Genomic DNA, 143,257 nt, shown 5'->3' with positions numbered 1-143,257 from the left:
TCTGTTGCCCAGGCTGGAGTGCAGTGGCACGATCACGGCTCTTTACAACCTTGACTTCTTGGGCTCAAGCAATCCTCCCACCTCAGCCTCCTGAGTAAATGGGACCATGGGCACGTGCCACCAGGCCCAGCTAATGTTTGTATTTTTTGTTAAGATAGGGTCTCACTTCGTTGCCCAGGCTGGTCTTGAACACGTGAGCTCAAGTAATCTGCCTGCCTCAGCCTCCCAAAGCACTGGGATTACAGATGTGAGCCACCGTGCCCGGCAACATTTCTTTTTCTTTCTTTCTTTCTTTCTTTTTCTTTTTGCATCTGCTATGTGTCAGGCATTGTTCAAAGTGCTTTGCCTAGGTTAACTCATTCTCATTTAATCCTCACAACACCCTATTCCCATTTTACACATGCGAAAACAGAAATCCCAAGAGCCAAAGAAACCTGCTCAAGTCTCAGAATGAATGAGGGTCAGAGCCACATGCCAGCCTACTGTGGCCTGACTTGGGAGCCTATGTGCACTTTGCTCCCCAGCTGATGATGATCTGGCAACCCCAGTCCCATCACACCTCCTCACAATCACCCATCTCTTCCAAGAAGCTTTCCCTGACCACACCAGCCCCCATGGATCTGGGCTCCAGGGCACCCCAGCTCTGCAGCTTTGACATCTGCGGCCAGCCGGGTGAGGGTTTCTATTTCTTTGCCAGGCTCTGTGGCCTTGGTGGGCATGTCCAACCCTGCCTAGTGATGAAGACCATGAGATCTGGGGGCAGAAAGCCTGGATTCAAATTCCAGCTCTGCCACTTGATAGCTGCATGGCCTTGGAGGATTGTCTCACCCCACTGAGCCTCAATTTCTTCATCTGTTACAGTGGTAACAAGAGTGAAATTAACAGTGCTGCTGTCGTTTGTTATTGTGATTTGGTGATGTCAGTGTGTGAAGTGTGAAGAGCAGTGCCCGGGGTGACTGCTCAACACATTCAGTGCTTGTTATTATTTGGCCCTTGGCAGATGGTTGGGCCTGGTTGGAGAGAATGCGGGGTGTTTGTACAGCAGGGTTGGGGGAGGCTGCACTGGCAGCCGAAGTAGGGAGCCAATTTGGGAGCAATTAAGAAGGTCCTGCTGAGGCTGGGCAGGGTGGCTTATGCCTGTAATCCCTGCACTTTGGGAGGCTGAGGCAGGCTGATTGCTTGACCCCAGGAGTTCGAGATCAGCCTGGGCAACATAGGGAAACCCTGTTTCTATAAAAAATACAAAAATTAGCTGGGCATAGTGGTGCATGCCTATAATCCCAGCTACTTGGGGGGGCTGAGGTGAGAAGGTCACTGGAGCCTGGGAGGTCTGGGAGGTCAAGGTTGTAGTGAGCTGTGATCATGCCACTGCACTCCAGCCTGGGCAATAGAGTGAGACCCTGTCTAAAAAAAAAAAAAAAAAAAAAAAAAAAGAAAAGAAAAATAAAACGGAAAATAAAATAAAAAAGGTCTTGCTGGGTGGAGGCAAGAGGATGGCAGATGTGGCCAAGGAAGCTCAAGGAAGCTCTTGTACCTCCAGGACAGGGCCTGAGAAATTCACCAGTGGGAATTCAGAGGGAATACAGGGCCTGGGTATGTGGTTGGCTCGGTCACCACACCTCCAGTCACAGACTGTGTCTGTCACCAGGGAAATGAGACTTAATCATTCTCTGTGTAGAAAAGACTTGGGAGGCTCCCTCAGCTTCCTTTTAGGCACTTACTATGTCTAAGGATGGGAACAGCAGTGCTCCCAGGAAGCAGTCCAGTGAAGGGTATGAAGGGCTGCCTTGGGACAGTGATTGTAATTTATTTGCTGAGTGTTTACTACATGCCAGGCACTGTGTTAATGCTTCACGTGCAGTATCTCATTCAGGCCTCATCACACCCTTTTTGAGGTAAGGTATGCCTAAGGCACCCATTCTACATATGAAAAGGTGAAGGGACTTGCTCAGGGTCATTCAGGGAAGTAGGGATGGAGTCAGGACTTAAGCCTTTGCTTTGGTGGCCAGTGGCTTAAATGGAACTCAACATGGTGTTGTAGCTACTCACTGGTCAGGTATGAGGAGTAGGGGGACATCCAAGGAATTTTTCATTCCGCTCTGGACCTTGCATTATCAGGTTGGTATGGATCCCATAAGGAGGGATGTCAGAACCTGGGCAACCTGTTTCTATAAAAACAGGGAAACCCTGTTTCTATAAAAAATACAAAAATTAGCTGTGCATGGTGGTGCATGCCTGTAATCCCAGCTACTTGGGAGGCTGAGGTGGGAAGGTCATTGGAGCCTGGGAGGTCTGGGAGGTCAAGGCTGCAGTAAACTGTGATCACACCACTGCACTCCAGCCTGGGCAACAGAGTGAGACCCTGCCTCAAAAAAGCCTTTGCTTTGGTGGCCAGTGGCTTAAATGGGACTCAGCTGGAGGAAAAAATGGGGACATATCACGGAGAAGTTCCCAGAAGTGGAATCAGGCATAAAGTTCAGGAGGACAGAGAGTCATTCAGAGATTCCTTGGGAGGAAGCGACCTTCCCATCAGTGGAGGTATTCCAGTACAGCTGGATGATGATTGCAACTATGAAGGGAATCTATGAAGAACCAGATGACATGTGAGGTTTTCTGCAGCCCTGTGAGTGTGAGTGTATAAATCCAATTTTTTCCTGGTTCAGAGATAGCCAGGACCCAGGCTTAACTAAAAGATCCTTAAATTTCTCTGAGAGGCAATGTCATGTTGTGGAGACATCATGAGTTTTGGCAGCGGGGAGATCTGAGTTCAAATCCCAGCTCATTTAACTTGTAACTTTAGGCAGGATACTTAAACTTGGTGTCTCAGTTTCCATATTACTAAAGTAGGTACAGTAATGCCTACCTCAAAGTGTTGTGGGGAAGATTAAATGGAATAATGGTGCCTGGAACATAGTAGGTGCTCAATAAATGCTAATTCCTTTTCCCAAATATACCAAGAACCAGGCTGAGGACAGGGTGAGAAACCTTGATCATCTTACAATATCGTCATGTTTAAGCTCATCCTGCTATTGAAGAAGCAGAAGCTCAGAGAAGCCAGACTGCCTTGTCCAAATTCCCAAAGCAAGCTGGAGCAAGGCCACAATGAGTGCAGGAATTTCAACTTCTGGCCCAGGGACCCTTCCACCCAACCCCGGGCATAGGACAGGCTGGGAAAGTCACCTCCTTTTGCTTCTGGGTCTCTGTAAAAAGGCTGACTTGGGGTGACTGACCTTGGAAGACCCCTTCTTGCTCCTCAGATGGCAGCGCCGGTGACATTCTTTCCACTCCACCCAGTGGCTAGGACATGCTGAGTGCTAACCAGCCGCTTCCAGATCCCATGACGCGTACCCAAATGGGGGACAGATGGCAGGAACAGGAGACGCCCAGAGACTGACCCTTGGAGCAGACTCTGTAGACACTAGCCTGGGGACCCCAGCCCACCCACTAGCCTGAAGACCCCAGCCCCCACACCGGTCTGGGCCCTGAGCCCACCTGTATAGCTGGTTCTCGCTGCCCAGGTGGAAATGTTCATACTGGGCATAGGCCTCGTGGCCTTCCCAGTCTTGCAGCTCCACACGCAGAGAGTAGGCTGCCCTTCTGGTGAGCTGGTGCACCACCTCATTGCCCAGCCAGTGCTCCCCGGCTGGGTCTCCGAAGCCCTATAGGGAGGGGAGCGTGGGGTGAGACTCATGCTGAGGAGGAGGCCATGTCCCCGGCTGAGGAGATGGGCTGGGCCAGGCTCCAGGGCTACTTATACAAAACCACTGTGCTTAATAATCTAGTTCATAAGTACAGTGTAGGCAGGCCTGGGAGTGGGAGCCCTCCACCTGCTACAGGGAAAAGACTAAGATTTTTGTAAGTGTAAAAGCCTGTTAAAAGTTACTGAAATCACATTCCTCTGAAGTTCAAGAACAGGAACACTAATCTTTGGTGACTACCTTTGGTGGAGTATTGACTGTGAGGGGGCACAAAGTGGGCCTCTGGGGTGCTGGGAGTGTTGTACATCTAGCTCTGAGTGGTGGTCATGTGGTTGAATACATATGTAAAGGTTCACTGAGACTTACACTTTATTTGTGTGCTTAGCCACATGTATGTTAAACCTTAACAAAAATTAAATAAGTATTTCAATCAGCTACATAAATAGAGCAAACTTTGTTCAGTGACAGCGCAGCCACTGCAAGATTTCAGCAACACAGAAATGTAAAACTGAGAGTGTGGGGAATGTCATGTCCCAATGCCCTTGGACAGAACAAGAATTCAGCACCAAGGACAGGGGCACACCCAAAGCCCGCTCCCCAATTTAGTCACGATGCAGTGCGGATTAGCCTGATGGTTAATATTCAGTGTTCTTTTGTGTACTTCTGCACCTGGACACCCTATTCCTCCTTGCCATTTTAATTATTGTTTAAAACCCAATTAGTTCAAAACACTCATAACTTAATTTGGTATTTATTTTTAAGTATTCCCTAAATGAACAGCAAGCAGACACAAATAACAGAACTGCTGTATCACCTTGTGGGAATCTTTTTCTATTTCTTTGGCTTTGAAAACTTTAAGAGTTTTTAAGTATTTTAAGTCAGCTTGACAAAAAATCCTTTATTCAAACCTAATTAAAAAATTGGAAAACAATCGGGTTTCTCTTCTGATAAAATACATGTGATCTTTGGCCCTGCAATTCCTCATTGATGAATCTCTCCTGCAGATATGACCATAGGTGTATGAAAAGACAAGAAACTTCATTAAAGTAATGCAGTCAGGGGTGACTGGGGGGGATTTTTATTCTGTCCCCTCCTTTGTATTCTTTAAAAAATTGGCAATGTATATGTATTATTTAAAAAAAAAATTAAAACAAAAATAAAGCTAAACTTTTTTCTTAGAACATATGTCAAAGCTTTCAAAAAGAACATTCAAATTCAGGTGATGGGGTACCATAAAGCAGATGTGCACTGTCAACTTTAGATGAGTTGATTTTTTCTGGGGGAGGAATGAGGGCAAAGCAGTCCCCTTCCAACAGCCCAACCCCTGCCCCAAGTTTCAGGGCTGAACGGCCCCTCCCCAAGGCAGCAGGATTACCTGTTTATAATCCTTCCAGTTCCGCTGGAAATTAACGGTGCCATTCTCACGGCGCTGGATGAGGGTCCACCTGCCTCCACTGCTCTGCAGGTCACAGAACACCTGGAGGGGGTGGGCAAGGCACAGCTGGGAGCCCTTGGAGGCAGCCAGAGGCCAGGTCTGTGCTGGCCCAAATATGGCTAGGCTGACAGACCCCCACAGAGCAACAGGTGAGCCTGGGGGTCCTGGGCATCAGAAAGATCCAGGCTCAAATTGTCCATCCATTGCCATCATTTTTCTAAAGTGGTGGGTAAGTAATGACCTCTCAGAGCCTTCCTCTTCTCATTTGTAAAATGGAGGTTCATACCTTAACCTCTTTGTGCCTCAGTCTCTCATCTGCAAACTGGGGTTGTGAAAATTAAATGAGATGAGTCATGTAAAGTGTTTAGAACAGTGCCTGGCACATACTAGGTAAATGGAAGCTTGACCTCTTTTTGTTGAAAAGAGAGTTTAGCAGGTGTGTGAGAAGTGTAAAAGACAACCTGGAGACAAACAGAGGCATTCTCTTTGGTATATTAAGAGGGGGTGAAAGGAAATAGAGCAATGGTGGCTAACACCTGTAATCCTAGCAATTTAGGCACGAGGAGGGAGGATCACTTGAGCCCAAGAGTTTGAGACCAGCCTAGGAACATAGGGAGACTTTGTCCCTACAAAATATTTAAAAATTTTAGCCAGAGCATGGTGGCATGTGTCTGTAGTCCCAGTTACTTGGAAGGCTGAGGCAGGAGGATCATTCGAGCCCAGGAGGTCAAGGCTGCAGTGAGCTGTGATCATGCCATTGCACTCCAGCCTGGGCACCAGAGCAAGACCCTATCTCAAAAACAAAAAACAAAAAAAAACAAACAAAAAAAACGGAAATTGTGAAGTTGGAATCTGCTAGTTGTTTCCCTTCTAGGCCTGGCTCTCAGACCCTCCCTCCTGACATCCGTGCTCTTCTCTGTCACCCTCCTTATCTGATGACTTGACCTTAAATTTTAGGACAACCTTGGGAGCCACTCATTGAAAATGGTGGCACCTCCATTAGCCCTGGTTTCTAATTTCCACATGGGGCAGAATCCCAAGTCCTGCCTTCAATATGTAAACTAGAAAGAAACATCTTTGGGCTAAGGCCCTGAAATTTTGTGGGTTGTTTGTAATATCAGCTATCATCATCTCAACCAACACAGAACTATTTCCTGCTGTTCCAATGAAAGCACCTCTAAAGTGATGCTGGTGAAGGATACACTGCCAACTTTGGGAACTTCTGCTTATCTCCACAATCTGACCCCTGACTGCTGGGGGTTTCAGAAGTCAAAGCCATCCCTACACCTCTGGTATTTCAGATACTGGACAAAGTCCCGATGGAGCAGGGGGGTGTCTGTCTGGGAAGCCCTTGGCTCAGTACCCTCTAACAGCCACAGTTCCCAGGGAGCCCCCTAACCTTTCTGGGCTTCGTTGCATTGGACACCTGGATGGTGTAGACACCACTGGCGCTGGCCCCAGAGCGCTGGATCTCTGCACAGTCCTGGAACACCTGCTCACCTGCCGTTATGAAGGCTGCAAAGGGACAACACAAAAGTCAGCTGGAGATGGGCAAGGAAAGAGAGAAGGGTCCAAGTGGGCATGCCTGCCTGCTTTGTGCCAGGTTCTGGGTTGGGAGGTGCTGGGGACAGGGAGATGAGTCAGACCTGGGAAGATTTCGTAGAGGAGGTGACAGTAAGCTGGGACCTGTACAATGAGCGGGAGTTGGCCAATGGGGAAGGGGAAGGTGTTCCAGGCAGAGGAAACAGCATATGCAAAGGCCCCAAGGTAGGAAGGGCCCTAGTGTGTGAAGAAGACAGGGCATGAGGAGGGGAACTGAGGCTGAGGCCAAGGAAAGGAAATGACTCACATGATGAGAGAGGAGTTGAGACCAGGGAGGCTCCTTGTTGTTTGATGAAACTGAGAGGGTACAACGAGGCTGGCACAGAGAAGGTGGGAAAGGAAAAGGAGAGAGGAAGCTGAGATTTCAGCAGGGCGGGCCAGGTCAGCCTTGAATGCCAGGCTGAGGAGCCCAGATTATCTGGGCTGAGAAAGAGCACTCTGTCCAGGGTGTGGAGTGGGGGCTGGAGGGGATGAGACTCAAAGCTGAGAGGCCAGAGAGGAGGCCGCTAGAGTTTTCTGGGAGAGAGTTACTGGGGCCTGAACTCCAGTGAGGCACTTCCCATTTCACAGACCAGGAAACTGAGGCCCAAGAGTGAGGCAACTGGCCCAAGGACACACAGCCAGGTAAGGCAGAACCTTCCTTCTTTGGAGCTCCCTTGGGTGGGAAGCTGTGAGTTCCCCTCCATAGCCCACCCTTTTGGCTGGATCTCCCTGCTGCCCTGGGCATAGGCTCCCTCATTCTGTCCTCCCTGGAAGCTGACAGCTGGCCTTAAAGGGCCCCTGTTTCTTCCCTCTGGACTACATGAGATCAGGATAGTATTAATGACCAAAACTTACCAGGGGTTTCTAGGCCTGGCCTGGAAAAAGTGACTTGACAGATAAAGTGCAGAGATTTAAAATCTCCTCTGTCTCAATTAGTGGAATCAGTTAGAGGTTTGAACTATAATTCTACCAGAATCCAGTCTCTCTGGGTAGGCAGGTACACAGGATGGGGCTAAAATTCCAGATGGATAGGTCGTCAAAACCAATGAGGAACCAGGAGGCTACCACAGGGTGGGACTTCCTGGTTTGGCTTTACATCTGAACTTCAGGGATCCCAGATCCTAGATCTGGGGCACTTGTCCGGAGAAGGCTATTGCTGTCATGTCACAAATGAGGTGACAAAGACCCCCAAATCCATCCCAGTTCGCCCACAAGCATTTCCTGGGCAGGGGTCTCCACTGTCCTACCTGTCGGCACCCCTCTAGCTCCCCATGGGGAATGGAGTCCAGCCAAGCATGAGGAGGCTGTTGTCCTCATGGTGAGAAGGGATGGGCTGAACCTCACCCAGTAAGGCAAGGACAGAGCCAGGGTTGGCCTGAGATTTCCAGCCACCCTTTCCAAGGCTCTGCTCACTGTTACTTTCCTTAGTTTACAACAATGTCAATAACAATAACAATAATATCAACACTAAAAGTGAAATATTCACCATGTATTGTAGTGTTTCCAAGGTGCCATATAATGCCAGGGGTAGTTTGGGACCAGGAAAAATATTTTTGGGAGGCATAAGAATAGGATGGACTGATATTGACATGTAATGGTTTGACCTGGTCCTCCTCTGAATATCTGAGCTGGTAATTTGCACCAGTTTCCCTCGCTTTTGGCCATAGGCACTGTGCTGAACCCTTTTGTATGCCTGAACTCATCTGATTCTCTGTGTAAGAACTCCATGAGATTATTATTCCCATTTTACAGGTAAGAAAAATTGAGGCTCTGAGAAGTTAAATAAATGACTTGTATGAAGTTCCACTGCCAATAAGTGAAGGAGCCAGGGCTTGAACTCTGGCCCATCTGACTGCAAAACCAGTGCCCTTCCTCCTACACATCTCCCCTTGGATTTCCACCACTGAGCATACGTAAGGTTGGGCAAACAGCCTGCATTAACAATTGCTGCTTTTATATCGTGCTCAGGTTAGATCTTTTCTGCCTGTGCCCTTGTCCTTGTAAACCTTCTGAACCAAACTCCCCACTGCCTGAAAACATCAGAAGACTTGACTCTTTTCTCCTTTCACCAGCCTCCACCTGACTAGGACAAAGCTAGGCAGAGAGCTAGTGCTCCCTTCCTGCTAGACTTCAAGAATGCCTGGTTCCTGTGCCCCATCTCCAACCAACCCTCTCTTCTACACCTGGCGACTGAGTCTGTCCTTCAGTTTCTCCATCCAGAAGGGGGTGAAAGCAGCTGCCTAGTGTCCTTCCCTGGTGATAGTGGAGCACAGGGGACAGGGTGTTTGGGCAAAAGGTGCCCAAGATGAGGTGCCCAACACAACCTCCTACTCAGACGATTGAGTAGACATTCAGCCTCAGCTGGGGACTGGGTTAGCCGTGGGTTAGTGGGAGGTGTTGGGCCCAGGCCCTGTGCCTTGGGCTGAGCTACAAGAAACCCACACATAGGATGAATTCAGGTAGCTCACAGCCAGGTCTATGCATAAGCCAGTAATGGGTTCAGGTTAATACACATGTCACGGTTTAGAAGGTGTCTACTTTTCCTGCCTGTAGCTTCCTTATGCCTCAAATCCCTACTCAGCAGTGTCTGTCAGACTTAGATGGAGCCAGGTGGGATCCTCTGCCCTCAAATCCTTGTCAGCACTGGTGGCGCCTGGAGTGCCATCACTATTGGGTCTTAAAGGCTTTCCAGCCTTCCCTTATGGATCTAGGAGCAGCAGCAGCCCCTTTGATCTTTCTCTCTCATCAAGCCATCTCCACACATGGTTCCAATCAGAGCTTCTTGAAAGTAGTCCCACTCTGTTCAAAAGCCTCCCATGCCCCTGCTAGCCTCAGGCTAAGAGCCCTTCTCCTTCGAACAGCCTTTGGACCTGTCTGTTTTCATGGTCTAGAAACTTCAGGAACACTGACAACTGAGCATCTGGCACATATTTGGCACTCAAAAACTGTGTTTCTTTCTCCTTCCCTCTGGGACTCATAGACCAGGGATCGAACATTTTTGCAAGGGACAGGGGCTGTGACTGTGCATTCACTGCTGTATCTCCAGCACCCAGCCCTGGGCCTGGAACACAGTAAGTGCTTAGTAAATGTTTGTTGACTGAGTGATTGCCGCTGGGACCAAGAATGCCTTGGATAACCCAAGTAGGCTGTGTTAGGAGGAGTCAGTGAGGCCCTGGGAGGCTGGCCTAGCATTGTTTTCCTGCCCCAGAAGCCAGGGCCAGGGATGCCTCTTCACTTCCGTTTGGCCCTCTTGGGCTTAGGGACAGAGGCATTAAGATGAGAGAGGTCCTTGGGGTGCATTGAATCCAACCTCCCAGTTCCTCCGCATTCTATAGCTAGGGAAACTGAGGCCCAGGGAGGGGTAGGACAAGCCCAAGAAAGTGCGGCTGGAGAGTGAATCCTGGAGACCGAACTTGTCAGTCTGGACTGCTGTTGCCCTTATCCTCCCCTCCAAAACCCACAGGTAAACTGAGGCCAAGGGAGCGGCAGGGGCATGCCCAAGGTGACACACTGAATTAGGGGACAGGGCCTGGATTGGGATTGTTGTTGCTGACATTGTTATTACTGTTTATTGTTATTTCTGTTTCACAGATGGTCGGGGAGGGTGGGGCCCGCAATGGCCCCCAGGTACCCAGAGACCCTGGAGTGTGAGCAGGGTCTCCCTCCCATCTCCCACCCGTCTTTAGCCGCACTGGGGCGCACTCCGCTCACTCACCCGGAGCCGAGGCGTTAACCCTTTCTTGCACCAGGTCCCGCAACAACAGCAGCAGCTGGCTCAGGCTGTGCTGCTGGTCCTGTAGGAGGCTGGAGTTGTGCCTGACATCGCGCAGGCGGCGCTCGATGTTGGTGAGGGCGGCGCTCTGGCGGCTCAGCGTGTTCAGCAGCTTCGCCTTCTTGCTGAGGATGCTGGCCAGCTCCTCCTGCTGCTTGGTCTCCAGGGCCTGCAACCGCTTCTCGAGCTCGCTGCGGGGTAGGGAGCGCACAGAGATGAGCCTGGCATCCTCACGAAGCATGCACCCCGGCCCTGGAGTCCCTGCAGCCTGACAATGAGACTCAAGTGTGGTGGAACGTCCTGTGGCCACTGTAGGCACAGGTTGAGGAGAGGAGAAAATAGGTACCCGGCCCTGGAGTAATATAGATTGAGGTTTAGTGGAAGAAAGAGGTGGTGTGGGAGGGACACCAGCAACTGGGTAGCTATTATCAAATCCCAAATGTGCTTGCTTTTTGACCCAGCAGTCTACTCTCAGGAGATATCCTCTAGGGAGCATGGGCAAGAATGGCCTTGTAGACTTGCTTCTAATAGAAAAATAAACAAACAAAAAACAATATAGTCTAGATGGCCAACAGCCAGGACTGGCTGAATCCGTTGCGTTTTGGTGTCCCTGGAAATGTTCCGCAGTCGTGAAGAAGGAGGCATTTGCACAGAATTGGAAAGATGCCCAGGACTTGGGGCATATCAAGTCTAACCCCATGTGTGGCAAGAGAAGAAAGAAAGAAAGTATTAATGTAAATATAGAGAAATGGGGTGAACATATAGGAGAAGGCTGGAAAGACCACAGTGGTGCCTGTGTTTGGGGATAATATGAAAGAAATTCCCTCAAGGACTGTGACTTCTGCAGAGCAGGTTTGAGTGAATGAAGATGGAGAGGAGGAAGATGGGGGCAGGATGGAGGGCCCAGCTTTCACTTTTATTTTGTACAGGTTCCTGTTGTCTGATATATTATAATAATCAAGAGACTTTTTTTTTTTTTGTAATGGATTTAGAAGCAAAGAGGAGTTTTTCAAAAGAAAGCTTTTGACTCAGCTCTTTCTTTTTGGGCATTTTATCCTCCAGATTTGCTCACATGTGTGTGAAATGAGATATAGTAATGTTACTCATCATATCACTGGTTGGATTAGTAAAAGGCTGGAAACAACCTCAATATCCATTAACTGGGGACTGCAGAAATAAAAACAGGGACCACATACGGTGGAGCATTGTAAAGGTAGGGAAAAGAATGAGCAAGCATGTCATGCAGTTATAGAATCTTTCTAAGGTAACTGAATAATAATTTATAAAAACAAGGTACAAACAAGTAGTAGGCTACATTTGGGCTTAAAAAGGATAAAAACGGGAGTGTACAGATGCTTCAAAACGTATGATGGGGCTACGTCCTAATAAAGCCATCATAAGTTGAAAGTGTCCTAAGTCAAAAACGCATTTGATACACCTAACCTGCTGAACATCCTAGCTTAGCCTAGGCCACCTTAAACAGGCCTAGAACACTTACATTAGCCTGTGGTTGGGCACAATCATCTAGCACAAAGCCTATTTTATAACAAAATATTGAACAGTTTATGTAAGGTATCGAATATTGTAATGAAAGAGAAAAACACAATGGTTGTATGGGTACTCCAAGTACGGTTTCTATTGCATGTGTATCACTTTTGTACCATTGTTAAGTCACAAAATTGTAAGCCCAACCATTGTAAGTTAACAATCTTCTGTATGTAGGTGTTTGCATGTTCATAAGAAACCCTGGAATGTCAGCTTATAGAATGTCAGCTTCATAAGGAAAGGGGCTTTTGTCTCTTTGTTCACTTCTATATCCACAGTGTCTATAATAGTGCCTAACACAAGAAAAGAGTTCAAAAAATAATTGTTGGTTGAATGAATGGAAGGGTACACAAGAAACTAGGAATAGTGGCTACCTCTGGCTTGGGTGGGTGGCTGAGGAACAGGGCTGGGAGGGAGACATTTTACTGTATATCCACTTGTGCCGACTCCTTCTGCAGACTAAGAAAATGAGTCCAGCTAGGGCAGAAGAAATTTCCTCTGGACACCCAATTATGCTTCAGGAAAAGAGAGAATTGGGGCACACTGAAATTCTAGAATTCCTGCTCTGCCTTCATGGGCCAAGAGTTTACTGATGACATCCTCCATCCTCATTGATTTCTAGACACCTGGTGCTAATTTAGTCATTGAAACTGTCCCAGTCCTTGCCACTGAGACCTTGGGTTGGGAGAATAAGAAGATGGGCAGACTGTCATTAATTGCACCCAGATCAGAGAGCTGGGGGATCTTATGGCCTTATCCTGAACCAGCATGTGAACAACAACATCTGGCCTGATTCACAGGCCTGTGGCTCGTTCAGTGGATAGATTTTGCCTTCTCCAGAACCCTGACTTTGGCAGTTTTTTTCTTCACTCAGCTTGAAATGGAGATGAAATCAGCCTTAGCTGCCAGATTTTTCTGCTTTATCTAAACCTCATGACCATTTTTTTTCGGTAATTTAAAGAGTGTTCCCCTGATGCCTATTTGCTTATAAACGCAAAGACTCTCTGACAGTGCAGACAAGAACCTGGTAGCTGTGGTTTCTTCTGGGAAAGGAAGCAGGTAGATAGCACCAGATTTATTTATTTGCAAAGAAGTAAAACCAATAAAATTTACAGGGTGAGTAGTATGGTGGGTGAATTAGATCTCAATAAAGCTGTTAAAATTTATGAGATAAATAAAAGAAGGAGGAAAGGAAGGAAGGAAAGGGAAAGAGAATTAGGGTGTCCTGGGCTCCAGGAAAATGCCTATCCCCTGTCCCACCCAGTGCAGGGGCCAGGCAATGTGCCTGCTTGGCCCATAGCCCAGCCCCATACCCAATCTCATTTCCAGCCTCAGTCTGGGCTGCAATCCTGGTTTCAGTCCTTCCCCAGCAGGGGCTATTCCCAGCTCTAGTTTCAGCCCTAACTCCCAGAATACCTCCTTGCCCCAGTCCTAATCCAAGCTCTTAGCTCCGGCAGCAGGCCCTATCCCAGACACCAGCCCACATCCAGCTTCCAGTCCTGGCTCCAGCCTCAATCCCAGCACTGGTTCTGGTGCCCGCCATAGGTCCTAAATAGTCTATCTATTTAGTCTACCAAAAACTATCTTGTCTGCACTCCAGCCCCAGCCCCAGCCCCTGTCCCAGTCTGGTGCCAGGTGCCACACCCACCTGTTTTGGCCCTGAAGCTGCTGGAGCTTCTGCCTCTGTAGCAGCAGCTGGTTCTCCAGCTTGTTGGTGGAAAGGAAGGTCTCCGGCATCTGGACATCCATTCTTGATGTCTGGTTCAGGAGCTGCCCCAGCAAGCAGAAGCAGGTAGGGGGCTACGTAAGTACTACAGGAGCCCTGCCCAACCACCCACCTGCCCACAGGCCCTGCCACTCTAGAAACTTACCCATTTCCACTCTCCCAGTCATAGTTCCTGTGGTGACTCCTTCACAGGCCCTAACTTAGCTTATGATCTGCTTCCTAAATTTGCCTTTCTTCATCACTGCAATGGCAGCTCCATTCTCCCTGCTGCTTAGGCCCCAAGAGCCGTCATCCTTGTCCCCCACATCCAACCCATCTGTAGGGCCTGTCTGCCCTGCCTTCCAGGTGGTACCTGACCACTTCTCTCCTGCTCTGTGGCCCTCACTCTGGCCCTGGACTCCTCCCTCGCTCCCTGCAGTCTAGTCTCTATTCAGCAGCCTGGGACTGCCTCTTAAAACATGTTTGCTCTGTTCAAAAGCTTCCTGTGGCTCCCATCTCATGCAGCAGAAATGCCCCAGTCCTCACCATGGCCTGCAAGGCCCTGTGGTGTGATCTGTCCCTATGACTTCTCCAGCCCCTTGCCTGCCACTCTCCTCCTGGTCACTCCAGCATACGGTTCTCCTGATGTTCTTGAACCCACCAGCATGTCCATCCTCCCTCTAGGCCTTCGCACGTGCTACGTCCCCTGTCTAGAGTACTCTCTTCAGTAAGCCTTGCTGCAGCCCTACCTTCTCTGTGGCCCTTCTTGGCCTTGCTGTACGAACTTGCAGCTCTCATCCTTCCCAACACTCCCAGTGCACCCCCTCTTGCTCTCTCTTCCATGCTATTTTCTCCTTAGCGCTGTCACTGGCTAACATATACAGCCATGTCTTGCTTAATGACTAAAAAATGTAAGAAAGTCGTCATTAGGCAATTTAGTCATTCTGCAAACATCATAGCATGTACTTACAAAAATCTAGATGGTATAGCTGCCTGTACTCCTAGGCTATATGAGGCAGCCTATTGCTCCTAAGCTACAAATCCATGCAGCATGTGACTGCAATACTATAGGCAGTTATAACACGGCGGGAAGTATTTCTGTATGTGTATCTAAACATAGACAAGGTACAATGAAAACAGCATATGATACTCTTATGGGACCGCTGTTGTCTATGTGGCAAGGTGTTCACTGAAACACTGTTAAGCAGCGCATAACCATGTATGTCACCCATCTTTTTGTTTTCAGGGGAAGCTCCACAGGAGTAGGAATGTGTGCCTGCTTTGTTTCCTGCTATATACTAGAACCAGTCTTCTCAAGCAGTGCCTGGCACACAGGGGATCAAACAAACAAATGGGCACAAACTTGTGTCTATTTGTTACTCACTTTTTCATCCACTGACTTCCCTACCCTTCATTTATTCACTAGTTCTTTCCCTGCTCTTTGCTGCTCAGATACCTCCTCTCTCCAAGTCCTTGGCCCCAGGGGCCCAGTGAATTGTTTCTTATCCATCTTCCCCTGGTGCATTGTAAGCCCTCTGAGGGCAGGGGGGCTGTGCTACTATACCCCTCACCCTAGTGCCCAGCACAGACCTGGGCACTGAAGTTACAGAGGCAGAAAAGCCAAACCCAGCATCCATCCCCCAGGGCTCATAGCTGGGAAGGAGATTGTTTTATGAGAAGGTCATCAGGGAGGAGGGACCCAGGGGGCTACAGGCCCAGAGGAGGCCTTGACCCTACCCAGGGTCAGAGATCAAGATAAGATGACTGGGGCTATGAGCCAGCCTGGCCAGCCACAGGCCTTCAGTGCCCACTCAGTCACCCTCTGTTACCTGAGCCTCCATGTCGATCAGCTTGCGGGTCTGGGCAGTGGTCTGGTTCAGGAGGCTGGTGCCCAGCTCTAGCATGGGGGCCGTCTGATTCTGGGCCATTTGCTGCTGGACCTGCACCAGCTTCGACCTCAAGAACATCTTGATGGCCCTCTCTAGCTGTGGGAGACCATGGGCTGGGGTCACGGGGGAGGGGCTGGGGGAAGCCCCCTGTCCCTCCCACGTGTCATCATGGGAGGGCACTGAGCAGCCACATGAGGCCTCCCTGGCTCAGAACATGCCGGGCCAGGTCAGGCCACCATTACCTCTTGCCTGGACTATCCCAGTAGGTTTTTCCCTGGGAGGGATTTATATGCCTGTTTTGTCTGCCTCTCTGCTTCCAACCTTGTCCCCTGCACAGTCCATCCCCCACTAGGCAGCCAGAGGGATCCTGCTAAACCTGTCAAGTCACACTCCTCCTCTGCTCAAAATCTTTCCAGGGTTCCTATCTCACACAGAGGAAAAGCTATGGCTGCAGGTTCCTACACAACTGGGCCTGTCACTACTCTCTCATTCCTCTCCTATCCCCCTCTCCATCACTTACTTCAATCCCGATGCAATGCCTCCATGACATCCTTCCAACGAAGCAGGCATGCACCCACAAGTTGTTCCCTCACTGTTCCCCCTGGAATCCTCCCCCAACCCTGATCCCCATCTGCATGGCACACACCCTCATGCTGTTTCAGCTTTCTTCATACCACTTATCACCACTTGACTTTTTAAAATCACTACCTCTGTTTTTATCTGTCTGTTGTCTGTTTCTCTCTCTAGAATGTCAATTCCATGAAGCCAGGGACTTGGTGTTGCTCACTACCTTGTTTCTGTGTTTAGCACAATGCATGGTGCACAGTGAGTGCTCATAAATGTGTGTTCAATGAATTGTTGAAAAAGGGGAAACAGCAAGGGTCAGAGCACAGCGCCCAATCGCATGCCCCTTCCCCAGCTTCCTCGGGGAGAGCCAGCCAGCAGGGAGTGGGAATGCATCTCTCCCTTGTACAAAGAGTTTGCAGGTCCATTGGCCAAGCTGTGCTTTCGATTTTCAGATCTCCTCCATCTGCCAAATGGGGCTGGACTGGCCAGTCTCCAAGGGTTCTCCCAGCTCTGATGCTCTGGGATCCCACGTGCAAATGTTCATTTCTTTGACAGGGCTGCTCTCTTTCCCAAGGGCAGGAGAGCTGTTCTGGCATGACACCAGTATCCTGTTGTAAAGGTGAACAGTGTGTTCTTAGGGCTCAGTGCCTGCGGGCAGAAAGCCGGCTCCCATCCACCATTGCCTCTCCATTCAGCACACATGCTGGCCTCTCACCACGCCCCCCACCCCCGTCCCTGGCTCCTTCCCTGGCTCCTTCCCTTGCCCTCTCACTCAGTCTTTCAGAAGGTCCAACTGGACAGCTCCCAGGGTCTCTGGAAGATGGGTGCTCCCCTGGAGAGGTGATGACCTTGGCTCGGGCCAGGCTCCAGCCACTTCCTCCTTCATCTCTTCTCCCCTCTTCCATCTTGACTGTTCACTCCCATCCCTTCCTCACCCTGGAGTGTTTCAAAGGGAGCAAGTTCCATTATCAAATCCTGGAGCGGGTGCTTGTAGGCGGTAGTAGTACTGGTTATAGCTGTGTTTCGCAAAGTGTGGTTCTTCTGAGAGCTCATTAAAAATGCGAATTTCCAGGTGCCACCCCAGACCTCCTGAACCGGAAACTCTTAATGATGCCCAGACATCTGTGGTTAACAACCCCCCTGGCTGAGTCAGATGCCTGCTCAAGTGTGAGAGCCCTTGATGCAGAGATGGCAGCAGAGACTGAAAACCAGAGAGACCCCCTTCCTTCTTTCCCTGCGTCATTAGCCCACCCCCTCCCTGCAGCACACAAGCATGCGCCAACAGCTCCCATCTAAAAACTAACTCCACAGCCTCTCTGGCTGCTTCTCCAATTTCTCTGATCTCTTCAACACAAAACTTCTACAGGTTGTCTCATTTTCTCACCTCCATACCCACCCTCACTTAAAAGAAAACATAACGTTAATAATATAATGATGTTACATTTCACACACACAAAAAAGCATAGAGGCCAGGTGCAGTGGCTCACACCTGTAATCCCAGTACTTTGGGAGGCTAAGGAGGGTGGATCATTTGAGCCCAGGAGTTTGAGACCAGCCTGCGCAACATGGCGAAACTCCATCTCTACTAAAAATACAAAAATTAGCCAGGCATAGTGGCACAAGCCTGTGGTCTTAGCTACCCAGGAGACTGAGGCAGGAGGATTGCTGGAACCTGGGAGGCGGAGGTTGCGGTGAGCTGAGATGACACCACTGCACTCCAGCCTGGGTAACAGAGTGAGATCGTGTCTCAAAAAAAAAAAAAAAAAAAAAAGTATAGAGAATAAATATAACCCATAGTGTTCATTCTCCTGTATACCTCCAGTCACGTCTCTCCATCCTGGGAGGCCCCTTTGCCTTCTGGGGTCTCACTGTTGCCCAGGCTGGAGTGCAGTGATGTGATCATGGCTCACTGCAGCCTCAAACTCCTGGTTTCAAGCAATCCTCCCACCTCCCAAATAGCTGGCACTATGGGTGAGCACCACGACGCCCAGTTCCCCCTTCGCTCTTTAATTCGCCTTGTCATAGATAGCTGTCCTTGTCACTGCACTCAAGGAACACTTTTGTGTCCTCATCTTGCTTGACATCTCAGGAGTGATCACCTGGATGGCCACTCCCTGTTGCTGGATGACTTCTCCCCAATCCTGGCTTCCTCCTAGCCCCTAATCACCCACTCTCTGACTCTTCCTTTACACACTCCTACATGGCAGGGCTCCCATGGCCCAGTCCTGGGTCCTTGTCTCTATGTACATTCACTCCCAAGGTCAGGGGTTCTTAATGAAGAACCACAGGCTCCATGAACTTGAGCGAGAAAAAAAAATCACATTTTTTTGTCCACTAATCTGCAATTAAAATTTGGCATTTCCTTCAGTTATGAGCTTAGGTCACAAACCACAGCTGTACTAGCAGGTCCTGAGAGTCATTACCAATAGAAATCCCAAATATTTTCATATCACAACACATTCTTACAGTATCTTAAAACACTGTTTTTACTCACTGTGACTTTGGAATTATGGACATCACACCCACCACTGGATAATGCTATGCCTGATCACAGATTTTATTTTTCATATTTTGCTTATGATTTTCATATTACTGAGTGTTCCTATGCTTTGATTTTATCCATTTCTGAGAAAGGATCATTAAACTTCACCAGGACCAGATGCCAAGGGGCCTGAGGCTCCAAATGCATCAGGGCCCTGCCCGAGGTGCTGAGATCAGTCTTTGGAGTTCCACATATCCCTGGTTGATGGGGCCATCACCATCTCCCACCCAGACTTCTCCCCTGCATGTCCCCAACTCACCATCTCTGCATGGTTTCCAATGAGCATCTCGAGCCCAGTGTGAAACTCTTCGATCCTCAGCTCCACTGCCCCTGTCTCTGCAACTCCCACCCCATTCTTCCAAGTCTTTCCCATCTCAGGAAATGGCCCCACCCAGTTCTGAAGCCCCAGACCCAGACCTCAATCTTAACTTCTCTTTTTCTTAGTGGCCACACTCAACCCCCCAGTAAGTACTGCCCACTGTGATCCCAGTGTGGATTTCAAATCTGTTTACTCTCCTTATTCTGGGCCAGGCTTCCCTCCTCCCCGTGAGTCTGCCTTTTTGTGCCTTCCTACCTCTAACCCCTCTGTCAGCTCCCAGGAGATTCTAATGTGTGGCTGGCTGGGCCCACCAGCATGGATAAGGACAAACACAACTACACCAAGTTTGGTCTTAGGCTTTTTCAGACATCATTGACCTCCTAGAACCTAAATTATAAAACAGACATCCAGGTACTGAGCACCTGCTCCAAGTGGTCAAACAGCAAATTCATGACTGAGGTGAGACTTTCCCAGGCATCTTCCCCAACCTTCTTATTTGCCTGAACATGGACAAACTGAGGCCCAAAAGTCTTGCCCAAGGTCACCATCTGGCAGGCTAGGCTCTAAGACTCCTTGCCTGAGGGTTGCAGAGCTGAGCTGGTGATTCAGGGCAGCTCAGTGTCCTCTCGAGTGATTGGAGATCCCCAAGCACCTCACTGGTCCCCAACTTGTCCTGCAGTTGCGAGTGGCTGGGCAGAGCAAAGGCTACCCACAGCTGAAGCCCATTACCCAATTTGCCACACCCGCCCACCAGCACAGGCCCTGGGATGGATAATCTGGGCCAGATGGGCTCAGTTAGGCTGAGCTGGGCTCTGGAGGCTAACATTGGCCTGGGTGGTGGGAGCTGGGTCTGGCCCACGGCTCAGGCACCAGCTGGAAGGGCAGGGGACAGATCCCAATGGAGGAACTGACCCAACATGGGATTTACTGCTCTCTATGCCCTGCACCAACTCCAGGATTAGACCTGCCCCTTCTCCATCACTCTCAGGCTGCCGAATTCTCAGGCCTATGATGGCTAAAAAGGCCCGACCTCTTATCACCCTTCCAGCCGGCAAAGAGGCTGAACTTCGGTCCCTGGTCTACTGCCCCCTCCCCTTGGCCCTGGGTTTGAGTTCTGGCTCTGCCATACTCTCATTGTGAGCCCTTGGAGAGTACCATGTTTCTCTGAGCCCCACTTTACAGATCTGTGTCACGGGTCAGCACACTCTGCTCCTTGCTGGGGAGAGGGCTTTTCAAAAGGGTCTTGAAGGAAAGGAAAGCAATTTTCACAGGCAGGGGCTGGAGGAGGAGGGGTGATCCAGACAGATAACAGGTGCAGATCCATGGCCTCCGTGGTCAAGGAGATCTGCTCAAGCCTGCGTCTCTCCTGCATTATTTATATAAAATGGACATCAATTGGCGAATGCAGAAATTGCAGTCCACCCATGCGATGGACTCCATTGAGCAATAAAAAGGAAAGAAACATTGATGTGTGCAAACACACAGATGAACCTCAGATGGATCATGAGTGAAAAATATGCAACTCCAATGGTTCCACACTGTAGGAGTCTATTTGTATGACTCTCTAAAAATGTCAGAATCTGTGATTGCCAGGACCTGGGTCCGGGGGTGGGGATTGATTGTTAAAGGACATAGGGGAGCTTTTTTGGGATATTGGCAATGTTCTATGTCATGATTGTGCTGGTGGTTACATAACTGTATACATCTGTCAAAACTCATGGAACTGTGTGTGAAAAGGGTAGATTTTGCTGTAGGTGTGTCATATCTCAATAAAAACAACGCCCCCAACACAAGGTTCTGTAAAATGCCCCAGATATACATATGTAACAGTAAATAGGTTTCCTCCAGTGAACCCCCTCACCCTCTCTGAGTTTCATTCGTGCACTCATTCAGGAATTATTTCTTTTTTTTTTCTTTTTTTTTTTTGAGATGGAGTCTTGCTCTGCTGCCCAGGCTGGAGTGCAGTGGCCGGACCTCAGCTCACTGCAAGCTCCGTCTCCCGGGTTTACACCATTCTCCTGCCTCAGCCTCCTGGATAGCTGGGACTACAGGCACCCGCCACCTCACCCGGCTAGTTTTTTTGTATTTTTTAGTAGAGACGGGGTTTCACCGTGTTAGCCAGGATGGTCTCGATCTCCTGACTTCGTGATCTGCCCGTCTGGGCCTCCCGAAGTGCTGGGATTACAGGCTTGAGCCACCGCACCTGGCCAGGAATTATTTCTTGAGCACCTACTATGTGCTCATCCTGTATCAGGTACTAGATAATCAGAAATGAGCAAAATTGGTAAAGTTTCTGATTCCAGGGCACTTCGACTAAATATATCAGTTGCACTGAAACCTCGATGAATGCTATGAAGAAAATATGTGGGGATGTAGGCAAGTTTAGCCAGGATGATGGGGAAAGCCGCACCAGAGAGGGCCATCTGGGCTGAGAGGCTGAGAAAAAGCCAGGTCTGGGAGAGTCAGGAGGGAGGGAATTCCAGACAGAGGAAAAGGCCAAGTGCAAAGGCCTTGAGGTGGGAGGGTGTCTTGTATCTGAGGATCAAAATGAAGATGAGTAACAATGGTATGCCCTGCATCTATCTCTCTCCCATGGAAAATGGTGCATGACGTTCCTGCTCGGGAAAAGCATTTTATCAACTGCAGATAAAAACGAACGCAGAGAGAGGAGCGCTTTGTATGGATGGACCTGCGTGTGAATCACAGCTCTTAGCTTACTGGCTGTGTGATCTCAAGCTGAGGGCTCTACCTGTCTGAGCCTTTTCTCTAAAAGAAGATAATCATAGCTCCTTCCCCTGGGTTGTAGGGAACATTCCTGAGATGACTCTGGTTGTAGTTACATAATGAACGCATGACAAATTCTGGTATGTCTGGGCCATAGCTTACTATATGTCAGGCCTCTGAGCTGAAGCCTGCACGGATACATCCAGATGGCCTGAAGCAACTGAAAAACTACAAAAGAAGTGAAAATAGCTGGTTCCTGCCTTAACTGATGACATTACCTTGTGACATTCCTTCTCCTGAACAATAAGTCTCCGGAGCTCCCCACTGAGCACCTTGTGACCCCCGCCCCTGCCCGCCAGAGAATAATCCCCTTTAACTGTAATTTTCCACTACCTACCCAAATCCTATAAAACTGCCCCACCCCTATTTCCCTTTGCTGACTCCTTTTTTGGACTCAGTCCGCCTGCATCCAGGTGATTAAAAAGCTTTATTGCTCACACAAAGCCTGTTTGATGGTCTCTTCACATGGACGGGCGTGACATTTGGTGCTGAAGACCCCGGACAGGAGGACTCCTTTGGGAGACCCGTCCCCTGTCCTCGCCTTCACTCTGTGAGGAGATCCACCTACGACCTTGGGTCCTCAGACCAACCAGCCCAAGGAACATCTCACCAATTTCAAATAGGGTAAGCAGTCTTTTCACTCTCTTCTCCATCCTCTCTCACTACCCTTCAATCTTCCTTTTCTTCCAATTCCAGTTCTTTTTCCTCTCTAGTAGAGACAAAGGAGACACATTTTATCCATGGACCCAAAACTCTGGCGCCGGTCACGGACTCGGGAAGATGGTCTTCCCTTGGTGTCTGATCACCGCGGGGACTCCTGTCTTGGTCATTCACTCACATTTCCTTGGTGGCAAGTCAATTTCAGGGACACTTGCTTTGGATGCTCATCCACATTACAGCCCAGGGCTGCTCACCACCCCCTTCTCCATATCTCTACCTTTCTCTTTAAACTTACCTCTTCACTGTGGGCAACCTTCCACCCTGCATTCCCCCTTCTTCTCCCTTAGCCTGTACTCTCAAGAACTTAAAACCTTCAACTCACACCTGACCTAAAACCTAAATGCCTTATTTTATTCTGCAATACCACTAGTCCCCAATACAAACTCGACAATGGTTCTAAGTGGCCAGAAAATGGCACTTTTGATTTCTCCATCTTACGAGACCTGGATGATTTTTGTCAAAAAATGAGCAAATGGTCTGAGGCGCCTGATGTCCAGGCATTCTTTTACACATTGGTCTCTCCTTAGTCTCTGCTCCCAATGTGACTCGTCCCAACTCTTTCTTTTTTCTCTCCTGTCTTCAGTTGCCACCCCAAGCTCCTAGTCCTTTGAATCCTCCTTTTCTACAGACTCATCTGACCTCTCTCCTCCTCCCCCAGGCTGCTCCTCGCCAGGCCGAACCAGGTCCCAATTCTTTCTCAGCCTCCGCTCCCCCACCCTATAATCCTTCTCTCACCTCCCCTCCTCACACCTGGTCTGGCTTATAGTTTTGTTCAGCGACTAGCCCTCCCCCACCTGCCCAACAATTTCCTCTTAGAGAGGTGGCTGGAGCTGAAGACATAGTCAAGGTTAATGCTCCCTTTTCTTTATCCGACCTCTCCCAAATCAGTTAGCGTTTAGGCCCTTTTTCATCAAATATAAAAACCCAGCCCAGTTCATGGCCCGCTTAGCTACCCGGAGACGCTTCACAACCCTAGACCAAGAGGGACCAGAAGGCCTCCTTATCCTTAATATGCATTTTATTACCCAATCCACTCCCAACATTAGAAAAAGCTCCAAAATTAGATTTTGGCCCTCAAACCCCACAACAGGACTTAATTAACCTCAGCTTCAAGGTGTACAATAATAGAGAAGAGGCAGCCAAGTGACAACATATTTCTGAGTTGCAATTACTTGCCTCTGCTGTAAGAGAAACCCCAGCCACATCTCCAGCACACAAGAACTTCAAAACACCTAAGCTGCAGTGGTCAGGTGTTCCTCCAGGACCTCCTCCCGCGGGATCTTGCTTCAAGTGCTGGAAATCTGGCCACTGGGCTAAGGAATGCCCACAGCCTGGGATTCCTCCTAAGCTGTGTCCCATCTGTGCGGGACCCCACTGGAAATCGAACTGTCCAACTTGCCCGACAGCCACACCCAGAGCCCCTGGAACTCTGGCCCAAGGCTCTCTGACTGACTCCTTCCCAGATCTTCTCGGCTTAGCAGCTGAAGACTGACGCTGCCTGATCACCTCAGAAGCCTCCTGGATCATCACAGATGCTTTAAGTAACTCTTACAGTGGAGGGTAAGTCCGTCCCCTTCTTAATCAATATGGAGGCTACCCACTCCACATTACCTTCTTTTCAAGGGCCTGTTTCCCTTGCCTCCATAACTGTTGTGGGTATTGACAGCCAGGCTGCTAGACTCCTTAAAACTCCCCAACTTTGGTGCCAACTGGGACAACATTCTTTTATGCACTCCGTTTTAATTATCCCCACCTGCCCAGTTCCCTTATTAGGTTGAGACATTTTAACCTGGACAAGTCTTACAGGCTGGTCCAAGATCTTCGCCTTATCAACCAAATTGTCTTGCCTATCCACCCCGTGGTGCCAAACCCATATACTCTCCTGTCCTCAATACCTCCCTCCACAACCCATTATTCTGTTCTGGATCTCAAAGATGCTTTCTTTACTATTCTTTTGCATCCTTCATCCCAGCCTCTCTTTGGTTTCACTTGGACTGACCCTGACACCCATCAGCCTCAGCAATTTACCTGGACTGTACTGCTGCAAGGGTTCAGGGACAGCCCCTGTTACTTTAGTCAAGCCCTTTCTCATGACTTACTTTTTTTCCATCATTCCCACCTGTTCTTCCACTGAAACTTTCACCTGTCAATCTTTTCCCCACACAAGGCAAATGGTTCTTGGACCGAGGAAAATTCCTCCTTCCAGCCTCACCGGCTCAATCCATTCTATTGTCCTTTCATAACCTCTTCCATGTGGGTTACAAGCCAACAGCCTGCCTCTTAAAACCTCTCATTTCCTTTAAGACATTTACCCTGTATTTCACTCTATCCTTGGCTACCTTCCCCTTGCTCTTCAGACTCTCCTCCCAGGCCCTCTTCTTGTTTGCTTATACCCAACCCTGTAAATAACAGTGAATGGTTGTTCATAGATACTCAACACTTTCTCATACACCATGAAAACTGAACCTCCACCTCTAGGCAGTTACCCCATCAGTCCCCATTACAACCTCTGACGGCTGCCACCCTAGCTGGATCCCTAGGAGTCTGGGTACAAGACATCTTTTAGTACTCCTTCTCATCTTTTCACTTTGCATTTCCAGTTTTGCCTTGCACAAGGTCTCTTCTTCCTCTGCGGCTCCTCTACCTACATGTGTCTACCTGCTAATTGGACAGGCACATGCACACTAGTTTTCCTTACTCCCAAAATTCAATTGGCAAATGGGACCAAACAGCTTCCTGTTCCCCTCATGACACCAACACGTCACTACTATTTTGTTTTGTTTTTCTTATTATTAATATAAAAAGGCAGGAATAGGCCTCAACTTACTCACTGCCATCAACCTCATTGTTTTTAGCAGCTACATAGTGTCACGCATGTCCATGTGAAGAGACCACCAAACAGTTTTATGTGAACAATAAAGCTTTTAATCACCTGGGTGTAGGCAGACTGAGTCTGAAAAAGGAGTCAGCAAAGGGAAATAGGGGTGGGGCAAAAGGAGGACTCTGCATATTTCTAAATGAAGAATGCTTTTTTTTACCTAAATCAATCCGGCCTGGTATATGACAACATAAAAAAACCCAAGGATAGAGCCCAAAAACTGGCCAATCAAGCAAATAATTACACTGAACCCCCTTGGACACTCTCTAACTGGATGTCCTAGGTCCCCTCAATTCTTAGTCCTTTAATACCTATTTTTCTCCTTCTCTTATTTGAACCTTGTGTCTTCCATTTAGTTTTTCAATTCATACAAAACTGCATCCAGGTCATCACCAATCATTCTATATGACAAACGCTCCTTCTAACAACCCCACAATATCACCATTTACCCCAAAATCTTTCTTCAGTTTAATTTCTCCCACTCTAGGTTCCGATGCTGCCCCTAATCCCTCTCGAAGCAGCCCTGAGAAACATCGCCCATTATCTCTCCATACCACCCCCCCAAATTTTTGCCACCCCAACACTTCACCACTATTTTGTTTTGTTTTTCTTATTAATATAAGAAGACAGGAATGTCAGGCCTCTGAACCCAAGCCTACATCCACTTATACATCCAGATGGCCTGAGGCAACTGAAGAAGTTTCACTTCTTCACAAAAGAAGTGAAAATGGCCGGTTCCTGCCTTAACTGATGACATTACCTTGTGACCTTCCTTCTCCTGCACAATGAGTCTCAGAAGCTCCCCTACCAAGCACCTTGTAACCCCTGCCCCTGCCCGCCAGAGAACAACCTCCTTTAACTGTGATTTTCCACTACCTACCCAAATCCTATAAAACTGCCCCACCCCTATTTCCCTTTGCTGACTCCCTTTTCAGACTCAGTCTGCCTGCACCCAGGTGATTAAAAGCTTTATTGTTCACACAAAGCCTGTTTGGTGGTCTCTTCACATGGACGTGCGTGACACTATGTAGCTGTTAAAAACAATGAGGTTGATGGCTGGGCACGGTGGCTCACACCTGTAAGCCCAGGACTTTGGGAGGCTAAGGTGGGTGGATTGCTTAAGCTCAGGATTTAGAGACCAGCCTGGGTAACATGGCGAAAACTTGTGTCTACTAAAAACAGAACAAAATTAGCTGAATGTGGTGGTGTGTGCCTGTAGCCCCAGCTCCTTGGGGGGCTGAGGCAGGAGGATGGCTTGACTGCAGGAGGTGGCTGCAGTGGCTCTGATCGTGACACTGCGCTCCAGCCTGGGTGACGGAGGGAAACCCTATCTTAAAACAAAACAAACAAACAAACAAACAAACAAAAAAGAATGAGGTTGAGCTGCATCAGGTGCTGGTCTGAAAAGATGTCCCCGTCATGCTTGTGAGTTAAAAAAAAACCAAGAGGCAGAACACTACCTACAATGTGGATCCATTTGTGTGCAAGAATGATCCAAATGGTGTATTTTTATATAAAAACCGAGAAGACCAAACTATTAACAGTAGCGATTTGCTTCCGGGGAGGGGGTGACAATGGGGTGATGCGGATGGCATTTTCTTTTTATATTACCTATATTGAAATTGTTTGGATTTTTAAAGTAGAATGAGAGTGTATACAGGCATAATTAATAGAATATTTAACAACTAGTATATATAGGAGTCCTTAACTGATGTCCTGGACTCCCGGGGATCTGTGAATAGAATTCAAGGAACCTGTAAACTTGCATTTTAAAAAAGGACATTCTTTTCCCACTAATCTCTAACTGAAATTAGTTTTTCCTGTGGTGGTGAGTATATGCCACAGGCTATTACGGTGGTGATAGCAGGGCCTGCGGCATTGTCACTAGTAGAAACCGCAGATACTCTAATGTCTCATTGCAGTGATTATGGACATCTACAACATACTGTGTATACTCATCTCAGCCTCAAAGTGATGGAAGGTACTTGACCCACCACTCTGTCTTGTTATTTTGTGCATTAATACAGAAGTAATACAGGACTATATCAGAAACCTGTTTTCTGTTATGTTGACATTTGCATCTCAAGGCAATTTGTTTCCTTTATAAATCTATGCATTTAATTTTACATTTCAAAAAACATTTTTTTTCTGAGAGAGGGTCTAGAGCTTCTCCGGATGCCAAAGGACCCCAAAGCACAGGAAAGGTTAAGACCCCTGAAGACGCATCCCACACAAGGTTCCTCACTGGTATCCCCAGTAGGCTACCAACTCCGAGAGTGCAAGGACTTTGCCTGCCTTCTGGGGCCTGGAAGAGTGTCTGGATATTTGTAGGCACTGCTGTTGACCCCAATTATAGATGGGCAAATGGAGGTTCAGGCTCAGAGTCACTTCCCTGAGGTCACCCATCAAGTTGGCAGATGCTAGATTCATCCCCAGGTCTACTGATTTGGAAGGCTGGGAGGTCAGGTCTGGTGGGTGTAGGAGGGTCAGGGCGGGGCTGAGTGCGTGAAAGTGGTGCTTTCCTCACCCAGGGTACGACCCAGGCTTTGGCCCTGCAGCCAGCGCACCCGGAGGACAAGGTGAACCCTGCTGCTGGCTTCTGCCTGTTGATCCAGTTCCTGGGTCTCTGCCCAGACTTGTTGTGGAACCAGACCCAAAGCATGAGGGCTTCTGTGAATCGGGGTGTGCGTTAAGTAAACTACATCCTTCTAGTTGTTCAGACTCAGCCTCTCAGAGCTACTCTGCTTTCCTTTGTTTCTCTCACATCCTGCATCCAATCTGTTGTCTCTACCCTTGGGTGCATGCAGAATCTGACCATTTCTGCCCAGCCTTGCCACTTCCACCAATTATCTCTAGTGGGGATCACAGCTTCCTTGATACTCTCGGCATCTGTCCTCGCTCCCTGGGCCCCCAGGCTATGCTCCACATGTAGCCAGTGAGGTCCTGGTCAACCTCTCAGATTATGACTCCCTCTGCTCTAAACCCTGCCGTGGCTCCCATGTGGCTAAGAGAGGACCAGGACTCCTTGCAGATTCCTTTAGTAGAGAATAAAATTCTTTGCTTTGGAAACAGGCAAAACAACCCCCAATGAACAGAGTCCAAACCAGGCTGCACTGGGATGGTGTGGGAATTGGGATGAAGCCTGTTCTAGGTCCTAGGCTGAACCAAGGCCCCATGGCTGAGGTGGTGCAGGGTGTGGAGATTTGAGCCTGGCCTGACCGTAAATGGAAAAGGGCTTTAGCAGGGATGCCCCAGGGGTAGGAGCCAAGGCAGGGAGACATCTGGGGAGCAAAGACTTAGTGAGGGGGAGACCTAAATGATGCCCTCAGGGACCACTCAGCTCCCATCCCCTCCATTTCACAGATGGGGAAACTGAGGTCCCAATCAGGAAAGTAAAGTGCCGGAGGCTGTACACAGAAGCTAATGGCCAGATCTGGTCCAGATGTATGAAAATCTGGGGGGGGTCAGAGCTTTCATAGCTTTATGTGTGTGTTTCAACTTAAATGTAAATCTTTGTAATTTTATTTTTCAAATGTGTGATATAAACACATTGTTCAAAATTCCAAGGAACAAAAAGGAGTGAAGTGAAAAACAAATTTTTCTGTCCCTGCCTCAACCCACAGTTCCCTCCCTACAGGCCACTGAGGGAGGTACCTGGGTTTCCTTCAGAGAAATGCTCTGCATACATCTGCAGTAACTATGCTTCCATCCCACCACCTGCCCTTCAGGCTACAAAAACCTCAGCTTGCTGTTCCACACCTGGCTTCCTTTTGCTTAACATAATTCATAGCGTGTTCCATATTCATCCAGGTAGACTAGCTTCAGCATTGTAAGCTGCTTGCAATTCCATCTATGGGCCTCCATTGTATCCTCATCTAGTCCCTTCTAGCTGGACCTGTAGGATGTTTCCAGGCTTTAACCATCACAAACAGGGCTGCTACAAATATCCTTGTACACCTGTCACTTAACACTCCCACAAGCCTATGTGGGGAATAAATCCTTCGAAGTAGAATTGCTGAGTGAAATCACATGTTTTTTTGGTCCTTTGTTTTTTGAGACAGAGTCTTGCTCTATCACCCAGGCTGGAGTGCAATGGTGTGATTATGGCTCAATGCAGCCTCAAACCCCCAGGCTCAAGCGATCCCCCCACCTTAGCCTCTCAAGTAGCTGGGACTATAGGCGTGTGCCACCAGGCCCAGCTAATTTTTCAGTATTTTTTGTAGAGACCAGGGTCTCGCTTTGTTGACTCAGGCTGGTCTCGAACTCCTGAGCTTGAGTGATCCTCCCACCTCACCTCAGCCACCTCCATGCCTAGAATAGAGCCAGGCACATAAGAGGTCCTGGATAAAATATTTGTTGAAAGAACAGATGGGTCAGTTTTGTGTAAGGGGCACCAGATTTCCATCGAATAGTTGTTTGGCATCTAGAAGCAAGTTTGGAGCCTTGAGCCCAGGCCCAGCCACTGCTGGAGCCTGTGAGAGACAAAGGCAGTGGAGACGACAGAGGCCAGAGAACAGAGAGCTAACTGGTGCCAGGGCAGAAAGAAAGGGGAAGAAACACCAGCACAGAGATGGGAGGGGCAGGCAGGAGGGTTCCCAGGGGGAATGGAGGGAAGGAGTCAGCTTGGGGTATCTGTAGGAGGAATGTTCTAGAAATGAGCAAGACATACTCTTGGTGCTCATTTACTTCCTCTAACCAACTCGTTCAGATGTGCCGAGACCTGTGCATGGTGCTGGGGAGACAGCAGCTACCAGAACAGGTCAGGCTCCGCACTGCTGCCAGAGTCTCCCAAGGAAGATATGTAAAGGGTTACTGTGTCCCAGGCATGGCCCCAAAGCCCTACAAATACAGCTCATTTAGTCCTTGGTTCTCCCATTGTCACCATTTTACAGGTGAGGAAAGGAAGGCACTGAGAAGATGAGCATCTTGCCTAAGTGGCAAAGATTGGATTTAAATACAGGCCTCTGGTCTCCAAAGACCACACCCTTAGCCATTCAGTGGGTTGCTTGTGGCAGCTAGCCTTCAGAATGACCCCAGGGATCCTGGTGCTCATGCCCTTGTGTAGTCCCCTCTCTCAAGAAGTCAGGACTAACTGGCATGACTAATTAGATATTGTAGAAACGTTAGTGTGACTTCCTTGGCTAAACCATTGCATTGTGTCTTCTGTCTTGCCCTCTCTTGGACCCCATGCTCTAGGGGAAGTAGGCCACCATGGCCTGAGGACCCTTAAGCAGCCCTGGGGAGGAACCCATCTGGAGGGGAACTGAGGCCTTCTACCCATGGCCAGCAGCTCACCAGACACAGGAGGCTGAGCCCCAGCCCCGGTCAAGCCTTCAGATGAGTACAGCCCTAGCTGATATCTGAGTGCAGCCACATGAAAAAAAACTACCTTGTTAAGTTGCTTCAGAATTCCTGACCCTCAGAAACTGAAAGATAATAAATGTTTATTATTATTTTAAGCTGCTAAATGTTTTAGGGTAATTTGCTATGCTGCAATAGATAACTAATATACTGCTTTTCCAGAGCTTATAGAGGTTTAACCCTCTTGCTTCTCTTCTCTGCCATCCCCAGTCCTCAGTTTCTTCATTTTGACAATGGGCTGACTTGTGATTTGTGAGGGGTGGCCCTCGTCCTGTGCCTTGCTTCTGTCCCCCAGGCCTGCACCAGGCCCTCACCCTGTGGCTCATTGCAGACTGAGATGGTTTGTCTTGTCCTCTCTGAGTAGCTGGGCCCAAGCCTTCCTTGTTGTTTTCCTCTCTGCAAGATATTCTATTGCTTTTCTTCTGGGTTAGGCTCTGGGCAAGCAGAGCCAGTGGACAGGGAGCCAGGGGTAGAGAGAGTCGGGGACCAACGGGCTCTCATGGAGGGATGAGCTTCTCAACCCTGGCTCAACCCTCAATTCTTTGACACAGGCCCAGCATCTCCAAACATCCAGTGTGGTCTGGGCCTGGAGCACTGCACTGAGAGTCAGCAAGCTTGCTCAATAGCTTTGCCATTTCTTTTCTCTGCCAGTGATGAGCTTCTCTGAACCTCAGTGGCCTCATTGTTTCCTCCTTGCAGAGGGCCTGGAAGGAATAGGGAAATGGCCACAGGGATCTGTGCTCTGCAGGAGCTGGGCTGGGATTCTTGTCTGTCTTGTTCATGAGGCCTAGCACAGTGACTAGCACACAGTAGCGCTTCCCATATTTGTGCAATATTTGGGACTTCCCTGGCTCCTGAGCCTCACCTCTGATGGGGTGGTAGGTCCAGTGTCCATCCCAGGCAAAAGGCCACAAGGAGAAGATGAGGAGTGTAGGGGAAGGGGCTACAGAGGGAGGGGGAGCAGGGCCTGCCTCTGCCATCTGGACTTGGGAGGGGCTGCCAGGGTCCCTGCCTCCTCAGGCTCAGCTATGCCTTTGGTGGTCGTCTATATTTCAACCTTGATCTTGGGAGGTGTTTGCGATTGCTCACCTCCCTGACACTTGAATGTCACAGAATGGAATGGTGTGCCCATTTTGCTTGGCAACATGCCTATTGAACAGTTATTATGTGCTCAGCACTGTTCTAACCACTAGGTATATTAAGTCCTTGTAGCCACCCTCCAAGGTAGGACCTGTTATCAACCCATTTTACAGATGAGGCACAGAGAGGTTAAACAACTTATGATGCCACAAGGTTTATGAGTCAATGTTTATAAGACACATATAAAGTGCCTGGCCCAGGGAAAGTCCCATATGTGAATTCGCCACAGCAAAGCACTCACCCCAGAAGACAGAAGAAACAATAGTAGCATCTCCTGGTTCTCTGCACGCTGGAGCGGTGCCAGGCACATCCCCCGACCAGCCTTTTGAGCCTCACAGCAAACCCAGGCAATGTGTGTATCACCTCCATTTTATAGATTGAAAAACTGAAGCTCAGGTCTTTCTCATATTTGCACAGCTAAAAATCTCACAGATGTAAAGTTGAGGGAACAAAAGCAAACTACAGTAAGATATGGATGGTATGACAGGATTCCTTCCACTGTGAATCCTGGAGTCTTTAGGTTTACCGAGCACTTACTTTCTGCCAGGACGTGTATGGAGCCCCACATGTGCGTTGCCTCATTTAATCACCTCAGTAACCTGCAAAGTGGCTTCTGTTATTGTTCTCACTTCACAGATAAGGAAACCAAGACACAGAGTGGAAAAGCAATGGTCTGAGAAGGCACAGCCAGTAAGCAGTGGAGCTGGGATTCAAACTGAGTCAACTGGGACTCAGGACCTACACTGGCCTTCTGTGGGATTTACCCCCAGGCCCTGGGCCAAGAATGGGGCGTGCAATTGTGGGGATACCCAGACTGAGCTTCTGGAGCCCCTTAGCTTTTCAGAATGGCCACAGCTGCCTGAGGCCCTGCCTGAATCATCCCTGGCAGAAAAGCCCTAGGGAAGCTCTCCTTGGCCTAAGGGCTCCTGGGGGAAGAAAAATCTAGCAGCTATGGGTCTCCCCTTTGGGGACCAGGGTCCTCTATATTTTCCAGGTACCAACTACTGCCCAGGGACCCGCCCACCATGGACATAGCTTATTTACTGGACAGGAAACCATCCTAAGTGCTGAGATAACAGGTTCTGGCCTCAGATGACTGAATCTGACTTCACCCTTCTTGGCTGTATGGTCTTGGGCAAGTCACCTAATCTCTTGGTGCCTCAGTTTCCTCATCTGTTAGTGGACAAGCAATCTTACTTTACTGAGTCATGGTGAGAATTAAATGCAGTAACATAAAGCACCTAAGACAGTATGTGGCATATAGTAAATGCTCACTAAATAAGTACTTACTCATTACGTCATAACTGCTTTTTCATCCTCCACTCACTCCGGGAGGCACGAGTATCTTGAGTTCCACTTTAGAGAGGAGCCAGCTGCCATGTGTGGCTTCCCTGGGCTGCCATAGCTTGGAGTGGTACCCCTGGGACGTGACCTCCTGACCTCAACTTGGTCCTCCCCAGACCCCACAGCCATCTCTCAGGGTTCATTCCAGATATTTCAGAGCTGGCTCTGAGGTTATGCAAACAAACTGTGGCCCGAGTCTGACTGGAGGTGTAGGCTTAGGGGGAAGACCTGGGGCCTGTTTTCTAACATTTCCTGCTCAAGGAGAAGGGGAAGAAGGTCTGTGTACATCCCAGCTTGGCTGAGCTCTAAGGCTGGGGAGGAGAGAACTAGAAACATGTGGTCCTGCCCTCTGTGGCCCTGTCCTCTGTGGCTCTGTCTTCTGTGGGCTGGCTGGCCAAGCCAGTTGAACAAATAAACGCATCCCTCTGGGGGAAGTCGCCGGGGGGGCTGCTGCTGCTGGTGCCTGCCCTGCACCCCCACCTCATCCCGGGCATGAGCCAGCTGGTCATCCCCAGGCCGAGGGTATCTGTGCCAGCTGTTTCTAGGCCCCCTTCTTGGAAAAATAACCCCATTACTCTAAGAAGCAGATGCTGTTCCCCCCACCCCATCCCCCAGTCCCAAACTGCTTAGAAAGGAGCCAGCGTTGAGGTTAGGAAATCAAACCCCAAGATATTTTGTTCGGCACCGAGACTCATTTCTTGTTTGGATAACTGAAGGCTGAAAATGCCAAGAATTTGTGGGCAGCCTGGGAAGGCTGGGGCAACTGGAACCCTGGCTCCAAAACCAGGTCAGTTTGGGAGGGTCTCAGGCTGGGCAAGGACCCCGCCCTGGGTTTCTCCTTGGTGCTCTCTTGACCCACACCCAGCTAGGCAGAGCCTCACAACTGCCAGGCCAAGGGGCCGAGTTATTCTGAGGTTTGACGTCAGAGACCTGGAGCAAACAGCAGAGGCTGGGACAGTGCCAGGTTGGGAGGCCCCTGCCCAGCCCCTGACCCCTCTCTGCTTGGTTTTGGGTGCAGAGGAGGAAGAGAAAGAGGCCCTGGCTGAGCTGCCAGCTGCAGGGTGGGCATCGGTCTTCTGGAAGATGTGCCCTGGGTCTTCAGTGTGCCCTGGGTCTACCCAGGGAGGTAGAGGTGGGAGGGATGGCCTCGGGGTGAGAAAAGGAGGAGCTGAGAAAGAGACAGGGAAGGATGCAGGGAGACACTTGATAGCCAACCAAGAGAGAGAATCAGAGACAGAGACACCCACAGAGTTAGCAACAGTGAGTCAGGGCCACCGCGAGCACCCCAAGAGAGATCCACAGAGGCAGAGAGACGCAGAAATAGAGAGACAGGCTGACCACGGTGGCTCGCGTCTGCCGTCCCAGCTACTTGGAAGACTGAGGCGGGAGGATCGCTTGAGCTCAGGAGTTCAAGGCTGCAGTGAGCTGTGATTGCACCATTGCACCCCAGTGATTGAGAGAGCCAGACCTTGTCTTTAAGAGAGAGAGAGAGAGAGAGAGAGAGAGAGAGAAAGAGACAGAGACAGACAAAGATAAACAGAGATAGATAGAGAGAAGGCTACCATGGACTCCAGGCCAGCAGCTATTGGCTGCTCCCTAAAGGCGAGAAAGTAGTTCTCACCCTTGGTTTCCAGGTGGAGTCAGCCCTGTCCCTGGGAGCTCAGAGACTGGGGAAGATGTGCTGCCCTCAGGTGGTGGGGGTGGGCCAGGGAGCCTGGGGCTTGTGTCTGGCCCTGGTTTTCCTCATTCTCCTCATCTGTAGAATGGATCACTCTGTGAGGACATGAGGAGAAGGCAGAGGATGGCACTTCTTGGCTGGGACACCTGGAGCAACTGGGGAAATGGCAGTCACACACGGGAGCCCTTATTGAGCACCTGCTGTGTGCAGAGGCTTTCCCTGCTCTGCTTCTCTTGACGTCACATAGAAGGTCAGGAGTAGGTGCTGTCATTCTCCTCCCAGCCTCCGGATGAGGCACTGAGAGGGAAGGGCCAGCATTGGGTCCTAGAGCGAGGACGCGGCGGACAGAGGAGGTCATGTGACTAGCCACTGAGCTGCCCAGCCCAGCTAGAGATGCCTGCACTGCAGCTGGCTCTGTCCCCCAACCTCCTCAATATTCCTGCCTGCAGCTTTTCATCCAGATGCAGAGGGTGGAGCAGAGCCCAGAGCTGATGTGCAGCCCCAGGAGCTGACTCCAGATGGGAGTCACTGGGGCAGGGGCTTTCCAGGAGGGAGGAGGAGGAGAGGGAGGGAGGCAGAAGGAGGAGGAGAGAAGGGAGAAGAAAGGGAAGGGGAGTGCAGGGGAGGAGGAGAGTGTGAAAGAGGAGAGAGAGAGAAGGGGCAAGGCTGGGGCTCTCCCCTTGCCCGATGAGCACTGGCAGTAGGACACAGCAAGCTGTATGCTAGGAAAAGAGAGTGGGTATCTGGAGACTTGGAAACTCTGCAGTAGAAGGGTGCACCAAGAGCACCCCATCCTCTCGAGATCTTGCTTCCCTTGCCTCCAAAAGAACCTGCAGTTTGGAGTGAGAATCCAGATTGACTTTCACTGCTACTTGACTCTGGCAAGTCACTTTCCCTCTCTGGCCTGTTTCCTCACCTGTACACTGGGGAAACAGGAGGGGAGTTGGGGGCACAGGCTGAGCAAATGTTGGCCTCTGGGATTCGCAACAGGGAGGATCTCCCCTGTGTCTGTCTAGATGAATAGAATCTTGCTGAGAGCTTGTTCATCCCTTACAGCAATGGTGATGATGGTGATGATGATGATGATGGTGCCATTAGATGAGAGTATTTCAAAACTCTTTTTTAACTTTTCTGGGATGTTAGAGAAAAAGCCAAAAAAAAAAAAAGGGCTTTGAGTTTCAGAAGATCTGAGATATGCCTGGACCAAGAGAAGAACCAGAGGAAGGTCACAGCCACAGCTACAGAAGGTAGCAAACACCCCCCACTGGGGCCCAGGAGTGTCAGAGGGGAGAGAGAGAAATTATTGTTTACATGAACCAAGGGTCACGTGTCTCAACTGGAGTGAAGAAGGACCTAAGAATTGCAGGACCCATGTCTCTACTTCCAGGGACAACCCCCGATGGAAATAGCCAACATGTGTTGAGTGTTTACACTTGACACCAGGCCAAGGACTTCCTGGAATCATCTTGTTAAATCCTCAGAGGTAGGTAGTATTTTCACCTTGTTTTGTAGGTGAGGAAACCAAGGCTCAGAGAGATGAAGCAACTCCAGGTCACACAGCAAGGGGCAGAAATGAGACTGGAATCCCAGCAGCTGGGTTCCAGAGTCAGGGCTCTCACCGTTCGGGCCCTGCTGCTGCCCAAGGAGGGGATAGACCCAGGCAATGTGGTGACCTGGTGTATCTAGGCTGATGGGTCTGACGTTGTGGCAGGCTCCACAGGCATTGGGCGACCTGGCAGTGACTTGATTGCCAAGGGGATGAAGGAGTGCTCAACCCAAGGGGCTCCTGCCCCAGGAGATGGCACCGCAAACACCAGAGACGGTGCAGGACTGAGGAGTCCTTGAGAACACCAGCGTGGACAGTTGACATTCCCAGATCCAAGGACACGTGCAACCCTTGTACTGACTTGACCAAGATCGAGCTTCTCCCACTCATTGGTGCAGGGGCTTAAAATAGGGATTATGCTGAATTGAAGAAAAGCCCATCACACTGCTCAGGTGAGCTCCCCTGTGTCTTTGTGAAACACAAAGCCAGGCAGCAGGCTGGGAGTGCTTTGTGGGCAGTCTAACTTATTTTCCCAGCCATCCCTGGCATACTGTCACTTTCACCTGTATGTCAAATGACATACTGACATTTTCACCATTTTGCAGACAGGGAGACTGAAACCTGCTCATCCATAGCCATGTGGTAGGGAAGTACCTGCAGCCAGGTCAGCTGAACTCCCATATCAGTGATCTTAGGCCCCACGGCACTCTATGGTGACCTGACTGACCCCAGCTCAGGATTTTCAGGCTAGGTGAATGGATGCCTGGAGAGGATATACCATCTCAGGCTGAAGCGTCGGACCAGGTGACCTTCTGATCCTGCAAGCCATCAGTTCAAGCCATCAGCTCTCAGCCAATGTTTCCCAAGCATCCGACACCCAGGGGATTCAAAGATGGATGAGAGTGAGAGGTGAGATTTGGGGTAGGAGGCCCAGTGGGAGGTGATGACATTGTCCATGGGAAAGGTGACAAGGCCTGAGCCAGAAAGATGGACCATGAGAGAAGCCTAGGCTGTAGGATGGGCTGGGCCAGCTGCCTGGGGAATAGGTGGGAGCCACAGGATGCCCCCAGGGCACAGACACCCTGTGGCTGGGTGGTGTCATACCCTAAACAGAGAGAAGCAGGCACGAGGAGGGTGTTTGGAGAAGAGTAGGGAGTTATCTCAGATAGCTTTGGAGTTGAGACACCCATGGACCCTCAGATGGGATGTTGCGGGAGGTCAAGGTCATGGGTTTTGGGCTCAGGATCCCATCAATGCCAATTTTGTGTCATCATGGAGCAGGATGGAGACCTGGGACCTGAGAGGTTGGAAGAACATTTATGCATTCATGCATGCACCCATGCTACAGACATTTATTGAGTACCTACTACATGTTAGGCACTATTCTAGGCCCTGGGAACCCAAGAGTGAGCAAAAGAGAAATGGCGCCTGCTCTCTGGGAGCCCACAGACCAAAAGAAATGTTTTTAAGAATATTAGGTAGGGATAAGTGCTAAGAAAAAAACCCACAAACTGGCAGAAGAGATAAAGGGTGAAAGAAGGAGGGTGGCTATTTTATACGGGGTGGGCAGGAAGGGCCTCTGAGGAGGTGACATTGGAGAGGATAGGAGGCTGGGGTAAGCCCAGTAGGGGTCTGGGAGAGGGAACTCCAGGGAGTAAGGGTTCTTGCTTTTATTCGGATGCATGGTAGCCCTGGGAGGAGGGAGAGGATGTAACTTAGGTTTTGATGGGGATTCTTTGGTCTGCTGCAAGGAGAATAGGGGGTGGGGGCCGAATGTTAGCAGGGAGCCAGGGTGGCAACCATGACAATCATCCTGCCGGGAGCCAGAGGTGGTTGTCAAGCTTGTCTGCTGTTTAATACCTTCTAAAACTCCAGGAATTGGTTTGCATCCTTCATTCCCCAGTCACTGCCCAGACTGTCTCCTGGGTCCCTCTCCCTTTCCTTGGTAGCTCTCACTTAGGGACTCTCAAGAGTCCCAAATCAGACCTCCCAGGATGTCTCTTGTGCCCTCATGCCCTGCCAGGGCCAAGCCTGCCTTGCACACCTCTGTAGTTGGTGCTTTGCCGAGGGTACACAATAGGTGCTCGCACTGTTTGCTGAAAGATGAAAGCGTGACAGGGCATTCTACAGCAGTCCTGGTCTTGGGCCAAAACCACAGTGGCGTCCTCAGCTCCTTGCTTCCTTGCACTCCACATCCAATTTACCAGCAGAGCTGATGGGCTCTACCTCCAGAACCCACCAGAATCGGACTGGCCACACCCCCTCCCAGTCCCGTTCTGCTCCAGGCCTCCGGTACCTCGCACCTGGTGGCTGCAGCGGCCATCTCTTTGGGCTTCTTGCTTCTACCCTGCCTCCTACAGTCTATGCTGTTCAAATCAAATCACCGGTGTCTCTTGCAGTGGCTCCCACAACACTCAGAACAAAAGCTGAAGTCCTTCCAGCGGCCCCCACAGCTGCATGGCCTGCCCTTCTCTCACCTCCCAGACCTCCCCACACCCTTGCTCCCTCTCCTCTGCTCCAGCCACACAGTCCGTCGCCCCGCGGTTCTCCAGGCACTCACCGTTGCGGATACATTCCCACCTCACGGTCAACATACATGCTGCTCCCTTTTCAGAACGTTCCCTCAAATACCTGCCTGGCCTACTGTATCACTTCCCTTGTTCTCTGGGTTCAAATGTCACCTCTGAGATGTACTCTCTAATGATCTGACCTCAAGCAGTCACCCAGGGCCACCACTGGGTGGTGGTGGCCTCTTCCTTCTTCATGTTGCTTCACCATCTGACATAGTAGATTGTCTCTTATTGCCTCTTTCCCCCGCTAGTCTAGAGAGAGACATACTATACTGTTGTATCCCCAGCACCCAGCATAGCTTGGTCTGTCCAGCCCTTGGTCAGGGCTGAATGGATTTCTGTTGGATGAATGAAGGGATGGCAGTTAAAGAGTCAGGTTGCCAGCTTACACTGCCCAGTCTTGCTGTGTGGCCTCAGGCCCGTCCCTGCCCCTCTCTGTGCAACTCAGAGCCAGCCCTCTGTGCTCAGGGAAGGCCTCTGGGATGGACGCTCCACTTGCCGATTGTGACAGACCCCAAAGCCACCCTCTGCCCCCTGCAAGCCTCCCATGCCCCATACCTTCTTCAGCCACTGCGTGTTGTTCTGCACTGCCTGCTCCAGCCGTTTCACCTGTTGGGTGGGCAACTTCTCCAGGCGCAGTGGGTTAGCCAGTGATTCCCTCTGGAGGGTGTTGGAGTCCCTGGAGGCCTCAGGCCCTGGAGGACAGGGCTCAGGCTTGGGCAGCAAGAAGGTGTAGCTACAGTGGCCGTGCTGGACTACAAGTGTCTCGCAGCCCCTACCTGCCTCCTGCCCTGTCTGTTGAGCCACAGACATGGTGGCAACCAAGAGGAGGAGGCTGCCCCGCAGCATGGCTAGCTGGGAGAGCATCTGGAGGCGTGGCAATGGCAAGGGGTGTCTGCTCAGAGCCCCAGGGACTATGCCTGTGATGTCCTGCTGCAGCCAACAGTGGCCAGGCTTGCCTGCAGCTGCAGCTACAGACCTCTGTCTGGCCGAGCTCTGTCCAGGCGGCTATTTATACTTGCTCTGAATACCACGGCTGCTCAGCTTCCTCTCACCGCCTCCCTCCACCCCCACCCGACACCCTCTTACCTCTATTCTTCACTCCTTCCCTTCCTCCTTCCTCAGTCTTGACCGCACGTTGCCCTTACCCTAACCGTGCACCAACCTTGCTCTACCTTCCTCACCTCTGAGCCCTCTGATTATCCAGTGAGGCCTGGCTTCCCTGCTGGAGGGAAGGGAAGAAAACAGCCCGCCGACACGCGCACACACTCACGCACACACGAGCACACACTCACACGCACGCCGACATGCACACACATTCATGTACACACAGACACCAAGCTCCAGTGCTGCTCGCTTTGGAAAACCAAATGCAACTTAACTCTCCCTTCCTGTCTCTGTCTATTCTCCCTCTTTCCCTCCACCCCCATCCCCTGCCCCCCAAGGCTAAGATCTCAAGTTTCAGCCCCGCTGCCATCGCCTTCTCTCCCCGCTGCACCTTCCTCCCTCTGGTTCCATATTAGTGCTTGGAGTACAAGTGACCCCCCAGAGAGAGAAGAGAGAGGGGAGGAGGCAGAGGGGTGAGGCTGGGGAGGGCCCAGCGAATCCACTTTGCTTCCAGAGACACAGAAAATCCTTCCAAGGTGGGGCAAGTGAGCAACCCAGCTGGGAGTTGCTTCCTGTCCTCTTCTCCCTCAGGGCCAAGGGAAAGTGCTATGCCCCAGGATGGCATTACTGCTTGTGACAGTAATGAGAAGTTGTCGTGTCCTGGGGCCGATCGCCCTGGGGCTGCTGGAGTGGCAGGTGGAGAGGAGGTGGTGAGGAGAGGAGGTTGGAGTGTCGGGAGGCTAAGACCTAGGGTGGCCACAAGACCTAGGGTGGCCAACTTTGCCTCTCTGGGCCTCCACACCCTGATGTGTAAACCGAGTAAACCTTGTCTCTTGCAGGAGGAATGCGTGTGAGTCCTCAGCATGGGGATGGAGTTTTCAGCTTCCCGGTTCAAATCCTGGCTCTATCATCTACCAGCTGTGTGACTTTAAGTAAGTCACTTAACCTCTCTGTGACTTCATTTCCTCCTGAATGAAGAAAACAATACCACCTACTTCCCAGGGCATGAAAATTAGGTGAGTTAGAGCAAGGCTGGCACGGAGTGAGCACTAAATAAATATTTTCCGTTGTCAATGTTATAGTTACCATTGCACCTCGCCTCCCACAACCCACTGGAGCATAAACCCCTCTAGGGCAGGGATTTGTCCCTGGGGGACATGGTGTCCAGGCAGGAGGTGCCCAGGAGTTGGTGGGGCCTCTCACGGGTGGGCTGCCTTTGTGTTCTGCCAGCTGTATGGGCTTTTCCTCACTCCCTGCTTGTTTCCTCAGAGTAGGGGCCAGTCTGGCTGTTTAGTATTTTCCTTTTTGTTCTCCCAAATCCCGATAGAGTTTTGAATTGGGGCAGGCTGCTTCTGGGCAACTGTGAACTAGGGTCTCATCTGGGGACTGAGAACATTATACCAGGTGTGGGGCTTTGGCAGGCAAAGGAAAAGCAGCTGGTTATCAGCCTCCAGCCTCCCCTGAGCCTTCCCCATGCTCTGAGCTCTGTGTGCCCCGCTTGGCCCCAGTTGCCTCAGCTGTAAATGGGGTCATAGCACCCTGACCATGTGAGAGGAAGCATGGTAATGTGGATTGGGAGCTTATCACAGCGCTGGGTGCAGAGGAGGCCATTGTGAATGGTGGTCGTCATTATGATTGTCTTGACTAAGTTGCTTGATAATCTCAACGAGGCGGTTACACCAGGTCCCAAGCTTAGATGGGCCCTGTGCTTGGTTTACACTCCACCAGCACTGTCTTGAAATTCTTAATACATGTGGAACAAAGTGCTCAGCACTTGCATTCTTCACTGAGTTCCACAAATTAGGTAGCAGGCCCTGCCTGGGAAACATGAGGCTTCCGTCATCCCTCACTCTGCTCCTGATCTTACCATCCCATCAGACCTGTTCTTCCAATGTGATCCTTTAGATATTTCCCCCCTCTGTCACCTCTTCGCTACTCAGAATGCTGGATTGGAATCCTGGCTTTCCTGACCCCCCATTTGTGTGCCTTTTGCCAAGTTGCCTAACCTGTCTCTCAGTTTCCTCTTCCGTCAAAACAGTAATGTTACAGCGGCTAAAAGTCTGATTCCTGTAATAAGGTTAACATGGAGCCTTTCACGTAGTACATGCTCAACCAATGACAGCTATCATCATTACCTCCTGCTATGAATATGAATGTTTGTGTGCCCCCAAATTGATCTATTGAAACTTAGTCAACAAGGTGATGGTATTAGAAGGTAGGGCCTTCGGCAGTGAATGGTTAATGAGGACTCTGCCTTGGGAATGAGAATAATGCTCCTATCAAAGAGGTCCTAGACAGCTGGCCTTCCCTTTTGCTAGGTGAGGATGCAGTAAGAAAGCACCATCTATGAAGCAGGAAGCTCTCACCAGACACCAGATTGGCTGGCGCCTTGATCTTGGACATCCCAGCCTCCAGAACTGTGAGAAATAAATTTCCGTTGTTTACAAGCCCCCAGCTTAGTACCTTCTGTTATAGCAATCTGAATGGGCTAAGACACCCCACCATCACTCTCTTAGACCAGGGTGCTTCCTCTCTTGCAAGGAGAGCAACAGCCTCAGAAGTGAACTCTGGTTAATTGACCTTTGCTATTGCAACCAGTGTAATTTCTTTCTTTCTTTCTCTCTCTCTCTCTTTCTCCCTCTCTTTCTTTCTTAACAACAACAACAACAACAACAACAACAAACAATTTCTTTCTTTCTTTCTTTCTCTTTCTTTCTCTCTCTTTCTTTCTTCTCTTTCTCTTTCTTTCTCTCTCTTTCTCTCTCTTTCTTTCCTTTCTTTTCTTTCTTTCTTTCTTTCTTTCTTTCTTTCTTTCTTTCTTTCTTTCTTTCTTTCTTTTCTTTCCTTCCTTCCTTCTTCCTTCTTCCTTATGCTTCCTTCCTTCCTTCCTTCATTATCTTTCCTCTCTCTCTTTCTTCTTTCCTTGAGACCAAGAGTCTTGCTCTGTTGTCCAGGCTGTAGTGCAGTGGCATGATCTTGGCTCACTGCAACCTCCACCTCCCTGGTTCAAGTGATTCTCCTGCCTCAGTTTCCCCAGTAGCTGGGATTACAGGCATACGCCACCACGCCTGACTAATTTTTGTATTTTTAGTAGAGACGGTGTTTTCCTATGTTGCCCAGGCTGGTCTCAAACTCCTGACCTCAGGTGATCCACTCACCTCAGGTGATCCACTCACCTCGGCCTCCCGAGGTGCTGGGATTGCAGGTGTGAGTCACCATGCCCAGTCCAGAGTGATTTTTCTAAGACACAATCCCGCCCTGACTTCTTTGTTTAAAACTCTTCAGTTCTAAACTCCAACTCTTTCTGTGGTTTACAAGCCCCTGCCGGATGTGGCCTCCATTCTCATCACTGTTTCCCTGGCACTTTGTACCTTATCATTTGGAATTGGTTTTACTCCCCCGCATGCTTTCCGCCTTCTGAGGCCTCAGTGTCTACACTCCTGGGCAGGAACTTCTGTTTAAAAACTTCCCCCAACCTGTATTCTCATAGCTTCCTTCTGCCTGTCTTTTGGTCTTATCTCAGGGATCGCCTCCTCTGGGAAGCCTTCCTGCATCTGTCCCTCCCCATTAAATGGGAGTATTGCCTCCACCTCTGGGAGCCCAAAGGCCCTTGCCTGCCTGTCCCTCACCAAAGCACTCACCCTGCATTAGAAAGGCTTGTTTGCAGGCCTTGATCACCCTCTAGACTGAACACCTTTCCAGGGCTGCTGTCACACTTTCCATTTCTATGTTTGTTGCCTGTCCTAAGGTTAGGCTCACAGTGGTCCTCATGAGTGTTATGTTGAATGAATAGTCTCCACTATTGAGCAGATGCTGGAGCTGCAGTCCCAAAGCAGAAAGGAAGGCAGTCACCCTTTCCTTTCCAGCAGGGGCAGCAGGAAGTTCTGTTTGAGTTGTTCTGAGTGTCTGGCCTCCAAATGCTAAAAACAAACCAACCCAGGTTGATTTTCCCATTGCCTGCTGCTGCCATGGAGGTAGAGCATAGAAAATAAACTTATATCCACCTGGATACTTTGGCTTTTGTTCAAATAGCTTGGGTAAAAAGGGAATTTATTGACTAATTTAACTGAAAATTTTAGGAGTATCTAGCTTCAGGCATGGCTGGATCCAGGTGCTCAAATGATATTAGATTTTTTTTTTTTCCCTCCAGCTCTAGGCTCTTATTTTCCTTCATCTCCTTATTTTCCTTTGGGTTCATTCTATAAGAGTTCCCACCATAATCACCACCACTACTGGCAACAGCAGCTCCAATCTATCAACTTAGTAACCTCTTTTAAGGGTGCCTCTTTCCTAATAGTTCTTGGAAAAGTTCCAGCTTGAGCCCTACAGCCATTCCTGAACCAACTATTATAGCTAGAGGGATGAGCTACTGTGGATGGGCAGGCTGGGTCCTGTGTCCAGGCCTGGAGCCTTGGAGCAGGTCAACCTCACTGGATCCGAAGGGACTGAGGGTGGGGTACAGTGACTGTCAAGGAAACCTGGAGTAGAATGATCACGAGGTGGGTGGAGTTGGTGGGTGTAAAGCACCTGCCTGCCTGCACCGTGACTCTCCATCCCCACCACCCACCAAGTGAACCCACTTCCCGCTCAGAGCCAATGGACCGTTGGAGTAACCAGAGATGCCATGGACCCTTACCTTGCATTTCACTCATGAGGAAACTGATACTCAGAGAGGGAGGCCACCTGCCCAGTGTTACATGCTGGAATCTATTTTCTTGGAAGAACTGGACTTCCTGCTCCTGGGAGTGAATTGTGGGAAAACAGGGTCATTCCCGGAGGACCACTTGCCAATTCTGGCTCCTCAAATATCTGGATCCAAAAGAAGATTGTCCCCAGTCTGAATCTCCCACTCCGGGGAGAGGGTCACTCCTGGGTTGTTCCCACAATCCAGCCCTTCTGCCAGCCCCTCCCTTGGCAACTCCTTGCATTTCAACACCCTGGGTGATCATTGAGGGTTGCACTTGAGGCAGTTTAAACAGACCCCAGGCCTCTGGTCCTGTGCTGCTCATGCCCCTGAGGACACTGCCTGGGCATCTCCCAGAGCTACTGATGGCAACATGGCAAGAGCCCGCTGGGAAGTTCTGGGGCCATTGACAACCCTGGGGGATGGTCTGTGTGTCTTCAGAAGGTCCGGTGGTGAATCTTGTGCAGCAAACATCATGGCTTCCCCGTGAGCCTTTCCACCCAAGACAACAGCCTGTTTGTTGACTGCCCTGCCTCCACTTTCTACCAACCCAAACCCAGAGCCGCAACAGAATTGCTGGATCACAAGGGGCCTAGGCTGGGTTTTGAGGTCACACCCCACATAGCTGGTGCTCAATCTTGACTTCCCTTCAGTAGATGAGACTCAGTTTCCTCACCTATAACATGAGGAGAATAATCCCTCACTGGGAAGGTGGTGGTGGTGGGGTCTTCCAGTTACTGGTACTGTGTAACAAAGTATCCCCACATCCAGTGGTTTAAAGCAGTGGCAACATCTACTTTATTCACAAATCTGCAATTGTGGCCAAGTTCCCTGAGAAAAGCTCAACTGTGCTCCATTCTGTGTCAGCTGGAGCAGCTTGCAGGCTGGGGTTTGCATCTGAAACTCATCCACTCATATATCTGAAACCTCAGCTGGGGCGCTCAGCCAGGACAACTGCATATGGCCTCTTCATGTGGCTAGGGCTTCCTCACAGCATGGTGGCTGCTTCCCAGAGCAAGCATCTCAGGGGAGAGATTTAGGCAGAAAGTAGGTGATCTTTATGACCTAGCCTCATGGATCATGCAGGGCCAAGTCCTCTGTATCTGGTCAGAGAAGCAGCCACAAAGTCCCACTCAAGTTTTAGGGGAGGAAGAACAGACTCTACCTCTTGATGAGGAGGAGCAAGGTTTCAGAAGAAGATGTAGGATGGGGGATAGTGTTGTGGCCATTTTTATTTATTTATTTAGTTTATTTTTAAATATTTATTTATTTATTTATTTATTTTTGAGAAAGAGTCTCCCTCTGTTGCCCAGGCTGGAGTGCAGTGGCATGATCTCAGCTCATCGTAACCTTTGCCTCCTGGGTTCAAGCGATCCCCCTGCCTCAGCCTCCCGAGTAGTTGGAATTACAGGTGCACACCACCAAGTCTGTCTAATTTTTATATTTTTAATAGAGACAAGGTTTCACTCTGTTGGCCAGTCTGTCTTGAACTCCTGACCTCAAGTGATCCACTTGCCTCGGCCTCCCAAAGTGCTGCGGTTATAGGTGTGAGCCACCGCGCCCGCCCTGTTATGGCCATTTTTAGAAAATACAATTGGCCATAGGAGGGTCGGATGAGAAAATGCCATTTAAGTGTTTAGCATGTAAGTGCTTGATAGTTGGCAGCTCTTATTATTATCTTTGCGATTATTGGAAAGACCCAGCATCTCTTTGCATAAAAATGTCCTTCAGAACCTGTGAGAGCTAAAGGTGCAGGAGGAAGTAGGATAATTTCCATCAGGGCTGCTGGAGAAATTGGCCCAGAAACACACTGGCATTAGTCCCTAGTCACCCAGTGTATCAACACCCAGTCCGACCAAGACTGGCCTGGGACATGGCTGCTGCTTCTCTTGGTAATGCTGTCTCTTCCTGGGGTGTCTTCCTTGGCCTCCGTTTCTCCTCTGAACCATGACAGTGTCCTGGCTCTGCCGCCTCAGAGGCTGAGGGGATGAGGGTGGAGGACATGCATTCTCTTGGCTGTGCCCAGTCTGGGCCACCAGCCATGCCTGTCCTTTCTCAGGCCCGGGGAGCTCGGTTGCCTCTGAACCCACGTCTGGTACTCCCTCCAGGATATGAAGACTAAGCCTGCCAGGTCAGACGGCAGATCTATTTTGGAAACTGGGACCCCATAAAGGTCCAGAGGACCCTGTGACCCAGAAAACCGACAGGCCCCTCTTTGTTTTGTTTTCATCAAACGAGCACAACATGTCCCTCATAGAAAAGCCAGAAAATACATATTGGCAAGAAAGTGAAAATAAATGTTGCCTGTGCTCTCACCAGCCAGAGGCAGAAACCATAGCTAACATTTTGGAGCTTTTTCCCCCAAATAATTTTCCTCTGCATATAGATGCATTTTTTTTTTGGTAGAGTTTCTAGCAAAAAAAAAAAAAAAAAAAAAGTCAACAAAGGAATATTGTCTCAACGATTTTTTATTTTCTTTTACTTATTTGGAATTTTTCTTTTGGTAAAAAGTTTAGAGAGCCGGGCACGGTGACTCATGCTTGGAATCCCAGCACCTTGGGAGCCCGAGGTGGGAGGATCGTTTGAGCTCAGGAGTTCGAGACCATTCTGGCCAACGTGGCAAAACCCTGTCTCTTAAAAAAAAAATACTGAAACCTCCTGACTTCCAGTTGGAAGTTATGTTGGCCGGGTGCGGTGGCTCACACCTGTAATCCCAGCACTTTGGGAGGCCAAAGCAGGTGGATCTGTTGAGGCCAGGAGTTTGAGACCAGTCTGGCCAACATGGTGCAACCCTGTCTCTATTCAAAATGCAAAAATTAGCCAGGCTTGGTGGCACACGCCTGTAATCCCAGCCACTCGGAAGGCTGAGACACAAGAATCACTTGAGCCTAGGAGGCGGAGGATGCAGTGAGCCAAGATCATGCTGTTGACTCCAGCCTGGGAGACAGAGGAAAACTATGTCTCAAAAAAAAAAAAAAAAAAAAAATCAGACAAGTGCACAGGACAACATAATACACCCCCATACCATCATCACTCCAAGTGGGCACATGTTAACATTTTGCATATTTGTCTTCGATTGTTAAAACAATGAAATATTACAGGTAATGTCAGTATTCCTTATAACTCCTTCTTGGTTTCATCTTCTGTCCCTCCCTGCCTATAGGTTCACATCTAGGTATATAAATAATGTATAATATTTTTGTGTTCTCAAAACTTAAGTATATACTATTATACTGAATGCAGTGTCCTGCTTATATTATATTTTCCAGATTGATATAAATGACACATATAGATCTTGTGACCAAGGACATTTTCTTTTCACTGCTGTGCAGCATTGCATTATATAATTATAACACTCTTTATTTATCCAGTTTTTGGCAGATGGATATTTAAATTAATTCAGTTATCTTGTTATTCTCGACAATACTGCTATTACTATCTTATATGGGAACACTTGTGCTTATAAGCAAGGGTTCCTCTGGGGAGCTAAACGAGGCATGCTCCTCCTGGGTCATGGAATATATGTGCTGCCAGCCTGAGGCAGTTGCCAAATTATGCTCCAAGTCTCTCTGCCGAGTTAATTCCAGTAGGGTGAGGGGGTCTCCATTGCTCCGCACCCCTGCCACCCCTTGAGATGTTTATGCTTTACCTTTGTTCCAATCTGATGGCTGTGAAATCATACATGTAATTATACAGCCTGCTTTTCCTACTTAACAGTATATTATGGAACTATTTTTCTGTGCAGAATATTGCTCTATATATGCATGTTTCAAGGTGGCATAAGCTGAAAGCCTCTATTGGGGTGTTGCTGGGATTTTCTTTACGAATTCCCTATTGTTGGACAACAGGGTTTGTTTTTTGTGGTAGGATTGCAAAACTGACCACAGATGCTACCCACCCCTGTAAGCATGCTTCTTTGCAATGTGACTCTGCAGTTCTCCCTATTAAGAGGCAAAGTTCACTTCTTCACTCCCTTAATGCTGACTTGGGCCATGTGACTTGCTTTGGCCAATGGAACATTTTCAAGCAGAGGCTTGAAAAGGGCTTGTGCTCTGGGGCTAGCTCTCTTGCTGCACCTGGGACCCTGAGACCACCATGTGAATGAGTCCTGGCTAGCCTGAGGGATGATGACACACTTGGCCAAGTCATCCTGTCATCCCAGCTGATATTAAACCATCCACCAAATTTGTGAGTGAGGCCATCCCAGACCATCTATCTAGCCCAGCCAAACTGGTGCAGACCAGAAGGAAAGTCCGGTTGGCCTGCAGAGATGTGAGAAATAAATGTTGTTTTAAGCCACTAAATTTTGGAGGTGGTCTGTTAGATGGCAAGACTGATAGAGTTCCACCCAGCATTTTCCTTTGCTCAACTAGCTACTGGCTGGGAAGCTTAGGCAAGTTGCTGAGCCTTAGTTTTCTCCTCAGTACAATGGGGGATTAAATATGCACCCCTCAAAGTCATTGTGAAGATTGAATGAGATGGCACCTGTCAGTATCACATGGCGAGGACCCCATAACCAGGGGTTCCTCTTTCACATCATGGTGGTCTTAAATGTGACCTGTGACCTTTCTTATTGCTTCTTGGTTCTCCCTGCTACCTTTTTCTCAAAAATGTACTCATCCTTCCAAGTTTTCTGGAGAGTACCAACATGTAAATGTAAATTCAAATCCCTAGTGCTCTCCAAGACTTCCAGGTCTCTCCTCCTTCCAGGGCCTTTCCTCTTGAAATTGGGCATAGTGACTGCGTGCAGTGGCTCACGCCTGTGATACCAGCACTTTGGGAGGCTGAAGCAAGCCAATCGCATGAGACCAGGAGTTGGAGATCAGCCTGGCCAACAGGGTGAAACCTTGGCTCTACTAAAAATACAAAAATTCTCCTAGCATGGTGGTGCATGCCTGTAATCCCAGCTACTCAGGAGGCTGAGGCATATGAGAACCAACCTGAGAGTCTGGGAGGCAGAGGTTGCAGTAAGCCCGAGATAGCACCACTGCACTCCCACACTCATGAACCGATCTCTCAAAAAAAAAAAAAAAAAAAAAAAGAAGAGAAAGAAGAAAAGTAAAGAAAGGTCTTCATCCGGACCCCAAGATAGGGTTTCGTGGATCTTGCACAGGAAAGAATTCAAGGCGAGTCGCAGGTTGCACTGAGAAAAGATAGTTTAGTGAAAGCTACTCAGTTACAGAGAAGAATGTCCTCAGAAAGCAAGGGGAAGAATGCACTGTCTTTGTTTTAAACTCTTCTAATGTAGGAGTCTTATCTATATAAAAGCTAAGTTATGTCTATGTGTAGATGGACTGACAGTGTGACAAAATCCATCACTGTTGACTTAAAGAAAGTTATCCTTGGCATTTTAGTAAGTACATCAGAGCATGACAATAATTATTTTGAAAGCATAAATTGTTATGTGATATTGGAATATCTGGGCATTTTGCTGTCGTAAGAGTTTACCCTTGCAGGCATTATTGAGCAGCTTCCTTAGCCATAAACATCTTATGACTGTGGGTGGTGATTAGCAAGGAATGTGTCTTGCTAGTTTTAAGATAGAGTTGATTTTAAAGTGGTGTCACCCTAGCTCTCCTATGCTCCTGTTTCCCAAACATAATCCCCCCTCTACTAAAGAGAGAACCCTTAATTTTAAGGGGAGATGAAAGGGGAAGGTCATTTTTCTAACTTCTTCCTGCTGACAGTGGATGTTGTTGACCTTTGGGAGAGAGTTCTCTCATAAGAGTTTGCAGAGAGCCTTCTAGGGAGCCAGGGAAACTCTTCATTGAATGAAATCCCAATGATTTGGTTTAGTAAGTGTAGGGGCGGATAAGCTACCGGACTATTTTATCTCCGTAATCCCATGCAATAAGTGCAACAGAAGTAAAAAGCACAATAACCAATAGCAATAAGTGTGACAACACCAAGCATGCTAAAAAGAAATACCTTCCAAGTGCTGGGGAGCTGGCGAAACTGTGCTGTTATGACAGGGAGTCAATTGCTGAGGTATGAGTCTCTAGGGAGTTCATGGCCTGAGATATATTATGAGAGTGACCAGGAATATAGACACAGCATTCTGTCTTGATCAATGCACAGGTTTCCCCAGGGCTGCTGTTAAAATGTCTAAAGCCATATGGTTTTGCAAGGACATTTGTCTTACTCGGGATGTTTCTTCTGTCAGAAGCGTGATCACCAGATGAGTGTCGTTGAAAGCCACAGCAGTATGTTTTGCTAGCACTCCCACTTGTGATTCAATGTCTGTAGATGCTGCTTAAAGACAGAATATGGCCACAGGATATAACCACCAAGAAGTTCGTTTCTGTTGCCTACCACAGACCTTGACTACTTCCCAACTGGTGGAGAGGGAATCTAGATGTGTAAGGATACATCCTAGAAGATAGGGATGACCCCACGTACATCATCCAGTCCAATTGTAAGGTGAGTATGGCCAACTATGAGACCCACATGCCCATAACCATCCTGACAGGGAAGGATAGTCACCTAACCGTAGAGATTCATTTTGCCATCCCATCCACATTTGGTCAGTTGAAAGGAGAGTCTGATTATTGTTGGGGTGGCAGCCATCCGATATTATAGATGTTGGTTTGCGGGGGGTTACTGTTGACGAAAAGAGTCGAACTCTGTGAAATATTTGAAGACTTATTCTGAGCCAAATATGAGTGACCATGGCCTGCGACACAGCCCTCAGGAGGTCCTGAGAACATGTGCCCAAGGTGGTCAGGGCGCAGCTTGATTTTATACATTTTAGGGAGGCATGAGACATCAATCAATAAAGTACATTGATTTGGTTCAGAAAGGCGGGACAACTCAAAGCGGTGGGGGGAAGGGGAGGCTTCTAGGCTATAGGTAAACTTAAACATTTTCTGGTTGACAATTGGTTGAGTTTGTCTAAAGACCTGGGATCAATAGAAAGGAAATGTTTAGGTTAAGATAAAAGATTGTGGAGACCAAGGTTCTTTTGAAGTCTCATAGTAGCTGCCCTTAGAGACAGTAGATGACAAATGTTTCCTATTTAGACCTTTAAAAAGGTGGTAGACTCTTACTTAACCTCTTTAGGATTGAAAGGGCCTGGAAGAAAAAGATCTAGCTATGTTAATAGAGATTCTTTACAGGTGCACATTTTCCCCCACAAAGGACAGCTTTGCAGGACCATTTCAAAATATAGCAAAGAAACATGTTTTAGGGTAAAATATTTTAATTTTCTTCCTTGTCTCATAACATTATGCCAGAGTCAGGTTGGAAAGTAAGTCACGATATATAGGGTTAAATAAAACCTATCTGAGGAGAATTTACGGTTTGTAGGGCACGACTCCCCAGACCCCTTAGATAGGAATTTGGACAAGAAAATGAAATCAGAGCCTAGTGTTCATTACCATTATGCCTTCCAAGGTATAAGGGTACTTTGCCTGACACCTGAATTTGGATACCTGTCAACCGAGTACATTATGTGTGGTATAGCCTAAGGTAGGGATGATATTAAGTTATTTGGGATTAACTGAAAAAGGAATTTCTTGGTTTCAGTGGAGGAAGGGAAGAAAGAGTGGTGTGTGTCCTTTTGGAAAAAGGAGGGTACTTATTTTCCGTACTGAAATTAGCTGATTGGATATGCCAAGGTAAGCCCAGGGTTGACAAAGTTTGTACCCATTTTGCAAACAGATATTCTCCAACTCTATAATAGAGCGAGCTCGACATTAAAACCAGTGGTCTCGTTTTCACAGCATCACTTATCCACTGGATGGCTTTTTCTGGAAGAGAAGCCATAGATCCACTATTGGCTCACAGGAGTATTCTGGAATGGTGATCCCTGCACCAGATGCCTGTGGGACTTCATGAGAGACAGGTTTAACTTGGGATAAATGTACCCAACTGTGTAATCCCTTAAGTTTAAGTGTAGCAGGAGTGCCTGGAAGCACATGGTAGGGTTCTTTCTATTTTGGGGAAAGCTGATCTGTAGGGGATCCCTCCTTCCAAGGTTTCAATAGCATGAAGTCTCCTGGTTGAACAGGAGAGAATATTTATGAAGATGGTCCTGACACATGTATACTGAACAAGCACCTTAAGGTGGAGATTTAATCCTTGCCAGGCATGGTCTTAGATCCTCTTTATAATTTGATATCTTCTTGCCATAAAGTGTCTATTCTATCAGCCTTATGATCTCTGTTTTAATGTTAATGCTGGTCAGTTGTACCTGAATTCCAAAAGGAGAATTGTATAGCGAGGTATGTTTGACCTCCCAGCCCCACTTCCCATCATGGCCAGAACCAGTTTTTTCAGGATTTTAAAAAAATTATTATTTCCTTTTGCCAAGAGGAGGTCTGTTCTGTTGGGTGGCTTAGGATATTTATTTATTTATTTATTAGCTTATGGTCTCCCATTTTGTCAAGGTGCCAGAGGCAGTATTGCGGGCTAAGCTTTTATTGTGTCCCATATCAATGCTGGGGTGGTGTGCTACTTGCCCTGGTCCATTACCTCCCTTGGTGGAACCCTTATGGTCAAGGAACTTAGAGTCAAAAGACTTATAGCCAATTAAATGTTCTAGGCCGGATGGGAATGGAGGTAAGCAGGCACTCATTAATCTTAAAGCCTCTTTTAAGCAACATAAGAGCCAAAAATCAAAAGCCAAAAGGCAAGGTTATAAAATTGGCTTATTTATAAACTCTATGCAAGAGCTACCATAATCTTGGCTTGTGGCAATTAGCTATACAAACTCAAGCATTATGTTTAGCTGTTTAGGGATCTGTGTGCCTGTCCTTGATTTGGAGGGTCTGAACTAATTTTATTCCTCAAAACTGGCCCTTTCAATCTCATGTGATAATCCCTGGGCATGGAGGAATTGAATAGTTTCAAATTTTGGAGGTAAAACAAAACATAAGGAGTTAACATTTTAAACAAAATGTCATAAGCCCTGCCTAATTTTGAGGGTGACAGGAAAGGAAGTTCACAGGTAGCTAAGCATTTAAATTATTTAGTATCAAGGCATATAATAAATTATATTATTTCAGATAAAGGCAAAATTATTAAATGAGTCTTAATGCTTTTGAATACAGGACTGCCTCTGTGTCTTATGAAAGCAGTTTATTTTGATTGTCACTTTTGTCCAGGTCTAAAGATGAGACTTTGGTCAACTTGAGCTTGGTATCAGATACTGGCAAGAGTCAGTGCCTTCTTTTTTTGGGGAAAAGAGTCTCACTGTCACCCAGGCTGTACTGCAGTGGTGAGATCCTGGCTCACTGCAACCTCCACCTACCAGCTTTAAGCAATTCTCATGTCTCAGCCACCCAAGCAGCTGGGATTACAGATGTGCACGTACCACCACACCTGGCTGATTTTTGTAGTTTTAGTAGAGATAGGGTTTCGCCATATTGGCCAGGCTGGTCTCAAACTCCTGACCTCAAGTGATCTGTCTGTCTCAGCCTCCCAAAGTGCTAGCATTATAGGCATGAGCCACTGTGCCTCACAGTCAGTGCCTTCTTTAGATGAGATATTGGACCCAGAAGTCAGAGCCCTGTAACTTAACAGCACAAGGATTAGTTAATAACACCAGATAAGGATGCTTTTGAGGGGGAAAGAGTGAGTCCTTTAATTGATGTTCTTCCAATATATGTAATTATCAGGCTGGAGGTGGTGATCCTGGAGTTCATGGTCTGACTGGAAGCTGTAAAGACTTACAACCTTGCAGTGCTTAATTTTTGCGGCTTTAATAAGCCCCAGCAATATGACTAAGTCAGAGACTTAATTTAGGATTTTGATTTTGAAGATGTTTGTTAAAGATGTTAAAAGGCTCAAAACATTTGATCAAAACAGAAGCACAGGTCATGGTAAAATAGCAGTTACTCATTTACCCAAAGTGATCATCAAAATACTTTAAAGGCAATACAGAAGGTTACATGGTTGTAAAAACCTTAACCCTTTTAAAATCTCAGTTTCTTTAGCAATCAAAAACCTAATAAAGACAGCATAGAAATTTTCTTGATAATACGTAAAATCTCAGTTTTTTAAGCCATCTACTAAAAAAGCAAAAAAGACCTACTGCAGTGTGACTATTTTTACTTATGGAAAGCTCATTTAGATAACTGGGAAGTCAAACTTAATGAAAAAAGTGCTTGAATTTAATCAGACACAGGAGGACTGTTTTCAAGGTTATGAATATAGCAGGGGAATACATGACTCCTAGGAACAGCATGAGAAGTTTTCTGATCGCATCGAAAATTTAGACATATCAAGAAAAGCCAGTGTACAGAATGCAGTTATACTAGAGGAAAACATTGCTTTTCTAGACCTCCAAGATGCAACATTTTAGCATTTGGCCATAACAACAGTTAGAACCAGAGCAGGGAGAAAGTTACAGAAGCTGACACAAAAATTAAAGGAGAGAGTTATTATCTCAAGCATTCTCAAAGGGAGAAACAACTGAAAGCTGTTTTTTTAACAGCACAGCAACAGTTGAACTTCTGAGATATGATTCTGAGAAGTTTTAAAAAGAAACAGGTTATAAAATTAAAGGTAAGATTTTCTATAATTTATTTAAGGAGCATATCAATATCTTTTTTTTTCTGGTGGAGATGTTTATTATAAATTATTTAACCAGCTTTATATGATGAATAGTTCGGTAATATCTTTTTTTTTTTTTACTACACTTTAAGTTGTAGGGTACATGTGCACGATGTGCAGGTTTGTTACATATGTATACATGTGCCATGTTGGTGTGCTGCACTCATTAATTCATCATTTACATTAGGTATATTTCCTAATGCTATTCCTCCCCCCTTCCCCCTCCCCACAATAGGCCCTGGTGTGTGATATTCCCCTTCCTGTGTCCAAGTGATCTCATTGTTCAATTCCCACCTATGAGTGAGAACATGTGGTGTTTGGTTTTCTGTTCTTGCGATAGTTTGCTGAGAATGATGGTTTCCAGCTGCACCCATGTCCCTACAAAGGAGACAAACTCATCCTTTTTTATGGCTGTATAGTATTCCATGGTGTATATGTGCCACATTTTCTTCATATCAATATCTTAAGAAAACCTTGTTTTGAGGTAAGGGACCAATTTTTAGACAGATTATTATAAATAATTTTTTTTATAACCAATTTAATCTCATACAAAATTCCTTTCATAAATTCCCCATTGTGACTTACACAAACCATCTATGACATGCTTGGACTCTGACTTGTCCTGAGCTTCCTTCTTTGCTAAACAATCAGTCATTTTACTTTAGAACAAAAATTTACCGTATAAGTAAAATTTACCACTTAAGCCTCTTTTTCATATAAAATTATTCTCTTTTCTTTATAACCTTCCTTACCATAAATACATCTTCATATTTATAATTTTCTTTTGTTTTCTTTTTTTTGAGACAGAGTCTTGTTCTCTTGCCCAGGCTGGAGTGCAGTGGTGCCATCTCGGCTCACTGCAAGCTCCACCTCCTGGGTTCACACCATTCTCCTGCCTCAGCCTCCCGAGTACCTGGGACTATAGGCACCCGCCACCATGCCCGACTAATTTTTTGTATTTTTAGTAGAGACACGGTTTCACCCTGTTAGCCAGGATGGTCTCGATCTCTTGACCTTGGGATCTACCTGTCTCGGACTCCCAAAGTGCTGGGATTACAGGTGTAAGCCACTGCACCTGGCCTATAACTTTATTTACATCTCTCTCTCTCCCCTACCTACTGGTCCCTTTCTACCTTGTTTCATAAGTAAACATTTTCAAGTTCATAATTTGAATTGACCTTCAGATAACTTCTGAATTAGACAAAATTATTTTTTTTCTCAGTAACACTAGATCTTGGGAGGCTTTTGGCCTCTAACATCACCCAGAGAGATGCCAAATTAAACCACCCAAGGAACAAAAATCAAGACCAGAAGGAAAATGCTAAGTGTAAACTTCAAAGCATGTGAGCGTAGGGTGACATGTGTTGCTAATGAGGCACAGACAGCAAATATGTAGTCAACAAAAGGGATAAAGGGATCAAGAAGCAGTAGGTGCTGGAAAATATCCCTCTGAGCCTCAAACAGTTTATCCATCAGGGTGACACTGCAACCCTGGGCCCCTAATGGTCAAAAAATGCCACACAACAGGTTGGCAGCCCATCAGAAGGATTCCAAAACTCCAGGCACCCTAGCAGACATAGCCCAAAGGATCCAACAACTCTGAGTAGGGGGCTCCAACCCCTGGGCCCTGAGAATATAAAGGAACATGAGTGTCCCTGTGTCTCCTGGGGCTTAGAAGGCTAGGCTGAAAAGTGACAACAAAGGGAAGGACACTCACTTGTCTGTGAATCCAAAACTGGAAAAAGCAAGAAATCCTGAGCTGTTTGTCAGATGTTAGCATTTTATAGATAAAACCATTCTATAATTTTAGAAACATGTTTCCCCATATCATAAACTTTTCTCAACTGGAAATAACCCAGACATCTGATGAGTAATCTAAGGAAAGCTGTGGACCAAAATTTTGGGCAAAGTGGTCTTTATGGAAGTTAAAAAAAAAAAAGTTTTAAAAAAAGATTTAAAGATTAAAAAAAAAAAAAAAGCCTGGCTGGGCATGACGGCTCCTGCCTATAATCCCAGCACTTTGGGATGCCGAGGTGGGTGGCTCTCTTGAGACCAGGAATTTGAGACCAGTATGGGGAACATAGTGAGACTCTGTCTCTATAAAAATTTTAAAAAATTGGCTGGGTGTGGTGGTGTGCACCTGTGGTCCTGATTACTTGGGAGGCTGAGGTAGGATCACTTGAGCCCAGGAGGTTGAGTTTGCTGTGAGCTGTGATTGTGCCACTGCATTCCAGCCTGGGTGGCAAAGCAAGGCCCTGTCTAAAACAAAAAATAAATAAATAAAGAATAAATAAAAGAAATAAATGAAATTAAATTTAAAAAAAAGCCTTTTCCAATTTTTTTTCCTTCAGTGTCAAATGAACTTATAATGTTTCCATTTATTTCATCTAGAACTGACTGAACTGTATAAGAAAAATAAAATCTCCAAGTATCCTTGAATTAGTAATACATAAACAGTGAGCCTTATCTCAGCAGCTTAATAACAGCAGATTTAAAGCAGGCAGAAAAGAAAAGAGAGAAATAGATAAGAGAGCTTTAGAAACAATAATCAGAGGCAAGCATGGAAAGTGAAAGTAGTAAACTTCTGGGCTGGCCATACAGAGTTGTCATAAGGCTGCCGGAAAGCAAAGGTAACAAGCTGGGAAACGATGGGAATTATAGCATTCCCATACCTGGCAAAGGGGACAATATGGATTAGTTAATAGGAAACATGTAACAGATACATCAAAAAGTAACAGCCTTCAGGCATGACTGGATCTAGGGTCTCAAACACTATCACTAGAACTGCTCCATTCTTAAAGAGGCTCTCAAGTCAAAGTGACAAGATGGCTACCTGCCATGCCAGCCTCCCCTCCCCTCCCCTCCCCACAAAAGACCAAGTCCAGAGGGAAAAACAATGCTTCACTGCAGGCCTTTGAGGTTGGCTAATCTGGCACCCATTCCCATCAGCCTCTTCCTGCTATAAAGGCTGTGCAGCAAAATGTCCACCTTTCTGACCCTCCTACAGCTGGGTGGCCACAGGACACATTTCTGCTCAATGAGACATAAGCTGAAGTTTGTGGTGAGGGAGAGCTTTTGCTCCTCAGACAACAGGAGCAGTTGTGGCTGGAGCTGCCCCTTCCCATGTTGCCTTGATCACAGACATGATATTTGAAGCACAGACCATCTTGCAACCAGGAGGAAAGGCCGAGGAAAAAAAATCATCACTATTTTTTAGCCCGGACATTGTTAAGTTGCTGGACTCCTAACGTCAGACCTCTTCCTAAGAGAAAAACAAACATCCGATGTTTAAGCCACTGCGTTAAATTCCTTGTTACTTGTAGCTGAAAGCATTCCTGACTAATACAACTCTCTGTCTCAGGTCCCCATAAAATTCCTGGGAAGGTATCATATTGGTTCTAATGGGGTCATGCTCTTATTCTGGAATGGACTGTGGTGGCCAGCAGAGGTGGGATGTGCCAATTGACAACTCCAGTGGCCACCCTTACTATGTAGGCTTCGAGTGGGTAGGGTTGTTCTCCAGCACAAAAGTTAGTAGAGTTGGGAAGTGGTGGCTATACTCCATATACCTCTGAATCAGTGGAGGCAATAAATTCCTTGTTCTTGGCTTAAAGTTTCTTCCGTCATTTCCAGGAACATGAAGATATTGACTCATTTATCCTCCAGGATTTTTATTTGGAATGCGAGGGGAGGATAATTCAGTGAACTGTCTAACTAGGGGATCTTCCTGGGAATAAAGGACAAGTAATAAAAACTGCATTAAATGCCAGTGTGCACAATGTCCTTTCTATGTACCATTCTGTGCCCCCAAGACACTTTCCCTGCATGAATTCTTGAGCCAGACAGACCTGAGTTCAAAGCCGTCTCCATCATGCCAGTGAGTGGGCAGCCTCGCCATGTCACCTCACCTCTCTGCACCTGCATCTCTAAAACTGCGGGCGGAAGGACCCACTTCAAGGACCCAGTCTTCAAGAAAGAGTGGACCAAGTGCCTGCCTCATGGTGGCCCTTTGACCAGCAGCAACACCCAGAGTGCTTTCTCTGTGAACCCTTCCCTGACAGTCCCAGAATCCCAGGGAGAAAATCTGCTCCCAACTGAAGCAGGAACCATCCAGCCATGAGTGAACCCACTGCCATTTCCTCCTGGCATATGGCTAGGCCATATTCCACAGCCTCCCTTGCAGTCAGGAGTGGCACCGTGCCTGAGTTCCAATCCACTGCACTCCTTCCCCTTTGGTGGGCTTGATGCACACCACAGTGGAAGATGGCAGAGCCACAAGACACCAGGAGCTTGAGTCCTGAAATCATTGCACGCTAGAGCTGCTCACTCACCAGGGGCACCCATGTTGGGCTTTTGGTGAGTAAGGAAAAAACCTCTTTGGTGTTTGGTGCATGGTGCCTCTTGGGCTTACTAACGTTACCCACATGCACTGCTTCGGGGGCACCTGTAAAAGTCTGCAGACGGTCAGCCTGGGAGGCATTCCATGTGGGCACCAGCGAAGGCAGAGGGTGGGAGGTGAGGAGGCCTGAAGAGCCAACGGCAGCCACACTGTGGTGTTGGAGCCAGATTGTCTTTCAATCCTCCCGCCTTGACCCCCAGAGAGCAGCCCATGATCAGGATCACATCAAGCCTGTAGGCAGGGTAAGAGATTAATAACAATAATAACAGCAGTAATAATAGGAGACTCTGCCAATATTCAAGAGCACTTACCACTCACCAGCTGCGAGCTGGTTGCTTTCTAGGCCTGATCTCATTTAATCCTTGCCATGGCCCAGCAATCAAGGCACTACTGATGTCAGTCCCATTTTACAGACAAGAATACAGAGGCCCATGATGCGTCGGAGGACATTCTCCAAAGGGCATGTTCTTGAGCTCAGCTTCCTTCCAGCACAGCCTTTCATCAGGGCTTGGAGCTTTATTCCATTATATGTCCAGCATTATTCATAGGCTGAGGACACAGCAGTGAACAAAGTAGATAGAAATCTGGACCTCCAGGGGCTGTGACTCTAGCAGGAGAAAATGGGCAATAAACACACAGACAAGTAAATATTCAAAAGGAGTTTGGTGAAGGATGAGTGACATGAAGACAGGAGGTCAGGATGCTGCGGTGGGTGAAGGGAGGAGGTGGTGCTGGGCATCTCGAGGTCGGAGGAAACCTCTCTGACACGGAGCTGAAAGCATTGCAGCAAACGAACGAGCCACGTGAAGATCTGGGGCAGGTTGTTCCTGGCAGAGGGAACAGCAAGGGCAAAGTGCAAGTGCTAAGGCCCTGAGGCTGGAAGGAGCTTGTCATGTTCAGGAACAGAAAGGAGAGCAGTGCGGCTGGAGTGGAGTGAGGACGGGGAGGGGAGGGATGAGGCTGCAGAGCGAGCGGGCTGGGACAAGTGGCAAGTTTTGGTGGGCAATGGTGGGAGGGGTAGAGGATCCTCTGAAAAGACTCATCTGGATGCCAGCTCTGGGGGGTGCAAGGAAGGTATTCCAAGGAGGAGGGGAGACAGTCTTGTGAGGAGGCCTCCGACCCTGAGAGTCAGCGCTCTCACAGCCCCTGCCTGGCCTCTCACTCGTTGTGTGACCTGGAGCTGACCATTGCTCCGCTCTGGGCTTCCCTTTCCTCCTCTGTTTGAGGAGGGAGCTGGTCTGGTGCCACCATATTCCAGCTGTCTGTCCTTAGGCAAATTATTCAGCATCCCTGTACCTCGGTTTCCTCACCCGTGAAATGAGGATGGCCCAGTTCCAGGCTTATGGTGAAGATTAAATGCACACTGCCTGGTCTCAGTGGCTGCTGGGAATTACCATCATTACTGTTGTTTTGCCATTCTATTGCTATTGCCAGTGTTGCTATTAGTATTCAAAATGCAGATTGGTGGCTCATGCCTGTCATCTCAGCACCTTGGGAGGCAGAGGTTAGAGGATCGCCCAGGGGTTCAAGACCAGCCTGGGCAACACAGTGAAACCTGATCTCTACAAAAAAATACAAAAATTAGCCAGGTATGGTGGCACATACCTGTAGTCCTTACTTGAGCCCAGGGAGGTTGAGGCTGTAGTGAGCTGTGATTGCGCCACTGCACTACAGCCTGGGGGACAGAGAGAGACCCTGTTTAAAGAGGTATATTCTAAGCCAAATATAAGTGATCAAGACTTGTGACACAGCCCAAAGAGGTCCTGAGAACATGTGCCCAAGGTGGTCAGGTTCTAGCTTGATTTCATACATTTTATGGATACAGAAGTTACAGGCAGACATCAGTCAATCCATGTAGGGTGTACATTGGTTTTGTTGGGAAAGGCGCGACAACTTGAAAAGGGGGCGGCTTCCAGGTTATAGGTGAATTCAAAGATTTTCTGATCGGCAATTAGTTGAAAGAGTTTTTATCTAAAGACCTGGAATCAATTGAAAGGAATGTCTGCGTTGAGATAAGGGGTTTTGGAGACCAAAGTTCTTATTGTGCAAATGAAGTCTGCAGGTAGCAGGCTTCAGAGAGAATAGAGGTAAAGGTCCCAGACTCTTCCTTAATCTCTCCTGCATCAGGAAAAGACCTGGAAAGGGAAAAGGATTCTCTACAGGATGAAGATTTTCTCCACAAGAGACAGATTTGCAGGGTCATTTCAAAAATATGTCAAAGAAATATATGTTGGGATAAAATACGTCAATGTCTTTCAGGTCCTGCTATCTGTTGTGTGATGCTGTATGAGGAATTTGGTATATTATTGCTACAAAGAGTCTGCTTTGTCAGTCTTAAGCTCTTTCTCTCTCTCTCTCTCTTTTTTTTTTTTTTTTTTTTTTTTTTTTTTTGAGACAGAGTCTTGCTGTGTCTCCCAGGCTGGAGTACAGTGGTGGATCTCGGCTCTATGCAGCTTCTTCCTTCTGGGTTTCAGTGATTTTCCTGCCCCAGCCTCCTGAGTAGCTGGGATTACAGGTACCCGCCACCACACCTGGCTAATTTTTGTATTTTTAGTAGAGATGGGGTTTCACCATGTTGGCCAGGCTGGTCTCGAACTCCCGACCTCAGGTGATCCACCCGCCTCAGCCCCTCAAAGTGCTGGGATTAAAAGCGTGAGCCACCATGCCCAGCCCATTTCTATGAATGAAAAAACCTCACAAACTACAGAACATCCCTACACGCCTTACAAAGATTCACACATATTCAAGCCCAGAGAACAGACTCACAGGAGCCCGTGAGTCTGATCCGCCTGTCTTGGCCTTCCAGGCATGAGCCACCACCACCTGCCAAGTTCTCTGTTTTCATGTTAATGTTGGTCAACTGTGCCTGAATTCCTAAGGGAGGAGGGTATGAGGCAAGCCTGATCCCCACTTTCCATCATGGCCTGAACTAGATTTTCAGGGTTTGTTGGGTCCCCTTGGCTGAGAGGGGGGTCCATTCAGTCAGTTAGGGGGCTGAATTTTATTTTTGGTTTACAGTTCTGAGGTCCCTTCTGGTTTACAGTTCTGAGGTCCCTTTGGTTGCTTCCCATCTGGTCACCTCCCTGTCAGTGTTGGGGATCAGCGTTCATCTCCCCCACCGATGTTCTGCCTGGAGTGGGGGTGGGAAATGGGACTGGACCTCCCTCCGTGGGATGCACCCAGGCCCTCTCTGCTCTAGCCTTCCAGTGCTCCTCACCCAGATACCTTTCTGCAGGGACCCCAGTTTTACTCCCCTGAAAAAGAAAGTTTCCATCAGTAGGAGAAGACAGGACCTGAAATAGTCCCTGAGCCTACATGTCTACTAGGGTAGATATTTTTGAAAGCCTGGAGAGAGGAGGAAGCAGGCAGGAAGGAGACGAAACCCCAGGCCTATCTGCTGCTTCCAGGAGGACTGGTCTTCAGGACCCAGGGGCCCTCTGCATTCCTCCTGCCTCCCTATCTCATCCTAGCTCCTGCCCCGTCCCCACACCACTTCTCTCCCCTTTCCTGATGGGATGCCCTTTTCTCTACTCCAGTCCAGCCCAGTCCTACTGGAGAACAGCAACTTGAGCTGGTCTTTCTATGCTCTGGTTGATGAAAATGTAGAAGGTGCCTCTGTCCGGAAGACTTGGGTTGGCCCTAATCACTCCCGGCCCCCTTGGCTGAGTGGCCACCCTCTGCTGGCTGCTGTCATCCCACATTGGAAGTGACGGAGGAGCAGAAGCACAAGTGGGTCACCAGTCGGTCTTCAGGCCCCCAGGCCAGCATTCAGACTGGGCAGGAGGTTTGTGGGTGGAAGGTGAGGTGGGCAGTCCATTGGCCACTCCTCAGGGCTGGATGGAAATAGTGATTAGGAGTGTGGGCTTTGATGTCAGACGGCTTGGGGTTGCAGCCTGATTTTGCTATTTACTATTTATGAGTTAAGTCCTCTGGGTTTCAGTTTCTCCATCTGTAAAAGGGGCTGATATTGGAAGACATCCTACTTAGAATGGCGCCTGAGCCATCGTAAACACTCAGTGAATCCACGGTAAGACTTCAACCCCCAGACTCCCACTGTTCCCTTGCCCCAGCTTCCCTGCACCTCTCCTGCCACTTCCCTCAAAGTTGCTCTCAGTCAGGCCTGGGGAGGCACAGTCCAGAAATGAGGACCGTGACATCCCTCTTCACAGCTGTACCCAGCACCAAACAGTCAGCAGAGACTCAAAACACGGAGCCCCTATCATGTGCCAGGCACGGCATGGCATGCCTGTTCTCTTTCTTCTTTTGATACCGCAATGATTAATTCTGTGAAAAAAGTTCTAGAAGGATATAAGGCAAAGAGTTAGGTTGTGTCCCGTCCATTCACTCATGGCTCTGCTCCCACCCATGGCTGCACTGTGGACACTGCTCTGTAGCTTCTTTTGTCCGCTGCACAGTGGGTTCTGGACGGAGCCCTGTTGGCACAATGAGTGAGCCCTATATCAAGCTTTGTCATTGCTGCATCGTTTTCCACTGTGTGGCTGGGCCACTGTCAGTACAGCCAACTGCCTCTGACGGACAGCTGGGCTGCAGCCAGATTCCTTCTAACAGGGCTTCAGGGAAAGTCCTTCTCAGTGTCTCTTTGCGCACAGGGCACGTTTCTCTAAGGCATGTTTCTGGACATGAGACTGACGGGCAGCATGTGCTCCTTATATGTGGGGTCCTGTCAATCCCCACCTCTCCCACAGGCTATTCTAGACTCCAGCCCCCATGTGGGAGGATGCCTGTTGCCCTCTCTCTTCCATCCTGGCAGTCCCCAGCCTCCTTGCCTCTCTTGTTTTCTTGTTCCGATCAGTTCCAGGTGGCCAGAGGGTCGAGACTCCTCTCACAGTCGTGCAGTAGATGCTTGTCTTTCAATTGGTCAACTCTGGCTGAGATCAGTGTTTATCCTCATGTCAGTGGACATCATCACAGGCACCCGCAAGAATCAGCGATCGACGAGGAAGAGGTTTGGGTGCATGGAGGAGTGCTTTGCAGTGACGGCTTTGCAGCATTGTGCCCTGGTTCAAATCCTGGCTGCGTTCCCTGCTGGCTGTGTGACTTTGGATAAATTACTTGATATCTCTGAGCATAAAAGCTGGGTCATCAGAAAAGCCAAGCTAGTAAGAGCACGTAGCCCAGATGGCTGCTGTAAAGTTCAGATAAGTTGATATATGCTTAGTGCTGGAAAGGGTGCCGGGCACATTAGCTGTTGGTATTATTTGGGCACCTCCAGCCAGCATAATAATAAAGAGACTAGGAGGGATGTTGGGAGATATCAGATGTTGCTCATTGGAGGCTGTACTGAGTGTGCAGAGAGCTTCAGGGAACCTGGAGCTTTGAGAGGTAAAGGAACTTGCCAACTGGAACTAGAAACCCACTGCCGCCTGCAGCTCTCTGGGCTGTTTCTCTGCATGCATGGTGGGGTTGTTCGGGTCCCAGTCGGGAGGGTGGCTGGTATGAGGGTGGCCTGGCCTGGATGGGAAATGGGATTTCCAAGGCTGGCGCTCAGTCCAGAGCATGAGCCTTGATGAGGAACAGATGCACTCACAGTCGGGGGTCCCCGCCCTCCCCTCCTCCACAGCCCAGGGTTGGGGTGGCGATAGCTTCCAGATGGACTTGGCTCTGAGTGGTGGCTTAAATGACTCCCTCTGAGTCCCTGAGAGGCGGGACTGAGGGCCTCTTCCCTGGTTCTCAACCCCCTGGCCCTGGGGGATACCTGCGGTAGCTGGGTTCAGGCCAGGTGACCTTGGGAATGTCAGCCCAGCTCAGAGCCTCAGTTTCCCCATCTGAGAAACAAGCATTGTCTATCAAGCTGGCTTGGCAGAGCTGCTGTGTCCTATGATAGCTAAGAAGAAACATGAAGGAGGACCAGGAAGCCCCAGGAAAGTAAGGCTTCTTTGGTTTTATTTTCTTTTTGTATTTACTATCTGAATGTATAGTACATATCCATAGCATAAAATTTCAAAGGTACAAAAGGGGTCATAGGTAAAAGTAAGCCTGTCTCCCAACCCTGCCCTCCAGACTGGTGGGGCTGTTCGGGTCTCTTCCCCGAGGCAAAATCCCTGTCACCAATTTCTTGAGAATCTGCCCAGAGATACTGTATGCATACATAGGAATTTTTTACCCAATGATGACAAACTTCACACACATTATTTCACGCTGTCCTTTTGTTACTTTAACAATACCCTTTAGAGATCTTCCTATGTCACTCCATAAAGTGCTTCATTTTGTTTTTTTTTTTGGATGTCTGGCTAATCGGGATGGACCCAAGCAGTGGATACCCCTACAGTTGTATATGGCTGCCGGCTGGATGCCAGCTCTGTGTCTTCACGGTTCACCATTGCATAGATGCGCCAATTGCAGGGATGGGTAATTTATAAAGGAAAGACTTTTAATTGACTCACAGTTCCTCATAAGTGGGGAGACCTCAGGAAATCTACAATCACGGCAGAAAGGGAAGCAGGCAAGTCTTGCATAGCAGCAGGCAAGAGAGTGTGTGAAGCAGCAAAGGGGGAAGAGCCCCTTACCCAGTCTTCAAGAGATGAGCACGGGCTGTTTCCAACATTTTGCTCTTTAAATGAAGGTTACAATACATACCCATTCTGTACATTTGTGGGAGAATATATGTAGAATAACTTTCTAGAAGTGAAATTGCATTTTACATCCATATGTTTAGAAAAAAATCAATTTCCACTCCCTACCATACACAAGAATTAACTTGAAATCTACCATAAATCTAAGTGTAAAACCTAAAACAGTAAAACTTCCAGACAGCAACATAGAAGGGAAATTTTTGTGACCTTGAGTTAGGCAAAGATTTTTTTAGGTACGACACAAAAAGCATAAACAATAAAAGAAAATAAGATAAATTTGACTTAATCAAAATTCAAAACTTCTGCTCTTCAAATGATGCTATTAAGAAAATGAAAAGACAAGCCACAGATTAGGTGAAGATATTTGTAAAAGTCATATCTGATATAAGACTTATATCCAGAATATATATTCAGTGCTTTCACAACTCAATAATAAGAACAAATAATCCAATAACAAATGGGCAAAAGGTTTAAAAAGACATTTCACCCAAAAACAGATATTGATGGCAAATACACACATGAAAAGATACTCAATGTTATTGGTCATCAGGGAAACATATTAAAACCACAGTGGGCTACCACTACATACCTGTTAGAATGGCTAACATGAAAAACAACTGATAATACCTGGAGAGGGTATCTAACAACTGGAACTTAGAAAAACAGTTTGGCAATTTCTTACAAAATGACCCAGCTGTCTTACTCTTAAGTACAAAGAGTAATGAAACAGAAATTTGTGCTTTTAAAAAAAAAAACCTATATGCAAATATTATAGCAGCTTTTCTCATAATCACCAAAAACTGGAAATAACTGTTGTATTAGTCTATAAAGATACTACTTGAGATTGGCTGATTTATAAAGTAAAGAGGTTTAATTGACTGACAGCTCTGCGTGGCTGGGGAGGCCTCAGGAAGCTCACAATCATGGCGGAAGGGGGAAGCAGGGGAAGCAGGCACGTCTTACATGGCAGCAGGTGAAAGAGCCTGTGAAGGAGGCGAAGGGGAAAAGCATCAGATATTGTGAGAACTCGCTCACTATCATGAGAATAGCATGGAGGAAACTGCCTCCATAATCCAATCACCTCCTGCCAGGTACCACCCTCAACATGTGGGAATTATGGGGATTACAATTTGAGATGAGGTTTGAGTGAGGACACAGAGCCGAACCGTATCAACTGTCCACCAACAGGTGAATGACTAAACAATGGACTACTATTCAGCAATACAAGGGAATGAATTATTGATACATGCAAAATACAGACACATCTCAAATGCATTGTGTGGAATGAAAGAAGCCAGACTCAAAAGGCTGCGTCATTGGGGGAGGAGAAAGGGAAGGCACGCAAGATGGACAGGGGGACTTTGCAAGTGGCCACAGGGCTCAAGATGCGATGGTGTCTTGGTCTGAAGAAAGGGAACCACACTGGTAGTGGGGCAGGGATATGGGGTGACAGGGAGCTATTTGGGACAGGAGGCCCTCTTAGTGCAGTACAGAAAGTATGAGAAACTGATACTATGTGCAGCCTAAAACCCTCCCACCCTAAGCTGTGTGGCCTCAAGCAAGAGATTGAATCCCTGTGCCTCAGTTGACTCTTCTGTGAAGTGCTCCCTTCTCTGTTGGGCTGCCTCAGGAGTGAACTGTGCCTTCGACAGAGGGAGCACCCTCAATGCACTCCTTCCTTTCTTCTTCTTATTTATTTATTTTTAGACAGAGTCTCACTCTGTCACCCAGGCTGGAGTGCAGTGGCTCTATTGTGGCTCATTTCAAACTCTGCCCCCGAGTTCAAGCAATTCTCCTGCCTCAGCCTCCTGAGTAGCTGGGATTACAGGTGCCCACCACTGCACTTGGCTAATTTTTGTATTTTTAGTACAGACAGGGTTTCACCATCTAGACCAGGCTGGGCTTGGACTCCTGACCTTGTGATCCACCCGCCTTGGCCTCCCAAAGTGCTGGGATTACAGGCGTGAGCCACCACACCCGGCCTCCTTCCTTCCTTCTTTCATTCATTCCACAACTATAGATTGTCTGCCAAGTGCCAGGTGCTCTGGTGGCTCCTGCTTCCTCCTTTGTGTCCACCCAACCTGATTGGTGGGCTTGGCCATCCCCAGATCCCTCTTGATGCCCCAATACTTGCCCTGCCCCACCCAACAGTGAGGTCCAGCCTCCCAAATGGCTCCTCTTGCTTGTCATTGGATTAATGGGCAGGAATTTCTTCTGTTTTTTCAAAGCCATTGACCCCAACCACAGTCCCCTAAGATCATGATGGTGCCATCAATCATACATGAACTGTTGGATGATGAATGCATCACTGTTGATGTGGAGGAGGCGCCCCAATGTGAGGGCTCGGAGCAGAGTCTCAGCCTCTCACAGACCTGGCTGTGCCCTTGGCTCCACCTCCTATGACCTAGGGCCCTGAGCCTCAGTCGCCTCACCTGTAAAATGAGGCAAAAAAGCGTGCAAATAGATGCCCAACCTCAGTAGTAGTCAGAGAAACAAGAGCTAAATAGCAGTGAGGCACACCCTTTACCTCCATTTCCTGGATTAGCAAATAGTAGAGTCAGGAACTTCCAAGTATTCATGAGGATGTGGGCCATGGGAATTCCATGTTCTGCTGCTGGGTGTTTGGACTGGTTTAGTACCTAGGAGCCTCAGAAAGAGCGTATCTGATGACCCAGGCATTTTCCTCCTGGGTGTATACCCCAGAGAACTTCTCCTGCAGTTCCAGAAGGAGCCCATTCGAGGTCATAGATCACTGTGATGGTGTTTGAGGATGTGAGCAGTAGATGAGAATCCATGTCAATGCCTGGAAAAGCAAACTGCAGGGGCCCCTAAAAAATACCAGATGAGGGCCAGGTGCAGTGGCTCATGCCTATGATCCCAGCACTTTGGGAGGCCGAGGCAAATGGATCATTTGAGGTCAGGAGTTCAAGACCAACCTGGCCAGCATGATGAGACCCAATTTCTACTAAAAATACAAAAATTAGCTAGGTGTTGTGGTGTGCACCTGTTATCCAGCTACTGGGGAGGCTGAGGCAGGAGAACTGCTTGAATCTGGGAGACTGAGGCTTCGGTGAGCCAAGATCACAGCACTGCACTCCAGCCTGGGCGACAGAGTAAGACTCCATCTAAAAATAAATAAATAAATAAAAATAAATTTAAAAATGAATAAAAACCACCAGATTAAAAAAGAAAACCAAGAAGTAAAAATAAAAAACACCAGGTGCATGGGAGAAAAAAATTGAAGATGGGGAAATCTATAGCACAAGATCATTTATGTGAATTTTTTTTTTTTTTTTTTTTTGAGACAGAGTTTCACTTTGTCGCCCAGGCTGGAGTGCAGTAGCACAATCTTGGCTCACTGCAGCTTCTGCCTCCTGGGTTCAAGCGATTCTCCTGCCTCAACCTCCCGAGTAGCTGGGATTACAGGCATGCACCACCATGCCCGGCTAACGTTTGTATTTTTAGTAGAAACGGGGTTTCGCCATGTTGGCATGGCTGATCTTTAACTCCTGACCTCAGGTGATCCACCCACCTCAGCCCTTCAAAGTGCTGGGATTACAAGCATGAGCCACCGTACCCGGCCCATTTCTATGAATGAAAAAAACCTCACAAACTACGGAACATCCCTACACGCGTTAAAGGATTCACACGTATTCAAGCCCAGAGAACAGACTCACAGGAGCAGACGCTTGGGTGGGAGGGGGAGGGGAAAGGGCAGAACATCAAGAGCAAAATCCAATTCAATCCAATTGTGCAACACGCAGTTTGCAGAATCAATGAGAATGTTTAACCCCGGTCTTGGCACCCAAAGTCCAAGTGAAAAAATAAATACGATAAAGCAGATAAAATGGGGGATGATGGAAGGGTGGCGATAGTAGTGCCTTTCTCATGGTGAATCCTCAAGGCTCCGATGAGCGAAGGCATGCAGAGTACTCAGCCAGGTGCCTGGCACGCAGCAAGGTGTCCGGTGCACAGTAGGGCTGCCCAGCTGTGAGCGGTGTGTGTATTCTCTCCAGCCTTGAATTCCGGCCTGGCTCTTTCTGCTTCTTGGGCAGTGCTGTCCTCTTGTGGCCTATACAGTGATAGGACTTAGACTAAATAGAGATTGGCCATGGTCCAAGGTATCTGCCGGAGCGTCGGAGGAGGGAAGGGAGGGAGTCACATGGGGGAGATAGGATCACAGGAGGCAGATGGGATCACAGGAGGGAGATGGGGTCACAGGAGGAAGAGCAACTTCCAACTGGGGAAGAGATGGTGGATAAGGTCTCCTGGAGAACGAGTGTCTAGGCTGAAGGACAGATTCCATTGGGAGTCAAGGGGATTGATGAGCAAATGAAAGAATGAATGGAGTTAGGATATTGAGCTTGAGCATTACTTAGCCCTACTGTGTGCCAGGGCTTTACATGCCTTATATCATTTCATCCTCTACCATCCCTGGGAAGGGGAGTTATTGCTTCTGTCTCCTTTGCAGCTTCAGAAAGGGAGGCTCAGTGGGTTAGTGACTCGTCCAAAGTCAAGCCGCCAGCTGCACACAGAGCTTGGATACACACCCAGGTCGGTGTGACTTGCTGGGGGACTCTGTCTTCTCCACTTTGGGGTGGACCGAGGGACCCCAGTGAGCATAGGCACGGACCACCCCTGAGTCTGTGTGGACCATGTCTTAGCAGAAGTTTAATACTAGACCTGCACAGCAGGTGGAGATGGGCGGGACCTGTGTGGACAGGAGGAAGCAGATTGTGGGACAGTGTGCAGGGCCTCACTCCAGGGCTGGACCCTCACTCTTTGGCAGGCAGCTGGGGCACCACACCCAGGCGTTAAAGGTGGAGGCTCACTTCTTAAGCTAAAGGATGTCTCTCCAAGGCACTCTCTGAAAAATGCCTCATTTTGGAATTTACATCAAAGCCATTTAAAATCCTTATTAAGAATATTTAAAGATCAGTTTTCAAAATGTCTCCTAAGTATTTCATTTTAATTTTTCTTGACTTGGTAATATATTCCCATGGCTAAAAATTCAAAAGGAACCAAAGAGAAAGGTAAGTCTCCTTTCTTTCCACCCAGTCTAACCTCTCCCCACCCGGAGCCATCACTGTTACTGGTTTCTAGAGTGTTTTGTCACCTGTAGGTGTTGTGAATTCATGAATCATACACACATGTGTGTTTTCACTCTTTCCCTTCCCTCCACGTGGGGGCTAACTATGCACACTGTTCTGCAACTTACTTTTTTCACTTAACAATTCATCTCAGGGATGCCCCGTCATTGTGTCAAATCTTTCCTCATGGTGCTTCTCGGCCATGCGGTGTTGCACTGAGTGCCATGAGATTGCGTCACAATGCCTCTCCTCTAGATATTTAGGATGTTTCCAGCGTTTTGTGATCATGCACAGGACTGCAGGGAACAGGTGTAAGCAGGTACACCTGTTCTGCTGCACGTGGGCCAGGCTAATTGGAGGATAAATCCCTGGAAGTGGATTGCTGGGACAGGGGACATGTGCACTGTGATCTGAATAGATGTCGACTCACCTTCTGTAGAGATTGGGTCAAGTCACACTCTCCTGAGGAAGGTAGGGGAGGGTGGCAGCTTATCCCCACCCAGCCAAGGCCCTGTGGTTTCATTTTCTTTGTTTTTCTTTCTTTTGTATTTTTTTTTCTTTTTGCCTCTTAGCCAATCAGATAGGTGGAAAATGGTAGCTCTGTGTGGCTTATTGTCATCTAATTTGAGTAAGGGTGAGTGACTGTTTGGAGTTCCTTTTCTGATGAAGCATTTTTGCCACACGGGGACAGTGTTGAGCTGATGACATGGCAGTGCCACTCTGGACACGCTGATTCCCCTTGACGCTCATCTTCTCGGCCTGAGTGGCACGTGTACCCGTGGAGGCCTGCTCATGGAGTGGTCGCCTGGTGGAGGGCAAGGTTTTTGAGTTCCCATTGCACTACTTACTTTCTGAGCCTCAGATTCCCCTTCTGTAAAAAGTGGAAAGAATAATAGAACCCACTTCAGATGGCTCTGAGGAGGATGAATTTAAGTTTTTAATGTGAAATGCCTGGCACAGTTCCTGGCTCAGAGTTAGTGCTTAGGAAATGTTTGTTGAATGAAGAAATGAAAGAGATATAATCATCTTAAGAACTTTTATTGAGACCTTATTATGAAGGCTTTCTCATGTATTCATATATTTAAACCTCACAGTGACACCACGAGGGGTACTTTTCTTATCCTCCTTTAAAGATGAGAAAACTGAGGCACAGAGAAAGATACAGGATCTCGCCTAAAGGCTCATAGCTGGTCATTGGTGGCGACGGGACTTGTGATCTTCTTTCTGCTCTTACCCATCTCACTTCCCTGCCTCCCACTCTAGGAGAGAGGTACCACCGTAAACCCCATTCCAGCTGTCCATTGCATGAAACAACCTCCCCAACCTCAGAGGCATAAACAAACAACCATTTTATCATGTTCCTGGGTTCTGAGGATCAGGAGTTCAGACAGGATAAGGTGGGCAGCTTATCTCTGCTGGGCCTTAGATGGGAGAGCTCTGTGGCTGGGAGGATTCTGCAGTGGGGGGGGGGGGGGGGGCGGTAGGACAGCAAGGACTAGAAGATCCACTTATGTGAAGGCTTCTTCGGCTGCAAGTCTGGCTGCAGGATCCATTCCACCTTGGGGATGGTAGGTTGGCTATGGCTATGGGAGTCGTGGGGGGCTGAATGGGAGCCATCAGACCCCGGGCTGAGTCCACATGTTCCAAGTCTGACAGTTTAGGAGACTTAGAAATTCCAGGGCTAGCGCCCCAATCAGTAGCTTCTCCAGAATTTTGCAAGTGCTGTTTGCTCCCCCTCCCTACCCATCTCATTAACACCTCGCACTCTTTAGTTCTCAGCTCGGCTATCTGGTCCTGGAGGAGGAGCTCCCTAACCCCTGTATGCCTTAGATGGAACATGCTAGATCCTGAACTCATGGAAGGTCTTATCACATTGTTGGGATTGACTGTCTGCAGATTGAATGCTTGGAGGACAAGGCAGGGTCTTTATCACCAGCACCCAGCACAGTACCAGGCACACAGTAGGCACTTGATGCATATTCACTGAATGAATGAATGGGTGAGACTGATGGATTTCGAATGACTTGAACTTGAGCCTGTTTTTCCTCCTAGAAGTTAGCTGGCAATGTAGCTGTGAAGGTGGCAGGAGATAGGTGGGAAATGCGAGGTTAGTAAGAGGAATTGGTAGAAAAATGGTAGTCATGATTTATGCTGAGGAGAGAAAAGCAAAGGAAAGTAGATACTGCACCTGAAATACTTAGCAATGTTTGGTGCATAATAGGTGCTCCATAAATATAAGATGATGTCATCATCCTCATCCTCATCATTATTATTATTTATATTATAAGAATGCACATTTCCTGAGTTAGAAGGTCCACATAGGATGGCTTGAAATATTCCTCTGGGCTGGGTGTGGTGGCTCACACCTGTCATCCCAGTACTTTGGGAGGCTGAAGCAGGAGGATCGCTTGAGCCCAGGAGTTCAAGACCAGTCTAAGCAACATAGCAAGACTCTGTCTCTACAAATAATTTTAAAAATAGCTGGGTGTTGTGGTGTGCATCTGTAGTCCCAGTTACTCGGGAGGCTGAGGTGGGAGGATCACCTGATCCCTGGAGATCGAGGCTGCAGTGAGCCAGGATCATGTCACTGACCTCGTCTGGGCGACAAAGCTATTATCTATCTTAAAAAAAAAAAAAAAAGACAGAAAAAAGAAATTTTCTTCCAAGTGAAAATGGAGAGGTGTAATCTCCACAGGTCACCTGGGCCAGATGTCTGGGCAGGAGGTCATGTTGCGGTGACTCACTCGGGGATGCTGGGCTTGGGTCATCCTCTGAGTCAAATTTCCCTTCTGTGCAAGGAAGGGCCTGAGACAGGGACCTGTGAGTCTGACACTCTCTACACAGCTGAGAAGGCAATTCAGCTGAAGTCCTCATTGCAACTATTGTCCTTCAGCCTGAGGCAGTCAGTCCTTCGGTCTGAGGCAGCCTGTCCCCCGCCCTCCGCTGCCCTCCACCCTGCTCCAGTCCTGCTAGGAGAGAACAGCAACAAGTCCCCCTTTCAGAAATGCGCTCCTTTACAAGCCTGGCTGCGACCTGTTCCTGATTGATTGGCGCCGTCCAGTGGCAGAATGTGGGAATGACATGCAGGGCTGGGGTGAGGGGTCAGGCAAGGATGAGGATGGAGTGAGCAGGTGGGGGGATCTGCAGAGAGGGCCCTAGTGTGGCCCAGTTGGAAGCGGTGACAGGAAGAACCCAGCAGGGATTCCTCATCTCTGGCCAAGGGGTTGTTCTCTCCCGCTGGCATAGCATCCGGAAGGTCCATAGCAGCAGAACCTCCCCCTGGGCTCTGCCCAGAATGCCTTTCTTTGGCTGTGTGACTCCACCCTGTTTCTGAGCTTCTCTGTGAACTTCTCCAAGCTTGGCTTGTAAGAAGGGAGTGGATGACGCCCACCTGACAGCAGGGTTTCCTTCCCAGAGAGGTGCCTCAATCCTCCAGAGAACGTGGGAGAGGCTGGGATTTGAAAGAATTGGAGCTGGGGGACAGGGACTGTCTAAGATGGAAAGGTTATAGGAGGGGCTTGGGCCCTGAAGATATTTCATCTTGTAATCTGAAAATATTAAAAAACCACCACAGCCCCCAGCTAAGGACAGAGGACCAGGCCCCCCGAGGGGAAAGAACATGGCCAGGGGATTGCAGGACTGGAAACTTCCACTCTTATCCTGGTCTTTTAGAATTGTGAAAATTAGAATGCTCAGCATCGTACAATTGGAATCTTAACAGGAAACACTATATAGTGTATGTATGTATGTGTGTGTGTGTGTGTGTGTGTGTGTGTATATTTATTTATATATGGGCTGGACATGGTGGCTCATGCCTGTAACCCCAGCACTTTGGGAGGCTGAGGTGGGAAGATCATTTGAGGCCAGGAGTTCAAAACCAGCCTGGGCAACATATCGAGACCCCATCTCTACAAAAAAATTAAAAATTAGCTGAGTGTGGTGGTGTATGCCTGTAGTCCCAGCTACTTGGGAGGCTGACGCAGGAGGCTTGCTTGAGGCCAGGAGTTTGAGGCTACAGTGAGTTGTGATTGCACCACTGCACTCCAACCTGGGTGACAGACCAAGATCCTGCCTCAAAATAAAAATAAAAATTAAAAAATACATATACATACACACACACACACACATACACACTAAACTCTATAGCATCAGATCGTTGAGCCTTGAGGTCAGAATCAGAATTGCAGGCACAAATCTAGACTCAGCTCTCTGAGCTGGAAGTCATCTGAGAGCCACTTCTCCCCTCAGCTTGTCCTTGAATGAATGTTTGCTCCTAAACGTGTTCGCAGTGAATAGATCTGGGGGAGGGCCCTAAAATTTGAATTTCCAAAAAGCTCTCCAGGGGATGCTGTTGCTGGGTCTTCCAGATTTTGGCAACAGATTCAATCTAGTCATGCTTCCTCTTCAACACATGGGGAAACTGAGGCCCGGGAAGTGGAAGTGACTTGACCTAGACCCTACCAGATAGCTGGTGACAGGCTGGAGCTCCCAACTGTGCCTCCCAATGCCAAGGTCACTCTCACTAGCAGCCCAGGGTGTTTAGATGGCCCCGTGGGACTGTCAACCTCCTAGGTGCCCCTGGTCCCTGAGACATGTGGCTCGTGAGACTGCGAGGTTCTGGGGCTCGAGGTGTTACCCTCTTCTGCCTCTGGCTGAACCTGCTTCTTGAGAGTGGCCTGGAGGGGCTAAGGGCCCGTCCTCTTTTGTCAGCTCCCCCCAAGCTGAAACCCCACCCCATCCCCAATACACCCTGACCCCTCTCAGCCCCAAGCATTCCTGCAAAAACCACTGCACATGTTTTAAATTCTGCTACTCCAAACTCATCAGTATCATGGTTTTGCAACACTCTCTTGATGCTCAAGAAGCATTTGCAAATTTCTTTTCCCTTTATTAAAAAAATTTAAAAAAAATGTTAGGGTCTTGAAACAATAACAACAGAGCATTTCAGAGGCACAAACTGTTGCAGAAGAGAAGCCGGTGGCCTGGCCAGGCGAAGGAGGGGCTCTAACTGTTCTCAGGGAGGTGAGAGGAGGGAAGTCACAGAGAGGGTGGGCCTGGGGAGGGTCAGCCAGGGGCTCCCCAGCTGCCAGGTGGAGGGCAGGTCTGAGGGTGGGTGCTCTCTTGGGGTAGGGGATGTAATATTTAGCCACCTAGAGCCTCTCCCCCAGCCTGCTGACCACCTTCCTTCCCCAGGCCACTCCTGGGCCCCTTGGAGCTCCGACTCTGGCTTCTCCTGCCCATTCCTGTCCCAGCCACAGAGCCCTATGTGTTCAGGCCAGCCAGTCACAGCAAATACAAATCCCCTTTCTGAAGATTCCGGGCAGCAGAGCAGGAAGGGGGTGTTATGATGGCAGAGGGACAGGCAGGGAGGACAGACTTGCTTCCAAGCTGGGTCTGACCTGGAGACTCCTCCCAGCCTCGTTCCTGACTAGGGCGAGGGGCATCACAGTGAAGCACAGATGCTCAAGTCACTGGTGATGGGTGCGGGCGAGTGCGGTGGTGGGTGTGGGCGAGTGCAGTGGTGGTGGTGGGTATGGGTGAGTGTGCGGTTTTTGCCTTGCTCCCAACCCACAATTTCCTATATTCCCCCCTCAAATGACCTCCAAAGTCTCCTCTCGGCTGTGAATGTGCTGAGCAGAGCCGTCAAGTAGAAGCAGAGCCTGAAGGCTTCCTGTGTGACCCTGGGCAAGCCCCTTCCTTCTCAGGCCTATTTCCCCATATGGGCAGGAGGTGCTGAAGTGGGGAACGGAGCTGCTGGATAATCTCAGCTTTCCTTTCCATTTCAATGGCCTCTTCTGGGCTGGGCAGGTGGATCCCCCAGCAGTGACAGTTCACCTGATCCAGCTTAGGAGAAAGGGGCATGGGACCCATGAGAGGGATGCCTGTGGGGGAGTGCTGATGAGGGTGGCAGGCAGCGTGCAGAGGATGACCTGGCTGGCCCAGGGCTGGCAGCCCAGCCAGAGGCCAGGTCGTGGCCCCCATGGCCAGCTGGGGGAAGTGTCCAGGCCAGGCCTCTGGAAGCCCTGGAGCCTTGCCCAGCCAGTTCCTCGGGGGGGCTGGTGGCTGAGGGCTGTGGAAACTGTCCAGAGAACCAGGTGCTCACAGCTCAGGGTCCTGGAGCCTCCCCCAGAGCAGAAGCAAGGCCCTCAGGACTCACCCTTGCTGTGCCCCAGCTTTGCCCTCTGGAAACCCTTTCTCTGCAAAGATGGGGTCAGGGAAAGTCCTGGGAAAAGATGTTTGCTTTCTTTAAGTTGTAGTTAGAGAGAGCTGCAGGGGAGGGCACAGGCTCATGGTCCCTCTTAAAGTGTGTGTGAGAGGGAGAGAAGAGGAGGGAGAGAGAGAAGAACGTGGTGGAGGACAGGAAGAAACACAGGAAGAAAAAGAAAGATAAAAGATAAGTGAGAAAGAAGAGGAAAGAAGGGAAGGAGGGAGGGAGAAAGGAGAGGAGAATGCAGGTGGAAGAAATAAAGTAAATAAAAAAGAAAAAGAAAGGGAAGGTAGATTGACAGAAAAATGATAGAAGGGTGGAAAGAAAGAGAGGACAAATGGAGGAGACGGAGGAGGAAGGGTAAGAGGAGAGGAGGAGGAGCAGGAGGAGGTGTGCAGGAGCCGAGGACTAGGACCAGAGAGCCGAGAGAGCCGGCGGTCAGGGCTGCAGGCTGGGCTGGCGCGGCCTCACGTCCAGCCTGCCGTCCAGCTTCCTGTCCTTGCGTGGGCGCCGGTCCTTCCTGCCCTTCTTCTGGCCGGAGCTCCTCTCTGCAACGAGAGCACAGGGCCTGGTGACCAAGGCTGCAGGGCCAGTTAGGTCCTGGGAGCCTCCTCAGTCCTCAAAGACAAGGGTGCCCCACTCACTCCTCAACAACGAGGCTCAGAAGAACATTTAGGCACTGACCTTGCAGTCCCTCCTGTTGAGAGTTTGGACCGCGGGCTAAGTTACCCCAAACTGAACCTATCTCTCTAGTTCTTCAGGGAGTGCTGAGGGCCACTAACTTGCTCAGGGCCCTTTTGTGCTGGAGATCTGACTTGGCCAGGCCTGCAGGTTCACCTGGGGCCCCCCAGTCAGCACGTAGGGTGGCCTCATGGGAGTCCCATGGCTTTCCCCGGCACACTCCTTCCATAGCCAACCAGGCTCTGTGCTGGACACTGGGCACCTTTCATCTGTGTCCCTGCACCAACTTCTCCATAACACTGTGGCAACAATACTTGAGCATTTAGCAAATGCTCACCGTATGCAGGTCACAGCCCCAAGCACTTTATGTATATGAAACTCACAACAGCCGGGAGAGGCAGGCAGGGTCTGAGCCGCACCCAGTCCCGTCTTCTACAATTGTCCTCTTTCTCTCCACCCTTCTATCATTTTTCTGTGCCAGTCTACCTTTCCTTTCTTCTTCTTCTTTATTTCCTTTATTCCTTCCACCTCCATTCTGGCTGTGCCTTGCCTGCTGCGCGGGGAGTTCTTCTGAGCAGTTGCTTGTCATTGTTATTGACAGGTGAGAAGACCGCAGCATGGTTGGGAGCAAGGTCAGCCCTAAGTTTCTGCTTTACAAAGTGTCTCCACACCCAGGACATTCTTCTACATTGCTTGGGCCCCCTTCAGTTCCCCGCAAGGAGCTGTGTGTCCATTTGAACACGATGAACCTGAGGCTCCACAAGTCACTTTCTGAAGGTGTGCAGCTAGGCCGCTAGAGACCCTCCCAGCCTAGTGGCAAGGGAAGGGCAGTTTTATTCCTTAGGTGTCAACTGTGTACCTGTCTCCCCAAGAGTCAGGACTGTGGCTCCAGTCCTGGCTCCTTCCTCTACAGAGCAGAGTCAAGGAGCTAAGGCCAGGCTGCCCACTTTTGGGACTCCCCATGCCCACTCTGAGCCCTTGGGGAGCACTGAAGCCAACTCCCATTCTGCGCTGCGGAGCTGACTCTGCAGGCCTCGGGTAGGACTGCATCTGGAGATGGGGTGTGGGTGCTGCCTGAGTGACCCTGCCAGCTCTGATGTGGGGGTGTGGGGGCCAGTGGCTTTGTGTCCCTACCCCTTCCCTAGGCCTGCCTGACAGCTGCTCATGTGCCCATACAGTCACCCACCCATCCCTCCACTTATTTACCCACCTACCCGATTGCCATCCACTGAATTGCCGTCCACCTGTTAACTCATCTGCTTACCTCCATACCCACCTCCATACCCAATGACCCATCCATCCACCTAGGCACCCACCCATCACCCATCCATCCACCTGTTCACCTACCGACCTACCTACCCACCCACCTAATCATCCACCTACCTACTCATCCACCCATCTACCCTCCCATCTACCCTCCTATCCACCCATCTACCTACCCACTCAGCCACCTGTGCACTCAGCCATCTACCCTCCCACCCACCCATCCATCCACTCATCCAACAAGTATTAACTGGACACCAACTATGTGCCAGACTCTGTTAGAGGCACTAGATAGACAGTTGTGAATAAGGCAGACAAAGCCCTTGCCCTCACTGGGGATCACACTCTAGGAAGGAAAACAAACACTGAACAAAGCAAACGCGAGAATGAGCAGGCTCGTTTCAGAAGGGTGCAAGTGCTACCATGTGATACGATGGAAAATGACTCCTGGGAGGGGGACTCATGGGAAGCCTCTCTGAGGAGGAGCCGCTGCAGCCGAGACCCAGATGATGCAGGGAGCTACAGTGGGGTTGTTGCAAGGATTAGAGTCACGTCTTACAGCACTGAGCACAGCCAGCACATAGTAGGTGCTTTACGAATGTTTGCTGTTGTTGCGATTATTATTATCCGGGGGAAGAGTTTTCCCCTCATGACCCCCCCACAGCCATTCACCCCCAGCTCTTGGAGCCATGAGAGGTGCGATGTGGTAATGAGTGCAGGAGAACTGTCTGCCTCCTGTGTGAGTGCTTCCCTGGCTCTGGGGTCCCTTAGGTTCTCTGGTTCCATCTCAACCTCACTCCATCCTCACCTGCCCAGTATGACTCCCAAAGGCTCCCATCTCTGCTATCTGCACTCCCAACCCAAACAGCACAAGTCCTTCTGAAAGAGGAGTGTCCCTGAGTTCAAATCCTGGCTCCACTACATCCCACCTGGGTGCCCCGGGTGGCCTGGCTCCAGGTCCCTCATCCTTCATCATGACTTTAGATTCCTGTTTGCATGACGAGTTATGTTTGAATTCTAGGTCCACAGCTCCCTGGCTTTGTGACCCTTAGGTGAATGACTCAACCTCTCTGGGCCTCAGTCCCCTCATCTGTAAAATGGGGATAATGCTAGTAACACCTACCGCACAGCATCATTGTGAAGATTACATGAGTTAACGATTATAGAGAATTTGGCACAGTGCCCAGTCAACACTGCCAATTCCGCGTAATTACTACTCACCATTCGCATCTTACCAAACACACCCTGTGGCTTCTCTTCTATGTAAATCAGTGGTCCTTAATAGCTCCCAGACATTTTTGAAATACGTGTAGTGGTCTTGGATGCCACAGTGAAGGGGGTTCCTGTGGCATTCAGTGGACAGCAATCGGGATGCAGTGTGGGACAGTCCCCCGCAAAGACGAGTTGTCCCCCATTCCATCCAGTTCTCTCACACCGTGCCCCACCCTCATGTAGCTGAAAAGTCTGCTTGCTGGGAGCTGAATTCTGTTTTACTCATGACTGCCAAGTGATTTCGAACACGTGCATTCACTGAAGACTCTAGAGCACTGCGAGTGTGGTGTCAATCAGAGATCAATTTGGTTGGACCTTACTAACGGTTGGTCACTTTTGGGAAATCGCATCTCTGATGGCAATGCGGCCACGCACTTGGGGCGCTGACCATGGCTGCGGTCTTCGCTGGGATTATGCTTCCCTAAGTGTCTGCTGGTATGTTGGGCCAAGCGCTTTCATGAAATTTCTTTTCTTTCTCCTCTATATTACAGTTAGGGCACTATACTGATAAAAAAATTTACCTTTGCAAGTAGGCTACATTCTCCATGAACTTCATTAAGAATGGTATAGAAGGTATTCCCAAATCCTTCTTATTAAAAGGGGGGTGTTCCGTTTGAGAGGGTTGGGAACTCCTGGCCAGCTCAATTTCTCTAATGTATTTGGGACTGAACCCAGCAGGGAAGGTCCTCCTTTGAAAGGACACCAGGGAGGACGATGTGTACTCCGCATGATGGCATGGCTAATGGTGGCCTTTCAGGCAGTCTCATAGGTACTATTTGTGGGGCAGTGTCCTGAGTCCACTCTGTCCCTGTGGGCCTTTCCCACCACAGCCTCATGTGCCTGTCCTGGGGCTCACCTCCTGGGCAGGGCCTCTGGATGGGACATTTCCTTGACTCAGAAAGCACCTGGCAGGTGGTTGTCTCCTCATGCCCAGCACGGCCAGCCTCTCGTACCCGGGTCTCCAGGCCCCAAGCTGAGCCGCAGGTCTTTCCGTTGTACGCGCAGGGGCTCCAGCCGCCCCAGGGACCCGGTTCACACTGCCCTGTGGAGTGAAAGGACAGACAGACAGACAGGGTCAGCCGGCAGTGAGGGTCCTTCAGTAGGCACAGAATAAGGGCAGGGTTTGAGGGGTTCAGCTCTCTGAAGACTGAAGACACCACTTCCACCTGCTAGGAGCAGAGGGGGGACATTTAAAAGTTATTTATAAGAGCCTGGAATGAGAGCTAAACTAATGCATGCACAGACTAATATGGGCCTGAAGACAGAGTGGCCGACTGCCTAGCTTTAAAGGGGAAGGCTTCCTGGAGGAGGTGATGTATGAGTGAAAGGGAGAGAGGGGAGCTCATCAGGTGAGAAGAAGGAAGCCCATTCCAGGCAAGTATGTAAAGCCGTGGGAGCCTGGCCCACCATGTTTGGGAGATGGGGCAGCATGAGTTGGCAGTGAAGTCTCAGGAAGTGGGGACAGGAGAGGAGGCTGGAAGGTCACCTGGGAAGTCCTCAGGACCCAGACACAGGTTTTAAACTTGATCATGTGTCTTTAATCAACTTTGGAAGGAGGAAAAAGGAGGCCATGGACATAAAAGTTCTTCATAGGGGGTAATTAAAATACACACACACACACACACACACACACACACACATATATATATATAACATATATATATATGTGTGTGTGTGTGTGTGTGTGTGTGTATACTTTGATTATTTTAAAAGTCCAGGAGAAGTAGGCACAGAATATGAGTAGCTGTGAATACTCCTATTTTGTAGATCTGGACACTGAGGCCTAGAGCAGGGATTTGCTAAGGGAACGCAGCAAGAGGCTCACACAGCAGACACAGCAAGTTGAAGACGCAGTGGGGCCCAGACCTTGTTAGATGCACACGTTTGACAAGTAAAGACTGAGCACCCAGTGTGTGCTAGGCGCTATTCTGAGTGCTGAGGGAGCAGCAGCAGACAAGACAGACCAGGGTCTGCAGGCCTCCTGGAATTCACCATCTGGACACCGCCGTGATGAGGGAAGCGCAGGCACTGTGGGAGCCCAGAGGCGGCATGGGTTGGGTTGTAGGGGAGGAAACTCCTGGACTGGGTCTTGAAGTGGGGGTGGGATGGCAGGGAAGGGGAGCCTAGTCAGGCTCAGGGAGGGACAGGAGGTGCTCTGGGTGAAGGCATAACCCCAGCACAGTCCCCAAGATGATTTGGCCCGGAACTGGGCAGGCCAGAGAATGAGCTCAAATGGAGGAGGAAAAAAATGTTGGGGGTGGAAAGACTGGCAGATGGGACAGATTGCCCAGGTCCTGGGTGAACTCCGCCCGAGGGCAGTGGGAGCCACTGAAGGGTCCTGGGAGGAAAAGAAATTGAGCAGACTGTCATTTTGAAATACTCCCTCTGCTGTTGAGTGGAGAGTGGGTTGGAGGGACTGACAGCTGAGGCAGGAGACATGCAGGAGCTGTGGCCAGAATCCTGGCGATAGGCAGGGGGTGGTGAGAAGGCAGGAAGAGCGGGGCACAGAGGAGAGAAACAAATGGGTGGGGCTGGGGTGGGGAGAAAGGGATGAGCTGGATGGTGTGGGTTTGGGAGCTTTGTGCTGCTTCTTTTTCCCCCCAAAGTTCCTCCTGCCACCCGAAATATTATGCATTTGTTCTCGGGTGTCGCTTCTGTCTCTCCACTGAAATGCCAAGTCCACGAGTGCAGAGGCTTTGTTTTGTTCTCTAACATGTCTCCAGCACCGAGGAAAGTGCCTGGCCATAGCAGATGCTCCAGTAGATATTTTCAGAGTGAATAAATGAACAGACTGGACTGAATAGAGGGTGAGGGAGAGAGAAGAGTCAACAGTGATGTCTGCATCTCAGGCATGGCCACCCAGGGATCAGGGAGCTGGTTATTGAAACCCAGAGGAAACCCAGAGGAAGCGTTAGGCGGTGGACGGTGGCGGTGGGAGTGGAAAGAAGGAACCCAGGGGGCAGTGGAGGTGAGGGTCTGCTGCTCAGGGAGGCTGGAGACACGGAGTCAGGGGCCATCAGCAGCTGGAATGACCATGAATGTGAGCCCGGAGGGAATGCGTGGGCAGAGATGCACAGTTTAGATGAGAATGCCAAGGAGCAGCCTAGTGCAGGGACAGAAGAGGGCTCACAGGCAGGAGTATGACAAGGAGCTGTCAGGAAATAATCAGAGCAGTAATAACACTGATACTGACATGTACTGAGCACCTACTGTGTGCTGGCTGCTGTACTGAGCACTTTAAATTGTACTAATTCACTTAATCCTCATAACAATTCCTCCCCACGAGGTAGGCTCTATGTTCTATTGTCTTTTTTTTTTTTAACGTTTGGAGAAACTGAAGGACAGAGAGCTGAGGTGGTTTGCTTAAGATCACTAAAGGGTAAGGTTTAGAGCTAGGATTGGACCCCAGGCCCGTCCTTTTCCAAAATCAGTGCTCAGCCAGTGTGGTGGCTTATACCTGTACTCCCAGTGCTTTGGGAGACTGAGGTGGGAAGACTGCTTGAGTCCCAGGGGCAGCCTGGGCAACATAACAAGAGCCTGTCTTTGCAAAAACATAAACGCATCACCAGCTGTTGTGGTACATGCCTGTGGTCCCAGTTACTCGGGAGGCTGAGGCAGGAGGATTCCCTGAGCCTAGGAGTTTGGGGCTGCAGTGAGCTATGATCATGCCACTGCACTCCAGCTGGGCGACAGAGCAAGACCCTATCTCAAACAAAACAAGCAAACAAAGAAACAAACAAAAATCAGTGCTCTTCTTCTGCACTCTGCTGATTTCCTTGGCATTAACAACGGTGCCAGTGTTGGCTGCAGTAGTAATCATAGTAATGGTGGTTACGCTGGCTCTAGTGTAACACAGTTACTAGGTGTAGGTGTCTGGTGTACCCGACACGGTGGTGCTCGGCCTCCCCTAACCATATGGCATTCTACTGGGATTTCTTCCAGGCCCCCAACACCTCTCACCAAGCCCCCACTCCAGGGAGGTGGGGGGCAGGGTCAGGGAGGTCACTCACCCTGGCACTCCCGTGTGTTCTGGTGGGCCAAAGTGCCTGGCGGGCAGGTGGGCAGACACTTCCCCTTGTACAAGTAAAATCGCCTCTTGCACCGGATGCAGAAGTCCTGGCTGAAGCAGCTCTCACAAGTGGCCCCACATTCTGTAACAGAGCCAGGGATACCCTGGGTGAGGGAGATTGCCAAGGATGGGGCCCACTGGGTCTGCCCGAGGTGGGAGGGCCTCTGGGTAGTTCCGGGCTTGGTAGCATTTGTGTCAGGACTCAGTATCTCCTTTGAAGCCCAGACTTGGCCAAGGTCAAACTGGGCTGTATGTGAAGAGAACTCGCTTTCTCATTTGAGGGGAGGCTCAGAGAGAGTGAGTGACTTGCTTGAAGTCACCGGTAAATCAGGGCTGGAGTGAGGACTCCCTGCTTCTTTTTTCACATCAGAAATAGTGATGATTTGCCCAAAGTTACAGCAAAAATTAGAGCCTGGAATTAGGACTCCTTTTCCTATTTGGGCTAGGACCAGAGAAGGTGAGTTACATGACTAAGGCCACACTACAAACTAGGGTAGAAGTGGAAGTTCCCTGCTCTATTAGTGCTAATTAAGGCTGAGAGGGGACAGACTTACCTTAGGCTGCAGAGCCAGCCTGGACGCAGGCACGTATCTCAGCGTCTGGGCTTAAACATGCATCTACTTCCCTGCTGTCTGTGCTGAGATGAGAGGGCGGGATCTAAGCCCGCGGTGTCTAGGAGCCCAGCACTAGCATAGAACAAGGGAGAAGCCACGTACTTTTGCACCTGTTGACCTCCTGGCCGCGGATGCCGAAGTAGCCAGGGGGACAGTCGTGCAGGCACTTGCCGTACTGGCGGATGCCTTCTCGGCGGATGAACAGGAAGAGCCTCTGCTGGCAGGTGGAACAGCCATTCTCCTCTGAGCAGATGATACAGCCCGTGCAGTTGCCCCCCAGGCCAGTGCCCACTGCCCGCCAGACCAGGACAGAAGGAGAGAGAAAGGGAGAGAGAGATGGTCAAACCATATATATGAACAGCTGAGATGGTCTCATTGGGATAGCAACTGGGCACACGGCCACCCAAACAAAAGACTACATTTCCCAGCTTCCCTTACAACTAAATATGGTCATGTGACAAAAATCTGGCCCATCAGATGTAAGGTAAAGTAGCATGTGCCACTTCAAGAAAGCTGCCTTAAAGGGCAGGGGTGTGCCCCTTGTCATCCCCTCATCCTTTCTGTTGGGTGGAATGTGAACAATGACTGGAGCACAAGCAGCCATTTTAGATCATGAGGTGGAAACTGTGTCCTGTGAGGCGGTGGAAAAATCAGATAAAAAACACCTGGGTCCCTGAGGAAGGCAGAACTGCTGTACTAGCCCTAGCCGGCCTGTGTAGACTGTTACATGAGAGAGAAATCAACATCTACCTTGCTTAAATCACTGTTATTTGGAGTTTTCCATTACTCACAAGCAAACTTAACCTTTACCAAAGTAAAGTGTGAGTGTGTGTGGGTGCACATGCATGAGCGGGGTGGGGTGAGACCCTCACCCTCTTGCTGGATTCCTGAACAATACTCAACAATACTCCATTTCTCACTGTCACCATCAGCAAGGGCTCCCACTATCATCAGGAATAGCAATGGGATAAATGTATTTAAGGAGAAAATTTTTTGTTGCCCCAGAATTGGTACTCAGGAGCCAAAGCTGGGGAAAAAGAGGTGGAAAGTGCTCTAGAATCTTAAGTGAGCCTTTCCCAGGCTCATAAGGAGTCTCTGTAACCCTGACCATCACCCCAGGACGCTGATTAAGCTGAACACTTGCAGGGAGGAACTCATGGGAGTTAGGAATTGACAGCCCGGCCAGGCACAGTGGCTCATGCCTGTAACCCCAGCACTTTGGGAGGCCAAAGTGGGAGGATTGCTTGAGTCCAGGAGTTTGAGACCAGCCTGGGCAATATGGCGAGACCCTGTCTCTACAAGAAAAATACAAAAATTAGCCAGGTATGGTGGCACACACCTGTAGTCCTAGCTACTTGGGAGGCTAAGGTAGGAGGATCACTTGAGCTGGGAAGGCCACAGTGAGCTGTGTTTGTGCAACTGTACTCGAGTCTGAGAGACAGAATGAAGCCATGTTTCCAAAAAAGAAGAAAATAAAAAGAAGTGAGTTGTGGTGCTGTGACTTTTCCTCTGTTCCCAACCCTCTCAATGAAGTGAGGAGATGCCAGAGAAACTTACAAAGACAAGAGGTGCTAGCGAGAAGGTGCCAGCATCTCGTGTCTTGCTTGGACATAAACTCATGTCCATAGTCCTGTCAATCTGCCCCCTTCCCATTCCTCTTTGAGCAGACAAAGGAGACCGGGAGACAGAAGGGCAGAGCTGAGGGGGAGAGTGTGGTAGAAGAGGCTGCACATCCTTCCCGGCACGCGTGAGGGGTTTCTCAGTGGTAAGGGGCACCTTGGGAGTAGCCGGGCTTAGGTGGTATTCCTGCTGCCTGGCACAAGAGGGCTGGTTGCTGGGACGTGCCCCAGCAGTATGAGGCATCAGGGGAGACCACTGGGAGTAGGAGGTGGGGGAGAGTTAGAAAATGACCAGGTGTCATTAAGTGACAGGAAAGGATAGTGCAGCTTTTGAGAGGTGGCAATTGGGGAAACAGTAAATGGTTTCATGTTTATATGTCATTAGGGTCAGACTGGTTAATAATCCGGTTAGCGCCTTGATTCATCTGAGCCCCAAGACCACCCAGCAGGAAACATTCTTAGCTCTCCAGCTCCCAGGTGCTCCCCTCTTCCTACTGGTGCCCCATCTCCCTTTTAGAGGAATTCCCCATTGTGCGAGGTCCTGATGGGGAGCACATCCTGGCACCTTCCCCCGGAACAGAAACCAAAAGAGGGCTGGCCCTTCTTTAAGTTGGCAGCAGGTGAGAGCTGGCGAAAGCCTGGCCAGATACACATTCTGGTGACTCCAGTCCTGGGAGTGGGACTCAAGAGTGAGGGTCACACAGAAATGGGGTTCATGGTGGAGGCAGAGCAGGCTCTCTGCCTAGCCCTGGCTGAGGCCTTTCTCTCACCCTCCCATCCCTCAGTCCCTCTGTTCCTTCCTTCCTGCTCCAGCTCTCGGATGAGTACTGCTATGTCCCCAAACCTCATCTTCCGTTCCTTGGATTCGGGGAGGCCCCATATTTCTGTGGCTTATAACTCAGGAGCCTGACTGATCCAGGGTACTAACGTGTACCCTGGGATCCTGTTCCCAGCCAAAGTTGGCAATGCCCTCAATTTTCTTGCCCTGGGATGAGAAACTGCAACAGGAAAGCAGAATAAAGATTTTTGTGTTCTGGAGCTGCATACCTGGCAGGCACCTGAGGGCAGAGAGCAAGTGTGATGTTGTAAGGGGGATTCCCAGAGTCAGAGAGATAAGAACATCCACTGAGAATTTAGCAGAGTCCAGACTTCTCACTCAGCAAAAGATTCAGATTCTGATACTACCAAGAGCTGGCAAGAATGAGAGGAAACCTTCACCTTTTCACCTTAGATAAGAGTGTCAACTTTGGGGAAAAATCTAGCAGTATCTAATAAATCTGAAGATGTCTCTTTTCTTTTTTGTGTTAAATTTTTTTTTTTTTTTTTTTTTTTACAGGGTCTCGCTGTGTCACCCAGGCTCCAGTGCAGTGGCATGATCCTAGCTCACTGCAGCCTCAAACTCTTGGACTCAAGCAATCTTCCTGCCTCAGCCTCCTAAGTAGCTGGGACTACAGGCATGTGCCGCCACACCCAGATAATTTAAAAAATTTTTTGTACAGATGATCTCTCTCTGTTTCCCAGGTTGGTCTTGAAATCTGGCCCCAAGTGATCTTCCTGCCTCAGGGTCCCAAAGTGTTGGGATTATAGATGTGAGCCACGACGCCTAGCCTAATGTCTCTTTTCTAAATGTAGCAAATTAGCTTCTGGTGTATATCCTAGAGCAGCAGTTCTCAAACTCTGGTGCACAACAACAGCTCCTAGAGAGCTTGTTGGAGTATAGGTCACTGCGTTCCACCACTGGTACGTCTGATTCAGTAGGTCTGAGAATTTGTATTTCTAACAGGTTCCCAGGTGACATTGATGCTGCTGGTCCAGGGATCACGCTTTCAGAACCACTGACCTAGAGAAACCCTTGTATATGTGTAGAAAGAGACAAAGATATTTATTGCAGCATTATTTAATAGCAAACAACTGCAAAAAGCTAACGCTCTGCCAAAGGAATAAATACATTGTGGTATATTCATACACCACTGCCAGATACCACATACACAATCCAGCCATGATAAATGACTGAGGTAGCTACAGTTATCATTGTGGACACAGCTCAAAGATGGGGCTGAGAGGAAAAAAGCAAGGTGCGCGGTGAATCATATAGTAAGAGCCATTTATATAAAGTTCAAGGACCTGCAAAGCAATATTTTGTAGTATTTGTTACTTGTAAATATGTATTCAGAGCAGAAGACATGAGACTAACCAACACTGAATTCAGAATCGTGGCACACAAATGTTTATTGTATTATTTTCAATTCTTGACTTTAGGTTTGAAATAGTTCACCCTAAAAATGCATAAAGAACAAAAGAATTTAGCCTCTACTGTGTCCTGGGGCAGGAGGAGGTCTACATTCTTTCTTCTCCTTCTCCACTAGCTCCCCTCCCAAGCCCTGTCCCATCTTCAAGCTGAGGTCTTGAGCAGGGGAAGGTGACAAATTCTGAAGACAGGGGACTTGGGTTCCAAGAGCATTGGAGACTCGTGCCTCTGCACACTTTGTTAGTCATCCCCTCGTCCACTCTCCCCTCATCCTCAGTAGTGGAACCCTGATTTTTATTTTATATTTTGAGGCAAGGTCTTGCTCTGTTCCCCAGGCTGGAGTGCAGTAGCGCGACCTTGGTTCACTGAAGCCTGGACTTCCCGGGCTCAAGCAATCCTCCCTCCTCAGTCTCCCTAGTAGCTAGGACTACAGGTGTGCATCACCATGCCGGGCTAATTTGCATATTTTTTTGGTAGAGAAATGGTTTCGCCATGTTTCCCAGGTTGGTCTCAAACTCCCGGGCTCAAGCAATCCTCCTGTCTGAGGCTCCCAAAGTGCTGGGATTACAGGCCTGAGCCACAGCGCCTGGCCAGAACCCTGATATTAAGCGGAGTTTACGTCCTCTAAGACTACATTTCCCAGGCCCTTTGCAGCTATATGTGGTCATGTGCCTATGCTCTGACCAATGGGATGTGAGCGGGCATGCCCTGCGTAGCCCCTTGGGAAATGCTGGCACTGTTCTCCTCCCATTTTCCCTTCCACCTGCAGGACTGCAGGCTTGAGAGTGGAGCCATGGCAGATCCAGGAGGCAGAGGGATCTTACAGAAAGATAGCTTGGTGTGGCTGTATTAACCCAGGACTGCCCACCGCTGAGATTCTTTCCTGGGGAAGGAAGGAAAGCATTGCCCATTTGTTTAGGTCACTGGGCCTTTCTGACGCACACACTGACTGATGATGTCAGGTCTTCTGCCACGCAAGTCAGCACAGAGTCACATCAGTGGAGACCAAGGTGCCCTGCTCTGTGCCTCGGCACTGTGGAAGCCCACTGGACCTGAGATGCGACCCCACTACCAAAGAGCAAGGGGACCCTCAGTTGACTTGCGGTGATCTCTACCACCTGACAGAATAGGACTTCAAATTACAAATTTTGTTAAATTACAGAAAAACAAAGTAGCATTTCCTGCAAAATGAATCTGTGGACAGAGACTCACACCCTGACATGGTGTTGCCGCCCATTTTGCAGCTGAGAAAAACCAAGAATCAAGGAGGTGAAATGACATGTCCAGGGTCACACAGAATCGGCAGGGGTGGACCCACATCACTCTGCCCCACGCTGCCCTCTTAGAGCATCTGTCCAGGGTCTCCTGTGTCAGGCAGAGCCTGGGGCCATGGGGGTGAGCCACACATGGTCCCTACCCCTATAGGACAAACAGCCTGGTGGGAGGAATTGAAGTCCACAGAAGTGACAGCAAAGCAGGATGAGATAACGGGTCAAGATGGAGACAAAGCAAAGCTCTTACTGCTCTTAGAAGAGCTTAGAGGTCACTCAGCATGACTCCTGCAGTTTCAACTGGGGACACTGAGGCCAGAAGGGGTGGAGATTTCCCCAAAGGCAGGCAGCCAAACTGCAAAGAAGCCTCAGTCCTCTGTTAGAGTTACAGTACTATTTGTTTTTGTTGTTGTTGTTTGTTTGTTTGTTTGTTTTTGAGCTGGAATCTCACTCTGTTGCCCAGACTGGAGTGTAGTGGTACGATCTCAGCTCATTGCAAACTCCGTCTCCCAGGTTCAAACGATTCTTGTGCCTCAGCCTCCCGAGTAGCTGGAATTACAGGCACCCGCCACTAAGCCCAGCTAATTTTTTTTTTTTGTATTTTTAGTAGAGACGGGGTTTCACCACGTTGGCCAGGCTGGTCTCGAACTCCTGACCTCAAAAAGCTTGGGTATATGCTGAAGGCCAAAGAACCCAACAAAGACCCTCCCAGACCTCAAAGAGTGTTGGCTCGCAGGATGGTGTTTAGCATCCTTCAGCACCCCAGTCTTTGAAGGGCAGTGGCTCTTTCCGGCCTCATCCTTGACCCTGGCAGTTGGCTAGGATGCCCTCTTGTGCCTCTATGTTGTAATGGCACCTCTTGCTTTTCGACTTCTGACAGCCTGTCTGGTGTTTCATCATGTCTCTGTAACTCATTAGAAAAGCAGTGCTATTGCCTCTCTCTACCCCCTACCCTAAAGTCATGGGTGTAGGCACTTGAATGTTCACTTTGTGAATCATCAGTGATGACAAGAGTCTGTACAGCGTTGCTCTAGAAAGATCCAAACGATGGTTCTTAAACTTGACTGTGCATAACGATCTCCAGAGAGGCTTGTAAAGTGTCTGCTTTGGGCCAGGAATGTGCACTTTAACAAGTCCAAAATAAATGTAACAGGAATTTTGGAAGTGTCTTCCCTGTTCACAGTCTCCTTTCCCTGAGAACTGGCCCCAGTAATCATGTTTGTAGGGCATGACTCTGACCCTAGCCAATGGCTGTCTTTTCCAGGATGAACCAATTAGACCTTCCCTCTCCTGGCTGATGGACAATGGTCTGGGCTGGCCTTAACTAAGGCTATCTGCAGGTGGGAGGGTAGCGTGTTCCGATGCATATGTGTGACAAGCCTTGGTAGGCACTAGCTAACAGAGGCCCCGCTCCTCTGCACTGTCTGGCTTTGAGGTTCATGTGTTGCCATCTCCACCCAGATGCACTTAACCTGGGCTTGGACAATCAGAGCATCAGGTCCCCTTGACTACAGTGGTTGTAGGTTCAGACACAGGTGCGCATCCCCAAGAGAGCTAGTCTTGGGGTTTTTGCTGAGGTCAACAGATGTGTGTGGAGATGTGTGTTTTCCTTTCCTATCTTTGGATCTAGGAGGATATAGATCAGAGCTGGTGGGTGCCACATGAGGGAAGAGCTTCTGGAGAATGGAGACCACACAGCAGAAGCAGAGCCAGGAGACACAGACAGACCAAAAAGAGTCATCTGTGCATGTGGATCCACCCTGGGGATCCATAAATTCTCTTCTTTTCTCAAGTCACATTGAGTTAGGTTTTCCGTCACTTGCAACCAAATGATTCCCGACTAATATAGAAGTAGAGAGAGACAAATAAATCAGATGCAGAGAGAGAAGCGGCAACCAGAACCTCATGGGCTCCTTAAGACAGAAAAAGTTTCTCACTGCCTCCCAGTCCTTCCCAAAGCTTGGCTGGTCCCATAGCTCCAAATAAAGTGACTTTTTCACTTGAGCTAGTTTTCTTCTGTCAAACTACAATAAAAATGGATGTAGCTCACTAGATAGCAAACAGATCACGGTAGAGCAGCTCTGCTTTGGCACGAATGAGGAGCCTGGAGCACCACCTACCCAACCTGATCACCCTGGTGCTCCAGGGGACACTGAGGCTCCAGGGAGCACACTTTGAAACCCCCTGGGTCCTTCTACACATCTCGGCCTCCATCGCTGTCCTCTCCCAGCCGAGATGCACATTTTAAAAGCATTTAAGCTCTAATTGCAACCTCCCCAAGTTTTCTTGGGACATCACAGTGGATGGCAGGCACCCCATGTAATTTCCATTAACAAACGTCTCCCATAATCAAGACCATCCTCCCTCAGTCAAAACACCAGCAGGCCACAAAAGCATGGCCCTGTGTTGCTCCAGCAGCTGGAGAGGCTTAGAATGAAATCTGAGTCACTCCATGTTTCCTCAAGCACTCGAGGGATAAGTCCAGACTTAGATGTCCATTTTATGGAGAATGACAGTGGAATCAAACACACCAGATTTGACAGTTTGCAAAGTGATAAAGGCTTATGACAACTCTGAATGCATGCATTAACCCATGGTTCAGTGATCCATTCATTCATTCACTCATTCATTCAACAAACAATTACTGAACCCCTATTCTGGGTCAGGTCCATTGCTGGGACTCAGTGGTTATGAGCTTTGGGGGAGCTGTGTGACATTGGGCAAGGTACTTTACCTCTACAAGCCTCAGTTTTTCCAGCTGCAAATGGGAATAATAATGCCTATTTTGCAGGGCTGTTGTGATTAAAGGAGATGGTACATGAAAAACTGTTAGCTCAGACCACCTGCAGCAGGCATCTCATAAATAATACCATTATTATATTGAGAATGATGTGTTTTCTGCCCTCACGGGACTTAAAAATCTAAAGATGTGTAATGATGCAGGTTCCCAGATTGATATCCTGGCCCCATCACTCATTGAACAAGTCCCCTCCTCTCTGTGGGACTCAGTTTCCCCATCTGAAAAATGGTGGCAGCAATTCCTACCTCCACGTGACTTGTTATGAGGGATGTGCAAACCAGCAAGTGCTGGCACATAGTAGGTGCTCCTCTGTAAACCTAGGTTCCCTCCCCATTCCCTCACCATCGTGACACATAGTGGGACTGTCAACCAACATCTGGACCCTTCTCCTCTTTCCTAGGTGAGCAAAAAGAAGGCAGAGATGTTGGTGAGGCTGGAAGGAGGCCAGCAGGCTCCAGGGACATGGTCTTTTGCCCTCTGGATGGTGACGTGCTCAGGGCAGAGATATTAGCCAGCAGCTTTGGTCCTAGGTGAAGGGCAGGCTTATTCTTTCTTTTGGGAACAGGGAATAACCTGTGTTCTTCAAACAAGGGTCCCTAAGCTCAGAGTCACCCATATCCTGAGAACTGCCCTAAGCACCTTGTTTCAGCAGGAGTCAATGGCTCAACATGTGCAAGTGATTGCTGTATTTTTTTTTTTTTTCCCATTTCAGGGTTTTGAGTGAATTTAGGGTCATCTCTGCCATATCTTATCTTCCATCTGCCTTCACTCTGCAGAACTTCCCTGAGGGGGTCAAAAAGTGCAGGGTGACATCTGGGGCCCTGAAAATGTCACGTTCTCCTATGGAAGCTCGTGTCCTCAGCAGCCCACAGTGAGACTCTCATTGAAATGTCCTTAATACCCAAGCCAGAAACTCTAGCCCCATACATTTTTAAAAACAAGACTAATTTGGATAGATTTCTAGCATTTAAAAAAATCAAGAGATTTCACATTAAAAAGCGGGAATTTGAACTTCCTTGGAAAAAGTCAGAACATCTGCCAACACTGGGTCTGCTGTCACAGGGCAGCGAGTGGTTAGAGGTACATCAATAAGGCACATGCTCCCCAGGTTACTGCAGACCCTACCCCTCTCTATTGTATTCCAGATACTGAGGGCAAAGGTCAGCTGCCCTGCGTTCTCTTCCTTGAGCTACCTCTTAACACCCACTTCCCTCACTCACAGTAGAACACAATGTAGAGCAGGGGTTCTCAAACTTGGACATGCATCAGATTCACCTAGAGGGCCTGTTAAAAACACAGGCTGCTGGGCCTTACCTTAGAGTTGCTGATTGAGTAGGTCTAGACAGGGCCTGAGAATCCACATTGCTAACAGGTTCCCAAGTGATGCTGACCTTTGCTGGCCCTGGGCCCACACTTTGAGAACTACTAGTGTGAAATAGGGTTAAGAGCCAGACTGGTTGGATTGAAATTTCAGCTTTGCCCCTTACCCTTGCCATGTGACCTTGAACCAGTGCCTTAACCTCTCTGTGCTTCAGTTTTCTCATCTGTAAAACAGGAATCCTCCTGGCTGACCTCCCAGATGTGCTGTGGGGGCCTGGGCAGGGCTGACACTCAAGCGGGTCTCCATGACATCACTGTTACTACCATTATGATCACCACCCACCCTGCCTGTGTTGGCATTTGTGATCCTGGAACTGCTTTGACAATCAGTGCAGAGCTTTTGGTTTTGATGCCAACATTTTTGGGGGTAGAGTTTCTTCATAATTGGGGTGTGCCCCGGGAAGTATGTCTTGCATGAGAACATCATGTCATGGTGAACTAAGGATTTAATACAGCTGTCCTGGAGGACTCCCGGGGGGTAAGAAGTATGGGGAAGGACAGCAAGACACCACTGCCCCCTGCCCCAAGGCAGTGAGACTGAGGCGGGCCAGACCCTGCTGAGGACCCTGCTCTGTCCTTGGGAAGGACCCAGAACCATGCAGGAGGGCCCCACACAGACAGTGCTGGGCAGTGCATCCTCCGATGCCCGCCTGGCAGTGCAGGATGCATGTTACCGATGACCAAGGGAAATAAACAACATCTGGGCACCCGCCTGCCCACTCAGGCCTCCACATATGGGAGGCAATCGCCACCACTGGAGGCTTGCTCAGAAGATCCCCCAGCACATTTCTGCCTGGGGGTGGATTGCACCATCCCTAGCAAGGGGGTGGGCCGTGGAGATGACTCCCAGCTTAGAGACTCCCTGGGATCAGGGCTAGAGGTTGCTAGCCCACTGGACCCTTCTCAGCACTCAGGAGGTGGGGTACCAGCAGGGCAGAGCATTCAGCAGAATGTTGTGGTTGCCTTGGCTTTGGGGCCGGACAAACCACCACTTCCTAGCTGGGTGATATTGGGCCAGTGGCTTTACTATTCTGAGCTTTGGTCTTCTCTTCTGTGAAATGGGGACAATAGTAGCAACCACCTCCCAGGCAGTTGTGGGGATGCCATGAACTCATCCACGCAAAGTGCTTAGCACAGCTCACAGCAGATGAACGAGCACTCCGTTACTACTTGATTCATGCGAGATGCTCCCTTGAGAGCTGGGCCCAGCTTGCCTTGCTCACCTTTAAATTCCCACAGCCCTGCACATTGTAGGTGCCCATTAACTACCCATTTGTGATTATACCCATTATGCCTATTCATTATTTCTTAAATGAATGAATGAATGGTGGCTCAATAAAGGTTCTCAAAAACTGCTCTTAGGGTGCTCACAGCCTATTTGGGAGGACCAGGCCCATACAAATGTGGAGAAAGCCAATGACCTCCACCGAGCAGGGCTCAGAGCCAAGTGAAGGACCCAGGCAGGGTGGGAGTGAGAGTCCAGAGACTGGAGACATCAGGGGTGGTTTTCTAGGCAGGCAGATGTAGGGACAGAAGCTGAGGCCAGGGGCGGGACTGGTTTGTGTAGACGGAGGAAAGGTTTCTAAGAGAGGTGAGTACAAGATGACATTGTACTCAATTGGTAGAAAGGGCGGGGCTTGAGCAAGGAGCAGACGGCAAATCCCTGCTAAGGTGAATATAACCAGCTCCCAGCGCTGAGAAGACTTGGGGCCCTGCTGCCAGTGAGCATCAGGAAAGGGGGCAGGTCTAAAAGTCAGGGCTGACTGAGGCAGGCCCTTGGTCAATGTGTCCCTGCCAGTGTTCCTGGGACAGCCCCAGTTCTTCTCAGCCAGCAACCTGGGTACCTGGAGCTTCCAAGAGGTGGCGGAGAGTTGGGAATGCAGTTTGGGCCTCCAGCCACCTGGCACAAAGTAAGCATCTTCAGGGACCCTGTTCTGGGTTTGGTCTCTCCCCATGGGCCTTCTTCAACACTCAAATCCTAGTACAAGGGAGAGAGCCCCAGATGTGGACTCTTGTCTAGTTCTGCAAGTCCTCAGGCAAGTGTCTCTGTCTCTGGGCTTCAGTTTCTCCATCTGTTAAATGGATGTTTAAACTCGGTGTTTCTAAAGGCCCACTGTTCACCCATCCATCCACCCGCCCACCCACCTACCCATCCGCCTACCCATCTGCCCACCCATCTATCCATCCATCCATTCATCCATCCTTCCACCCACCCACCCATCTATCCATTCATCCATCCACACACCCACCCACTCATCTATCTACCCATCCATCCATCCATCCACCCACCCACCCACCTACCCATCCACCTACCCATCTGCCCACTCATCTATCCATCCATCCATTCATCCATCCACCCACCCACCCACTCATCTATCCATTCATCCATCTATCCATCCACCCACCCATCATCCACCCAACCATCTATCCATCCATCCATCCATTCAGCAGATATTTCTTGAATACCATCTATGTGCCAGGATCCTTTATTTATTAAAGGTAAAAGACAAATCACAGACCTGTAGAAACATTTTAGAAAGACACACAAAATCATACTGGATTGGAAATGTAAATTTCCCAGACCCTTTTATTCACCAGTGACTCTCCAGCGCCATGCATAGGGCCACATGTCTACTAGGTGCTCTGTAAAATACTTGTTGGATGTAAGAATGAATAGGACATATTTTGCTGTTCTAAAGAGAGCTGCCTCCTGAATCTGAGAGTGGAGTCAGACATCCTCTCTAGGACTTATTAATAGCTGAAAGTTACCAGAAAGCTTTGAGATCTGCCCAAAGTTATTAAGGATTGGAGTTTAAAAATATGACTGTGTATTGGGGGCGGGGGATGGGGGATGTGTGGAAAGCATGTCATGTTTGTAACCCTCTGTTACAACTTCAGTATCATCATTAAGCCAGTTACACACAAAGTAGCCAAGAATATCCTTAATATACAAAGAGCTCCTATAAATCAATAAGAAAAAAGGGGAATGATCCAAGTGTGTTGAGGGAGAATGGGCAAAGACATTACAAGTAATTTAAAAAAGGAAGACAAATGGGACAATAACCATATGCAAAGCTGTTCTACTTCCCTAAGAATTTTCAAATTGAAGATGAGAACAAGAATGAAATACTACCATGACCTACAAGATACGGAAACTGTAAAAGACTCTGGTACCTTATTTTGAGAAGGCAATTTAGGCAGAGTCTATTATCTGTAGCATGAGGTAGTAACAGCATTTGACAGGCAGTGTCCTGAGTTCAGAGACGGGTAGGCACTTGTTAGGAGCCACACAGTGAGTCATGGGAGGGGAGGAGCTAGAACTCAGACCTCTGGATGGACACCTTTGACTCTTTATCTCCAGCCAGCTGGTCCTCTCTATCTGGGCTAGTGTACAGCCTGGCCCCTGGCCCCTGACTGGGTAGCCCGGGTCTGCTATATCCATTGCTGCACCCTGCTCTGGGCCTGAGGATGGCTGGGACACTGCTATTCCAAATGACACGTCTCTCGTGGTTACCCTGTCCTTCCCAGAGATGAATCTTTCAATTAGTCCTGCTGGGCAGCAGCCTTAGAGGGTAGAGGTAGGACTCCAAGTCTGGGGATGAGATAAACCTGTTCTCAAATCCCAGCCCTACCTTTACTCCCTGGGACAGTTACTTAACCTCAGTTTGCTCATTTGTAAAATAAACACTGTCCAGGTGTGGTGGCTGACACCTGTAATCCCAGCACTTTGGGAGGCTGAGGTGGGAGGATCACTTAAGGCCAGGAATTTGAGACCAGCCTGGGCAACACAGTGAGACCCTTAACTCTATGAAAATGAAATTTAAAAAAATTAGCCAGGCATGGTGATGCATACCTATAGTCCCAACTACACAGGAGGCTGAGGTGGGAGGATTGCTTGAGCCCTAGAGGTCAAGGTTGCAATGAGCTATGATCATGCTACTGTCTTCCAGTCTGGGTGACAGAGAGAGACCCTTTCTCAAAAACAAACAAACAAGATTAAAATGAACACAATCACCCACCCACTGAAAAGCTTGTTCCTTCTAGCCAGGCACTTTTCAAGGCACTGCGGATACATCAGTGAATGAGACAGACCTTCCCCTTATGAAGTTTACATCCTAAGTGGGAGAGGGAGATCATTTCAGAGAATGACAGGGAATTGAATTTGGGTACACAGAGTGGCAGGAGGGAGGGCCTGGGTGGCCTAGAAGGGCATCTCTGAGATATACAAGAAAGCACTCTTGGTGGAGGGACCAGTGGGTACAAAAGCCCAGAAGCAGGAAAGAACGTGGTGTGGAAGAGAGCAGCGAGGCCAGAGTGCAGTGACCGAGGGGAGAGTGGTGGTTGGTGAGGTCTGGAGGCAGAGGGGCCAGACCCTCAGGACACATGGACGAGTTAGGATGGTGCTGGGTTTTCTGGGAATTGAGTCAGGAAACACTGTGGGTTGCAAGCCGAGGAGTGTCTGCCACCTTGAAAGTTTCTCTGGTGCTGAGGGGAATGGACTGTGGGGCAGGAGTAGAAGCTGGGGGCTCAGGGTGTAGGGGTTCTGGTCATTCTAATGGCCTAGACGAGGCTGGCAGCTATGAGAAGCGGGTGGATCCAGGGAGGATGGACAGACAAGCTCTGCTCATGGGTTATTATGAAAATTAAAGGGTAAGTGACTTAGTCCACAGTGCAGCACATAGCACATGCTAGACAGATCTTAGTTTTTTATTTATATATTTATTTATTTTTGAGACAGAGTCTTGCTATGTCACTCAGGCTGGAGTGCAGTGGTGTGATCTCAACTCACTGCAACCTCCGCCTCCCAGGTTCAAGCAATTCTCCTGCCTCAGCCTCCCTAGTAGCTGGGATTACAGGTGTCCGCCACCATGCCTGGCTAGTTTTCATAATTTTAGTAGAGATCGGGTTTCACCATGTTGGTCAGGCTGGTCTCGAACTCCTGACCTCAAGTGATCCACCTGACTCAGCCTCCCAAAGTGCTCAGATTACAGGTGAGAGCCACTATGCCCAGGCAGATCTCAGCTTTTAAGAGACCTAGACCTAGAATCTGAGACATACAAGAAAGCACTCTTGGCGGAGGGACTAGTGGGTACAAAAGCCCAGAAGCAGGAGAGAACGTGGTGCCTCCTCCATAATGTCCCAAATCGCTTCTGCTTCTCCTGGTCATTGGTTCAAATTGTGATTCCTTGACCTCTTGTTGCCTCTTGACTTTTGCAGCCTGCTGGGATGAGGTACTTGTTCTGAGTTCCTCTAGTTGTTACTTTAAGCAGACTGAATATCCTCCGGCCCCCATCTCCCAAGCTGGTGCAAAACCCAAGGCAGTATTTAGGTGGCTCCCTAAGTCATTTTCCAAGTTGAGAATAGGTAGTAAAGTCACCTATTCTCAGAACCGTGACATCCACCCAGTCCAGGTTCCCAGACTAACTGACCAGCCCCCAGAAGTAGAGAGATGGGAGGCAGTGCCAGGCAGGAGGGAACCCAGGTTGCATACACAGGTTTGAGTCCCAGCTCTGCCACCCTGGCCCTAGGAAAGCCCTCTGAACTCTCTGAGTCTCTGCACCTCATCTGCAAAATAGGAATGATGTTATTAAAGGATTGCTTGCAGGGTAAAGTGAGGTAATAACCTGCAGAGCACCTGGCTGTATGCCTAGCTCATACGGCAAATGCTCACCAGGTAGGATCCTAAGGTTGTGGGCAATGCATACAAAGCCTCTGGTGCATTGTAGGTGCTCAGTAAATGGTAGGATGCCAGTAGGGAGGAGTTGAATGAAAGAAGGGGAAAGAGACCCAGTGCATGGTGGGGGAGGCAGGAACACAGGGAGTTGGGGGCTCCACCTTGGAAACCTCTCCTGGCCCTGGGGGCACTGTTTCCACCAAATCCAAATCCAGGCAGCTAGAGGGACCTGGGCCTACACAGGCATGGAAATTCGGCACTCACTATTAGTGGATCTCGGTTTCCTCATCTGCGAAGTGGGAACCATAACCCTTCTTACCCAGTTATAACCTGGATTCTGGGCTGGAAACAAGATGAGCAGCTACAACCTGTCCTGATTCAGCCAAAGCAGCCCTCAGCTGGAGGCATGCGGGCCTCTGGGAGCTGCTGGCTGGCGATACTCCTTCAAAGGGACTTAGAACCCCTGCAAAGAGCAGAACCAGGCTAATGTGGCTGAGTGTTCACAGTGTGCCAGGACCTGTGCTAGCTCATGCTCTCTTGTACTAAGATCATTAACTAACTGCTGCTGAGGCTACTACCTCCATCAGAGTAGGGGGGAGGGGGACCCCAAGGACAGGGTCTGGTTTGCAGCATATGCGTGCCAACTGCAGGCAGTGATCCAAGGGCACAGTCAGGAAGGAGGGTGGACAGAGGAGCATCACCGCAATTGAGCGTCCCAGTAGCGTGCTCAGGAAGGCCTGAGGGCTGCTGCAGCAGCACTAACACTTGCCGGGAGGATGCCTGCGCTTGTGGCCTGGTCACCCCTGCCTTGCCGTACTGCCTGCCAAGCTGGGCACTCCAAAGTGCCAACAAATGCTTGTTCATTTTAAGAGCCATACCTCTCTCAGGGCACACCAGGGATGAGCCCCAAACTGTGGGGGCAGACAGGAGCGAGTCCTCCATCATCAGCTCAAGTGAAGGCAGGAGGGAGAAGGCTACTCCAAGTGCCTTTATTCTGGAACTGTTTGCATTGCAGGGATGGAGCCTTCTTATACAGACTTTTTTGTTATTGTTTTTGAGACGGAGTCTCACTCTGTCACCGTTGGAGTGCAGTGGCACGATCTTGGCTCACTGCAAGCTCCACCTCCCAGGTTCATGCCATTCTCCTGCCTCAGCCTCCCAAGCAGCTGGGACTATAGGCGCCTGCCACCATGCCTGGCTAATTTTTTGTATTTTTTAGTAGAGATGAGGTTTTGCTGTGTTAGCCAGGATAGTCTCGATCTCCTGACCTCGTGATCCACCCACCTCGGCCTCCCAAAGTGCTGGGATTACAGGCGTGAGACATTGAGCCCGGCCCAGACTTTTTAATAAGATCAGAAAACCCAGACCATAAGGCAGAACAATCCCCCTCTCCCCCGTCAAAAACCAGTGGATTTGACCACATTGACAGCATGGTAAGTAATGATTTCTACTCTCCAAAGGTGAGGACTCTACAAAGTCAGATTTAAAAAGGTATTTTTTGTGTCAAAATCAACACAGGATTGATATCTAGGTAATACAAGGAAGCCCTATAAGTTGACAAGGAAACTTCAGGAAATCCAATTTTAAAAGTGGGAAAAATAAAAATAAAATGTTTAAAAAGTGAAAAAATAAAATTTAAAATTAAAAATCAGGTGAATAAGAACTACATAATTAAAACAAATAAAAAAGTGAAAATAACATTCAAAAATAAAATTAAATAACAAAATAAAAATTTAAAAATAAGGTATAAAAATAAAGTGTAAAAATCCATTCAAACAAAAAATACATTTGTAAAATAATTTAAATGCATTAAAGTTAATAAAAACAAAATATTAAGAATAAAAGTAACACATTTAAGTGAAATAAAATTTAAAAATGTAAAAATACATGAAAGAATTTTTACAAGTAAAATAAAAAATCAGCTATTTTTAACAATATAAAGAATAAAGAAAAAAAATAGAAACATCAAAGGAGAGCAAGGTCTTGCTAGACTGATGCTGATGATGTGCTGTGAATTAAGGAGTCTGATTGGCTCAAATGCCTGCAGGGAGGCGGGGGAAGTGAATGAGGAGGGTGGTGTAGGGGTGAGAGGGGAGGAGGAAGGAAAAGCATGCCCTTAGGCAGCATCTGACTCGGTTTTTCCAGCCCGCTGTGGGCAGAGGGCAGGATGTCAGGCCTCACCATGGCCTCACCCCAAAATAGCCATCACATCATTTATGCATTTGTAATGTGCTGGCAACACACACACACACACACACACACATACACACACGCATGCATGTTACATCATCCCATTCTCACTGCCGTCCTCTGAGGTCCACTTTCATAGAGGAGTGAACAGAGACTCAGAGAGGATGGGTCACTGTGCCACAGTCACATAGCACTTAGGACCACCCTATCCTCTGAATCTGGCATCCTCAAAACGACCTTCTTTGGATGAGTTAGGTCTGCTGAGGACTTTCAAACAGAGGCAGGGCCATCTCTGACATCAGGCTCGAACTTCTGTATGCTAGGAAGAGCCCACCCCCCATGACGCATGACAGTTATCACCATTAAAGAAGCACTGACTGTCTTCCAGGGGGTCACATGCATAGTCATCTTGACAACCATATGAGGTAGATGCTCTTATTGTCCCCATTGTATTGACAGACAACATAGAGATTCAGGAGTCAGATACTGTCACCCAAGCACAGCAGTAACAGAACTGGGAGCTGAGCCCAAGACTGTCACAGCCCAAATCTCACACTCCCTGCATGTCACCAGGCCCTTTTAACCATCACTGATGAGCACTCCCTATATGCTAGCAATGTGTTTGTCTATGTTTCATGCCTCATTTTGCAAATTAGCCAACAGGAGCACAGAAGGGAGAGATGACCTGCCCAAGGTCACTCAGCCAGTAAGTGGTAGAGCCCACAGCCTTCGTGACAGCCTGCCAAGCCCCCAGTGCTCATCTGAGACTTGCTAGAGACAGCTGTGCCCACTGGCCAACCCCAGAGCAGGCTCAGACGGGCAGCTGTGACATTCCTTCTCTTCATGTCTCCACCCTGGCGGATGTGGGCTCTGCCATCGGGCTCCAGGGAAAGTGGAGATTTCCAGCGAAAGGGAGTGGTTTTCCCAAGTGGCCTGGGTCCTCTGGGCTTGGGAATGCCTCTGTTTTGAGTTGGTGAAACAGAACCTCCCACCCTGTGCGCAATGGCACATCAGAGCCCCCACTATGGGCCACAGGGCAAGGGCCCTATGAATCATGTTGTTACTGCAAGAAATCATTCCAGGGCAGGCAGTGGCGGCCCAGCATGGGACAGCAGTGTCCGGGTGGAGCTGGTGTCACCCATCCGGAGATGGGAAGCAGACTATTCCCGACGGGATCTGGAAGAAACTCCGAGGGCGGGGCTGAGGGCACATGTGTCCTGGATGTTGCTATTACACAGGGTTAGGAAAAAAGGCTCCAGCCCACAGAGACCTGGGAGCACATCACGACCTTTCCCCAGCCTGGCTGTGTGTCCTTGGCAAGTTGATTCCCCTCCTTGAATGTGGAAGGTCTCGTCTGTAGAAGAGGGAGAATAATAGGGTCAAGCCACTTCATGGGGCTATAATGTGGGTAGCCTGGGAGGAGGGCTGCCGTGGTGGTTATGGACTCAGGCTTTGGAATCAATCGTCTGGATGGAATCCTGGTTTTTGCCAAACTTACCCTGCCAAGCTATGGGGTAGAAACATGAAATTGCTAATATTTGGCTGTTTATGACCTACACAAATGGCAACTGCACATACTTCAATGAATGTGCCTCTCTTTTAACGGCTTCCTCCGCTACAAAATGTGGGTAACGACAGGCCCCTCAGAGGGGTGCTGTGAGGATGAAATAAGGCTGGGAGGCAATTAAGTTCAGTAGTTAGAGCTGGGCTCTGGAGCAAGGAAGGATTTGAACCTTGGCTGAGTGGCCTTGGGCAGTTACTTAACCTCCCTGTGCCTCAGTTTTCTCGTCTATAAAATAGGAATACTACTACTCACTGTACAGGTTTATGAAGATACTTTAATCAATGAATACATACAAAGTACTAGAACAGTGTCTGAAATTGTTAAATAAAATCAAGGAATGCAGGCTACATCTGGCATCTCCTGCACCCTCACGTCTACTCACATAAATGCTCAACCACCAAACCAAATCCAAAGTGACTTTTGTCAACCTTTGATGCCAATGAAAGTGAAGTATTTTTAAAGAAAAAATATGGTTTGGGGAACATATATGTGTGTAGAGATGTAGGTGAGGAGTGTGTTCCCTGATGTCCACCCCCAGGGCTGTTCTACGTCCTGATGGTGCCTATAGCCCAGTACTCTAAGAACAGGACTAGCCTTGAAACCATGATGGCTCCGTGGCTTGGGCCCTTTCATGAAATCACACAGCCAAGCCTCGGACCCTATGGAGAGGCTCACGTTGCCCAGGTAACTCTGGAGGCCCTTAAGAGGCACCCAGCCCTGGGCTGGCCTCTGGTTATTAAGAAATTTCTGGCCGGGCGCGGTGGCTCAAGCCTGTAATCCCAGCACTTTGGGAGGCCGAGACGGGCGGATCACGAGGTCAGGAGATTGAGACCATCCTGGCTAACACGGTGAAACCCCGTCTCTACTAAAAAAAATATAAAAAACTAGCCGGGCGCGGTGGCAGGCGCCTGTAGTCCCAGCTACTCGGGAGGCTGAGGCAGGAAAATGGCGTGAACCCGGGAGGCGGAGCTTGCAGTGAGCTGAGATCCGGCCACTACACTCCAGCCTGGGCGACAGAGCGAGACTCCGTCTCAAAAAAAAGAAGAAAGAAATTCCTGCAGACAGCCTTGGATGTGTGAAAGCCCTCCAGATTCCATCCTGTCTTAACTTTTTTTGAGACAGAGCCTTGTTCTGTCACCCAGGCTGGAGTGCAGTGGTGCAATCTCAGCTCACTGCAACCTTTGCTTCCCAGGTTCAAGTGATTCTCATGCCTCAGCCTCCTGAGTAGTTGGGATTACAGGTGTGCACCAACACACCTGGCTAATTTTTGTATTTTTAGTAGAGATGGGGTTTCACCATGTTGGCCAGGCTGGTCTTGAACTCCTGGCCTCAGGTATTCTGCCTGCCTCAGCCTCCCAAAGTGCTGGGATTACAGGTGTGAGCCACTGCGCCTGGCTCCATCCTGTCTTCTGACATTTGTCCTAGCCCTGGGAAAAAAGGCAAAGCACACTGAGCATTTCCAAGTCACATGGGGGGAAACTGAGGCTCTGAGAGGCTCTCAACCTATCAGGCTCTGGAGCAGGCTGCCTTCCTCTACCAATTCAAGTTTTGCCTTCACCGCTGGTTGCCTGCACCCTCACTTCTACTCATGGCTGGGTGACCTTGGGTAAGGTGCTTCCCCGCTTGAGTCTCCAATTTTACAAGGATTGGTCTCAAAGATCTCACTTGACCTTTTTGGCCTTAACACTTCATTATTCTAGAACCCTTCTCCAGAATTTCAGAGAGAAAATGAAAGCTGAACTGCTCTGCAAACTATAAAGTGCTATACAAACAAGAAGGTGGTTAATGGCAGCATTAGATGGGTTTTCAGGAGAAGTCTACCGTAGGCAGGATTTGCTGTGGGTTTTGGAATTAAGAAGACCCAGCTCACACATGTATTTGCGATGTGACTTTGGATAAGCCAGCCCCCCTCTCTGAACCAACTTCCCTCTTCTGTAAGCTGGCGGTGGGGGCATATCCACCAGGCAGGGCTGGGGTGGACCAAAGGAAAGGAGCGCGCAATGTCTGCCACCCCCTGGCCACGCAGAGGTGTTGATGCAGGAGGAGATTTAGGGCCCCAACACATGATTCCACCTTCCAGGAGCTAAAGTCCACACACCTGGGGAATGATGTCGCTGTCAGATTCAGGGTGATTAGAAACAAGCATCTGAACTAAGGCAATTGTTTGGAGCTCCAGAGACAGACTCTCTGGGCTTACATCCCAGCACCCCTGTCTGTTGCTGTACCACCCACTGGGCCTCAGTCTCCTCAACTGTAATATAAAGATCCTCCTGGAATCTGCCCCTTACAGCTGTCAGGAGGGCCTTCATTAGGCCATAACTGAAAGGGCCTGAGCACAGAAGATGGGCTCAGCTGGTCCAGCAGCCTCCACACTATTTTGACAACGGTAAGAAATACACTTTTATATCAGTACACTAGTACACACATGCACATGCATGCACACACTCACATACATCCACATATATGGGCATGCACACTCACCCACTCATACACACATTCACATATGTGTGTAAACTGAAACACATTCCTTAAATAGTTTTCACAATTGCAATGCACTCTGATATATTCTAAAAAGGAGGTTGGCAAAAACCATAGCCTCTGGACCAAATTTGGATGTTTTTGTGTGGCCAGTGAGTCAAGAAGAGTGGAGTATGTGACAGATCATATGTGGCTTGCAAGGCCTAAAGTATTTACTATCGGACCCTTCGCAAAAAATGTTTGCTGACCCCACTCTATTTTATTCAGTTATATTCCATTCTGTTCTGTTCTGTTCCGTTCCGTTCCATTCCATTTCATTCAAAAATGCTGGCTATAGTTAAATTTATTGCCCTCACCTGCTGATGCATCATAACCCTCAGTTTGGAAAACTTTAAACTAATGGGAGCTTCAGTTTTTTCACCAGACGGGAGGACGGATGAATAAACCCTATCCATGTGACACCTTAGCCAAGCAACGTCCCCTCTTTGTCTCGGATTCCTCAGCTGACGCTGGGACCACCACCAGCCTGCTCTCAAGGGTGTGTTGAGGTGCAGCCTCAGAAGTCTTGTCCATGATGTTCTCATTGGTGGATCTTAAGATCCCAATAGTAAATATTTTAGGCTTTTTGTGCCACATACGATCTGTTGCATATTCCAATATTCTTAGCTTGAAGGCCATGTAAAAATAGTCCTCTGGCCGCAGAAATGGAGGCACATCCATCTCTGCTGTCCTTTTCAACACCTAGCCCAGGGCCTGGCCTAGAGGAAGGACCCAATAAGTATTTCTTCATGATGATGGTGACCGGAGAATGGCACCCAATGCCTTCCATGATGGGACTCTGGCCCAATCTGCAATCAGAACTTCACTTCCTTTGGCCATGTGGTCCCTTGTGCCCTTCCCACCTGGCCACACTCTCCCATCATCCTGCAGAGGTCCTTACCCTACTGCCACCTCTGCCTGACAGAATCCTAAATCCTACTCCCCCCGATGGGGTTCCTCTCAGACGCTTCCACCTTGCAGTCCTGGCAAATCACTGACATGATTCATTTCTATATCTATTGCACAGGCTTTGGAGCCTCCAAAACTCTGGGTCCAGGTCCTGGCTCTGCAGCTGTGAGCTCCTGGGTAGGCCATTGATACTTTTTGAGCCTCAGTTCCTGTGTCTGGGAAACAGGCATAACACAAGGCAGTGGCAGAGTGAGGATGCGAAGCCCCACCTGCACAGTTCCCGGCACGTGGCTCGCCTCCCTCCTTGCTCCGTGGCCTCAATCTCAGTGGCCTGAATCTCCTTCGGTGGCCAGGCAGGGGGTTGGATAGTTTCCATCCACAGGAGAGGGAGGTGGGGCAATGGGATGGAAAAGCAGCATCTCTTTTGCACCCAGGCTTGGCTTCAGAATGCTGAGTGGAAGAAGGATGGCAAATAAAACTCGATTGACCACCTACTATGTGCCAAGAATTCAGCTTTCCATTTCTCAGCCAGCCCCTATGTTATGAAGAAACCCAAGCCGAGAGGCCCAAGGTTACGTTCTATTAAGACTCAGCACCATTCCCTCAGTCCTCAATGTCCAGTCATTACCCACCCCCGCCCTGTAGGAATCCCCTTCAGAACTACGCCTGCATCTAAACCTGGCTTCACCTGGATGCCAGCACTCAGGGGACATACCTTGTTCTGTGCCCAGCGATGGCTCCTGCTTGCCCAGGGCTTGGTGCATCTGTCTGTGTACAGGAGACAGTGCTGCCTGCCTGGCCCTCCGCACGGGGCTTTGCAATTTAAACGGAAGTGTCATATTCACGCCACATAATGGGCCTCTGGAGTGGGCACCGCCACAGTCAATTTACAATAAAGAAAAACAAGCCCAGAGAGAGGAGAAGATTTGCTTTAGATACATCACAAGCAAGAGGCGGAGGTGAGCTTAACCCACGTGAGACCCCACTCCCTTCTGGTCCAGGGCATGTCTGCTCTGCTGTAAAATGGGAAGGGAAAGTGGTCAAATCCTCATGAAGCCCCTACTGTGTGCCTTCGGCCCCCTTCCCTCTTGGACTGTGGTACATCTTCCCAATTGCTCAGAGGTAGGTGCAAGTTTTCCCATTTCACAGATGGGGAAGCATGGATGGGAGAAGGCATGTGGCCTGCTTAATGTCACATATCTAGGGCAGGAGAGCGCTCAAGGTTTGAATCCAGGACTCTTCACTTTGCGCCTTGCTTGCTCAGGTCTAGAAAGATCCAGAAACTCCATGTGAATGTGGGGGTCTCTCCCCAGCAGGCCTTGGATGTCAGGGAAAGTCACCTCCTCCTTGCCTAAATGGACCTCCAGATCTAGGGATGCGAACCAGAGCCCCCTCACTCTGCCGGACTGTCCCATTGCCAGGACACCCCAGCATGTTTCAAAAAAAATGTCCCCATCTGGTTCTGATTCATTTATACTTAATTAATCAAAATGTTGTTTTGTAAGAGACACTTGAGATCCAAGAATCTTTCTCAAGTCTTTTATTTCATTCTTTCTTAGAAACAGAAAAATTGGGCTTCATTAAGAAGCAGTTATGCCGGAGCCTGAGGAAGGACGGGTCTGTGGGAACCAGGCCTCAAGGGGGCTCAGACAGGGCAGATGCCAGCCCAGCCGATCATTCCTCGGGATCGTGCAGACCTGGCCAAACGCTAAGGCCAAAGACTCAGGCACCGGGGAGACTGGAGAAAGGTGGGAAAGGGTCATCCCTCTGTGTTGGCCGTTCCCCAAGGACAGGCCCAGGGCTGCTCACCTGGGTATCTCCAAGGTCCCCGACACAGAACCTGGCACAGAGGCTGCCCTGTGAAACTTGTTAAATGAGCAAGTAAATGAATAAATGAATGAAGTACTGCCAACAGCCAGGTGTTTTCAGGACACATTCTCCTGCCAAAGTTAGATAAGGTCAAAGTTGGTAGGACCCTCAGGGATTGTGTACAGAATTTTCCAAGCAGATGCCTTATGAGAAATGGTCTCTGATGTGTAATATATTTGGGAAAGGTCACTCTCTCGCTTTCCTTTTTTTTTTTTTTTTTGAGACAGCGTCTGTTCTGTCACCCAGGCTGGGGTGCAGTGGCACAATTACAGCTCGCTGCAGCCTTGATGTCCTTCCTGGATTGAAGTGATCCTCCCACCTTGGCTTCCTAAGTAGCTGGGACTACAGGTGGGCACCACCACCACCATGCCTGGCTATTTTTTGTATTTTTTATAGAGACAAAAAATGTATTTTTTGTAGAGTTTTGCCATGCTGCCCAGGCTGGTCTCGAACTCCTGGGCTCAAGCTATCCTCCCATCTTGGCCTCCCAAAGTGCCGGGATTATAGGCTTGAGCCATCACACCTGGGTTACACTGTCTATCTCCACCTCTTTAGCATGCTCTAATAAGTCTCACCGCCAAGAAATCTGCTAAACCCAGCATTTCCCAATCTATTTGACCAGAACTCCTGTGGCTGCCTTGCAAAAGATGCTACAGGAAGGGTTTATCTAGCTCTGGTCCCCACTCCAGTGCCAATGGGCAACTGAGGCTATGGGTGGGGGACGGAGAAAATCTACTCACCCAAGGTCACATGACACAACTGGGTCAGGGGTGTGACTGAAATCCAAGGCTATCTCCGTCGTATCCAACAAATAAAAGGAGCCCTAAGCCTCTTCTGAAGATGCTAGGCAGGTGTGTGTCCCAGAGGCAAGAGATCAGGTACTGGAGGAGGGATGCCGAGAGCCCCTCACCAAATTGCAGCCATATCCCTACCTCCTCACTGAGTTCCTGGGGAGGTGGTAGTGAGCTGTAGATGGGGTGGGGGGCAAAAGGGGCAGGATAGAAATTTATCATTTTTCTTTTCTTTTTTTTTCTTTTTTTGTCTTTTTTGAGCTGAGAAGCATTTTAAAGTCTTCTAAACCAGCTCTTTTTTTTTTTTTTCTTTTTTGTTGTTGTCATTGTTGTTGTTGAGACAGAGTCTCACTCTGACACCCAGGCTGTAGTGCAGTGGCAAGATCTTGGCTCACTGCGACCTCTGCCACCTGGGTTCAAGCGATTCTCCTGCCTCAGCCTCCCAAGTAGCTGGAATTACAGGTGCCCGCCACCACACCCAGCTAATCTTTGTATTTTTAGTAGAGACAGGGTTTCACCTTGTTAGCCAGGCTGGTCTCAAACTTCTGACCTCAAGTGATCTGCCTGCCTTGGCTTCCTGAAGTGCTGGTATTACAGGCATGAGCCACCACACCTGGCCTAAACCAGCTCCTCTTTAGATGAGGAAACTGAGGCTCTGAGAAGGGAAGACCAGCACACCTCAGAAGATATCTTCTCAGCATTATGTCAGGCAGATTGGGATTCGAGCCTGCTTTGCTACTCACCTGCTGTGCAACCTTGGACAAGTCAGTTTCCTTCTCTGAACCTCAGTTCCCTCATCCAGAAAACAAGCGTCTCTCCCCTCCCTCCACTAGGCCATTGTGAGTAGCCAAGGACACAGTGGACAGGAAATGAGAATGATTAATACTTACCAGCACCCGTTAGGAGCCTGTGTCCTCAGCTACTCATTTCCCATACACACTCAGTCTTGCCCACAATCGTCCTTATGAGCAGGATACTTAAGTAAAAGATGGGTTAATGAAGGGAAAGGGGGTTTGTTTGATTTTTTGGTATTGTTTAGAATGGAGAAGGATCTCAGATATCTTCTAAAGGACCCTCAGATGGGTGAAGTGAGAATTGGAGACGCAAAGTGACTTATCCAAGGTCACTCAGTTGGTAAATGGCGAAGCTGGGATTTGAACTCAGTTGACCTGGCTCCAGAGCCCATGCCCCTAACTACTAAACAAAGGCCATTCACAAAGGAGTGTCCCCATAGAGTCCCAAACTCACCCCAGCTCAGCTGAAAACCACATGCCTCTCCATTCCCTTGTCCCACTGTCACAGCAAGAACTGGAGCCTCTTGGGCCACAGTCTCCCTGACCCCATCCAATCCCACCTCCCAATTCTCCTACAGCCTCTGTCTGCTTTCTGCTCTGTTTCAGGAGTGACTGTCACTGTAGAGCTTTCACACAAATGGAAGGCCCCAGAGGGCAAGCCATTCTCTCTCATTTTCTCTCCCCTTTATCCTTGCTCACACCCAATGCCAGGGCTGGAAAGAGAGAAGACACCAGCTGGACAATTCAGCAGTTATTTAAACCAGTCTGAGCCTTGGAATCCCAGGCTTTATTAAAACTGGATGACCCCTGTGTCATGAGGATATAGTTGGGATTTGATGAGCTAGGACATGAAAAACCCCTGGCACAGTGGCTGGCATTCGGCTGCTGATCTTAAGAGTGGCACCTGGAGGCCAAAGGGCTGCCCAGCTCAGGCAGGCGATTTGCTCATTTGCTCACCTGCTTACCCTTCTCTGAGGCACAGTCTCTACCAATTCCTGCTCTGCACGGACAGCCTCCAACCCACCTTCTGAGGATGTTCTGACCCTCACAGCGAGGCTGTGGCATAGGACTCCCAGGTGAGAGTGCATGGGGCCCCTGGTACATTTGTGATCTGAACCTTGGCTCATCTTCCTAGCGGCCTGGGAGGTCAAGATGGAAAAACTAAGGCTCTCTGAGGGGCTGGGCTTCTTCTAGGCCATCCCCTATTAGAATAAATGAACCTGAACTCAGGTCTCAGGTCTGGCTGAACTCAACAGAGGGGGCCACGGAGGATCACTGCCCTCTGGGAGGTGACACCAGGGGTCAGGGTGAGTGATGAGGCTGGGACTGGGGCCTCTGGACTCCCAGCCCAGGGCTCTCAATGTCACTTCCTGGCCCAGTGTGGATGCTTGGGATGACTTCTAAGCCACTGAGTCTGTCTCCTAGTCCCTGTGCCCCCTAGTCTAGCTCTTGAGGCTTCTGTCTCTGCACGGAGCCGTCCTCCTTTCTGCCGACCATGTGGCTACTACAGAGAGCCCTGCTACCCTCTACCTTCTGGGAGAGTCTCCTTGGCCCACCCTGGCTCAATGGCTCGCTCACTGGGTGCCCCGGGCCTTAGTCTCCCCATTTAAAGTGAGGCTGAGACTCATCTGGAGGAGCAAATGATCCAGGGCGCCAGGCACCAGGCAGATGCCCCCTAAGCCGCCAACCCCGGCCTCCCGGCCCCCGGTCTGCCCAGCAGCGCCTGCCCGGCCGCCCTGTCCTGTCACCCCCCGTACCTTGCTTCTTCCTTCGGTTCAGGGCGAGCATGTCCACGGCGTGGGCGACGAGCAGGAGCAGGCAGAGTGGCGCCCGCATCTGGGCAGCCTGGTCCGGGCTGGCGCTCCCCGGGCGGCCCGACGGCCCGGCGGCGGCGCGGAGGGCGCGGGGGCTGCTGTGGGCGCGCCGGGCGCATCCGCCAGTCGCGGGTCAGTACGGACGCCAGGGACCCGCGGTCCGCCCAGAGGCCAGCAGCCAGGTCGAGTGAGGGCGTTGGCGGAGCAGGGGCACTGCCCTGGCGGGGAGGAGCCGGCGCGGCGGGGGCGGCGCGTTAACCAACTCGGGGCCCGGGAGCGCGGGGGGAGGGGCCGGGGGTCGCCCGGGTCAGGGTGCTCGAGTTCGATCTGTCCCGCAGCGCGCGGTCTCGCGTCTTTCCCGCCCCCGGCACTGCCCCAGAGCACGTGTACATGCCCACCGCCAGGCACAGGTACGCAAGCGCGCGCAGGTACAGATGCACGGACACCCGGAGACCCTTACCGTCTCCCGCGCCCTCTCCGCGTCTGTGGTTTTCTTTCCCTCCCCCCAGTCCCCTTTCTCTGTTTGTTCCTCCCTCTAGCCCTTAAGGACCACTCCTTGGCTCCTGCTTTCTCGGTCTTTCCGCGGCCCGCGCTCCCCCGCTCTGCCCCGGACCCTGCCTGGCTGTTCCTGCATCCTTTACTCTTGCTGATGGTCTCTCTCTCAGGCTCACTGTCTCCTCCTAGCTGGGCCTCTGGTTCTCCCTTTTCTCTGTCTCTCCCTTCAACCCCATCTCTCCCCTTCTCTCACTCCATGCAGGAGTGCAACGGCGTGATTTGCGGGGCTCACTGCAACCTCCGCCTCCTGGTTTTCTCTCGTTTCTCTCTACCTCTGCCTCTCAAGTATCTGGGTTTAACAGAGTCCTGAGCCCCTTCTGGCCAGCTAACTTCCTGTAATGTTTCCTAGAGACAGGGTTTCAGCCATGTTAGACAGGCTGGATCATCATACTCCTGACCTCAAAGTGACCAGCCTACCTCAGCCTCCCAAAGTCCGCTGTGTGTACAGGGCGTGAGGGACCCTGGACTGTGTTTCCTCCAACCTTATCACCAGGACTGGGAGCAGCTGATTCGAGTTTAACCCTTTCAAAGCAAATTCCTCCTTCAACCCAACAGCACGCTTACCTCTCCTGTCACTATACCCACCAAAAACAACAACAATAATGCCAGCTGTCATTTGTGAGGCATATATGGTGGGCATTGCTAAGAACTTTACATATAATAGAGTCTTCAAAACAACCCAATGGGTTGGGTTTCTATTCTGAGTAACCCCACTTTTCTGGGGAGCAAAGGGAAGCTCAGAGAGGCCAAGTGACTTGCCCCAAGGCCACACAGCTCAGTGTCACAGATGAGGCCATTCTGGCTCCAGTGCCTGGGGGTCCCTAGCTTAGGCCACTTCTCAGTGCAGTCAGACTCATCAGAGATGGACAGGGGCCTTGCGGAGGCCCCAGAAAGGAGGCCCAGCGGAGCTTACATTTGACACTCTCTGTGCTGATATCAATCTGATCTCATTCCTTTCTTTCTTTTCTTTCTTTCTTTCTTTAGCCTTAGAGATTTCAACTCTTGATTATTTCACAAACACCACAGGCCTCTCACACCTCTGAGCTTTTCATGTTGTGGGGCCTCTCCATGGAATACCGTCCTATATCCTACCTCCTTCTTCGCTGCCTCTGCTCCAGGAAGCCTTCCCTGATTCTCAGGCCAGGTCCAGTGCCTCCTCTGGGCATCCACAATCCCTTTATCACAGCTCTGATCACATCAGGTGGTAACAGTGGATGTGTCTGTTCTTCCCTCTAAACTGTCATCTCTTTCAAGCCAGAGCCAGACACACAGCGGTGCTCAGAATGTTTGCATAATGAATGCATAAATAAATGAATGGTGAATGAATGAATTCTCCAGATGCACAAGTCTCCCAGCCTGTACGTGGAATGCAGGTACTTGGAGAAACGAGGTGACCCCAGAAGATCAAGCTGTAGGAAAGCGGAGGTCATCCTCTGCCCCACTACCCCCAGTACTAGAGTCTCCAAAGTCCAAAGGGGACAGCTTCCATATGGCAGGGCCAGAGAGGACCCATGTGCATTGTGAATTGACAGCCAGCCACATGGCTCTGCAGGACGAAGCTGCTCACCCCTTTTGAATTTCTTCCCCTATTCATTCCCCACTGCCTTTGCTCTAGCTAGCCTCATGTTTCTCAGACTCTTGTCACTCATCCTGCGGTTTTTGCCGTTCTCGCTGCCTGGAAAATCTTGCCCCAGATATGCTTGGGGCTTGTTTCCCCTCGATGTTGCCTCCTCAGAGAGGCCCCCTGTGACCACTCCAGTAAAACGGACCACCATTCACTTTATCCTCTTGTCTTGCTTTACCTTCCATAGTACCTGTTCATGTCTATCAGTTCCTGTTTGCTTGTTTGTGAGTTCCATGAGGACAGGAATCTTCTATTTTGTCCCTATGTGCCCTATACTGCAGTGATTAAGACATACTTGTGGAATGGATTTTTTTAAAAAATGAATGAATGAATAAGCACTCATTCATCCATAGATTCATTGCGGGGCCTCAAGTACTTTCTGCTCTCTTAGGCTCAGTTTCCCCAGTTGTTCAATGGCACAGATGGGATTTTGTGTTCTGTGAGAGCCCCTTTAGTGCTTCCAGAATCGAATATTTCTAGGGTTCTAAGGCCCAGAACTCGGGGCCCTTTCTTGCCCCAAGATGCTCAAAGGATGTTTGGTTCTCTTTAACTATGGGGGCTGTCTGAGCATCTCAGCCTGTTATCCAGTTCCCCTACCCCAATACAGGTGCCCAGGGAGGCTAGCGATGCTGATGGTGTGCTCCGGGGGGTATGCACCCAAGGGGTGTCAGTTAAGGCACCATTGTCACAAATAGATGAAGACAGCTATAATGGCTGAAACACACTAAGCTCATAGCATGTGTTCCTGATCAGCAGATCCTTCTCTGTGGGATAGCAGGAGCTCAGATTCCTTTCAGCTTGTGTTCTGCCCTGTTCAGTACCTGGTTTAAAGCTCATCAAGAAGGGGCAGGGCTTATGGGAAGTACAGAGACTGTCTACCTATGTCCCATTGGCCAGAACTCAGACACATGGCCACACCTACCTGCAAGGGTGGCTGGGAAATGTACTCCAACCATGTGCTAGACAACACACAAGAGGAAAAGCAAGAGTTTGGTGAACATCTGGCCCATTGACCAACGTTGGGCCACCCTCATTTCTTGCCCTAGTCATGCAGTAGCTCCTTCCTGTATCTGCTCTGACCCCTACAAGCTCTTCTTCTTAAGCAGCCAGAGGACCTGTATCATGCACTGGGTGAAGCCCAAATTTCTCCTCAGAGATGCAAGGGCTGCCTGATGGCCCCTACTAGGGGGCCATCTGCTAGGGTGACCAGCTGTCAGGTTTGCCAGGGATTGAGGGGCTTCCTAGGATGCAACATTGACCTGTGTGTAGTCTTGTAGAACACAACCACAATCAAGATACTTAAATGTAACATCATCACAAAACTCCTTCATGCTATCCATTTATGGCTCCGCCCTCCCTCTCCACTTCCAGTCCTAACCCCTAGCAACCTCTAAGCTGTTCTCCATCTCTGCAATTTTTTATTTTTTTTGAGACAGGGTCTCGCTCTGTCACCCAGGCTGGAGTGCAGTGGCACGATCACGGCTCACTGCAGCCTCGACCTCCTGGGCTAATGCTATCCTCCTGCCTCAGCTGAGTAGCTTGGACTATAGGTGTGTGCCACCATACCTGGCTAATTTTTTACTTTTTGTAGAGGTGAGGTTTCGCCATTTTTCCCAGGCTGGTCTTGAACTGCTGGGCTCCAGTGATCCTTCCACCTTGGCTTCCTAGAGTGCTGGGATTATAGGAGTGAATCACCACGCCTGGCCTCCCATCTCTATAATTGTTTTCGCATAAATATTGTATAATGGAATCATGCAGTATGTGTCTTTTTGAGATTGGCTTTCTTCACTCAGCACAATTTGTTTGGAGATTCATTTTAGTTTTGCATGTATTAGTTATTTGCTTTATACTGCTGAGTAGTATTCTGCAGTATGAATGTAATATAGTTTGTTTAGCCATTCACCCACTGAAGGACACTTGGGTATTTTCCAGTTTTTCATTATTAAGAGTAAAGGTGCCATGCTCACTTGGGTATAGGTTTTTGTGTATCCTCTTTGGTGAAATGTCTGTGCATATCTTTCACACATTTTAAATTGGATTTTTAAATCACTATTGTGTTTTAAGAGTTCTATGTATATTCTAGATAGAAGTTCTTTGTTGGTTACGTGATTTGCAAAGTGTGAGGTTTATGTCAAGGTTCATTTTGTATTTTTTGTTTATGTTTTTTATGTTTATGTTTGTTTATGTTCATTTTTAATTTTTGTTTATTAAGAGGTTCATTTTTTTATTTTTGGTCTGTGGATGTCCAGTTGCTCCAGTATGCTTTGACGTAAAAGCTTTTAATTGCTTTTACTCCTTTATCAAAAATTAATTGGGCATATTGGTATGGATTTCCTTGGAGCTGTCTCCTGTATTCCATGGACTGTGTGTCTTTCTGTCTTCCAATACTATACTGTATTGATTACTATAACTGTATAATAAATCTTGAAATTGGTAGATGAATCCTTCTAACTTTATTCTTCTTTTTCAAAATTATTTTAGCCATTCTAGTTCCTCTGCCTTTTCATACATATTTTAGAATAATCTTGTTTATCTCTACTGAGAATCTTGCTGTGAGTTTGATTAGAATTGCATTAAACATGTATGTGAATTTGGGAAGAATTCACATCTTTACTATATTGAGTCTTCCAATCCAAAAATGTAGTATGTCTCTCCATTTGTTTAGATGTTCTTTGATTTTTTTAAATAAATGTTTTGTCATTTTCAGCATACAACTCCTGTGCATGTTTTGTTAGATTTCTACCTATTTCCTTTTTTCTCTCTTAGAAATTATAAACAGTATTCTATTTTAAATTTTGCTGTCCGTGTGTTCATTGCTAGTAGATAGAAATACAATTGATGTTTGTGTATTGATCTTGTATCCTAGCACCTTGCTGAACTCATATATTAGTTCTAGGAGTATTTTTGTAGATTTCTTGGGTTTTTCAACATTGACAATCGTATCAACTGCAAATAGGGACAGTTTTATTTATTTCCTTCTGATCTTTGTGTCTTTTGTCTCCTTTACCTGCCTTATCAAACTTGCTAGAACTTCTAGCACTATGCCGAGTAAGTGTGATGAGCATAGTCATCCTTGTTCCCAATCTTGCCTTGTTCCCAATCTTAGTGGGAAGGCATTCAGTCTTTCACCATGACATTAGATTGTAAGACTTTCGTAGATACTCTTTATCACCTTGAGGAAGATCCTCTCTGTGGCTACTTTTCTGAGCATTTTTTAAAATTATGAATGGTTGTTGAATTTTGTCAAATGTTTTTCCTGCACATTGGTATAATCATTTGATGTTTATTCTTTAGTCTACGGATATGGTATATTACACTGATTGATTTTTAAGTATTAAACCAACCTTTCTTCAATGGAATAAGCCCCACTCGGCCATTCTCCATTATATAATGCTGAATTCTACCTACTAATATTTTGCTGAGGATTTTTGTGTCTAAATCCATGAAGAATATTGGTCTATATTTCTCTTTTTTGTTCTGTCTTTTGTCTGGTTTTGGTAGCAGGGTAAATACCAGCCCCAGGAGCACCAGAAGAACAAGGCTTACCAGAATAGAATTGCAAGGGTTCCAGGCCAAGTGCAGTGGCCTATGCCTGTAATCCCAGCACTTTTAGAGGCTGAGGTGGGCAGATCACCTGAGGTCAGGAGTTCGAGACCAGCCTGGCCAACATGGTGAAACCCCGTCTTTACTAAAAATACAAAAATTGCCGCTGTGGTGGTGCATGCCTGTAATCCCAGCTACTTGGGAGGCTGAGGCAGGAGAATCACTTGAACCCTGGAGGCAGAGGTTGCAGTGAGCCAAGATCGCTCCATTGCATTCCAGCCTGGGCGACAAGAGCAAGACTCCGTCTCAAAAACAGAAACAAAAAAGAATTGCAAGAGTTCCAACAATTTTACTGTCATTGGACCTAAAGCCCACAAAAGCAAATGAGGACTCATACGCTACATTTAAACAGGGAAACTGCCGCCTGCTAAAGTAAAGTATGAAATAGGACTTGAAGTCTCAACTGACGCTAATACCAAAATGACTCAGATGTTGAAATTGTCTGACAAGGATTTTAAAGCAGCCATCATAAAAATGCTTTGGCAAGAAATTATGAAATCTCTTGAAACAAATGAAAACACAAAATCTCAGCAAAGACATGGAAGTTATATAAAAGGACCAAATAGAAATTTTAGAAATGAAAAATACCGTAATTGGGGAAAGAAAACTTTGCTAATGGACTCATTAGTACAGTGGAGATGTTCAGTGATGGACAAATACCCCAACTCTCTATTGAATGGCCAGGATGGCCGGACGCCTAAAACATGCCATGCTGTCTCATGCCATGCTGTCTCCGAGAATTCCCCAGCCCTGCCATGCTGACTTCAGAGGGTCTGAGCTTCAGTTGCCCACGGTGCTGTCTGGCTAACCTGTCCTTCATGGGCTGCCTGCCCTTCCTGTTTCACTCCTTATGCTCCACGCTATGTTTCTTGGGATCAATTCCCAAATCAATTTCTTGAACTCAAATCCTTGCCTCAGGGTTGGCTTCTGGCAATCCCAAACCAAGACTCACTCTTACTAATTCTCATGACAACCTATAAGGTTTTGCAGGTAAAACATGGAACAGCACCTAACCCAGAGTGAGTTCTCACTCGTAACTTTCATTATCGGTGCCTCAGTTTTGTTATGTCGAATAACAAACAGAGACGTCGAATCCCCCACCCTCTTCCTCTGGACTTCTTCTTGTTCTCCTTTTAAATAAAAATCTCTACAAACCCACCTTTGTTCTTTGTTTTACCTGTTCTTTCCCGAGGGAAGGCAAACAGCCTCATCCCCGTGGGATGCTCAGGCAGACAAAGGAACTGCTTCAAGCCAGCCACCCCTCCTTCACCAACCCCAGTGGAATCCCAGCCTCCACAGTCAGTTGGGTTGTTGTTTTTTATAATACCAGTGTGAAATAAATTGAAAAATTACCCATAAAATACAGGTTTTCAGCAGCTGGCCTGAAATTTCTTTCCATAAACAAACAAGTTTAAAGAGATGCCTGATGCCACCCGCCAATCCCTCCCCCAGACTTTTATGTCCCCATGTGGCAGTGGAGTCTGCCGGGAGATTTGGCCTCCTGGGCAAAGGCAGGCTGCTGGGGGCCACAAGTCACCCCTAGGTCTTTGGGACTGACTTGTATTTCTCATCTGTGTCTGTTTGCTCCATGAAGAATCCCCCAGACTCACCCCCCAGCTCCTACACTCAGCATAGACTTGGGAGCCAAACTGCCTGGATTTGAATCAGAGATTTCCACTTATTCAGTGTGACTTCAAGCAAGTTACTTAAACCTATCTCTGCCTCAGTTTCCCCCACTGATAATACTGATAATATTAGTACCTACTTCATAGGATTGTTTGTGGATTAAATTAGTTAAATATACATGAAGTTCTTAGGACGTGGCACAAGGCCATGCTGTATAACTGTTAGCTATTATTAGGTGTCCAGGCGGAAGAAAAACTAGGATAGAAGCTGCAGTAGGAGGCCTAGTGACATTCTGATTTTCTCACAATAAGCTTTCTCTGGAGTTTCCTTCAGGTTGTTCACATAAATGCTTGTCCAACACTCTGCAGTTTGCAAAGCATGCTACATCTGCTATCTCGTTTGGATTAACATTTAAGCCATGGAAGGAGTCAGGACAGGGGTTGTGATTATCCCCATTACCCCTAGTTTACAGAAGAGGAAACTGAGGCCCAGTAGGTGAATTGACTTGCCCATGGTCTCAAGAAGGGGTAGAGCCAGGACCCCATTTCTGTAACTTGAGGATCCAGGACGCATCTTGATTTTGTCACACACTGAGAGCAGGTCAGAGCCCTCCTGATCCTGCATTGCACACTGAAGCTTGAACCTCATCCTAGACCACAACATAACCCTGGTGTCAGATGGGGCTCTGACCCCTTGCTTGATCACAGGCTGAAGCCCAGATTAAGCCTCAGTTTCGGTTTGAGTCAGAATTCTGAATCTTGCTTCACACTAGGCCCTGACTCCAGCGTCAGACTGATTCCTGATCTTTGTTATAGACTGAGTCCTAATCCAGGTCCCATATTGACTCACAATCCTGATTCCACACTGTGCCCTAACTCTGGCCCCAGACGGAGCCCCCAGTGGGAGCCTCTAACTTGGAACTCCATCTCTAGCCCCATCCTGAATCTGTTGTATAAATCCAATTGCCCATCTTCCCCAGGCTTTGGTCCATCTACCTGAAAAACAGAGTGGTGAAGAAAGTGCTCAGCACCCTTTGGAGAAAGCCCAGGCACCAGAGCAGAATTTACAATCCACCGCAGGAAGCAAGACCCTCATCTCATCTCCTGTGTTTGCAACTTCCTCCAACTCCACCCCAGCTGGGACAGCCTCAAAGACCCCAGTCCTCCTGACGCCAGAACTCTGAGGAGTTCTATTCTTTAGGTGGTTTTTGGTTTTGATTACTTAATACAGTCATTTCTGGTTTTATATTCACAGCTTTGGTCAGCTGGGATAGCGTTTTTCTTCTTCCTGTGGTTGAAGTTGTAACACTATTTCAGACAAAGGAAAAATCTTAAAAACAACAGTGAAAATATTTTCAAAATATGTTCACAATCAAGTTAATACCTTGGTAATTGGCTGGGGAAGAGAAGGGAAGGACAAAGAGAGATTTTTCATAATGAAGGGACAACAGGTCTCTGATGGGTTGGGGGACAGCAGGGTGGGGGCCAGCCTTGGGTCTCAGTCTACACAAAGGTGGTAATGGGCTGGGGGAGATAGGGATTGGGAGTTGGACCCAGGGCAGTGGAGGAGAAAAGCTAAGGTCAGGGCTCTAAATGTCCCACTCTGGAGGGAGTTAGCACCTGGAACCTATTATTCGCTGTGTGCCCTTAATTCTGGGCCTCACTTTTTTCATCTGTGAAATAGATTCAATAACACCTGCCCAAGGAGGACTCTTGACATTAAAAGACAAGGTGGCTGCAAAGCACCCAGCACAAGGCCTGACATTGGGGTGTACAAGTAATAGTAGTTGATGCCATCTTTATTATTTGTATTCATGGTTTGCCAGCCCAGAGGCCGTAGAACCTGGTGGTACAGGGAAGCCTGAGTCAGACAACCTGGATTCAAGCCCCAGTTCTGCCACTTACTACTTATGTGACCTCCAGCAAGTTGCTGAGCCTCTCTGAGCTTTGGTTTTCTCCATAAAATGATTTGGTTATCCCCATAAAATGGGGATAGTAACTGAGTTGTTGTGAGGATCAAATGTGTGAATGCGTGCAAACACTTAGAACTGTGCCTAGCGCATAGTCAGTGCCCAGTAAGTGTCAGCTACTATTATCTGCTCAAAAATATTTCATGCATACCTACTACGTGCAGGTTGTGAATTGGTTGATTGGTTCTTTTTTCATTACTAAGCACTAACTGTGTGCCAGAGAGCAGTGAGAACCGAAGACACAGTAGCTTCTATCAAGGCCCTCGTCGCCTGGTGGGAGACGGAGAAGGAAAGAAGGCAATGACAACAAGGTCAGGTAAGTTATAAACTACAGGCACAGGGGAGGAGCTGTGGGAGCCTAGGGGCAAGGCCAGAGAAGGGTTCACAGGAGTTAAACATTCATTCATTCAACAAGGATCTACTGAGCACTGGCCCAAGGCTGAGGATTCAGCCAACACCACCACAGGTCCACATCTGGCCTTCCTGGAGCTTGCAGCCTAGTGGAGGAGACAGGAACAATGAACACACACACACACATAGATAACATGATGGTGGTGATGGTGAGTGATACGATGAAAACCAAAGCCAGGGAAGGGGATAGAGACGGAGAGACGTGATCAGGGAAGGCTTCTCTGCAAGGTGATGCTGAGCAGAGATTTGAATAAAGTGGGGGAACGAGTCCTGTGGAGGTCTGGGGAGGGCATTCCAGGTGGAGGAGCAGCAGATGCAGAGGCCCAGAGGTGGCCGTGAACCTGGGGTGATGAGGGAGGCAGAGAGAGAGAGTGGAGGAGGCAAGGGTATGTGCAGGAGGGAAGCAGGGCAGGAGTGGGAGCGCAGTGACTAGCCTGCATGTATTCCTAAGGAGATGGGAAGGAGAGGCGGGCAGAGGAGTGAAGGAGAGGAACCAGGAGCTGCCACCTTTGAGAAGCACTGAGAAGAGAAGCAGAGGTGGGTGGGGAGGGGGATGAAGGGCCAAGACTGGTTGGGAGGGGCCCTGCTTGCTGGAAGAGGAGAAGACTGGGGGAGGTGTTCCAACCTTCACAAGCCACAGGCAGCCACTGAGGGACATTAGACAGGGAAGGGATGAGATCAGACCCTGGCATTAGAAAGGCTGGAGTTCTGGGTCCTTCATGCCCTTTGCCTTAATTCTCACAACAACCCATTTCACAGGTGGGGAAAATGGAGATCCAAGAGAGGTTCAGTGACTTGCCCCATGTCACTCTGAAAGGATGCAGATCTGGCTGCTTCCAGCTCCCCCTGCTCCTTGAGTTCCCTGCTGTCTTCCCTGGCCTCTGTTTCTGGGCCCAAGAACTCCCAGCCCTCAGCACCCACGGCCTCCCCCTGGCCTACCAAGTCCTCAGTCACCTCCTTCCTAGAGGGCTCAGCCAAAATCAGACTAAGGAGGAAGTAGTGGGCACCCACCTTCTGGCTTTCCTCAGCCCCTTATTCCTAGGACCAGTTCCCATCTGAGGATCCTTACTGCCTCCCTGCAGTCCCTTGAAACTTCTGATCATTCAGCTCCTGGGAGCTCCTAGGCAAAGTTATCCAGGCCCAGGTCCCCAGCTCTTGACTCTCCTCTCATTCCCTCAGTGGGTGCCCTGCCCACACCAGGATGGCATTCACTGTCCAGGTGCTTGCTGACTTGGGGGGCAGGCTGAGTGCTGATGAGTTAATGCCCCCCAGGAGCACCCCTGAGTGGAAGAGGATGGGAGTTGGTGGAAAAACTTTTCAGTTCCCTCGCCCCTTGGGTGGGACGGTTCTGTTGCCAGAGTTCCCAGTGGGAGGGATGCCCGGTTGCCAACTTGATCCTTATCCCACCCTGTGCTTGCTTCTTTGGAATTGGCTTCCAGGTAATCCATTTGGATGGAAATTCTTATTTCCAGGTCTGCCAAGATAACCACCAAGCCTAGTCCATTCTACCTGCAAAATAGCCCTCCAACCCTTGCCTCTGTGACTGCCAGTTCTGCCACAGCCTCCTGCATCTCCTGTTTGTACTCATGTAAAGGCCTCCCAAGTTGTCCTTTTATTTTGCCCTTGTGGTCTACTCCTCCTCCCTCCCAAGGAGCCAAAGGGGTTGGGTTTTAAGGAAAACCTGACCATGGCTGCCTGCTGTTCCCAGGCTAAATAGCACCCCTGCAAGGCCCACAGGCAGCCTCCCTGACCATTTCTCTACATCTCTGCCCCAAGCCACACTGGTCACCTTCCCATTCTTCAAACACACCTACTTATCACCTTCTCAGGGCCTTTGCACTTGCTGTCTCCTCTGGATGAAGCACTCCCAGTCTCCCATGGTTAGCTCATTCCAGGCTTCAGCTCAAATGTCACCTCCTCAAAGAGGCCTTCCCTGACCATGCGATGGAAACGCCCATCCTTCACCACCACTCTTGACCCTCTTAGCTTTGCTTCGTCTCCTTTGAACTGTTTCCCATGATCCGAACTAGCCTTGTTTGTTTGTTGTGATGATGATTGAGCCCCCAAAAGCAGACACCTCGTCTGCACACACTGGGCATCTTGCTGGCTGTGGGTGTTGAGCTGTGAGATGGGCTATGTTCTTGCCCTGCGGGAGTTGGTAGACTGGTTGGACAGAGACTGGAGGGATGAACCAGTTGTGGAAAATGCCACAAAGGAAGAGGAGTGACCGGCTGCAGGGAGAGTGGGAGGGCACACTCACTTGGGTGGGTGGATTCTGTGTAAGAACAGAGACCTACCAAGGTGGGCGGATCACTTGAGGTCAGGAGTTCAAGACCACTCTAGCCAACATGGTGAAACCCCATCTCTACTAAAAATACAAAAAAAATTAGCTAAGCGTGGTGAGGCACGCCTGTTATCCCAGCTACACAGGAGACTGAGGCAGGAGAATCACTTGAACCTGGAAGGCGGAGGTTGCAGTGAACCGAGATCATACCACTGCCCTCCAGCCTGGGTGACAAGAGTGAAACTCCATCTCAAGTAAATAAATAAATAAATAAATAAATAAATAAATAAGCTAAAATAAAGTGCAGCTGCATTTGCCTCCCAGGGCAGCCCAGGTGTAAGCTGTGCAGCTTGGTAGAATGTCTCCATGGCTCCTAGGGGGTGGACCAAGAGAGCTGCAAACACTCATACTCCAGCAGATGGAACTGGTCAGCCCACAGCCACATGGCCATGTCCAGCTGCAAGAGGCTGGGAAATGTAATATTCTGCAGGCCACCCATGTGCTCAGATAAAAACTGGGGGAATATTATTCAAGAGAAAGGGAGATAGAGTGTAGGGGATGGCTGGTGATCCTTGCCATAGGCATCAGCAGGAAACCACCAGCCCCCACTCCCCTGTTTCTGCGTGTCTGTTTCTTGGTCCTTCCTGTGTGTGATGGAGGGAAAGATGGCTGTGTGTGATGGAAAGAAAGATGGTCCTGAATGAGCCTGATTCCACTTCTGGGTTCCCACACCCTCTGGTAATTCCCTCCTTCCCCCGGTTTCTGCCCTCTATCTCCTATAGCGTCTCCAGTCCTCCTTTGCTCCATTTCTCCCTCTCATCATAGACTATCTTGGAAGTTCTGCCTACAAATGTGGCGGCTGCTGCCTCGCTCCTCTCTCCATCCCCTCTGGAAGCCTGGTCTCTCCCCAACTTCCTGCTCTGTTGTGTAGCTCACTCATCGGGGACCAGTCTCTCTGTCATGAGATCCACTTTTTCTCTCCAACCTCCCTGTGGACCTCTGTCCTGTCAACATCCCTCCTAACACTATCTGTGACATTTGACCACTTGCTGGAATCAAAGAATGTGGGCTCTGCAGTCAGGCAGGACAGAAATGAGGATGCTTCCCCTCTCTCAGCCTCAATGATCTCATCTGTAAAATGGTGTGAAGAATGTCCACTAACTAATTGAAACAAATTTTTATTTGTAGCCATAACGTACGATGCATTTAAGTAAGCCTATACACGCACATCTGAAGGCAGTGATAACACAATCAGTAATACTACTGGTAGTGCTTAGCTCTTACTGGGTGCTAAGCTCTTCACATCAGCTCAGAAATGTGGCCCCTCCCATGGCCCCGCCTGCACTCTTTTCTCCTTTTTTGCTTAACTTCCCTTTTGTTGCTTCTTTCTTGAGTCCATTTGTGGCTCTGTTCTCTCTTCATCTCTGCAGCTATCCCAAATTCTTTTTTAAATTTTTATTTATGTATGTATGTATTTATTTTGAGACTAAGTTTCACTCTTGTTGGCCAGGCTGGAGTGCAATAGCACGATCTCGGCTCACTGCAACCTCCACCTCCCAGGTTCAAGCGATTCTTCTGCTTCAGCCTCCCAAGTAGCTGGGATTACAGGTGCACACCACCCCACCCAGCTTATTATTGTATTTTTAGTAGAGAGAGGGTTTCATCATGTTGGCCAGGCTGGTCTCGAACTCCTAACCTCAGGTGATCCACTCGCCTCAACCTCCCAAAGTGCTGGGATTACAGGCATGAAACACGGCATCCAGCCAGCTCTCCCAAATCCTTTTCCCAGCTCTGACGTGTTGCCACACTTCATCTACCTAACTGGACAGCTCCGCTTGAAGTCCTGTGGACATCTCAAACCCAGGGTGTCTAAAATCAAACTCAGCCTCTTCCCTTGCAGGCTTCCAACTCTGGAAAGGGCCCAACCACCTACTCGATGGATCTGTGAGCCAGGTCCTCCTCTCAGGCCCTTTCTCTCTTCCCCGGCCCCAGCCTTCTTCCCCACTTCCCCACCCTTCCCCACCCCAACGCACACACAGTTTTCTCAATTGTTATTTCTCACATACTGCATAGTGTCACCCCACCTGGTCATTGTCCTGCCCATGTCCTCTCAGCACTCAGCTTTCCATGTCCAAGGAGTCTTCTGCAAACACCTGCAGCTCTGCCTGAAGCCAAGGTGCTGGAGAACTAAGAGTCCCCAAGCAGCCCTCAGCCAATGACTAATGGGAGGTGGTGGATAAATGCCAGCCCCCTGCCCTGAGTTGGGAGACCTGAGGTGTGCTCTTCACTGTCTCAAGAGGATCTCAATGGGGCTGAGCTCCCGTTGCCCGTATCAGCAACTCACTTACTATGCGTCAGTGGCTTCAGTGGCTTACTGCAGTGTCTTCATTGTCTCTGGGTCACATAATTTTATGGAAGTCATAGCTCTTCTCCCTAGAGTCCATCTATGAAGCCACTTTACCTCTGTTTGAGAAGCACTGGTCTCCAGGATGACATCTAAGCCTGTTACCTGACATTCAGCATGCTGACCCCACCGTGTGTCTACCCTTCCATGCTTTGCTCATGCTCTTCACTCCTGCCTGAAATAATCATCACTTTGCTTAATGCTTATCTGAGTTGTACCTACCCTTCAAGACTCAGCTCAAGTTCACTTCCTCCAGGAAGTCTTCCAGACCACATTAATCCTTCGAGTGTTCCCCACACAGCCCCAAGAATCTGCTCCCTACATGTGGCACAAATAGTGCCTTGGGTCTTACCTGGTTTGTTCCTCCAGCAAACAAAGGTTAGGTTAGCATTTTCTCTGTGCAAGGCCCTGAGAGCTGGGAGAGCTGGAGACATGGGGGTGAGTCAACACAGACCCTGCTCTGAGGTCTGGGCAGTCCAATGGAAAGACGTCCAGGACATGGGGTTGGGCATTCCAGGCAAGACCATCAACTCCACGAGGAAAGGGACCATTTTAATTCACTATGAGAAATGAGTGAATCATTTATTTTCTTAGCTTAAAACAGGGGGTGGACAAGAGACTGACTCTGGCCCACCTTCTGTTTTTATAAATAAAGTTTTATTGAAACACAGCTATATTTCTTCATGTATCACCTATGGCCTTTACACTACAATGTAGGAGTAATTGTGAAAGAGACCACATGGACCACAAACACTAAAATATTTACTATTTGGACCTTTATAGAAGTTCCCTGGCCCCTAGCTTGAAACACCAATACTTGTTTATTATTTCACACAGTTTCTGAAGGCCAGAAATTTGGGAGTGGTTTAGCTGGGTGGTTCTGGCTGAGGGTGTCTCAGAAGGTTGCAGTCCCCAGGGCTGTCTGAGTCTCATCACAACACAGCGGCTGGTTTCCCCAGTGAAGGCTTCCATGCTAGGCGTCTCACACACAGCCTCATTTAATCCTCATAAATATCCTTAAAGGACAGCTATGATTATTACCTACGTTTCTCAGCTGAGAAAACCAGAGCTCAGAGAGAGGAAGTTATTTCCCTAAGGCAAGGACAGAGCTAGGACTGGATCTCAGATTCCTTTGCCTCCAAAACCCTGCTCCTAACCACTGGGCTGTCTTTCTGAGCACTGTGGGGTCCCAGCAAATGATCTGTGGCTGGGGATCCAGGATCATTTTGATTTGACTCAGATCTCCCTCTGCTGGGGGCATGGTCCTACTCTCCTTCCAGTTACTAGCTCCACATGTGGGGTCCTCCTTCTTTCAGACCCTCTATCAAGTAAGTCAATGGTACTGTCCAATTCCTTCCCAATATCTTTGCCATCCACCCGTGCTCTTTTCCAGCCCCAGTGCTTCAGTCTTACCTCTGGCCCACCTAGAGACAAAGTCAGGGGAGGCAATGCTCTGCTGATATTCCTTGATTTTGCCCACCCAATGCACTCTCGCTGTCCTGTGCCCATCCTCTCAAAAGATGGATATGCAGAGAATGACCCCAGAGCCATAGGAAGGCCCCAAATGCATTCCAAAGTACTACAGATGATACCTCCTGATCAAGCCCTATTGCTAATCAATCAATAGAATTCATATAATTATCCAATTTCATTTGTTCAGCCCTCCACATTCACAAATGCCTGGACCTTGGTTTCAGGTAAACTGGATCAAGTTCCTGCTTGGTCTTTGCCAACATGTGTCCATGGGCAGGTCTCAGTCTCTCTTTTGGCCTCAGCCTCATCTCGGGATTGCTAGAGGGGGTTAAAGGACATTGCATTGTAATTTGTTTGTTATCACACTTGGTATATAATACTTGCTAGACCCATGATGCAAAGAGCAGTCAGTCCACATGCTTATAAGAGAAGCAAAGATGTTCGATATTATAGAATGCATGGCTAACATGGCCCCAAGATCGTCCAATGGAAAACTCTTCTTCTAATCAAATAGTGAACAATCCAGGAATAACCAAAGAAAAAGTTTATCTTATTGCTTGGTCTTCACAGCAGCTCCATGAGGCAGAATTCATTTTGTGTGTTTTGCAGATATGGGAAGAGTAGGTGAGAGCATGAGTAACTCAGCTCAGATCACACAATGGGTGGGAGAGAACCAGAACAAGAACCCAGTGCTCTTTCTGCTCTAACCACTGACCCATCCTCTCACTCATCATGCACCCACACTCCCATCCACCCACCTTCCCATTCATTTATTCACCCATTCACCTACCTTCCATCCATCTACCATCCACCATCTACCCACATTCCCATCCACCATCCACCCACATTTCCATTCACCCATCCTCCCATCCTTCCATCCATCAACCCTCCAATCCAGCACCCACCAACCTTCCCATCCATTCATTTACCCATCCACCCATTCACCCACCCTCCTATTCATCCATCTACTATCCATCATCTACCCACTTTCCCATCCACCGTTCACCCCCACCCTCCTATCCATTCATCCATCCAACCATCCACCCACTCTCCCATCCAACCATCCACTGTCCCAACTATCCACCATCCACCCACCTATCCACCACCCACCCTTCCTTTCATTCACCCATTCTCCCATCCTCCCATCCACCATCCACCCTTCACTCATTTATTTGACATTTGCTGAGAGCCTACTAACCACCAATCACTATTCCAGGCATTGAGACACGACTTTGAGCTAAACAAAATCCTGCTTCATGGAGCTCGCATTCTGGCTGTGAATGGCAGCGACAGACAAATAAATATGCAGTTTACATGAGGCATAAGTACTACAAAGAAAAATAAAGCAGGGGAGTGATGTCAGGAGTAACTAAGGCAGGATAGTAGTCAGGGAAGTCTTCTCTGAAAGGGGATATTTGAGCAGAAGCCTGAAGGAAGTGAGTTCCGTGACAGCTTGGGAGAAGAGAATTCCAGGCAGAAGGAACAGTTGTACAAAGGTCCAGTGGTAGAAATAGAAACAGCTTGATGGGATTAAGAATAAAAAAAAGGCCATTATGGATGAAGCAGAATGAGGGAGGAAACCCAAGCCAGCTCGGGCTTGATCATGGCAGGCTTTGTCAGTCACTGTGAGTAACCAGATTTTATTTCAAGTGAGTTGGCCAACATGGTCTCCCCAATAGTAGAGTGATTTCTCATCTGCCTAAAAAGGGGCACAGAGCTCTGGACATCAATACTTCCCCGTCTTTCCTTCATCAGTCACCCAACCCTGGTAACAGTTTCAATTACACTTGTGAAAACTTGTGGGTTAAACAGCTGAGATCCATACCTTAGCTTCTATAGGTGATGAGCCTGTCCTTCCTTAGGTAAAGAAGGGAAGGGACCATCCGTCACTGGGCACCATTCATGTACCTTAGCCGGTTCAGCTTCACCACCCTCTAAAGGTGCCATCAGCAACTCCCTTTTGCGGAAGAGTAAGCGGAAGCCCAGAGAGGGCATGCGGTGTGCTTGAGGTCACATGGCTGGGAGGTGGCACCGGATTTGCCCAACTCTCAAGTCCCATAGTCTAACGTTTCACTCCACTCAGATTCAATCTCCCAAGAAATTATTTGTTTGAGTACCTACTAGGCACCAGGCTCAGAGTGAGAGGCAGTTGCAGATTCACTCAAGGCCAGTTTTGGAGGGCAGCTTCACAATCATCCAGTGCTGTCCATCTTTCTACCTGTGAGGAAACAGAGGTTCAGTGAAGGAATGCCCTTCAGATCACGGAGAGGATGAAGATGGGATATTCAAACCCAGCTTATTTTAATACAACTCTACATGGTAGGAAAGAGAAAAGCACCCAAACAATTTCAGTGGTTTGACATGGAGTCTGGCAACATATGTGTTCTTGGACTATTGGCTATAAGACAAACCAACTTTCCCCATTAACTGTCACCGCGTTTTGGGAGACAGAGCCCAGGACTTTGGTGTGTCTGCTGTGGGTTAATAACTGCCCCCAAACAGGCATATCTAGCAAAAGTGGGGGTTTATTAATTCATCAATCAGTTTCTTGATTGATCAATTGATTTATACATCCCTGTTGGACAAAGGGTTTGAGGCAGACTGGGAAGGAAGTGAAGTGTGGAAACTGGTCATCTTCTGTGCTGCTTACATTCCACTCATTGGGAGCATCAAAAAATGAAAAAAAAAAAAAATCCAGCTGCTACATAGCTGGGGAACAAATCTTGGTATGGAAGTAATTCTGCTAAGGCTAGCCTCCTCAGAGGACATTCCAAATGCTTTTCCTATTTTCAGATTTAATTAGGAGACATTTCTGTAGTGTGAGTCATCATTTAATAATGGAGGGTGTTTATTAGGGAATGAGTGGAAAGAGAACAGGACAGTTGGATAATTCAAATCCCAGTTCTTCAAGTCTCTGGCTGTGTGATCCTGGGTGAGCCACTTCACCTCTCTGAACATCAGTTTTCTTGTCTTTAAATTGATATTTACCTGGCAAGGTTTGGGGAAGGTCTCAACTAGGTTATGCACATAACAAGCTTGCCAGTGTTAGTACGTAGTAGGTGTTTAATAAATATTCACTTCCTTCTCTTCCCATTTATTTTCTTATTTAGTCTTCTGAACAACCTTGGGGACCGTAATAGGTATGTTGTTTGCTTTTTCTAGCATAAAAATAGCCTCCCAGAAACTACTCAGCCACTCCTCTGAAATGGCATTTCAGGTCAGATCTGATGCACCTTCTGAGACTTTTTTTTGTCTTTTCCAGTAAAGCCAAGCACATAGTCATTGTTCGTTTTTTAAAAAAATGTCTTTGGATGGGGTGTGAAGTTCGGAAGAGAAAGACATCCCCGGTTGGGGTATTCAAGCAAGGATCCCTGGAGAAGAGATGCCAGCATTTGGCTAGGTGATAGGAAGGGGACAGGAAACAGCAAAAGGCAGAGTGTGGAGGCAGGATGAGCTGAAAGATCCTGTTATTGAAGGTGATGGTGGTAGTTTAGCCCTGAAAGCCACTAACAGCTCAAGAGCAGGAAGGAAGAAGATGAGTTTCTATTGAAGAAAGACCAAAGTCACTCACTGGCTGATTTGTGCTTGGGAGGAGCATCTCTTTCCCCCGCTGCTTGGGAGTCCTTTGTTCCCCTGGGACAATAGGCACTGGTCACTAAAGAGAGTGTCTGTCCACCATACTTTCCCAGGTTTCTATCTCTGGGGAACTCCTCCCTGATCCCACGAGACAGGACGGAGTTGTCAGTCAAGATGTCTGTCACTCTGCCTGCCAGGGGAGGACTTTCCAAGGGGGGCCAGTCGGAATCCTGTTTTTCTCTTGGGGCTATAAGGGAGGGTCTCCATCGTCATGTGTCAGGATGCAGCCTTGGGGCTGCTGGTGTCATATTTATGCCACATGGAATGAAGCTCTCTGAAGCAGGAAAAAATGATATTACCAAGCAAAAAGAGATGCAAAGCTGAGTGTGGATGGAGGCCTGCTTCTGATCCTGTCCATGTGCTTGGATCAAGCCATGCCTGAACTCCATTTGGTTTGCACCTTATGGGGAAATAAGGGAATAAGTAATTCTCTTTGTTTATTTAATAGAATTCCTGTCACTTGGCAATTCTGATTAATACAGAATTCTGATTAATACAGTTGGCAAATGAGAGACAGGTGATCTCTTCAGAAATTGACAGAGCAGGGAAGGAACCCACTAGGCATGGAGAGGTTGAATGAGAGTCTCTTCTTCTCCACTGACTCCTGCAGCCCTGGCTCAAGTTGCTGCCCTTCTCCCAGGACTCAGTTTTATGGCTGTAGTGAGTAGGAAATAAAACCATTTATTTATGCCCCCACCTTGTTGCAGAAATGATTTAAGACAGCTTACAAATGTATTAAAGCCAGAGGTTAGGAAAAGAAAGAGATAATGAAATTGTGAGAAGGGGGGAAAAAGGTGAACTCAAGGATGAGGTTAGGTTATTGAATGCCTGCTGTAAAGTTCTGGACAGTTGCTAGAGGTGAACAGACAAGTTTGTTCTGAGATTCTTTGTAGCCAAAGCAAGAAAAGGAAACTGCAGTTACATGGATTTGCAGGGGGAAACAAAAAGGAAAACAAAAACAAAAACAAAAAAACCCCAATTCCTGAGAAGCAGCCCAACTTTTCTTAGAATAAAAGTCTGAAATAATTTTCCTTGTGGTTCCCCATCAAAAGGACTTTGTGAAACACCATGAACAAATATAAAAACCAGACAGGTTGAGTATCCCTTATCTGGAGTGCTTGGGACCAGAGGTGTTTCAGATATCAGATTCTTTTGGATTATGGAATATTTGCTTATACTGTCTTATCTTGGACATAGGACCCAAGTCTAAACACAAAATTCATTTATATTTCATATACATCTTATACATGTTACCTGAAGGTAACTATTTTTCTGTGTGTTGTGCACCTGCATTTTGACTGTGATCTGTTGCGTGAGGTCACGTATAGAGTTCTCTACTTGTGGCATCATGTTGGCACTCAAAAGTTTTGGATTTTGGAGCATTTTGGATTTCAGATTTTCAAGTTACAGGTGCTCAACATCTAACAGGCTGGAGTAAATAGTTGCAACATATTTAATAGTCAGAGGATTAAAATCCACAGTAAATTAAGAGCTCCCACAAATCAGTCGGGAAAAGACAAAGGAAAAACACTCCATCAATAAAATGGGCAAAAAGGGATAAGAACACAATTCACAATAGGGGAAATAACTGTCAAATTAGCAAAAAAATCAGAAAAATGAGTAATATCAGTATTGGCCACAATGTGGGGAAGTAGGCATGCTCAGACACCTTAATTTACTTTTAGCATTTCTCATCATCTGACATATATATATATATGGTCTTTTATCTTTAGTGCAATATTGTATTTACATGTTTTACAATTTTTACTTTTCTATCGATATGTTCTGTACATTTTAAATATTCAAAGAGAATGTATCACTTGTATTCTACCTTTATGATTTGGATAATTGCAAGTTATTAAATCAAATCGATCAACACCAACGGTGTGTGTGATATAGGGGCTATGTCAACATTCTTTGCCTTCACCTAGTACAGCAGGTGGGTTCCCAAGGCTGTGGGATGCTCCTTTCAGACCCCTCATCCCAGAGCAGACAGCTGGAGTCTTGGAACCTGTTTTGTAGGTTTCTCTGGTCTTGGCTGAAGCTTTTACATATATATATATGTATATATATGTGTGTATATATATGTGTATATATACACACACACACACACACATATATATATATATATATATATATATATATATATTTTTTTTTTGAGATGGAGTCTCACTGTGTAGTCCAGGCTGGAGTGCAGTGTTGCAATTTCGACTCACTGCAAGCTCCACCTCCCGGGTTCAAGCAATTCTCCTGTGGCTGAGGCTTTTATCAGAGTTGGAGGCTGACAGTGCTTATTTTCCATAATAACAACAGCTTCCCTGTGGTGAGTGCCCCTGGGTGCCAGGCATCCTTGCCACGTGTCTGCAGGGACCAGATCATCCTCACAGAACTCAGAAGGAAGAGGTGACTTGGGGCAGTGAGGTTCAAACTCAAGTCTGTCTAGCTTCAGATCCTGAACACTTAGCCAGTATTTTACAGTTTGGTGGTAAAGGCAAAATGAGCAGCCAAGAAAACAATGAAAATGTGCTAACCTAGACACCTGTGGTTGCAAAGAAGTCCATATCCCAGGAGGCATGGCTGAGCATGGTGTGGGGAGAGATTGGGATGGTAGGAGCTCAGGGCCACTTATGGACTCTATTGTTAATTCAAAAGAAAGGCCTGTATGCTGGGGTGGTGGTGGCTTGGATGTGCAACTGGGGGCCAGGAGGCCGGTGTGCTCATCTAGGACCTTCCAAGCATCTTTGCGTCCTCCTCTGGGGGTAAAGGGACCTCAGTTTCTCCCTCTAGTCAGTGGGAGACAGACTGGAACATCCCACTTTCATCTGCCATCTGTGATTCTTTTTATGCATCTCCAGCAGTCGGGGGACAACTGGTAAAAGCCTGACTATAAACTTTAAAGGTAAATGACTTTACCATTTTACTTATTTATGCATGTGTGTTTGCATGTATGCATTTATTATTCCTTCACTTCCTCCTCTTCTTGCTCCTTCTTCTTTCTCTTCCTCTTCCTCTTTCTCCTTTTTCTTCTTTTATTAAAATTTATTATTATTTTTGTAGAGATGGAGACGGGGGGCACTCATTATGTTGATCAGACTGCTCTCAAACTCCTGGCCTCAAGTGAACCTCCCACCTCGGCCTCCCAAAGTGCTGGGATTACAGGTGTGAGCCACCACGCCTGACCATCTTATTCCAATAGGTCAAACACATGTGTTGTACAAAAACAAACGGTACAAAAGTGTCTACTGAGGAAAGTAATGGTCATTTCTTCCTGTCCCTAGCCATCCAGTTCCTCTTACTGAGGAAAGTAATGGTCATTTCTTCCTGTCCCTAGCCATCCAGTTCCTCTTCCGGGAAGCAGCAACTCTCATCAGTTTCTTCCTCGTGTTTCTACTCAGATGTGGTTCACGCATTTATGAGCATATGCACAAATATCCACCCCCACTTTTTTCTTTACTGAATGGTAGCATACTGTGGGGTGTTCTGCACCTCACTTTTTGCAACATGTCTTGGAGATCATTCCATTTTTTTGAGATGGAGTCTTGCTCTGTCACCCAGACTGGAGGGCAGAGGCAGGATCTTGGCTCGCTGCAATCTCTGCCTCCCAGGCTCAAGCGATTCTCCTGCTTCCGCCTCCCGAGTAGCTGGGATTAAGGTGTGTGCCACCATGTCCAGCTAATTTTTGTATTTTTAGTAAAGATGGGGTTTCACTATGTTGGCTAGGCTGGTCTTAAACTCCTGACCTTAAGTGATCTGCCTGCCTTGGCTTCCCAAAGTGCTGAGATTACAGGCATGAGCCACCGCATCTAGCCTTGGAGATCATTCTTTATCAGTACCTGGAGAACAACCTCTTTCTTTTTAACAGCTGCATAGATTCTGTAGTGTAGATGTACTATCATGTATTTAATTGGTTCCCTACTGATGGATGTTTAGCTTGTTTCCTGCCTTTTGGTATTACCATAAGGATGCAATGGCTATGTTTATGCAGATGTCATTTCACAAATATGAGAATGTGCAGAATAAAATCCTACAAGTGGAATCAATGGGGTAAAGGGAATGTGTATTTGTAACCAACTCAATATTGCTAAATGGCCTGACACTCCAACCCGTGTGGCAGAAGGCCTGTCCCCCACCATGCAGCCACCCAATACATTTTAACTAACCTGTAGTCTGTATTTTGTTCAGTCCCAGTACAAATGGCCTTTATAGCTTTTTTTCTAGTTTGGGATTACACGTTGCATGTAGTTGTCATGTCTTTGCAGTATCCTTTAATCTGGAACAGTTTCTCAGTCTTTCTTTGTCTTTCATGATGTTGGCCTTTTAGAAAAATATAGGTTACTTGTTTTATGGAATGTCACGTCCCTCAATTTGGGTTTGTGTGATGTCTCCTCATGATTACACTCAGGTTATGCATTTGGGGCAGGAATATCTTGTAAATGATGCCGTGTTCTTCTCAGTCTATCACATTAAGAGGTACATGATGTCAATTTGTCCCTTTATTAGTGTTAACTGATCATTTGGTTAAGGTGACATCCAGTTTCTCCACTGTAAAGTCATTTACTTTTTCTTTTGCAATTAAAAAGTAATTTTAGGAAGTTACTTTAATATCTTTATCTATTAAATATTCTATTCCTTGTGAAAGCCACAGTATGTCTAAAATGTGAGTTTCTTTCTTTTTAACTTTTAAGTTTGGGGTACATGTGCAGGTTTGTTACACAGGTAAACATGTGTCATGGGGGTTTGTTGTACAGATTATTTCATTGTCCAGGTATTAAGACTAGTACCCATTACTTATTTTTCCTGATCCTCTCCCTCCTTCCATCCTCCACCCACCAGTAGGCCTCAGTGTGTGTCGTTTTCCTCTGTGTGTCCATGTGTTCTCATCATTTACCTCCCACTTACGAGTGAGAACATGTGGTATTTGGTTTTCTGTTCCTGCATTAGTTTGCTAAGGATAAAGGCCTCCAGCTCCATCCACGTCCCTGCAAAAGGACAGAATCTTCCTTTTTTTCTGGCTGCATAGTATTCCATGGTATATATGCACCACATTTTATTTATCTAGTCTATCATTGATGGGCATTTAGGTTGATTCCATGTTTTGGCTATTATGAATAGTGCTGCAGTGAACATACAGTTGCATGTGTCTTTATCACAGAACAATTTATATTTCTTCTTCTTCCTTTTTTTTTTTTTTTTTTTTGAGACAGAGTCTTGCTCTGTTGCCCAGGCTGGAGTGCAATGGCACTATCTCGGCTCACTGCAACCTCTGCCTCTTGGATTCAAGTGATTCTCCTGCCCCAGCCTCCCAAGTAGCTGGGATTACAGGTGCCCACCAGCACTTCTGGCTAATTTTTGTATTTTTAGCAGAGACAGGGTTTCACCATATTGGCCAGACTCCTAACTCAAATGTTAGGAGTCTCAAACTCCTAACATTAAGTGATCTGCCCACCTTGGCCTCCAACTGTTAGGATTCCAGGTGTAAGCTACCGCACCCAGCCCTTATATTCCTTTGGGTATATACCTAGTAATGGGATTGCTGGGTTGAATGATCTTTGTGTCTTCAGGTCTTTGAGGAGTCGCCACACTGTCTTCCATGATGGTTGAACTAATTTGTACTCCCACCAACAGTATATAAGCATTCCTTTTTCTCCACAACCCTGCTAGCATCTGTTATTATTTGATTTTTTAATAGTAACCATTCTGACTGGTGTGAGATGGTATCTCATTGTGGTTTTGATTTGCATTTCTCTAATGATCTATGATGTTGAACTTTTTTTTTCATATGATTGTTGGCCACATGTATGTCTTCTTTTGAAAAATGTCTGTTCATGTTCTTTTTTAATGGGGTTGTTTTCTTGTAAATTTAAGTTCCACATAGATGCTGGGTATTAGACTGTGGTCAGATGCATAGTTTGCAAAACTTTTCTCCCATTCTTTAGCTTGTCACTTTACCCTGTTGATAGTTTCTTTTGCTGTGCAGAAGCTCTTTAGTTTAATTATGTCTCATTTGTCAATTTCTGCTTTCATTGCAATTGCTTTTGGTGTCTTCATCATGAAATATTTGCCCGTGCCTAAGTCCTGAATGGTATTGCCTAGGTTGTTTTCCAGGATTTTTATAGTTTGGGTTTTAAACAATGCGGATTTCTTAATTGAGAGTAATGGGAAGCATTTATTCCTGTGCTTACAAGTCACCAGTTTTCCTTTTTAATGAATTTTGATAATGATTTTTTTCTCACTAAAATTTAAAGGTTTAATTTTTTAAAACTCAATGGTTTAAGATTAGCCCTATAGTTCTTGACCCATTATTTTAATAATAATGATTTTTTAAAAAAATCTTCATTGCTCTAGCACCTTTAAGAAGGATTCCTTTGAAAATTCACCTGTGTTTCAACCCAAGAATAGGCTTGGCCTTCCTTCTCTAATGGCAGCCAGGGACCTTCCTCCCACACACCATGCCCACAGGAAGGAACAGAAATGATTCCTGTCACTCCCAGGGGTCTCCAGCTGTCATAAGCTCCCAGCTGGAGGTGGTCCAGGCCAAGATTACAGCCAGCCTTTGTTCTATAGTTATCACCCACCAACCACCCCCTATCCCCAGCCCAGGGGAGGCCCTCTGTCCATTGCATACCCTGGATGCTGAACTTTGCTCCAGAACCAGGGACCTCCTGCCTATTCACGGTGGCCTTGGGCTCCCAGTGCTGTCCCCACCACTCAAGATTGTCCCATACCACCTTTCCCACGCAGCCCAGACCTCACAAGCCTGGTGTATATGGTGGCCTTTAGGGAGACGAGGTTTCAAAGTATTTTAGCCACAGATCTCTTTGCTCAAATAAAGTCCTCCACAGAACCCCAGCACATTCAACATTTCAAGGTGGAGTTGAAATCCTTTGTGGGTTCTATTTTTCTCTCTTTGCAAAGCCTTTCCAGCATGTGGGCCAACTGTCATATAATCTAGACAGGTGTTAATTAAATAAATCTACTCAGAGCCTGTATATACAAAAGGTAAAAATTTTTAAATTTTTACAGCTAAAAATATATTTAGTGTGGTACATTTAAAAATATCTGATGCAAGGTGGGGATCCCAAACAAAGAGTGCCAGGGGCCTAAGGTGAGCTATCCTCCCATACCTCCAAAATAAATCAGTCATCTGGCTTTGTCCATCTCTACACTCTTCCTATGAGTGTTATCACACTCAAATTGCATATTGATGGGATTAATCCTTTAAGGTCTCTTTCACTCCACCATTAGCTTACTGGGGCAACCTGGTCCATCATTGTCTCCCCAGCCCTGAGAAGAGAGCACTATCACAAAAGAAAGCACCATTACACGAGAAAAGATTGATAAATTAAACTAGATTAACAGGCTCCTTGAGGTAAGGTGCTAAAAAAAATCAGAATGAATAAATGAGTAGATAAATGAGTGAATCCACACCGTTCCTTGTGAGTTCTGTGGGTGATGATGCCCCATTTGCATGGCAGTTTCAGAACGGTTTTCAGGGTTTGGATTCTCCGTAAGGGGCCAGTCTTTTTTCTCCACTTCACAGACCCTGCTGGTGCCGAGCCACTTCTAAGAGATCATGGAGCCTGGAGCCACCCCACTCCTCCGAGGGGGTAGGGTTAGTTGATGCTGTCTGGTGAGTGACCAATCTCATCATTGAGTCTGCTGACCCCATGGGACTCCACTACCTTCTCTCCTGGACTCCCAAAGCTGCCATTTTTCTGAGAGGGAGAGGAGGGCTTCTTGCTTCCAAGAGGACTAAGCAGGGTTCTGGCAATGGGACAGGATAGTCCTTCTCTGTGGCAGGCTGATGTATATTGGGATGGTCCTGGGGCCATATCTGGGCACAATCCCCCATTTTCTCTAATGGTGCTCTTGCCAGGGGGACACTGCAGAGAGGAGTCTACCATGAGGAGATCTGCTGTCCCCTCCCAAGCACTAGAGGAACCTTGGCCCTGCCCGGAGAAGGGCAGCTGTAGGGAAATGGAGCTGAGTTTAAATGCCCATCTGGCACTTAGTAGCCACGCGACCTTGTGTAGGGGACTCCTCCTCCTCCTCTCTGGGCCTGAGTTTCCTCCTCCATAAAATGAGGTAGTCATCTTTGAAGCTGCGCACCCACAAAGTGCCATTGTGAGGGTCAAATAAGTGGACGTAAAAGGGCTTGCAGAGAACCCTGCAGATGGAAGGTGGACCTTCACAAGGGGGAAATAAAATCTTATTAAGGAGAAAATAAAATTCCTAAGAATGAGCTGCCCAGCATCATTAAAAGAAGACTGGAGAGTGGACAGTGCTCATGCCTGAAATGTTTTTTCTGTTCCTCTACTGGTCAGGCTCCTACACATCCCAGAGGAGGCAGTGCCTTCCCCAGAAAACCCTGCCAGGCTGCACTCTGTCCTCCCATCCTGCTGCCTCCAGCACAGTGCTCATGTCTGACTGTCTGTGTACCTGACATCTCCCCACTGGTCTGGTGTTCCTTTGGGCAGGAACTGTATCTGATGCAACCAGGAATCTCAGCTCTCAGGGCAGAGCCTGGCACATGTGAGGCACACATCAATATTTTGAGCCAGACTGACTGGCTAGAGTAGAGCTAATGGTAGAATGTCGGGGGCTGGTATCTAAGGTTGAGGTAACTAAAGATGCAGGGAAGCCTCACACTCCCTTCCTGGAACCTTATCTGATTACTGTCTCCATCTAGGTTTGAGATGAGGTCTAGCCGATCCTGCCTTCAAGCTGAGTGAAAGCTCCTTAAGGAAGGGGTGACCAGCTCTTCCTGGTCTGCTCAGGACTTTCCTGGTTTTAGCTCTAAAAATCCCATTTCCCAGGTAAACCAGGGCAGTTGGTCATGCTACCTCAGTCACTAATTGATTCTCATAGTAGGCATTGTAATTACTCACTAGTTGGATATTGTGCTTCTCCTTCCTCCCCCTTTCCCAGGCTGGCAGAGTCCGTCTCTCGGGACAGAGGCTGAAAATGGAAGATAGTTTCCCAGCCTCTCTTGTGGTGAGAGGTTGCCATGTGACCGAGTTTTGGCCAAGGAGACAAAAGGGAAAGTCTGCTGGGAACTTCTGGGAAGGGGTTTTTTCCTCTATCTACCTTCATCCCCTCTTTCTTCCTGCTTTTGGTTGTGAGAATGTGATGATTAGAGCTGGACAGCCATCTTGTGACCACAAGGAAACATCCTTACCACACTCTGAGGGGTAAAATGAAGGACGGTAAAGCCCGACACTTTGATGACATTGTTCATCCTCTGAACAACCCTAGGACTTGAACAACATTAAAATGTTAAATGTTGTTTATCAAAATACATCATTAGAATAACAAAAAGGCAGCCTCTGTGCTGGGAGATGACGTTTGAAATCTCTCCTTGAAAAGGACTCGTATACAGAATACTCAATGATCGATAACTCAGTTGTTAAAAATTGGGGCAAAACTTGAAAAGGAACCCTAGAAAAGAGAAAATTGAAATGGCCAATAAGCAAAACACACAAAAAGATCTGAACATCGTTATTCATCAGGGAAATGCAAATTAAAATTACAATGGGAGCAGGGCCCAGTGGCTCATGCCTGTAATCCCAGCACTTTGGGAGGCCGAGGCTGGTGGATCACCTGAGGTCAGAAGTCTGAGACCAGCCTGACCAACTTGGAGAAACCCTGTCTCTACTAAAAATACAAAATTAGCCGGGTGTGGTGGCACATGCCTGTAATCCCAGCTACTCGGGAGGCTGAGGCAGGGGATTTGCTTGAACCCGGGAGGCAGAGGTTGCGGTGAACTGAGATCACACCATTGCACTCTAGCCTGGGTAACAAGAGCGAAACTCCATCTAAAAAAAAGAAAGAAAGAAAGAAAGAAAAAAACTACAATACTACAATGGGATACAATCTCACACTTACCAGAGTGGCTAAAATTAAAAAGACTGAAAATACAAAGTGTCGGTGAGGATGTAGAGTAACTGGAACTCTCATACTCCAGTAATGGGAGTGTAAATGTAGACAGTTGCTTTGGAAAGTTGCTAAGCAATAGCTACTAAAGCTAAACACAGACTTACCTGATGACCAGCTATATACCCAAGAAAAATAAAAACTTGTCCACAAGAAGATGTGTATGTAGATGATCGTAGTAGCTTTATTCAGAATAGCAAAACACAAGAAACACCACCAATGCCTGTCAACAAAAGAAGGGAAAAGTAAGTTGTGGTATATCCATACAATGGATGTATATGTCATTTTATGAATATGTAAAATGGATATATTGGAAATACTACATTGATAAAATATTTACTTTTTAACTACATAGCAGTGAAAAAGAATAAACTACTGATACATGTAGCAATATGGATGAATCTTAAAATTATTATATTGTGCAAAAGAAGCTAGACATAAAAGAGTACATACAGCATGATTCCATTTCTATGAAGCTTAAGAATGGGAAAAACTATGCTGTTAGAAGTTGGTTAGTGGTTACCCTTTGCAATGGCAGGTGGAGCAGTGGGGAGCAGTAGCTGGGAAAGGGGTATGGGGGAGCTAAATGGGGTGTCAAGAATGTTCTACATCTTGATCTAGATCATACACTTGCAAAAAATTCCTTAAGCCATTACAGCTCAAGATTTGTGTGCTTTATTTATACAAT

The 143,257-nt window shown here is 48.3% G+C and overlaps 2 protein-coding genes across 3 annotated transcripts in view; both read right to left on the bottom strand.

Moving 5' to 3' along the window:
- The window catches only part of ANGPT4 (angiopoietin 4), a 45,326-nt gene extending 4,844 nt beyond the window's left edge, over positions 1 to 40,482 (bottom strand). The window contains exons 1-7 of the mRNA XM_003904938.4: positions 39,636 to 40,482; positions 15,569 to 15,724; positions 13,683 to 13,804; positions 10,433 to 10,680; positions 6,533 to 6,648; positions 5,074 to 5,175; positions 3,493 to 3,659 (exon numbers count right to left, since the gene is read on the bottom strand). Of these exons, the coding sequence (XP_003904987.1) occupies positions 3,493 to 3,659; positions 5,074 to 5,175; positions 6,533 to 6,648; positions 10,433 to 10,680; positions 13,683 to 13,804; positions 15,569 to 15,724; positions 39,636 to 39,944 (1,220 nt within the window). The 5' untranslated portion in view covers positions 39,945 to 40,482. The remainder of the gene's footprint in view (positions 1 to 3,492; positions 3,660 to 5,073; positions 5,176 to 6,532; positions 6,649 to 10,432; positions 10,681 to 13,682; positions 13,805 to 15,568; positions 15,725 to 39,635) is intronic.
- A 37,448-nt stretch (positions 40,483 to 77,930) lies between these two features.
- RSPO4 (R-spondin 4) lies at positions 77,931 to 113,151 on the bottom strand. Of its 2 annotated transcripts, XM_003904940.4 has the most exons (4): positions 112,995 to 113,151; positions 85,714 to 85,902; positions 84,939 to 85,079; positions 77,931 to 78,260 (listed from the first exon to the last, which is right to left on the bottom strand). In XM_003904940.4, exons 1-4 carry the CDS (start codon positions 113,071 to 113,073, stop codon positions 78,151 to 78,153), a joined length of 519 nt encoding a protein of 172 aa, XP_003904989.2. In that variant the 5' UTR covers positions 113,074 to 113,151; the 3' UTR covers positions 77,931 to 78,150. The 2 variants fall into 2 exon arrangements, 1 of the variants encoding a protein (XP_003904989.2); XR_001891963.3 differs by lacking the exons at positions 77,931 to 78,260; positions 112,995 to 113,151 and adding an exon at positions 95,037 to 97,096 and having other exon boundaries at positions 84,995 to 85,079; positions 85,552 to 85,902.
- Positions 113,152 to 143,257: the final 30,106 nt, after the last annotated feature.

This window comes from Papio anubis, chromosome 16, assembly GCF_008728515.1.
Source record: "Papio anubis isolate 15944 chromosome 16, Panubis1.0, whole genome shotgun sequence".
NCBI lineage: Eukaryota > Metazoa > Chordata > Mammalia > Primates > Cercopithecidae > Papio > Papio anubis.
The sequence above is the reverse complement of the archived record's forward strand: the minus strand, read 5'-3'. Positions and strand labels throughout refer to the sequence as shown.

Bases quoted from the DNA above. Each gene is read 5' to 3' on its own strand.
- RSPO4 (XM_003904940.4), bottom strand. From the start codon at position 113,073: ATGCGGGCGCCACTCTGCCTGCTCCTGCTCGTCGCCCACGCCGTGGAC. The intron at 85,080-85,713 runs GTACGTGGCTTC...GCTCTGTTACAG, and splicing joins GGAGGTCAACAGGTGCAAAA to AATGTGGGGCCACTTGTGAG. The intron at 78,261-84,938 runs GTGAGTGACCTC...CTCTCGTTGCAG, and splicing joins GAACACACGGGAGTGCCAGG to AGAGGAGCTCCGGCCAGAAG.